At 45.2% G+C, this 144179-nt stretch overlaps 3 protein-coding genes and 1 long non-coding RNA gene across 11 annotated transcripts in view; 1 reads left to right on the top strand and 3 right to left on the bottom strand.

The window, feature by feature from the left end:
- Positions 1 to 2546: 2546 nt before the first annotated feature.
- Positions 2547 to 42709, top strand: LOC137438693 (sialin-like). 2 transcript variants are annotated; one of them, XM_068133947.2, is made up of 11 exons: positions 2547 to 2702; positions 8250 to 8449; positions 9075 to 9308; positions 11024 to 11111; positions 18192 to 18278; positions 22102 to 22223; positions 22359 to 22520; positions 33347 to 33479; positions 33747 to 33894; positions 33989 to 34079; positions 42101 to 42709. In XM_068133947.2, the coding sequence occupies exons 1-11, from the start codon at positions 2606 to 2608 to the stop codon at positions 42263 to 42265; spliced, it is 1527 nt and encodes a 508-aa protein (XP_067990048.2). In that variant the 5' UTR covers positions 2547 to 2605; the 3' UTR covers positions 42266 to 42709. The 2 variants fall into 2 exon arrangements, with proteins under 2 accessions (XP_067990048.2, XP_067990047.2); XM_068133946.2 differs by having other exon boundaries at positions 2559 to 2726.
- Positions 40984 to 87081, bottom strand: TRAPPC9 (trafficking protein particle complex subunit 9). 6 transcript variants are annotated; one of them, XR_013621162.1, is made up of 24 exons: positions 86912 to 87016; positions 86693 to 86746; positions 84983 to 85591; positions 80321 to 80466; positions 79869 to 79991; positions 79701 to 79727; positions 79249 to 79370; positions 79034 to 79159; positions 78700 to 78913; positions 71124 to 71267; positions 70910 to 71036; positions 70647 to 70798; positions 69979 to 70064; positions 59044 to 59170; positions 57183 to 57315; positions 56818 to 56981; positions 56464 to 56616; positions 51901 to 52031; positions 51608 to 51750; positions 51359 to 51469; positions 47604 to 47721; positions 46325 to 46423; positions 43703 to 43926; positions 40984 to 43574 (listed from the first exon to the last, which is right to left on the bottom strand). XR_013621162.1 is itself a non-coding variant. In XM_068133944.2 (24 exons), exons 3-24 carry the CDS (start codon positions 85564 to 85566, stop codon positions 43413 to 43415), a joined length of 3408 nt encoding a protein of 1135 aa, XP_067990045.1. In that variant the 5' UTR covers positions 85567 to 85591; positions 86693 to 86746; positions 86912 to 87004; the 3' UTR covers positions 40984 to 43412. The 6 variants fall into 6 exon arrangements, 3 of the variants coding, with proteins under 3 accessions (XP_067990045.1, XP_067990044.1, XP_067990046.1); XM_068133944.2 differs by having other exon boundaries at positions 46325 to 46415; positions 86912 to 87004; XR_013621161.1 differs by having other exon boundaries at positions 86693 to 87081.
- An 8912-nt stretch (positions 87082 to 95993) lies between these two features.
- Positions 95994 to 98949, bottom strand: LOC144888609 (uncharacterized). Its single transcript, XR_013621164.1, has 2 exons — positions 96999 to 98949; positions 95994 to 96816 (listed from the first exon to the last, which is right to left on the bottom strand). It is a non-coding gene; the product is annotated as an uncharacterized LOC144888609 (long non-coding RNA).
- A 13654-nt stretch (positions 98950 to 112603) lies between these two features.
- SLC25A32 (solute carrier family 25 member 32) overlaps positions 112604 to 144179 on the bottom strand; it is a 37369-nt gene continuing 5793 nt past the window's right edge. The window contains exons 2-8 of one of the 2 annotated variants that reach the window (XM_068133958.2): positions 134918 to 135092; positions 133709 to 133859; positions 123767 to 123852; positions 117324 to 117478; positions 116397 to 116510; positions 114765 to 114910; positions 112604 to 114682 (exon numbers count right to left, since the gene is read on the bottom strand). In XM_068133958.2, coding sequence (XP_067990059.2) covers positions 114562 to 114682; positions 114765 to 114910; positions 116397 to 116510; positions 117324 to 117478; positions 123767 to 123852; positions 133709 to 133859; positions 134918 to 135074 — 930 coding nt within the window. In that variant the 5' untranslated portion in view covers positions 135075 to 135092 and the 3' untranslated portion in view covers positions 112604 to 114561. The remainder of the gene's footprint in view (positions 114683 to 114764; positions 114911 to 116396; positions 116511 to 117323; positions 117479 to 123766; positions 123853 to 133708; positions 133860 to 134917; positions 135093 to 144179) is intronic. The other variant, XM_068133959.2, reaches the window with a different exon arrangement.

The raw sequence follows: 144179 nt of genomic DNA on the forward strand, positions 1-144179 counted from the left end.
GGACGGACTGATGGATGGAAGGAAGGACAGACGGACGAGAAGGATGGAAGGAAGGACGGACTGATGGATGGAAGGAAGGAAGGACAGACGGACGAGCAGGATGGAAGGAAGGACGGACTAATGGATGGAAGGACGGACGGATGAGAAGGATGGATGGCCGAAAGGATGGAAGGAAGGACGGACAGACGAAAGGATGGAAGGAAGGATGGACGGACGGGAAGGATGGAAGGATGGACGGACGAGAAGGATGGAGGGAAGAAAGGATGGAGCGAAGGACGAGAACGAAGGAAGGACAGATGGACCCGCAATTACAAAACGTGTGGGGATAATGATGAACTATTGTGTGCTCATTCTCTGAGCTATCAAAGGAAACACTAGAACGGCACTCAGTAGAGCGCATACGTCCGCCGGGTTGGCCATATCCCTCAATGGTAAAGAACGACTTGAAAAAAATTCCACCAGCTGTATCCGGATCTTCATCAAAATTGAATCGATTTTTCCTTGTCAAACGCAAAACCTGTCCAACCAGTTTCGTCCAAATCCGTCCATAACTTTTTGAGATATACTGCTATGTATCGTTTTTGGCCCTATCTCCCAATGGTGAAGAATCACATAAAAATTCTAGTAGCCGGATCCGAATCCGGATCTTCACCAAAATCTAATCATTTCGTCCTTGTCACATGCACTACCACTCTGCCAAATTTCGTCCGAATCCGTCCACAACATTTTGAGATATCTTGTTCACAAACAAACAAACACACAGACAGCCAGACAGACAGGGGTGAAAACATAACCTCCATCTACCTTTGGTGGCGGAGGTAAAAATGGCGCTCATGACCCACGTGACCCAAAATGTTTGGGGCGCGTCATGTTTGGGACAGTCACAGTCCTATTAAACAGTACAGTATAGGGATTGTACTTCTTGGTTCGTGGGTAAAGGGAGGACTTACCTTCCACCCTCTCACCTTCCACCCTCTCACCTTCCACACTCTCACCTTCCACACTCTCACCTTCCACACTCTCACCTTCCACACTCTCACCTTCCACACTCTCACCTTCCACCCTCTCACCTTTCACCCTCTCACCTTCCATCATCTCACCTTCCACCCTCTCACCTTCCACACTCTCACCTTCCACCCTCTCACCTTCCACCCTCTCACCTTCCACACTCTCACCTTTCACCCTCTCACCTTCCACACTCTCACCTTCCACCCTCTCACCTTCCACCCTCTCACCTTCCACACTCTCACCTTCCACCCTCTCACCTTCCACCCTCTCACCTTCCACCCTCTCACCTTCCACACTCTCACCTTCCACCCTCTCACCTTCCACCCTCTCACCTTCCACACTCTCACCTTCCACCCTCTCACCTTCCACCCTCTCACCTTCCACCCTCTCACCTTCCACACTCTCACCTTCCACACTCTCACCTTCCACACTCTCACCTTCCACACTCTCACCTTCCACCCTCTCACCTTCCACCCTCTCACCTTCCATCATCTCACCTTCCACCCTCTCACCTTCCACCCTCTCACCTTCCACACTCTCACCTTCCACACTCTCACCTTCCACACTCTCACCTTCCACCCTCTCACCTTCCACCCTCTCACCTTCCACCCTCTCACCTTCCATCATCTCACCTTCCACCCTCTCACCTTCCACCCTCTCACCTTCCACACTCTCACCTTTCACCCTCTCACCTTCCACACTCTCACCTTCCACCCTCTCACCTTCCACCCTCTCACCTGCCACACTCTCACCTTCCACCCTCTCACCTTCCACCCTCTCACCTTCCACCCTCTCACCTTCCACACTCTCACCTTCCACCCTCTCACCTTCCACCCTCTCACCTTCCACCCTCTCACCTTCCACACTCTCACCTTCCACCCTCTCACCTTCCACCCTCTCACCTTCCACACTCTCAGCTTCCACCCTCTCACCTTCCACACTCTCAGCTTCCACCCTCTCACCTTCCACACTCTCACCTTCCACCCTCTCACCTTCCACCCTCTCACCTTCCACCCTCTCACCTTCCACACTCTCACCTTCCACCCTCTCAGCTTCCACACTCTCACCTTCCACCCTCTCACCTTCCACCCTCTCACCTTTCACCCTCTCACCTTCCACCCTCTCACCTTTCACCTTTCACCATCTCACCTTCCCAATGAGCTATGGATCCGATCCGATGATACCTTGGTTTTAATATCTTTGGGGAGGTGGGCTGTTTGAATTCCATGGCTGTTTGAATGTAATAATAGTTAATATAATAACAATTAAAACAGGATGAAGAACGAGTTTCGTGGAGCAGACTTGCGTCGATCAGCGTCGGCGGACAGGTAGAACTATAGATGAAATCAAGGACAATACTAGAAACACTAGACTCCATCTTTTGCTTGAAACGATAATCTCAGGGATGAGAAGCTCACGTTTCGGCCATGAACCCTTCGTCTCTCCTTGCTTCCCACATCCCATTGCGGTCAGCAATCCAGCATACCTCAACCCACGCCTGGTGGATTCCATGCATCGGGCGGGGCGTGGTCACCACGTCACGGTTTCTGACCTGGTGGTGACGTCACAGTGAGGAAGAAGAGACCCTATTATTGCGATGTTGCGCGAGGACGAAGGGAACGACGCGCGCGATGGAAGCGACGAATCGAGCGACGAGAAAACCGCCTTCCTGGGTTCCCGCCATTCCGCGCACAGTGAGATCCGCGGGTCACCGGGAGGTGCATACGGGATAGACCCGGGGGTTTGGGGGGTGATGGGGGTGCAGGGTGCGCGATCCGTCTCGATCTGCGCGCCCTGCACATCGGACCCGGTTTATGGGTCATCGATTCGGGTCTCTGGTTCGGATGTTGTCGCCTTGTCGTTGTCGGTCAAGGAGGCTCGAAATCATCGTTCTCATACCTGTTCTAATTATTTACTTCTGGATCATCAAACCTCTTCCTCTTCCTCTTCCTCTTCCCTGTCTGTTACATCATACATCGTTATATACATCGTCAGTTTCATTGAAATGATCAAACCTTTCAAAAATCACGTGATCTCGGCATCTCTGGTCTAATCGGTCTTCGGTCGTCCTCGTTAGTCCAAATCGAGCCTCAATTGTTGCGCTTGACGAGGTGTTACCTTTAATTTCCTGTCGTGCTCGCGAAATGCACCTCTCGCTCCAAAAGAGGGAGGAGTCTAAAATTCCTCCTCGATGTTTTGCGTATGTAATATGTAGATAGCAGAGAGGCATGTCCTCGCACGATCTTGATCACATTTGAGCTGTCTTGTCAGGTCTTCATTGCTGACCGTTACAGACCCCCCTAGTGTGGTTTCACCCATTCCGCTTTTTAAAGCTGGCTATTCTTTTTGTTAGCACTTCTCCAAATTCTCCAGATTCTCCAAATTGGAATTCCTGCCTCGACGACCACTGGGAAGGCTGGCTGACAAGATGGCCAACAGGTATCCAGCCGCCCCCCTCTGAATTCTGCATATCCTGGGTTTGAATCCAACAACAGCTGCAGAACCGTCATCCAGGTGTTTCACGGGCAGAGCGAGGATTCAGTGTGAGCGCCGTCCCTCAGAGGATGGTTGTGCCCGAGTACCCGTTGGTGGACCTTAAGATACCACGGTGTAAAGGTCTTTCGTGTAAAGGAGGCGAGTTATCACCGGCACCCTGAACAAATTACAATTTCCTGTGAACACTGACTGCATCAGAACTGTGTCTCCGTAATGATGCAACCAGCAGGGTCCAAATAGGCATTTGCTGACAGCTGCGAAAGTAACGACGAACTATACGCAATGCACCCTTTCCCTTTAAACTTCTGTGGTTGCACCGAGTTTCTTGCTCCGGCAGATGTGAATTTGGAATATGTACCCCCCCCCCCATAACCCCACTGACCCGCACCCACCCCCATCACCACAACCCTCGGACTGCAATGACCACCTGAAGAACACCAAGTCTGGAGATTCAGGGATAAACCGAACTTGAAACAACGGGCGATTGTTCAAGGGATGGATTGTGGCCTTTAGTCACAAGATTCAAACAACTGTTTAACACTCAATAATTCCATTCTTAACAAACTCAAACTCTTCCTTCACACTTCATTGTTTATTGTTCACCAACTCCAACTATTGCTTCACACTTCATTGTTTATTGTTCACAAACTCAAACTCTTCCTTCACACTTCATTGTTTATTGTTCACTAACTTCAACGATTACTTCACACTTCATTGTCTATTGTTCACCAACTCCAACTATTGCTTCATACTTCATTGTCTATTGTTCACCAACTCCAACTATTGCTTCCTACTTCATTGTCTATTGTTCACCAACTCCAACTATTGCTTCACACTTCATTGTCTATTGTTCACAAACTCAAACTCTTCCTTCACACTTCATTGTTTATTGTTCACTAACTTCAACGATTACTTCACACTTCATTGTCTATTGTTCACCAACTCCAACTATTGCTTCACACTTCATTGTTTATTGTTCACAAACTCAAACTCTTCCTTCACACTTCATTGTTTATTGTTCACTAACTTCAACGATTACTTCACACTTCATTGTCTATTGTTCACCAACTCCAACTATTGCTTCACACTTCATTGTTTATTGTTCACCAACTCAAACTCTTCCTTCACACTTCATTGTTTATTGTTCACGAACTTCAACGATTACTTCACACTTCATTGTCTATTGTTCACCAACTCCAACTATTGCTTCCTACTTCATTGTCTATTGTTCACCAACTCCAACTATTGCTTCACACTTCATTGTCTATTGTTCACCAACTCCAACTATTGCTTCACACTTCATTGTCTATTGTTCACCAACTCCAACTATTGCTTCACCCTTCATTGTCTATTGTTCACCAACTCCAACTATTGCTTCATACTTTATTGTCTATTGTTCACAAACTCAAACTCTTCCTTCATACTTCATTGTCTATTGTTCACAAACTCAAACTATTGCTTCATACTTCATTGTCTATTGTTCACAAACTCCAACTATTGCTTCACACTTCGTTGTCTATTGTTCACAAACTCAAACTCTTCCTTCATACTTCATTGTCTATTGTTCACAAACTCCAACTATTGCTTCGCACTTCATTGTCTATTGTTCACCAACTCCAACTATTGCTTCACACTTCATTGTCTATTGTTCACCAACTCCAACGATTGCTTCACACTTCATTGTCTATTGTTCACAAACTCAAACTATTGCTTCACACTTCATTGTCTATTGTTCACCAACTCCAACTATTGCTTCACACTTCATTGTCTGTTGTTCACAAACTCAAACTCTTGCCTCACACTTCATTGTCTATTGTTCACCAACTCCAACTATTGCTTCACACTTCATTGTTTATTGTTCATCAACTCCAACTATTGCTTCACACTTCATTGTTTATTGTTCACCAACTCCAACTATTGCTTCACACTTCATTGTTTATTGTTCATCAACTCCAACTATTGCTTCACACTTCATTGTCTATTGTTCACCAACTCCAACTATTGCTTTGTACTTCATTGTTTATTGTTCACCATCTCCAACTCTTGCTTCACCCTTCATTGTTTATTGTTCACAAACTCAAACTCTTCCTTCATACTTCATTGTCTATTGTTCACAAACTCAAACTCTTGCTTCACACTTCATTGTCTATTGTTCACAAACTCAAACTATTGCTTCACACTTCCTTGTCTATTGTTCACCAACTCCAACTATTGCTTCATACTTCATTGTTTATTGTTCACCAACTCCAACTATTGCTTCATACTTCATTGTCTATTGTTCACCAACTCCAATTATTGCTTCACACTTCCTTGTCTATTGTTCACCAACTCCAACTATTGCTTCATACTTCATTGTCTATTGTTCAACAACTCCAACTATTGCTTCATACTTCATTGTCTATTGTTCACCAACTCCAACTATTGCTTCATACTTCATTGTTTATTGTTCACCAACTCCAACTATTGCTTCATACTTCATTGTTTATTGTTCACCAACTCCAACTATTGCTTCACACTTCATTGTCTATTGTTCACCAAGCTCAACTATTGCTTCACACTTCATTGTCTATTGTTCACCAACTCCAACTATTGCTTCACACTTCATGGTCTATTGTTCACTAACTCCAAGTATTGCTTCACACTTGATTGTCTATTGTTCACCAAGCTCAACTATTGCTTCACACTTCATTGTCTATTGTTCACCAAGCTCAACTATTGCTTCACACTTCATTGTCTATTGTTCACCAAGCTCAACTATTGCTTCACACTTCATTGTCTATCGTTCACTAACTCCAACTATTGCTTAGTGCTTCATACAATTAGCCATTGACTCCAACAATTGTTTTATACTTATTATGTTGGTCACTAACTCCTTTTTATCCCCGCACCTTGTAAAAAAACTGGGGGACTATGGTAATCAGCTCTGTCTGTCACGCTCTCTCCTCCCAAACGGTTGTGCAGAAATTCGCCAAACTTAGTAGTTGTGATCACCACATGGCAAGAAGTTGCAATAGCAGTTGTATTTTGGCCCCGCCCCCTGGGGTGGGGTCAACAGGTCAAATGCCGAAAAATGCTTTTACAGGCATATTTTCAAACATTTAATGATACTTTGTATATGCTATGAACATTGGGGGACGCATGAAATACGTAACGATTTTGTTTGGATCTGACCCACGGCTCATTCCCCGCGGGGTGGGGATTTATGGAGGGACACACGGGTCAAAGTGGGGAAAAATCTTTCAACTCAAAATGAGATATTTGGTCATTCCCGGAGGAACATTTTTCTCTCTTTAATCGAAGCTTTCATCTTTGTGGGAAGTGTGGTGATTTGTGATTGCCCGCCATTGGCTTCAGTATAGTTACCCCGCCAGGGAGTAATGCATTCGATCGTGTGTGTGTGTGTGTGTGTGTGTGTGTGTGTGTGTGTGTGTGTGTGTGTGTGTGTGTGTGTGTGTGTGTGTGTGTGTGTGTGTGTGTGTGTGTGTTCGTGTGTTTGTGAACAAGATATCTGGAAAAGTTCTGAACGGATTTGGATGAAAGTTGGTGGGATGATTGCCCTTGGGATAAGGAAGAATTGATTAGTTTTTGGTGAAGCTCAGGATATTATTCCGGATCCAGGAATTTTTTGTAGGATTTTTTACCATTGGAAGATAGGGCTCATTTTTTTAAACATTATCTTCTATATATTCTATATTTAACATTGTGATATGAAAACAGTTTTCATATTTGTTGTAAATGTAGTTTAAACTCGTGGCTACGCGTTAGAGCGGTGTATTTTGGTAACACTAACAGCGTCTTCAAGGTTTTTTTTTCTAATAAAGACATATTCTGTCATTTTAAAACTACCAAAGTGTGTATTCGGTTTCCCCGTTTCATAAAATGTATCGTTTGATACGTTTAATGCTTTAAAACTGTTTTTTTTTTGGTTTTTTTTACCTCAGAAGAGATATCAACATTTACCTCAGTGAATGTCAATCGCGGTGTCAGTATTTGATGAACTTATAAAGACTTCGGTGAGTTATAAGTGTGACCAGCATGTGCACGGGATTCCTCCCAGAAGAATGAGTGGTCGCATTAGCTTGTACGACTTAAAATGAGCGAGTTTTGTTTTGCCGTTTGGGCCAGTTTTACATGTTGTATCCCTAAGGAATGAAACGAACGTTTTCCTGGCTTACAATTTTATTTGAAGTCACACATGCCTCAAAATACACTCACTTATGTAGAATTTACGCTGAATCCCGAAATGTAAGTGAAATTGCCTTGTTTTTTTTAAACATTATCTTCTATATACTCTAAATATATATCTGTGCAGTGTCTGTCTTGTGTTGTCTTGTCTTGTGTTGTCTTGTCTGGTGTTGTCACTGAACTACTCCCTCAAACTTTTGTGAAATCGTACTATTCCAACTTGACCCACGGCGGGAGTATGCGCTCTACTGAGTGGCGTTCTAGTTTTGCTGTGCATTTTATGTGTATTGTTTACTTCATCAAACCATTCCTTCGGACTTTATTCGTGTATTGTTCACAAACTCCATTGATTGGTTTGCACAGGAAGCAGCATGAATGTCTCACATACATTTTTTCAAAAGTCATCCGTCGTGCAAATTTTTACTGCACTTTTTTTTCTTATCCAGAGTTTTTTTTTTTTTTTTTTAAGAACCATAAAGTTTTTACAATATATTCAAGACTGACTGATCATGTTTTGGCTTTACTTATTGTCAAGTGACCAAATGACCTTTTCCTTGCAGCACGACAGCCCTGCTGCCAGACTCGTCACGTCCTCGCCTTCATCTCCTTCCTGGGGTTCAGCATCGTCTACGCCCTGCGCGTGAACCTCAGCGTCGCCATGGTGGTCATGGTCAACCACACGAGCTCGTCCGAAACCACCAATAGCAAAGTTTGCCCTGTTCCTTGGCACAATGTCAGCCAGCCTGCAGTTGCTCCCAAGGTTGGCTCACAGTGAGGTGTTGCTGCGGTGCACCAATGAATACCTGGAAAATTGGAAATAACAATCGTGCTACTCCGTCGTCCGTCGGGATAGTGCGGAGATGGTGCGGGGTACTTGGAATGGTCACCTGCCAGGTTTGGGTTTGATTGTCGAGACGGCTATAACTGTCGGATTGGTGTTTTGTTGCATCAATGAGTCCACCGTCCTTCGGATGGACCTTAAGCCGGGTGTCTCATCTGCTAGCATTAGTTGGTGGACGTTAAAGATCCTACGGTGTCTTTCACAAACAGTAGGTGAGTTATCGCCAGCACCATGAACAAATTACAAATTCCTTCCAAAAATAAGTTGAGTCGAATGTCATGCCTGACCAACAGGTTCGTGAAAGACTTGGGCAAATTGTACATGCTCTGTAAACCGTCAACTTCAAATTAATGGGATATGCTGTAAGAAGAAGAAGAATCAAAGGTCGTATCAATGAGCCATGATGTCACCGAATGCATTTGATGTTTATTTGGGAATCCGATGGCGGCCATATTGAATACACAGTTTAATGAGCATTGACTGCAGCACGTTCGATTACACTGTTTTCCCTACAGTGAGTTGATATCTTCCATGATACCCACAGGGACCTCAGTACAACTGGGACTCAAAGACCCAGGGCTGGATCTTGGGAGCATTTTTCTATGGCTACATCGTGACTCAGATCCCAGGCGGGTACTTGGCGGATCGCTATGGTGGCAAGCTGTTGTTTGGGTTGGGCATCACGTGCACCTGGCTGTTCACGTTGCTGACGCCCATCGCTGCAGAGATGGGTGTCTTCTACCTGATCCTTGTGAGGTTCCTGGAGGGGCTTGGAGAGGTTAGTATGTTCCATACACCAAACCAAGGATTCACATGATTGTGTGGGTCCGTGGTTAAACCCGTCTGTTTTTTAATCCTAATAGTTTTACCCAGGATGAGCAATCCCCCTTTACATCCTTTTACATCACGTACTTGTAAACGATATTGCATCATCTTCTGAAATTAAACTAGAGCGAAGTCGTTCGCGTGCTATTGCAAATCCCCACACTTCCCACCTAAAGAAAAGTTGAAAGATGGCAAAACATTCCTCCAGGAATGATCCAATTCCAATTTTTGAGTAAAACATTTCCCCCCCCCCCCCCCCCCCCCCCATTTTGACCATTTTCACATTTTTTCCCCTCACGTGCCTCCCGATGTTGAAGTTGCATCTACAAATGTTTTTAAATATGCCTGTAATTGAATTTTTCGGTACTGTGTTTGACCTTTTGACCCTGCCCTAGGAGGCGGGGCCAAAAAGGACTTAGCTCTTGCACCTTCCTGCCATGTGGTGATCATAACTGCCAAGTTTGATGAATTTCTGCACCACCGTTTAGGAGGAGATAGCGTGACGGACGGACAGACAAGATGTCCTCTCGTTTTTTACAAAAAGCGTGGGGATAATGATCACAAACTCACATCATTCATTAACAATGAATCTCAACTTGAATGTGGTCGGTAAATGATGTCGGCCAAACGTCCCTGAGAGCACCGTGTAAAGGAAAGTTGGAGTGTCGTGTTTTCAAGTACGAGCATAATGTATAGCCAGCTTCGCACCCCTCATTAAAAACTCATCTAGATACTGTATATCTTTTTTTTTTTTGTATACTGAATCGAGGCTCGTGAAAGACCTAACATTTACTTCACAAACAAATCAACCAGACAAACAAAACACACAAAAAGAGGGAGCGGAAAACAAGATGGGGAGAGAAGGGGAAGCACACAAACACAACATTTGAGAGCAGGGAGATGTGTGGAAGGTAGAGGGCCCGGGGGGAGGAGGCGTGGGAAGGGGGGGGGGGGGGGATTTCATCTCACCATAAAGCCACATTTGTTGCTTAATCTTACTATAATTCACCAAATGTCCGTCTGTTCGAAGGTACCGCAAAAACGGCTCAACCGATCGCAACGATATTTTGGGTGGGTAATTCTGGGACCCCTTGGAGTAAAATAGGCTACATTGTTTTTCCAATTTTTTCCCAATTTTCCAATTTTTCAAATTTTCCATTTTTTCCAAACACGATGGAATAATATTTACCGATATGAACAGTGATGTGGCTTTTGTTGAAATTCTACGTACCAGGAGAGAGTAGATCGACTCCTGACGAACTCTTCCTATATAAACGTGCGGCTCCGAAGTAACATGGCAGCGTGTGCAAAGCGACTGAGAAACAGGTGTAGCGGCCGCTCCCGTGTTACAGATTCGGCACGTACTCTTCACACATAAACGAGCGACTGAGAAAGACGTGTAGCGGCCACTTCCGTTTTGCAGAATTCAATCTTTTTTCAAAATGGGCGCCATGTACTGTTTAGATTTTGATGATTTGCGTGTGATATGATTTAACGGATGTTTATATAAATCGTTAAAAATATAAAAGCCTTCAATTTCTGATATTTTGCCTCTTCATTTGGGCCTCCCAATTGAAGCCCCGGCTGTAGGGTGGGTACCGTTGCTAGTATTTTAAAAGAAACAATGTTTGGTTTATTTGTTTTCCTGTATGATCTGTTTCTCCCAAGGGGGTAACATTTCCCACAATGCACGCCATGTGGGCCAAATGGGCTCCACCACTGGAACGCAGCCAGCTCATCTCCTTCAGTTATGCAGGTGTGGTGGATATGTTTAGCACACACTGACCCACTCTGTAGTACAGTATTCACATCCTCATGGGAGGACTCGGCGACACCTTGTTGTGAGACGGAACTAAGAATTCCTTTTTTAGGTTTTATGTTGAGCTCAGGAGATCGTGCTGGGATGGGATTTTGCAATACCTAATAACAGCGTTGTATTATTTGTCTTATGTCAAGTCATCTATTTAATACATATGCAAAAATTTAACTCTGTGATCCCACCTCCTCCCCAAATCCACTTTCATGCCTCTTTCTCTCCCCTTCCCAAACTTCTTTCCCTCCATTCTCCACTCCTCCCACTCCTCCCACCCAGCTCCCATCCTCCATTCTCTGCCCCAGAACTCTGCCACCTCACTTCATTATTTTTCAATTAAAACCTTCATTATTTCTTAGTTTAACCCCCACCTCGCCCTTCCCCACCCTGTTTGCCTCATGCCTATGTACTATGTCGATGGCCTCTGACACATGGCTGTACATTAACGAGGAGGGAAAATTTCACACCATTATTTACTGCCCATTGAACAAACAGTAAAACCAGCATTGATTGAAGTTCCGGAATGATTGAAGCATTTATGGGAGGTGACCCACTGGCATCACCTGGACAAAGTAACGTCCAAACAATGGACACTGCAATGTAATTATTGATGAGCGCACAATGCAATATAACAATGTCTACTCCCAGTTCGGAGATTTTTCCACGTGTCGGTTGAACCTGCAGCTGTTGCTTCCACCTCGTTAAAGATAAGTTTTCCAAACCAGATGTGTCATGTTTTTATGCCTCCGCCATTGAAGTCGCCAGAGGCATTATGTTTTCGGGTTGTCCAACGGCTGTCTGTCCGTTTGTCCGTCCGTGTGTCCGTGCGTCAGTGATAGGTTTACGTTACCGCGATAACTTGAGAAAGGCTGAAGGGATCTAAATCAAACTTTGTGCATGTATGTATAATAAGGTAAGTATGAAATGATTAGATTTTGGGGTCACAAGGTCAAAGGTCAGAGGTCTTGTTTGGTAAAAATCCTTTTACTGCGATAATTTGTGAACCAGTGATGAAATGTTGACCAAAATTGATACAAGTACTGTATGTATAATGATGAACTGATTAGATTTTGGGGGCAAGAGGTCAAAGGTCACAGGTCACGATAAATTACAATTATTTTGTTACTGCGATAACGTAAGAACAGCTTATGGGATCTAATTCAAACATGGTAAAGATTTGTATCATGATGTAAAGATGAACTGATGAGATTTTGGGATCACGAGGTCAAACTAGATCACTCCACCTTGGACATGCTGCTTCTTGTCACACAACAATGGATGGAGGCCCTCAATGTCAGACATGAGATCAGGGCCATCTCTCTGCACATATCTCGTGCTTTTGATACATTCCGGCATCGCGCCTCACTCTCCAAACTCCCTACCTATGGCATTCAAGGTCAACTCTCCACATGACTAACTGACTTCCTCTACTCTCGCAGCCAATGTGTGGCTCTCAACGGAATCCTTTCATCTCCTCGCCCTGTCAAAGCTGGATTGCCCCAAGGCAGTGTTCCGGTCCCAGTCCTATTCCTGATCTTCATCAATGATCTCTCTGACTCTCCGGAAAATCCCCTTTATCTATTTGCTGATAACTCCACTCTCTGCCGTGACATTCCTCATCCTTCAGACAGACAGGCTGCAGTCTCTTCCCTCTCTTCAGACCTTGACAAAATCACGAGCTGGTCAAACACTGGGAATATGTCGTTCAATCCTGGCAAATATCACACTGTTACTAGATCTCTCTCCGAAAACACCGTCTGGAAAACCCTCCCACCTACTTTCTCAACAATCCTCTGGAAGAAGTTCTGTCATTCAAACTCCTGGGTCTTACTATCAGCCATGATCTTTCTTGGGCAAACCACATTTCAAAGGTGGCCCCCAAAGCCATTGGCCAACTGGGCATCCTCTGTCATACAAAGGCCTTCCTTGGCACACCTGAATTCCTATCCACCGACAAGGCTTTCATCTGCAGCTTGATGTAGTACTGCTCTCCCCTCTGGGTTGGCCCCCTTGTTTAACACCTTGCTCAGCTTGATGCCGTGGAAACCAAGGTCTTCAAAATTCTTGGAGTTTCTCGTGATGAAGCCGAGTCTATGGGCCTCACACTTTCCCATTGCAGACAAGTCAGTGGTCTCTCTCTCTTCTACCGCCTCCTTTCTGGTCTTGCACCCTCTGCTCTTTCTGTGCCCTGTCCTCCTTGTTTTTCCTGTTTTTCCTTGCTGAGAGTTTCTTTCTGTATTCATATTGTCCTCCCCTACCCCTCTTTCCTCCCCACCTCCCTTATTTGTCCAATTATCCCTATATTTTATCCTTCAACCCCGCTGTTGGTGTCCCACTCCCTTTTTTCTGTTCTTTCTGTTCTGTTGTGTCCTGAACTGTTCAGTGTTCCTCCTCTTCCATGTGCCTCAACGTTGTATACAAATGAAAATGCAAAGTAACAATAGATGAGTGCACAATGCAGTGCATCATTAGATGAGCACACACTACAATGTAACAATAAATGAGCGCACACCCAAATATAAGGATCGATGAGTGTCAAAGGTGTTTCCAAGCTTTATTGGAGTGCTGGAATCGGTGTATTCAACCAGGAGTAGAGCACTCTGAAAAGGATAACTCTCGCTCGCCAGTAAGCGCGTTATAGTACAACCATAAAGTTTCTGGACTAATATAATAGTAATAACATCAACTAGAAAGCATCTGAAAATGCAAAGCCCGTGCGTGGATCCGCTCTGTATTCATATGTCTTCTTTTCCTTCTGTATGCTAAACGTAAGGAAAACAGTTGTAACAAGAAAGAGCAATCAGTGATTGCAGACCCTCACCAGGACGTGTATATAGTGGTTTTTAAGGCTTTTGTGTTAAAACATATATGGCAGGCAAACCACGTGACCGATGACGTCATCATTTCGCTCAATAAATTTAATCTTGATCGGATGAAGTTTTGTACTTGTCGAAATATGACGTCATAATGGAGGCACCTATGACATCATCATTAACATACACTACAAGACAAAAAGTATGCGGAGACACCTTCTAATTAGTGGATTCAGCTATTTCAGCCACACCCATTGCTGACAGGTATATATAATCAAGCACACAGCCATGCTATCTCCATAGACAAACATTGGCAGTAGAATGGGCCGTACTGAAGAGCTCAGTGACATTCAACGTGACACCGTCATAGGATGCCACCTTTCCAACAAGTCAGTTCATCAAATTTGTGCCCTGCTAGAGCTGCCCCGGTCAACTGTAAGTGCTATTATTGTGAAGTGGAAACGTCTGGGAGCAACATCAGCTCAGCCACGAAGTGGTAGGCCACACAACCTCACAGAATGGGACCGGCAAGTGCTGAAGTGCATAGCACCTAAAGATCGTCTGTCCTCGGTTGCAACACTCACTACCGACTTCCAAACTGCCTCTGGAAGCTACGTCAGCACACCAACTGTTTGTCAGGAGCTTCATGAAATGGGTTTCCATGGCCGAGCAGCTGCACATAAGCCTATGATCACCATGCACAATGGAGTGGTGATCACTTTGCACCTGGAGTGGTGTAAAGCTCGCCGCCATTTGACTCTGGATTAGTGGAAACATGTTATCTGGAGTGATGAATCATGCTTCACCATCTGGCATTCCGACAGACGAATCTGGGTTTGGCGGATGCCAGGAGTACGCAACTGCTTGAATACATAGTGCCAACTGTAAAGTTTGGTGGAGGAGGGTTAATGGTCTGGGGCTATTTTTCATGATTCATCGGGCTAGGCCACTTGGTTCCAGTGAAGGGAAATCTTAATGCTACAGCATACAATGACATTCTAGATGATTGTGTGCTTCCAACTTTGTGGCAACAGTTTGGGGAAGGCCCTTTCCTGTTTCAGCATGACAATGCCCCCATGCACAAAGAAAGGTCCATACAGAAATGGTTTGTCGAGATTGGTGTGGAAGAACTTGACTGGCCTGCACAGAGCCCTGACCTCAACCCCATCGAACACCTTTGGGATGAATTGGAACGCCGACAGCGAGCCAGGCCGAATCGCCCAACATCAGTGCCCGACCTCACTAATGCTCTTGTGGCTGAATGGAAGCAAATCCCCACAGCAATGTTCTAACGTCTAGTGGATAGCCTTCCAGGAAGAGTGGAGGCTGTTATAGCAACAAAGGGGGGGACCAACTCCATATTAATGATCATGAATTTGGAATGAGATGTGTGATATTCGGGTGTCCACATACATTTGGTCATGTAGTGTATATTATTCCCCATGGAGAGTTCTTTACAATGAGCCATGTCTCAATTTTTTCTATGCAGCTCTTTCGGAGATATAGAGGTGCAAAGTTTTTCAGTTTTTCCAAGATGGCGCCCATACCACGTGACCTATGATGTCCTAATTATAATTTAAAAATTCCACAGGAGGAGGTGCACCTATGGTGCAATTTTCCTGTCAACCGGACCAACAGTTGCAGAAAAAAATCATATTTATTCTGTGCAGACAAACAAACAGACAAACAAAACGAACAAGAAATATGTCGTGCATAGAACGATACTTGCGAAATCCCTAAAATAAGTTTTTGGCCTATGATGACCTCAAACATAATTGGTGGTTGAATTCAGTGGCCTGGTATGAAAATCCTCTTAAAACTTCAAGTCAATTGGATGAAAATTGAGGATTTTAGAAACTTGGCCTATGTTGACCTTTTGGCCTATGTTGACCTCAAAAATACTTGGTGGTTGAATTCAGTGACCAGATATGAAAATCCTCTTAAAACTTCAAGTCAATTGGATGAAAATTGAGGATTTTAGAAACTTGGCCTATGTTGACCTTTTGGCCTATGTTGACCTCAAAAATACATGGTGGTTGAATTCAGTGACCAGACATGAAAATCCTCTTAAAACTTCAAGTCAATCAGATGAAAATTGAGGATTTTAGAAATTCGGCCTATGTTGACCTTTTTGCCTATGTTGACATTTTTGCCTATGTTGACCTTTTGGCCTATGTTGACCTTTTTGCCTATGTTGACCTTTTGGCCTATGTTTATCTCAAAAATAGTTGGTGGTTGAATTCAGTTGGCTGATATGAAAATCCTATTCAAATTTCAAGTCAATCGGGTGAAAATTGAGGATTTTAGAAATCTGAAAAGGTTGTTGACCTTTTGGCATATGTTGACCTTTTGGCCTATTTTGATCTGCAAAATAGTTTGTGGCTGAATTCAGTGGCCTGGTATGCAAATCCTCTTCAAATTTCAAGTTAATTGGATGAAAATTTAGGATTTTAGAAACTTGGCCTATGTTGACCTTTTGGCCTATGTTGACCTCAAAAATACTTGGTGGTTGAATTCAGTGACCAGATATGAAAATCCTCTTAAAACTTCAAGTCAATCGGATGAAAATTGAGGATTTTAGAAATTCGGCCTATGTTGACCTTTTTGCCTATGTTGACCTTTTGGCCTATGTCGACCTTTTGGCCTATGTTTATCTCAAATATAGGTGGTGGTTGAATTCAGTTGGCTATGAAAATCCTATTCAAATTTCAAGTCAATTGGATGAAAATTGAGGATTTTAGAAATCTGAAAAGGTTGTTGACCTTTTGGCCTATGTTGACCTTTTGGCCTATTTTGATCTGCAAAATAGTTTGTGGCTGAATTCAGTTAGCTGATATGTAAATCCTATTCAAATTTCAAGTCAATCGGATGAAAATTTAGGATTTTAGAAATTTGATAAAAGTGGTTGAACTTAGGCCTATGTTGACCTTTTGGCCGATGTTGATCTCAAAAAATAGTCGGTGGTTGAATTCAGTGTGCTGATATGAAAATCCTATTCAAATGTCAAGGCAATCGGATGAAAATTGAGGATTCTAGAAATTTGAAAAAAGTTGGTTGACCTTTGGCCTATGTTGACCTTTTGACCTCAAAGTATATAGGATTTTGTCGGACCACGAACTCTGCCATTTGGTGAAGTTTTGTGAAGTTCGGTTTAAAATTGTGACCTGTAGGCAAGTATAATTGTGACCCGGACAGACAATCAAGCACACAAACACAAACACAAACCGGAGTGATCAACGTCCTTGTCCCAAATTTTTTTTTGCCAAGTAATAACGTACAAGACCAACCAATGTACTTGAAAAATCTTCGATTTTCACAAGTACCAAATAGACAGACAGACGGACTCCAATGCAATACGGACTCCTCTGGCGAGGGTTAAAATACAAAATTAAAATTGACGATTTTATGCAACCTTGACCTTTTGATCTAAAAAAAACTTTTATATTAATGAACAGAATTAAATAATTAAATTGATATATGTGGGGAATTACTTGCCCAGACCAGGATTTTCCCACATTTATCAATTTAATTATTTAATCCTGTTCATTAATCTAATTGCTTCACTACGCCCCCAGTGGTGTTTATAATAGAGTACATGGATTTGTCCCCCCATTGGAGGAAGACCCTCTCGTGTTCAGGCCGTCGGTGCTCCTATGGTTGGCAGCGAGTGCCCCGGAAGCATTGACGGAAAGAGAGTGGCAATCATTCGTGGGAAAATTGCATGCTCGGTCAGGATCGCCCAGGTAGCTCAGATGGCGCAAAGCACTGGTAGCGTTTTCCAGAGGACCTGGGTTCGATTCCCGGTCTGGGCCTGTAATTTTCCCACATATATCAATTTTAAAAAACTTTTTATTGGTGAACCAATTGAGTGATCAAATATGCAAATTCTTACATTTCAGGTATATTGGATGAAAATTATTGGTTTTAAGTAATGATGACCTTTTGACCTTTTGACAAAATTATGGGTGGTCCAAGGGTGGTCCAAGTGAAGGATGCCCCTGTGGGTCTTGTGGGGGAAATGAAAGATAAACGCATGCTTATTCAGATTCAGTCCCTTTTTGTGAAGTCGCAAAAAAGAAAACCACTTGATTGGAAAATAATGTGGGACGGTGTCACGTGGACATGGACATGTGTGGCGTTTTGAAGGGATCAAACCTCCTTAATCTGAGACTCCTCCACTTCCCCTTCTCCCCTCCCCTGGAATATGCAGGATCGTACTTTGGGACCGTCGTCGCTTTGCCATTGTCTGGTGTCCTGGCAGATACACTTGGTTGGCCTTACATCTTTTATATATGTGGTGAGTCTTATTCATACTATGCGCTGCATTTGCTTAGTTCCAGTGATGATGTGTACCATGCTCTTCGTAGAGCATTGATGCTGGCAAAGCAGTTTCTTATGGCAAAGCAGTTTCTTATGGCAAAGCAGTTTCTTATGGCAAAGCAGTGTCTTATGGCAAAGCAGTGTCTTATGGCAAAGCAGTGTCTTATGGCAAAGCAGTGTCTTATGGCAAAGCAGTGTCTTATGGCAAAGCAGTGTCTTATGGCAAAGCAGTGTCTTATGGCAAAGCAGTGTCTTATGGCAAAGCAGTGTCTTATGGCAAAGCAGTGTCTTATGGCAAAGCAGTTTCTTATGGCAAAGCAGTTTCTTATGGCAAAGCAGTGTCTTATGGCAAAGCAGTGTCTTATGGCAAAGCAGTTTCTTATGGCAAAGCAGTGTCTTATGGCAAAGCAGTGTCTTATGGCAAAGCAGTGTCTTATGGCAAAGCAGTGTCTTATGGCAAAGCAGTGTCTTATGGCAAAGCAGTTTCTTATGGCAAAGCAGTTTCTTATGGCAAAGCAGTGTCTTATGGCAAAGCAGTTTCTTATGGCAAAGCAGTTTCTTATGGCAAAGCAGTTTCTTATGGCAAAGCAGTGTCTTATGGCAAAGCAGTTTCTTATGGCAAAGCAGTTTCTTATGGCAAAGCAGTGTCTTATGGCAAAGCAGTGTCTTATGGCAAAGCAGTGTCTTATGGCAAAGCAGTTTCTTATGGCAAAGCAGTTTCTGGTGGCAAAGCAGTTTCTTATGGCAAAGCAGTTTCTTGTGGCAAAGCAGTTTCTTGTGGCAAAGCAGTTTCTTGTGGCAAAGCAGTTTCTTGTGGCAAAGCAGTTTCTTATGGCAAAGCAGTTTCTTGTGGCAAAGCAGTTTCTTATGGCAAAGCAGTTTCTTGTGGCAAAGCAGTTTCTTATGGCAAAGCAGTTTCTTGGCACTGTTTATGTTGGGGAGTTTGCGATCACCTTCCCAGCAGTATTGAACCACCTTTAGAGGCCATTTTCCCCCGCAGAGCAGTGGTTTTGCTTTTTTCGGGCACCGTGGTCCCCTTTTTGAAGCAATGTTTTATGGCCGGATGCCCTTCCTGCCACCAACCCTGTTAGTTGCCCCTTGCGACATACAGGGAATTACCAGTGAACTGGTACTCGATTTGCCGACCTCGGAAGTATGACAGGCAACCCACCTGGCGTTAATTCAGCGATCGACTGGGATTCCAACCCAGGATCCCAAGCCAGCACCCTAACCGCTAAGCCAACACCAGACTCCTTCCCAGCAGTCAGGGGCTTTCCGAAATTCCAGCAAGAACACCGTGGGATGTTAACATGCACCACAGCTAATGTTGGTACACGGGATGCCCAGTTTAACGTCTGAGGGAGAGCGCAGACATTTACGCCATGTCCTACCTGTAAAGGGTTCTGAAACGTTTAGTATCGCAGTCAATCGGGTGTTCAATTTGAGTGAAACGATAGAATCTGTAAAAACCGCGATCACATTCATGGAACACTCACTGGAGTAGTCCCAGTGAAGGTTGCCCCTGTGGGTGCAAGTAACATGGCTTCTCGGGGGAAACTAGTGACATCTCCACTTGAACAGAAGATAACTGTCATGAAGAAATATCTCGGGTTGTGCCAATGTGGAGAAGAACCAAGAGAGTGCCGGATAATACGTTGTTGTAGTCCCAGGTCACGCTTCTAAAAGCCAAAATACCCTGTAGATTGGAGTGCTGAATCGGCCGAGAGCTATGCTAATTTTCACCGCTGTCTCGTATCGAATTAGGCCGAGTGAGCCTGAAATGCGTGGCACTCCCCTGGATGTGTGACGTTAATTGTCGCTGCCAATGAACCCTCAATGGGCTTTCTTAGATCACCAAATGAAGGAACACGACAGCCTGAATTCACCCCGAGACCAGGTATATTTATTAAACAAAAGAATGGTCACATGGAAGGGAACAGGAGGAAGCAATGGCAAATGAATGATTCAACCAACAGTAGAAAACCCCCTTACCCAACTACCGTGCAAGTGTCCACAAAACCAACGAACAATCTGGAGGTTATTAAATAACTATGCTGGGCCCTCAGACAGACTGGGCCCGGCAGGAGACCCAAGCAGGCAAGGCACAAGTCGTGCCGCAGATCGATCCTGCCATGAAGAGGAGAGTGGATGTGACTTGTGGTGTGGGGCTTGGTGGAGACCACAGCAGCAAAAGGGTGCCAGTTCATGGGGAAATCCCATGGCAGTTTGTGTGCAGGTGCCCCAGCGAGGATCCTGGGCATCGACTCCTCCCCCTCTCTTGGCTGCAGGTGCTTTCATGGCCTCTGGCCCCCATCCCCTGCCGTGACGTCCTGTGCCGTTCTTATCTCACTCCCTATTGGCTCAAAGGTCTGTTTGATGGGTGAAGGACCGACCATCTCATGGTTGTCACCTGGGCGGTCCCTCCCCATCTCCTTTAGCATCAAGGTGCCACATTCCAGCCTTAACTGAGGGCTGATGGCCTACTCAGCCACTAAAAAGAGACATAAATGACAGATCACAAAGGGTATCTTACTATAATTCACCAAATGTCCGTCCGTCGGTTCGAAGGTACCGCAAAAACGGCTCAACAGATCACAACGATATTTTGGGTGGGTAATCCTAGGACCCCCTGGGAGTAAAATAGGCTATATTGTTTTTCCAATTTTTCCAATTTCCAACTTTCCAGTTTTTCCAAACATGATGGAATAATATTTGCCGATATGAACAGTGATGTGGCTTTTGTTGAAATTCTACAAATACTGTTTATTCTACGTACCAGGAGAGAGTAGATCAACTTCTGACGAACTCCTCCTATATAAACGTGCGGCTCCGAAGTAGCACGGCAGCGTGTGCAAAGCGACTGAGAAACAGGTGTAGCGGCCGCTGCCGTGTTGCAGATTCGGTACACACTCTTCACACATAAACGTGCGACTGAGAAAGACGTGTAGCGGCCGCTTCCGTTTTGCAGAATTCAATCTTTTTTCAAAATGGGCGCCATGTACTGTTTCGATTTTGATGATTTGCGTGTGATATGATTCAACGGATGTTTATATGAATTGTTTAAAATTTTAAAAAGCCTTCAATTTCTGATATTTTGCCTTTTCATTTGGGCTTCCCAATGGAAGCCCCGCCCGTAGGGCGGGTACCTTTGCTAATAACATAAAATAAAAGGACCACAGGGTTGTCGGTTTTTAGACACACACTCGGTAGGGTGTACGTCACTGTCTCGACACATAAGCGATGCTTATCTAATACCACAATTAATTACTTCACCCTCACTCGAAGACATTCATTGAGGAAATAACTGAACTTAGCAATGTTACCCCCCCAGGAGTCATTTCCAGAACAATAGGTTTATAAATCTCTTGGGTTTATAAATGTAAAATATTGTATTTATGTTTTGTTATTGAATGGGATTAGATTACCCAAAATACATTGCAGAGTTGCAGCACAGGTGATTGATAACGGTCTAGTTGTGAAAAACCGTGACCACGCGCTGAGTGATTCGACACAGGTCTTGACAGGAAGGATGAGGCTAAACACCGTGGCACCGTTCCATTGGCGGTGAAACCTACAAACGTCGACTGAACGAACCTATTTGTCAGGTGGACCTTCCTGTGAGAGGTCTTGCTGTAAAACAATCCATCGGTAATGGGAGTGTGAAACAATCCTTTGGGCATGTCAGTGTTCATGTAATGTGTGTAAATGTGTAACTTTCATTGGAATCACAATGTTGTGGTGGGAGTAGAGGTTGAGGATGCTCCTGGATCGGTCTCAATAATGTTTATACCTCCTCGCAGGTTCTGTGGGGGTTTTCTGGTCCTTGGGCTGGTACCTGCTTGCCTTCGACTCTCCTAAGAAGCATCCATACATCTCAGCCATAGAGTTAAAGTACATCCAAAGCTCATTACACTCTACACAGGTACTCGTTCGTACATGTGGCATGGGACATTCCAACTCACATTTGTACAATATACACTTCCTGAAACTGTAAAAATTTATACATTCCTAATGAATCAATCTTCTCCTTTTCACCTGACCTCTGCCCTGACTCCAGTCGTCCCAGAAACCACAGCGTGTGCCGTGGCTTGAAATGTCCCGCTCGGGTCCCGTCTGGGCTATCTGCATCTCCTACTTCTGCTACAGCTGGGGTTTCTACACTCTTCTCAACTGCATGCCAATGTACATGAACGACATCCTCCATTTCAGCATCGAGGAGGTCTGTCTCCATTGTGTTGTTCATGGAATACGGAATGGTACTAAATGGGGAACGATCACTTACCAGAGTTGATCCTTTACTCGCGCTGTTGTTGCAGCTTAAGAAAACGGTTTTTGTAGTTTGGGGTCATCTGTTGAGTTCATATTCAAAATGATGGAAGTTTCATTCCCCTTCCTCCACCCCCAAAGCCCACCACCCCCTCACCCAAGCACTATAGCACAACAGTTCCCTACATGCCTGTTTCCTTCCCTCCCGTTATTCCTATTTCATTCTCAAACTGATTTTTTTCTTCTGTTCTCACGCTTGCTCTACACTCATTCCTCTCCTATCGTGCTTCCTTCTCTTTTTTAAACGAGCAACGGTACCTGCCCTATGGGCGGGGCTTCAATTGGGAGGCCCAAATGAAAAGGCAAAATATCAGAATTTTAAGGCTTTAAATTTTTTTTTCAACGATTTATATAAACATCCGTTAAATCATATCACACGCAAATCATCAAAATATAAATATGATTTGTAGAATTTCAATAAAAGCCACATCACTGTTCATATCGGTAAATATTATTCCATCGTGTTTGGAAAAACTGGAAAATTGGAAAAATTGGAAATTGGAAAATTGGAAAAACAATATAGCCTATTTTACTCCAGGGGGTCCCAGGATTACCCACCCAAAATATCGTTGTGATCGGTTCAACCGTTTTTGCGGTACCTGGGAACAGACAGACAGACATTTGGTGAATTATAGTAAGATTCATATTCACACTTTAGCCCCACTTCCCCATTCGTTTATTAGATGACTTATTATTAGTCCCCTACCGGTGTACACCGGAGGGGACTAGGTTTGCACGGTCCCTCCGTCTGTCAGTCCGCCAGTCTGTCAGTCCGTCACGCAAAGAACAGTTTTCCGGACTTTTTTTCTAAACTCTTAATGCTAATGATTTCAAACTTGGCACATGGGTTCCTCATGATAAGTTACAGATCAAGTTCGAACTTCACGACGTTTCGATCATTTTTGACAAAGTTATGGCACTTTGAACTTTGGGAATTCTGATAATTCTGATGATCCTTAACTCAGTGCCATTTTATGTTTTAATTTCCTTTAAAAAAGATTTTCTCTGCAATAATTGGACCGATTGAGATCAAATTTTCACCGTAGGGGGGACTCGGTCTGCAGAATATTTTAATGGTAATTATGACGTCACAGGTCACGTGGTTCGGCCGCCATATTGTCTTTTTCTCTGCAACGGCTGAACAGATCGAGGCCAAACTTTGCAGGCAGATTCGCATACCCATGACGAACAAAAAAGCCAGTGAGCATGACATCATGCGTCACATGGTTTCAGAGTTATGACGTTTTTAAGCATAAACCTTTAAAACCGAGCTCCTCCCTCATTTTTGATCCAATCGAGGGAAAACTTCACAGATCTGTTCAGCATGTCCGTCTACTAAAATGTCCTTTTGGAATTTGCGATAGGTCACGTGGTTTGGCAGATATCGTTAATTAAACGAAAATATTTAAAAAATGGATATCTCTTGAATCGCTAGTACCTCAGACCGTGAGTTGGTAATTATATAATTGACAGTGCAATACATGCAGGCTGCTCCACGGAGTGACCTTGCGGGCTTATCAATGAGGCGAGGCATGACACACATGTGTCTCAGCATACCTCAGATCAAGTTTGAAAACCAGCATCAACCGTGCATAAATTTGCATATTCGATCATTTTTGACAAAGTTATGGCACTTTGAACTTTGGTAGGGGACATGTATTGCAGCACAATACTCAGAATGCCTGTTCTATCATGTATTTCCTTTTACAATCTCTATATACAGTATAAGGAAATGTATTTTATCCAAGAGATATCGTCTACGGGCCAGGGTGGCCTACCGTGCACCGCAACCTCTGATCCAGCCGGATGTGCATATATCGGTGTTGTTATATCTCAGTAGTTACTAGCTCAAATGGAATCAAACTTGGCATGTTACGTCATAGTCCGAAGCATGATAATCAAACAAAGACCGATGAACACACCACCAGGTTCAAGTCTCGTGTTAATGACGTCATCAGCATATTCTACAATTGGTCATACTACAGGTACCCATGCTACGCACGGGTGGGAGGCCAGAAGCAAACAGGCAATGCAGATACGGCGAATGCTAAAGCATGACACCAATAAATTCCACATTCCTGTAGCACCTTCAGTCGCACGTCAGACATGGACAGCAAGTTCGTGAAGGACTTCCATGAAAAACGTACCCGTTCACAAACAAATGGGTACGTTCACATATAGAAGCATCGATCGTGGGTCCGTGGCGAATCTGCATATGGTGATCCGTGAAGTTCACGTTTAGAAAGTAGAAACCATCACGGCATGTCGTCATTCACTTGAAGTCGATATCTCTTTTTTCATTCCAAACAACAAAACTCCAATCACAAATTAATCACAAAATAAACTTTTAACATTGTTAATGTTTCCTTCATTGTAAAAACTACCAAGTCAACAGTTAAAAGGATTTTGAGCCGATAGGTGTTACGGCCTTGGCAAGATCGATGGAGACAGCGATCTGTTGGCTTATACACCGCCCAAATAGCTATGTGGAATTCTCTTATGTCGAGATTAAATTCACGTAGTTTGAACTTTGGCCGAGGTCATTATTTACTTTTAATGATGTTTATATATGAATCAAAAAGAAGATAATTGGTTTTGGGTCGTCCTTTCCGCATATCTCATGGGATTGTGAGTTGGAGAGACGACCATGATGGTGGGGAGGGGGTTGGCATTCTCTCAAGCAGGGATTCAACCCATGTCCTTATAAAAGGTCTTTGTCCGAGGTCACTGGGTCCGATCGGTGCAGTCGATTGGTGCAGCCGTTTGTGCGGCACCCGGGAAAATAACGTTAGGCGGGAGTCCAAACCTGAAAATGCTGGAGGCCAAAGCTGAAATTGGAAAAACAATATACCCTATTTTACTCCAGGAAATCCCAGGATTACCCACCCAAAATATTGTTGCGATCAGTTCAGCCGTTTTTGCGGTACATTCGAACGGACGGACGGACAGACAGACAGACGGACAGACATTTGGTGAATTATAGTAAGATTTGCTTGTAAATCCACTACGAGGTAGGAAATTTCTTATATTCTCGTGAAAAGTCTTTTGAGTGGGATAGGTTTGATCGAGACAACATTTATTATTCATTCGTCATCCAGAAGAAGTCTCTCTAAACATCTCTCAAAACATGGTTCTTGCCAGATACGCACACCGTGCAGTGAACCAGATGACATCATCAACCCTGCTTCAAGAAGAATGTCATTGAGACCAGACCCCTCCATCTTCTTTCCAATACTGACACGATTTGGAGCTTCAAGTTGGATAGGAAATGAGTAAATCTCAGAATGGCCAAACGCATTAATAAGTGAGATTATCCCCACCATTTTTGGAAGAAAAAAAAAAAACGGGGGTATCTTATAACCAGATCCGTCTGTCTATCTGTATGAACGTCCGTCTGTCACATTATCTCTTCCATGGGTGTAACCATGTTATGGTGATCCGTCGGTGTGTGGGTGTAACCATGTTATGGTGATTGGTCGGTGTGCATATCCATGTTATGGTGATTGGTCGGTGTGCATATCCATGTTATGGTGATTGGTCGGTGTGTGCGTGTAACCATGTCATGGTGATTGGTCGGTGTGCATATCCGTGTTATGGTGATTGGTCGGTGTGTGCGTGTATCCATGTTATGGTGATTGGTCGGTGTGCATATCCATGTTATGGTGATTGGTCGGTGTGCATATCCATGTTATGGTGATTGGTCGGTGTGCATATCCATGTTATGGTGATTGGTCGGTGTGTGCGTGTAACCATGTCATGGTGATTGGTCGGTGTGCATATCCATGTTATGGTGATCCGTCGGTGTGCATATCCATGTTATGGTGATCCGTCGGTGTGCATATCCATGTTATGGTGATCCGTCGGTGTGCATATCCATGTTATGGTGATCCGTCGGTGTGCATATCCATGTTATGGTGATTGGTCGGTGCGTGTATCCATGCTATGGTGATCCGTCGGTGTGTGCGTGTAACCATGTTATGGTGATTGGTCGGTGTGCATATCCATGTTATGGTGATTGGTCGGTGTGTGCGTGTAACCATGTTATGGTGATTGGTCGGTGTGCATATCCATGTTATGGTGATTGGTCGATGTGCATATCCATGTTATGGTGATTGGTCGGTGTACATATCCATGTTATGGTGATTGGTCGATGTGCATATCCATGTTATGGTGATCCGTCGGTGTGCATATCCATGTTATGGTGATTGGTCGGTGTGTGCGTGTAACCATGTTATGGTGATTGGTCGGTGTGCATATCCATGTTATGGTGATTGGTCGATGTGCATATCCATGTTATGGTGATTGGTCGGTGTACATATCCATGTTATGGTGATTGGTCGATGTGCATATCCATGTTATGTTGATTGGTCGGTGTGTGGGTGTAACCATGTTATGGTGATTGGTCAGTGTGTGTGCATATCCATGTTATGGTGATTGGTCGGTGTGCATATCCATGTTATGGTGATTCGTCGGTGTGTGGGTGTAACCATGTTATGGTGATTGGTCGGTGTGTGCGTGTAACCATGTTATGGTGATTGGTCGGTGTGCATATACATGTTATGGTGATTGGTCGGTGTGCATATACATGTTATGGTGATTGGTCGGTGTACATATCCATGTTATGGTGATTGGTCGATGTGCATATCCATGTTATGGTGATTGGTCGGTGTGTGGGTGTAACCATGTTATGGTGATTGGTCAGTGTGTGTGCATATCCATGTTATGGTGATTCGTCGGTGTGCATATCCATGTTATGGTGATTGGTCGGTGTGTGGGTGTAACCATGTTATGGTGATTGGTCGGTGTGTGCGTGTATCCATGTTATGGTGATCCGTCGGTGTGTGGGTGTAACCATGTTATGGTGATTGGTCGGTGTGCATATCCATGTTATGGTGATTGGTCGGTGTGCATATCCATGTTTTGGTGATTGGTCGGTGTGTGGGTGTAACCATGTCATGGTGATTGGTCGATGTGCATATACATGTTATGGTGATTGGTCGGTGTGTGGGTGTAACCATGTTATGGTGATTGGTCAGTGTGTGCGTGTATCCATGTTATGGTGATCCGTCGGTGTGCATATCCATGTTATGGTGATTGGTCAGTGTGTGTGCATATCCATGTTATGGTGTGTAAGGTATCTTGACAGACTACGATCGATTGTAGCACACATTTATTGACTCTCCCAATACAGGCCCGATTCACCACAGCGCCATCCGAGCTGGGCCGTAACTTCCGGAAAAACGGAAATAAACCTGCGGTCACGGTGTAGCGATACAACGGTGAATATTTGCAGCTTCATACATGACATCCTCCCCTTTAAGTCCAAAATTACCAAGAGCAATACGTGCTAGATTTCCAGAATTGACATTTCAAAAGCAACATTTCCAAAACATGTGAAAATGTGTACAAACGATTATGAAAATAATGAAAATACGTGAAAATAGAACATGTGTCACCGTGAAAATAGAACATGTGTCAACGGGAAAATAGAACATGTGTGAACGTGAAAATAGAACATGTGTCAACGTGAAAATAGAACGTGTGTCATCGTGAAAATAGAACATTCGTCAACGTGAAAATAGAACATGTCAACGTGAAAATAGAACATGTGTCAACGTGAAAATAGAACATGTGTGAACGTGAAAATAGAACATATGTCAACGTGAAAATAGAACGTGTGTCATCGTGAAAATAGAACATGTGTCAACGTGAAAATAGAACATGTGTCAACGTGAAAATAGAACATGTGTCAACGTGAAAATAGAACGTGTGTCATCGTGAAAATAGAACAAGTGTCAACGTGAAAATAGAACATATGTCAACGTGAAAATAGAACATGTGTCAACGTGAAAATAGAACGTGTGTCATCGTGAAAATAGAACAAGTGTCAACGTGAAAATAGAACGTGTGTCATCGTGAAAATAGAACATGTGTCAACGTGAAAATAGAACATATGTCAACGTGAAAATAGAACGTGTGTCATCGTGAAAATAGAACAAGTGTCAACGTGAAAATAGAACATATGTCAACGTGAAAATAGAACATGTGTCAACATGAAAATAGAACGTGTGTCATCGTGAAAATAGAACATGTGTCAACGTGAAAATAGAACATGTGTCACCGTGAAAATAGAAGAAGTGTCAACGTGAAAATAGAACATATGTCAACGTGAAAATAGAACATGTGTCAACATGAAAATAGAACGTGTGTCATCGTGAAAATAGAACATGTGTCAACGTGAAAATAGAACATGTGTCATCGTGAAAATAGAACATGTGTCACCGTGAAAATAGAACGTGCGTCATCGTGAAAATAGAACATGTGTCAACGTGAAAATAGAACATATGTCAACGTGAAAATAGAACATGTTCAAAGATTCAACCGGTCGGGTGCTTTTCTCTCACGCATTGAGCGTCGCGGTGTACCAGTGGATACAGAGTCCGGGGTGATTCCTTTGGGTCGCGGTGTACCAGTGGATACAGAGTCCGAGGTGATTCCTTTGGTCTCCACGAAGGGTGTAGCGTTCGCAGAGGTTTTCGGGGCATCCGAGCCGGCTGGAGCGGCCACGACGATCTCCGGCAGTGACGGGTCGAACTGTTGTTCTGACTGTGACGATCCTGCAGGCTCTATCGACTCACAGTGACGGTAGGTTATGTGGTGCTGATGTCGACGAATTTCGCGGGCGTCCTGCAGGTGAATCACGCAGGACAGTGGACCTGGCCTCTCGATGATGTCCCCCGGTAGCCACGTCGCACCTGCACCAAATTTTCGGACAAACACTGGATCTCCAATGTTGATACAGCGACTGTTGGACGACTTGTCATGCACCAACTTTTGATTAAGCAGGCTCTGATAAACATTTGATGATATGTCTGGTTTGAGATTGTCAAGTGTCGATCTCAAGTGTCGTTTCATCAATAACTCAGACGGAGCTGCACCCGTTGTTGATTGTGGCGTGATGCGGTATTTGAACAGGAGACGAGACAGCTTTGTTTCCAGGGTTCCCTCCTGAAGTTTCTGCATTCCGGATTTGATGATTCCTACGGATCGTTCGGCCAAGCCATTTGAAGCCTGGTGATGTGGGCTGACAAACTTATGTTTGATGCCGTTCCGACGTGTGAACTCGGCAAACTCGGAACTGGAAAAACACATACCGTTATCACTCACGATCATCCTGGGCAGACCATGAGTGGCGAAACAGCGTCTGAGTCTTTCGATGACAATGGCTGACGTAGTACCATGCGTCACATTGGCATCGATCCATTTTGTGTGCGCGTCCGTAATTATTAGAATCATGCTGCCGTTAATAGGTCCGGCATAATCGAGATGTAGGCGATGCCACGGTTCGCTGGGCCATTCCCAGGGATGCAGTGGCGCTTTTGCAGGTGTATTCCGGGTGCTCTGGCAGGGGTAACAATGTCGAACATGATGTTCGATATCAGCATCAAGATTCGGCCACCACACAGTTTCTGGCGAGTGACTTCATCTTCACAATCCCGGGGTGACAGTCATGGATTTCATCCATGACCCTGGAACGCAGATTTTCCGGGATCACAACACGACATCCCCAAGAGTAGGCAACCATTTTCCACGCTGAGTTCGTTTTTACGTGCTTTAAAAGACGCAAAAGCTGGGTCACACTCAGGTAGCAAATGCCATCCAAGCTGTACAGCCTGGACAGTTCTGGACAGAACGGGGTCTCGTCGATTATGAGTGCGGATCTGGCTGGAATCGACAGCACAATCTTCTAGATGATCCATCAGTGCGATAATGGATCCTGGTGTAGGCGAATCATCAACGGATTCTGGAAGGGGTAACCGACTCATGGCATCTGCATTTGTGATAGACGAACCGGGCTTATAACATATGTAGTCATAAGCAGCGAGAAACAGGGACCAGCGGATGATCCTGGGCGGTAGTGTGTCAGTTGTCGCCTTAGTTGGACCAAACAGACTGATCAGCGGCTTGTGATCAGTGCGAATCGTGAAATGATGTCCAAGAAGGTACTGGCGAAATTTGCTGACGCCAAAAACGATTCCCAATCCTTCCTTGTCAAGTTGGGAATAGTTCTTCTCTGCAGGGGACAACGTTCTGGATGCAAATGCAACAGGTCTTTCCATACCATCAGGCATCACGTGTGATAATACACTCCGCACTCCATACCGACAGGCATCGCATGTCAGCACAAGATCCTTCTCTGGATCAAAATGAACGAGAACATTCGACGATTTGAGCAGATACTTAGAGGTCTGGAATGCTGATTGTTCAGTGGACCCCCAGCTCCAGGAGACTCCTTTCCTCAAAAGTCGATAAAGGGGGCCCAAAACGTCGGTCACATTCGGGATGTAACGACCATAGAACTGAAGCAAACCGAGGTATGACTTCAATTCGGTCACATCTCGTGGAGAAGGAGCATCCTTGATAGCTCGGACTTTCTCATCTGTCGGGTGTAGACCCTCGGCATCAATCGTATGACCCAGGTACGTGACTGATTGCACCATAAACTTGCACTCGTCTCGACGCAAACGTAGGCAGGAGTCCGAAATCTTCTTCAGAACTCTATCCAGGTTTTGTAGATGTTCCGCGTCCGTACGACCAGTAACCAGAATATCATCCTGGTAACAAACGACGTTGCGTTCGGCGGCAAACAAACTGTCCATGACACGCTGATAAATTCCAGGTGCAGATTTCACTCCAAAACTAAGTCGGTGGTACCTGTACAACCCACGATGCGTGTTGATGGTAAGATACCGTTTCGAATTCTCGTCCAAGCGGAGCTGTAGATAGGCGGATTTGAGATCGAGTTTCGTAAAAGTCTTGCCTCCCGTGAGACGAGCATAGAGGTCTTCGATCCTCGGGATTGGATATTTATCCAATGAAGAACACTTGTTCACGGTCATTTTATAATCTCCACATATGCGGATGGACTGGTCCGATTTTATGACCGGAACGATGGGCGCCGCCCATTCGGCATACTGGATTTGCTCGATGATCCCCAGATTTTCAAGATGATCCAGTTCCTTGTCAATCCGCTCCCGCAGGGCGAAAGGGACTGGGCGAGCTCTGCAAAATATAGGATTGGCATCCCGGTCAACACCGAGTTTAGCCGTATGTCCTTTCAAGGTTCCAAGCTCATCCTTGAAGACATCCGGGTGCGTATCCAGCACATTTTGAGTGTGTATGCTGCGGTAGGAGAAACGTTGGCTGCCCGGAGTTGATGAATGCTTTTCCACTTCAGTTGGATTATGCTCAACCAGCTCCTGCCGAGTAAGGAAGGACCCTTTCCAGGAATGACGATCAGGGGTAGGTGAAACTCACGGTTATCGTAGCCCACCATGACGTCACATGTACCGCAGGGAACAATCTTCTCACCTGTATAGGTGGAGAGTCCATAGGTAGTAGGTTTCAGATGGGGTCGGTCAGCATCACTCCACAGGTTTGTGAAAACAGCATGGCTAATGAGCGAGACAGCCGCACCAGTGTCGACCTCCATTTGCAATGGTCGATTGTTGACGACAACAGTGGCAAGAAGAGGGTCCCGCCTATGGTGAGAATCAATATGAAACAGGTCACACGATTCTGAGTTGTCGGAAACAGAGCTCACCTGGTCAAGCTCAGGTTCCTCCGAACCGATAAACTGATGAATCTTCTTGTCAGCAGCTTTCTCTTTTCCCGATTTGCGAGTGATGCAACCTGGAGCAATATGGCCAGTTTTCGAACAGAAATGGCAGGTTGCATCTTTGAACCGACAAGTCTCCGGAGGGTGCTTTCCGTTGCACCGAAAACAGTTGTTGTGGGTTTGAGACTGCACTGGCTTCTGACGAGGAGCCTTGTTCCAACGTTGTGGCTGAACATGATCCAACCGATTCACAGCAGGGCTGGTACCAGATGAGCGAGTGGCACCGATGCTTGTAGCGTTGCGTTCAGCACTTTCCATGGAAATGGCGGTGTCTCTGGCATTTTGGAACGTCAGTCTTCTCTCAGCAAGCAGGCGTCTACGAGTGCGGTCATCGGACATGCCAACCACCAGCAAATCACGGAGCATGTCATCAATTGTGTCCCCAAACTCACACAGATGTGACAGTTTTTTGAGGTGTGCAATGAAGTCTGCGATCGACTGACCTTGCTGCTGTCTGCACATGTAAAAATTAAACCGACTCAGGATGACTGAAGGAGATGGATTACAATGTTCCTTCAAAGCGGCCTTGAGCTCTGCATACGTGAGCTCCTGGATTGTCCGAGGCCGAATCAGGTTTTTAACGAGTGTGAACGTCTCACCTCCGCAAACGGACAGGAAGACGGCCTTCATCCGGCCTTCGGTCACGATGCCGTTCGCCTCGACGTAGAAAGACAACCGCTCAGAATACGTGTCAAAATCTCCCTCATGAGGGTCGAATTCATCAATATGGCCGAAAGAAGTCATGGTCTAGATCCCATCCCCGTCGCCATGTAAGGTATCTCGACAGACTACGATCGATTGTTGCACACGTTTATTGACTCTCCCGATACAGGCCCGATTCACCACAGCGCCATCCGAGCTGGGCCGTAACTTCCGGAAAAATGGAAATAAACCCGCGGTCACAGTGTAGGGATACAACGGTGAATATTTGCAGCTTCATACATGACATGGTGATCCGTCGGTGTGCATATCCATGTTATGGTGATTGGTTGGTGTGTGTGTATATATGTTTTGGTGATTAATTTGTGTGTGCTTGTCAGAATGGATTCCTGTCAGCACTCCCCTACCTCTTCTCCTGGGTGGTCATGGTGGGTAGCGGTCTACTTGCTGACTGGCTCTGCCGGAGAAAGGTGTTTTCCACGACCACAGTTCGCAAGATGTTTACATTATTTGGTTAGTTTTTTAAGCAGCCACAAGGCCTTTCTCTACTTCCTGTTCGGCCCCAACACCTGACACCACCCAATTCAGTACCCTCATGACTCTCCTATTTTGTGTAACGTTTTCTTCCCCCCCATTATGGTTGGCTGGGGGAAGACTTGTGCAAAACTTCCCCAGCCAACCCCACAAGAATGTTGGAATAATCCCGCCCATTTAAAGAAGTTTGAGTGATGAGCTGATGTGCTCCCCAATCATCTCACGATCCACCTATCTTTTGCGCAGGCCTGGGAGGCCCATCGTTGTTCCTTATCGCCGTGTGCTATGTTGGCTGCAACAGCAAACTCGCCGTGACCTTCCTGACCCTGTCATTGGTGGCTGGGGCGCTTTCCGGCTCAGGAAACAGCATCAACCACTTGGATATTGCACCTCAGTAAGCCTCCTCACATTGAACCACCACCCAGAACATACATCACATTTGCACCACCATGCCTGATGTAAACTCTGAGATTGAATTGCATTTGCAGGTTTGCAGGAATTTTACTTGGAATTTCCAACTCATTCGCGACCATTCCAGGTTTCCTCGCACCTTTGGCTGTTGGCTATCTCACCAGCAACGTGAGTCTTTTTATCCTTTAGGACGACGAAGAAATAATGAATGCATACACATGGCTAATTAATTGCTCGATAGTTTGAAAGGATAACTTTTGGAAATGTTACCTTATGGATTATCAGGAAGGTTTAACATCCTCACCAACACCGTTAGACATTCCATGCAAATCCTGCAATGACTTTTTCAAGGTTTAGGGATGGATGGCTGGATGATTTTGAGGTACGCACACCCGGGTTCGAATCCTGGCCCAGCTATAAACTGCCATCGTGGTGTTTCACAAACGACAGACTCGTCATACGACTTACGAAGAATAGAATAGAATGGATGATATCAGTAGATGTGCTGATGCTACATGCCCAAAGCATGGAGACAAATGTATGAAAGTGTTTCTTTAAGTCTGCCCCTATTCACCAACAGTATATGTTTGACCAATTAATGACCCAAGGTCCGAAAGATTTGACCGCAAAACCAGGTTACCCAATTTTATGTACAAACATTCATTTATGGCGGCCATTTTGAAATTTCAAGGTGAAGGTGGCTATTTTGAATTTTCAAAGTTGTTCAGTTGAATTTGTCATGTCAGAAAACAAATAATTAGACACCAAGATCATTGAAATTGGACAATCTTAACCGTATTAGTAAATTTGACCCCCTGCCCAAAGCGTGTTGACCTTTTCATGTTTCTGTCCATAGCGCGGTAAGTAAAGTTCGCAGATAGGGCAAACTATACCTTTTTGGATTCCTTATGACCAGACGAGTAATTTGGTATACTTTTCAAAAGGATTAGAAATTTTTTCAATTTTGACCCCTGTTTGACCTCATTTGACCGCTACCGAAAATTGCCAGAACTTTGAAGAGGGCAGCCCAAGCCAAATTTGTTCAGCACCCTTCAGGCATGTCAAAAACACTTTCAAACCTTTGTTCCAGAGATTTGGTCACAGGACATTAGTACTGATCCTCCACTAAATACGTTTAATGGCACAATTTGTGGGTCCATCACGTGTTCTGAGGTCGTCTTCCCGGCAGAACCTCCGGCAGGTGTCTACATATGATTTAGTCTCATACCACAGAGCCACCACTTCTGTCTTCTGCTGCACTGTCAATGAGCTACTGAGCTAGAAATCCCAGGGAACAAATACCATGATAACGCCACCAAACCCTGAAAAGGAAAACGGTATAGGTCAAAAAAACAAAGAAATGGCAGCAAGTCTTAATAAATATTATTACACAAATCTAACGGGCTGGCCCAATGGCCTAATGGATCGGGCATCAGACCTCCAAACCATGGATTGTGGGTTCGAATCCCATTCTGGTTGAATTTTTTTTCCATCTCTTTTATATCGTCTTGAATAAAGTATTGTACGATGAACAAATGCATTTTCTTCATATTTAAAATGTATTTATTCTTAAACCTGATTTTCAGGGTCATTATGAGTATTGTACCATATCAAATTGTTTATTGTATGGAGGCTAGGGAGGCACAAAGCGCCCCTCCCTTTATATAAGGGATCGTTTCTCTGCATATCAACTTTAACATAAACAAAAATATAATAACCACCTTCAGAGGCCATTTTTCCCCGCAAAGCGGGGGTTGGCCTTTTTCGGGAACCGTGGTTGTTGTTGTTTTTCGGTCCCCTTTTTGAAGCAATGTTTTACGGCCGGATGCCCTTCCTGACGCCAACCCTTTTTGCCGCCTTTAACGACAAACAGGGAATTACCAGTGAACTGGTGCTCAATTAGCCGACCTCGGAAGGATGACAGGTTGAGTCAACCCCCCTGGTGTTAATTCAGCGATTAGACCAGGATTCGAACCCAGGATCCTAGGATCCTAAGCCGGCACCCTAGCCGCTAGCCCAACACCAGGGTAGCCCAACATCAACTTTAACATGGGAACTGAAAATTCGTTTCTCGGCTTCTACTGGATGAAATCGGCTGCAAATTTCAGAAGTAAATGCTTTGTACGTTGAAGAAATATGTTCCAAATTTCAGCAACATCTGTTTATGCGTTCTTGAGTTTTACTTAGAAAACCCTCAAATTCTCGTTGGTGTCCGTCTGTCTGTTCGCCCAAAATGTGTTGGTGCTCATATCTCAAGGACTATACTTTGAAACTTGGAATGCACATCGGCCAATAGATCTAATTAATGGCATTCAAAACAAATTCCACCTAAGTGCCATCGTTTCTGCTTTAAAATGAAATGTTTAAATATATGCATATATAAATCTCCATATATACAAAATCGAATGTGCTGGCCCAATGTCCTCATGGATAAAGCAGCAGGCTCCCAAACTGGTGATTGTGAGTTCAAATCCTGTTTGGGTTGAATTTTTTTTCCCCTTAATTTTGTACACAGCACCTTTCCTATGCCATGTCCAGGCGCTGCATGACATCATCGCCGGGCACCGAAGGGGCTCGGCAATGACGCACGCTGAAAGGGAGTACTCAGTTCTCACTCCGGTTGTTTGTTTGTTTATTTTCTTTGTTTGTTTGTCCGGGCGATATCTCAGCCATCATTTGAGCTAGGAAGCTGAAATTTGGGCACAATAGTGAGTACTTTGTCAAAAACGTATATTTTGTTTTTTGATGAATCAATTAATTGATTCGTTATTTAATTATTAGCAATTAATTAAGTACTTATTTATTTTCTTTCTCTTCTGGCCATTATCTCAGGCACCTTTTGAGTTAGGAAGATGATATTTGGACATGCCAATGACCAAGTAATTTGACTGTAAAGGCTATTCCTGATTTATTGATTAATCAATTAATCGATTAATTATTTAATTATTCGATTGATGACAATTTTTTTTTTTAAGTTACAGATTCGGATGAAATGGTGGTGGTTTATGTATTCTATTAGCCAATTGATTAATTGTTTAATTTTTTAAGATTATTATTGATTTATTTTCATTGGGTAATGAACGTAGAGCAGCAACGAAGGCTGGAAAGGGTGGAAATGCGAATGGTTCGGTGGATGTGTGGAGTATCGTTGAGAGAGGAAGACAAATGATGAATTGCGAAAGATGATGGGAATAGAGCCTGTGATGGATGCTGTGAAGAGGAACAGGTTGAGATGGTTTGGTCATGTGTTGAGGAAGGATGAAAGTGACTGGTTGAGAAGAGTGATGGAAATGAATGTAGAAGGAAGTAGAGGACGGGGAAGACCGAGAAAGACTTGGCTAAAGATGGTGGAAGAAGAAATGTGGGCAAGGGGGTTAACAAGGAGAGATGCAGAAAATAGGGCAAAATGGAGAAGATTGTCATGGGGACCGCAAGGCTAACCCCCGCTCGAGCAGGGAAAATGGCCTTAAAATGCATGTTGCTGTTGTTGTATTGATTTATTTTCATTATTAATCATTTATTTATTTTCTTTCTCATCTGGGCAATATCTCAGGCACCTTTTGAGCTAGGAAGCTGATATTTGGACACGACAATGACCAAGTGATGTGGCTATAAAGGATATTTTTGATTGATTTAATTAATTTAATATAATATATTTAATAATATAATAATAATTTAATATAACAATAATAATTTACGAAATTTAATAATAATTTGAATTAATTAAAATTAAGAACATTTTATGATCATTATTTAGATTTTAATTCTGCAATTAAATATGCACACAGCGCATGTCTGTTTGGCTTAGCGGTTAGGGTGCCGGCTTGGGATCCTAGGATCCTGGGTTTGAATCCCGGTCGATCGCTAAATGAACACCAGGGGGGTTGACTCAGCCTGTCATCCTTCCGAGGTCGGCAAATTGAGTACCAGCTTGCTGGGATGAATGATCCCGGTGTGTACCCCAAATTAAGAATAGGTACACCGTATCCCTGCGCATCGTAAGAGGCGACTAAGGGTTGGCGCCAGGAAGGGCATCCGGCCATAAAAACATTGCCTCAAACAGGGAACCATGATTGTCATGGGGCCCGCAAGGCTAACCCCTGCTCTAGCGGGGAAAATAGCCTTAAAACGATCATTCATTCATTCATTCATTGTACACCTCTCCCTCCCAATACAGTCTCTGTGAGCTGCACGGCGGTGGCACCCCGGCAATGCTGCACTGGGAGGATATTTATTTATTTGGCATGGGGGCGGTGTACTTTGAATGTATTTGTACTTGTTTCAAGTCTTTTATATCGTCTTGAGTAAAGTTTTGTACGATGAACAAATGCATTTTGTTCCTATTTAAAATGCATCTTATGAAAAATTCCAGGGGCATAGAAAAGGCCCCTTTATTTAAGGGTATGTGCCATGTCGCAAACTTTCGAAAAGAAGGGACATTCCATAGCTTGTAGAAAATGCCAAACAATAGAAAAGAAGGGACATTCAAAAAATCCCGTGTGCATGCTGGACTACCCTTGTGTTCTTAGGAGGAACCAAGTAATGCTCTCGAAAAGTTCATATAAAGGGGAACCAATTTGTTTCATACACCTGCATGAAGAAGTAAATGTATTTTATTTGCCAGAGGTCGGGTGCCCCTTTATATGAACTTTTATAGAGCATTCCTGGAGATTCTATGCCCCTGGCATTTTTCCCAAGAATCTAATAGTCATCTTGGATTCAGGGAAAGATTGATAAAGTGCAAGAGGCACAGTGCTAATCATGTGCACACTGGGCCGGGAAAAACAGACATGCACTGTGCATGCCGCACCAGTCAAGGATAAAGAGGCATACTGTCATGCTGGTACTTCACAGGTCATGTGATTCATCAGTGTGCATGCCGTCCCTTGGATGGACGTTAAGCTGGGTGTCCAGTCTACCATCATTCATTGGTGGATGGATGTAAAAGATGCCACAGAGTGCTTCACCAAGAGTCGGCTAGGTATCACCAGCATCCTGAACAAATTAGAAATTCCTGCCTTAACTGTTTGGGAAGCAATAGCAAACCACCTTGGAGGAACCAAAGACCTGCCTTCAAGCAGAGCACTCAATCACCTTTCTCAATTGCTCCTTCTTTTCACTCACACTTGTTATATTTTCTAATTATCTGCTCTCTTTATGGTGTGCCTCCATCTGTCTTTCACTTTCCTTCTTCCACTTTCAAATTTCTACATTCTGTCACTGCATGTGTGTTTCTTCAACGACACTTGCTCTGTATGCCTCAAACCAGGCACTTGTCAGTGTAAACCTTTACTCGCTCATTACGTCATTTTGCCGCAGTTTTGGTGATGTCTTAAGGTTAAATCAATCCTGTCTGATTGTATGCTTATTCAGGCGCGTTGGAAGAACGAAAAGAAATAATTACGTAATATGATCTCTTTGGGCGCAGAGAGACAGATTGATTAGAAAATGGACACATTACATTTCAAACACAATGGAAACTTTTTCGGTATTCCACACTAATGGAAACAAAATGGCGTCAAATAGCAAGTTGTTACAACTATATATATATATATATATATATATATATATATATATATATATATATATATATATATATATATATATATATATATATATATATATATATATATATATATACTGTATATATATATATATTGGGACTCTAGGTATACCATCCACCCCCACCCCTCTATACAGAACTTCCACCTTCCCTTAATTTCAGTCATTCCCCCCTTCACCAGGCTCCCCAAACCACAGCCCACAACCACATTCACACAGAACTGCTTTTCCTATCACTTTTAACAATGCTCTCCCCATGGCCATGTTTTCCATTTGCTGAACTTGGGATTAAGAAAAGGAAACCCTGTTTAACAAATGTAAGCAGATAACCCTTAACCCCCACTACCCTTTCCCCTGCATCTTTGCAAAAATCAGATGCCCGAACCATCACTACCTGCTGCACATCCACAATCTCTTCCACACAAGTTCATTCTGTTCCTCCTGACGCCACTGCTATTCTTCCTTGTGTTCATTATTGCAAATAATAATGGAAAGGGTAAAAACTGGTAGAATATGCAAATAACACATGATGGAATCATACGTCATGTCATAATTATTCTCCGGTGTAGTCTCATGATGAGATAGCACACTGTGATTGGTCGTCACAGGGTCGTCGTCAGGGTTAGATAGTGAGTAGGTGTTGTGTGCACCCAGAGATGCGCCCAAACTTGCAGGGTTGAGGAAGAAAGCCGAAACCCTCCAAAACTGTTGTGAAATGGCTCAAGGAATGTTCTCCGTGTTATAGACGACAATCCAGTCGCGATGTTACGCGTGAATTAGCTGAAAGTTCGGATGTCAATGTCCCTTTACAAACCGAGAAAAACATTTGTCTCAACTGGTCTCGATTGACGTGTCGCTACTCAAACCTTTGCAAAGGAGAGGGAACCAAACAAAAAGGTGTAAATTGGTAACACAAATGAACTGATGGATGCCAAAACTTGGAAAAAGGTGTTCTTTGCAGATGAGTCCAAGTTTGAACGGTTTGGCAATAACTAACGGCAGTTTGTTTGAAGACCCACCAGCGAGCGGTTATGATAGCCGGTGTGCAAGAGCTACAGTTAAAGTTGAGCACGGGGGTGGTTCGATACAAGTGTGGGGTGGCATCTCAGTGAAGGTTCATCAGAGATTTGCATAAAATCAAAGGTACACCATAAAACTGCTGACAGGTACAGGCAGGTTCTCATCTATTATGCCATTCTGTCAGGAATATAGGTCATTTGTTGGGATTTAGTCTTCCAACATGACAATCTTCCCAAGCATACAGCGCAATGTAGACTGTAGAGGCGGATGGAACGCTCACAAACGTGCCTTGGCCTGCACAAAATCCAGATGTTAACATCAGCGAGGTCAGATGGGGTTATCTGGATAACGAGTCAAAACTCCGAACGACTGCAGAGGAATCGTGGAAAGCGCTCCAAGTTATTTGGAACATTCCACAGTGAAACCGAACGGAGGATGAAAAGAAGGGGTCACGTTGTAAAGGACACGGCCCACAAACCAAACACTGATGTACTGTACAAGTTGGTCATGTTATGGTATATTTTTGTACATTTTGTGGAATAACGCATCATGTACAACATACATCTATTGGAATAACTCAATTTGTGTATATCCTGGATGTTTCCATAATTATTTCCAGTACTATTGTGCATCCCCTTTTCTTAGTTGGTAAACCTAATGCCCTCTGTCATTTATATCCTTTGGCAGCCGAGTTTGCCCATGATGTTAAGTACAATTAATTGCGTAAAGACGACATGATGTGAGGAAGTTACAATTGACTTGGAGAAGGCCGCTCGTCTTAAGTGAGTCCACGAGGGAGAAGGGTCAAAGCATCTTACTATAATTCACCAAATGTCCGTCTGTCCGTTCGAAGGTACCACAAAAAACGGCTGAACCGATCGCAATGGTATTTTGGGTGGGTATTTCTGGGACCCCCTGGAGTAAAATAGGCAATATTGTTTTTCCAATTTTTCCAATTTTCCAGTTTTTTCCAAACGATGGAATAATATTTACCGATATGAACAGTGATGTGGCTTTTGTTGAAATTATACGTACCAGGAGAGAGTAGACTCCTGACAAACTCTTCCTATATAAACAGGCGGCTCCAAAGTAACATGGCAGCGTGTGCAAAGCGACTGAGAAACAGGTGTAAGCAGCCGCTTCAGTGTTACAGATTCGGTGCGCACACTTCACCCATAAACGTGCGACTGAGAAAGACGTGTAGCGGCCGCTTCCGTTTTGCAGAATTCAATCTTTTTAAAAAATGGGCGCCATGTACTGTTTAGATTTTGATGATTTGCGTGTGATAGGATTCAACGGCTGTTTATACGAATCGTTTAAAAAAAAAAAAAAGGCCTTCAATTTCTGATATTTTGCCTTTTCCTTTGGGCCTCCCAATTGAAGCTCCGCCCACAGGGCGGGTACCGTTGCTAGTTAATAAAATGGCTCCTTCGTGGAAGCAATTGCACACGGTTGTTCGTAAGAACCGAGGGCAGCAGTAGATGATGGAGCATGGGAATGTTAGCTTTGAGGTGAAGTATCCACCATGGTGGCACAATTCGAGCTATTGCGAATAGTTCTCGTCCGTTGACCGATTGCACTAACGCTATACGATTCCTTCCTTGCAGCATACCCTTCCAGAATGGCAGAACGTGTTCTACATCGCTTCGGCGGTCAGCGTGTTCGGAGCAGTGTTCTTCATGTTTTTTGGAAGTGGGAAGATCCAGAAGTGGGCAACGCTGGATCCGATCCCGTGTGCGAAGGCCAGCGGGTTTCTCCAGAAACTGAAATGAGCACGGGGGACGACGAGTGGCTTTGGCGAACGGCACGGTCGACAAGACACCATCAGCACAGACATATTTGAAGACTGCAAATACAGCAATGAAATTACCATATTTAGCGGTGGTGGGAAGAAGACGATTGGTTATTCGGGTGTTGTAAATTAATTTCACATCAGACCACTTGAAGACCTCAATATCCACCGATTATTGTGCTGCGTGAGCAGACGATGTAAGAAGGTGACGGGACATCAAAATGGCAAACTTGGATTTTTAAAGGTTTTCTCCTGTTTTTAAATACCTTTATTTGTGACTCGAAGTTCTGCTAGACGTGTACAAACAAGTTGTGTGCCCTTCCACGTTTTTGCATGCATCAAGATTTATTAGCAAATTAACGCGAGTGCACAGTGCTGTACAAAGTTTGTGAGTGCTGCAAATAAAGCGATACCGTTTCTCTTCCGTTCGACGCACGGGAATGGCCGCTGCGACATACGGCGGGGGCGGTGCGGCACGCACGCGCCGAGTTGCTCCAACCCTGGGAAATGACTTCTACCTTCCAAACCCCAAGATAAGTAATTGGAAAAACGTCCCGTCTGGAGTGGGCGGTCCGCAGCAGTGAGGGATGATGCCGATCAGGCTTGGCCTTCTTCCCAGCTATCCCATTGTTCCTGGAGTCCTTGTAAGGGCCGTCCCAAGACAAGGTAATACACAGAAGGTAAGTGCACAGAAATGTACAATAGATATAGGTATTATTCAACATTGCGAACAATTTAAAAGCAAAGACTTGATAAGCTTTCATTCAAAAAAAAACTCCCTTGGTACCAGTGATGCAGCATCTGTTTGAACAGGCACAGTCAGGTGTACCTGGCACCTGAGCAGACAAGAGCGACACCAAGGTGTGCAGATGACAGGTAGAAGCAAATAAGCAAATGGAATGACAAGATGGAATGCAGAACCCACTTTGGTGGGAAGACCAAGCTGTGTGGACCTTGAATGAAGCAGCTCAGATGGCAATGGTGAACATTGTCCCCATGGCACCCTTTTTGGCACAGCAAGAGGAATGGGGATTAGAGGAAGACGAGGGGAGGGTGGGTAGAGAGGGGAGGGTGGGTAGAGAGGGGAAGGCGGGGGTTGGCTAGGCATGGCGCAATATCCACGAGTGTCATGCAGGCTGCTCTGACACGTGCACGTGTACAGTGGGCAGGCAGAGCCACGAGGCAGGAAACTGTCCTGTGCCATCTTGGAACTGGATATCCAACAGGAAGTCCCCAGGAAAAAGGAAGAGGCAAGAGCAGTGAAAGGTCGCAACACCTGCAGGCTGTATCTGTGGTGGTAAGTAGAGTGGGAGAGAATGTGGCTCCAGAGTATTACGGAATACCAGAATGTGCTCCACATGATCCTATGAGAAGAAACCATTTGTGTCACATTAAGAGAAACACAAAACGGCTTTACCTGTGGTAAATGGCTGGAATTAGAGCCGAGGAAAACAGCAACAGATTTAAGTGCACAATCTTGTAGCCCATTATGAAAGTCGAGGAAAGGCCGCAGCTCAAGGCAAAAGGGACCAGCTGGCACGGCTGTCCCGTTTGTGAGTCGAATCGTGACGGCCAGTGGCTTCCCCACACCCGTGGACACCAGTTCCTCTCCGATGCAGGTCAGGCCACCAACCTCCACATCTGCACGCAGTAGCACAATCGCATCGGCGTATCGAATGAGGATCAATCAGATTAAAACAAGACCAAAAGTCTAACAGCGGCATAGCCGGGCTTGTAAAAGATTATAAACCACAAACACATACGATTAGATTTTTAAACAGTCGCTAATGCTGTTTATAACATTAAAGAAAGAAATTTGGAGGAATCCTGACATCCATGACGTAAGTTTTACTTGCACAACTGAGCGAAGATCTACTGTAATCTATAGACCCCACAGGGGTTGGAGGTGTGCTCATTTACCAAGCAGCTAGCTAGCGCTTGCCAAGCCAGCCGTTCCTTAACGCTTTTGAATGGAGTGCTTGCTCGAATGCTTTAACCATTTGGCGATCTCTCCACAATAAACTTGGTAAATGAACCAAGCGGACACACCCAATGTTCTTGAGACCCGACCATAGATCGACTGTAATCTATATACCCCAAAGAGGAATGACCTTTCCTGCCACTCTCGAAGTGAGCGGGTGTTTACGCCGTAATGACATCATATATGTAATGACGGCCGGACATAAAACTGCCGCTACTTTAATATATATGAGACTAGCAGGAGTACCCTGCGTTGCTGGGTGAGGGGGTGGGGGGGAGGCTGGAGAGGGAGTGATGAGGAAGGGAGTGGGGTGAGTGGAAGGGGATGGGGTGAGTGGAAGGGGATGGGGTGGGGGAAGGGAGTGGGAATGAAAAGATATACTACATATACATCTTTTTTGGAGGTTGGGGGCTTTGACAGGATCCTGCGTTTTGGGGGAGGGGGGAAGGGAAGGAGTTAAAATTTACCCATACAAAGAGTGCTTTAACCTCAGTGTTTCCCAGGTAAAAAAGGAAATTGTAATACCCTCTGCCACCATCACCAGGTGGCGCTACAAGGTACACATTTACATAGAGAATTTATGCTCCTCTCCCGGTCCCCCACAGCCCCGAATGAGACCACGGCCACTTAGTGTATGTTACCCCCCAGCCAAAGTTGTACTTGTATTTGTATTTGTACCCCGAGTAAAATATATGTGTTTATAGCTGGAGTACCCGGCATTGCTCAAGCAAAAAAGAAACATTAACATATTTGAAATGAGGGCAAATATAATGAAAAAGCTCCAAATCAGAATCCATCACAAATGTGCAATCATCATTTTACCTTTTCGTTGAATATATGCTGTTGAATGTGCCGTTCATCATGTTTCTGAGTTAAATTTGATGACTTTCAGGAAGAAGAACAAGCTTTACTACCAACTTCGTACACTTCCGGAATTGTTTGATTTTTTGTGTTCCAATGTTTGTTTTGTATTTATTTATGTGAATGCGTACTTATATATAATTATAAGTGTCATTAATCAAAAAGCTTCGGCACTATAGAGAGATTTTTTTTTAATCCCCCAAAAACGACCTTTTTTTTTTCAGAATTTTTTTTGCCTAAAACACCCCCATGCACTCACTGATGAACCTCTGAAAGTTTGACGAAGATCCGTTCAGCCATCTCTGAGAAAAATGGCGACACACAGATAGACAGAGCAGCGGCTCTCTTATATAGTAGATATATATATATATAACCTCCAGTACGTTTGCAGTCACTACAAAGGGATTAGTGTTACGATTAGATTTACTATAATAATAACATTACGTTATTATTACGAAAATTATATATATTTTTTTTAACTGGGGTGAATTCATTACTTCTGCGGTTACACCGCTTCAATCCATCAACTTTCCATTCATGACATTGGGATTAAAGTGTTATGGTTATATTTACTATAATATTATTATTATTACAAAAACGATACCACTGTATTAGGAAACCTGGGTTTAATTTGTCCAAAGCGGACGGTGAGTCATAACGCCTAAGGCCTATACGTACCGTATTGTTGCAAGAGCAGTAACGTCTATGCTTTCGATATTTGATGACAATTTTAACAATCGGTTTGTTTGTGTTTCACACTGAATGAAAAACGTAAAGGTAGAGCATGGCGATTGTCATATATGACAGGTTCGATGATATGTTCGGCATGAACGGCATATAAATCAAAATGGCGGTGCGTGGAGAGTCAGCTGCAGTACCGCCGGAATGACATCAGACGTAATCAAATCTGGCCATGTGACCAGATTCTCAGCTCTGATTGGTATACGTTTGAGGGGACATACATACATACATACATACATACAGACGGACAAACACTGTTTCGACGGCTCTGCCCATGGGCTACGCCGTAAAAAAAAAGAAGAAAAAAAAGAAAAGGTTTTCATCAATGAAACACCATTTTCAACTCCCTTGTCTCACGATCCTAGAAGATCACGGTCGACATTCAGGGCAGACAACCACAAAGAGCATTAAAGAGGAGTGGAGCTGTCGGAAAATTTCCACGTTCAGCAAACTCACCCCATTGCAGCGGAGCCAGGCGCAGCTGTTCTAGAACTGCAGGACTCACGACCCGGGCCACACTCGCCTCCCCCTTCCGTCCATTGGACAGATGAACATCTGGTCAGGAGAACTGTCCACCAAGAGAAGTGCATCTGGGACGCAAGCCTCTGATACGCACCTTTATCAACGTAAATAAAACCCACACCCACTTGCCTCCTTCCAATATACAACTTCCTGTAATGAACTGCACAATCTGGGCCGGCACAATGGCACACAAACAGCGCATTCTCTTTTAAGATGCCTTGCCCGGTGTTTCATTACCTGTCCAATGATAAGCAGTCATCCTGCTGTTTGGCAGCCATGGCGGTTAATCAATGTGGTAACTAAACTGCCTATACCATGAGCTAGAATTCACCAGTGGATGTTAAAGATATCAAGTGACCGAAACAACTTAATCGGTAGCAGCAGCTGTAGGAGTGAGAACATGTCTGTACATTGAGAATGGGTAGGCCTTTGGTCTCGACTCGAAAACATCACAGGAAATGATCTCCGAACAATTACATCGACTCGCATTCTTATTTAAATCATCTATTTGAAGTTTAACAAATTTCCTCTCTTTTAAAAGGGCCGAGTTAAGTTTAGATTACAAAAATAAAAGCACTTTCATTATCTATCTTCTATCTATCTTCTATCTTCTATCTGTCTTCTTCTATCTTCTTCTTCTATTATTTTATATATATATATATATATAAAAGAAAGTTTTTGTTTGTTTGTTTGTTTGTCTGCACGCGCTAATGTGAACGGTGAAAGATAGGAGGAAACCTCTGAAACAAAAAATGTCGGGACGGGCCCCGGGAAGGTTATAGGCTAGGTGGCGAGGCCGGTCGAGGCCGCCTCGGCCGGGCTGGGCCCATTTCGCAATAAATCTTCTTCTTCTTTTAAAATTCTCTTGAAGTACAACTTATGCAATTAATATGAATATCTGACTGATTGCAACACATGCTTTTAAAACTCTCTCTTCAGTAACCAAAAGCTGACAGAAGAAAGAACAAGGAATCGTTGAGCAATAACCGATACTGGGCTCGCGTCAGACCTATGTACAGAAGATTAAATTCATTCAAAAAGAACCCGGGCAACGCCGGGTGCATTCAGCTAGTTTTAGATAAATTTGATACAGAAAGAATATCAATGACACGTGCAGATCGACCTTTTGGATCGAGGAGTCCTCGTGTGGGATAGAATAATTTAGGATTTGTGATGTGCGGCTAAGACACCTTCACGAAGCAAACAAGGATACAATGAGCCAACGGAGGCCAAGCTGCCGACACACGGCTTCGGCCTCTGCTCGCTGCAGACCTCTGGGTGAGCCGGTCCCGTCGGTGGATCCGTTCAGTCGATGCAGCTGTGCCGCCATCCTGTGTGCATCAACGGGCGGGTTACTCATCGTGCGGACCGTTTTGAACGTTCATTTCGTCCGTCTTTTAGCGACTCGGATATCGAGCAAAGCACGATGCTGGTTTTTTTTTTTTTTATCCTCCCTAGAGGAGAAGGTTTTGGGTCCATTTGTTTGTCTGTCCATACATAACGTAGGTGACAAACGCCACCTGGTGGTAAGCAGTATAACACATTCCAGTTTTTGAACTCAGTACTGTACCTCTATAAAGTACTGTATCGACAAATAGAATGGGAGCACGTCTATGAAGTTCGTACGAGAAAACCACACAAACACAACACAAAACAAGGACTGTACTGTATTCACCCCTATTTTTTTGTCTGTCTGTGAAAAGGATATCTCAAAAACAGTTATGGAAGGATTCAGACAAAACTTGCTGGACAGCTTGGGTGTGTGTCAAGGACAAATCGATTCGATTTTGGTGAAGATCCGGATACAGATACTAGCATTAAGTGATTCTTTAACATTGAGAGATACGGCCAAAAACGACATATAACGCGATATCTCAAAAAGTTATGGACGACTTATGACAAAACTTGGGGAATGAGTTGGTTCGGTGACAAGAAGAAGCCGATTAGATTTTGGTTCAGGTCCCGATGCAGATCCGGCTCATCAGTAGGATACAAAATGGAGGTATGCACTCTACCGAGTGCTGTTCTAGCTTGTAATGCAACACACGTTGGCTGGTGTTCACAAACATTTCACGTATTCTATTTCACCACACTTTACACAATGGTGCTTTTACCACTATCCTCCTGACAGTCTCATTCCCGAACAGACATACCCCACCTTGTACATAGTGAGATATTGAGAAGTAAAAGATTAAATTTGCCGTTCTTCAACTACAGTCTCATCTCGAATCCCTCTTGAACTCGAAGTGAAGCCTCAAACATCAAAATATTTATATTGTTCTTTGTAGGCAGTCTATGATAAGCCTGGTGTTGGCTTAGCGGTTGGGGTGCCAGCTTGGGATCCTAGGATCCTGGGTTTGAATCCCGGTCGATCACTGAATTAACGCCAGAAGGGGTTGACTCAGCCTGTCATCCTCGTCTACCGCTCCCCATGATTACCCCATCCCCATCTTGTCTACCGCTCCCTCCTTTTATATATTTTGTTTGTCTGTTTGATTTGTTTGTGAAATAAATGTTAGCTCTTTCACGAGCCTCGATTCTGTATACAAAAAAAAAAAAAAAAAACCTTCCGAGGTCGGCAAATTGAGTACCAGTTCACTGGTAATTCCCTATATGTAGCAAGAGGCGACTAACAGGGTTGGCAGCAGGAAGGGCATCCGGCCATAAAACATTGCTTCAAAAAAAGGGGACCACGGTGCCCGAAAAAGGCCAACCCCTGCTCTGCAGGGAAAAATGGCCTCTAAAGGTGGTTCTTTGTAGGCAGTCTATGATACGACAACCAATCCTTATCGGCATGATTACCACAACAAAAATCGGCGCGAAAGATTCACCATTTTAACTTCTATTTAAACAAATATAAATACAACTAGTGGGGTCACCCATGGGAATCCCACGGGCATGGACGTGTGACATTTGGACATCTTGTTTAGATGCTGCACGTTAAATTTTACAAAATGGTTACTGCCAATTCATCAGATCCAGAAATGGTGTAATGAACACAATTTATTTATTTCACATAATATGTGACCCCTCACTCCTCTCCACCTGACACTCTCCTCTCTCCACCCTCACGCCTCTCCAACCCCACTCCTCCTCACACCCCTCTCCAATACCTCCTCACACTCCTCTCCAATCCCTCACCCTCCTCTCCAATCCCTCACACTCCTCTCCAATCCCTCACACTCCTCTCCAATCCCTCACACTCCTCCAATCCCTCACACTCCTCTTTAATTCCTCACACTCCCCTCCAATCGCTCCTCACACTCCTCTCCAATCGCTCCTCACTCTCCGCTCCAATCGGCCCTCACTCTCCAACCCCTAGCTCCTCGCTCTCCAACCCCAAAGCTCCTCGCTCTCCAACCCCTAGCTCCTCACTCTCCAACCCCTCACTCCTCACTCTCCAACCCCTCGCTCCTTACTCTCCAACTCCTCGCTCCTCTCCCGTCTCATTCATTTTGGAAATGGAAGTTTCCACGCAACGCATGAATTGTCACGATCCTCAAGAGGAAGTGTCTTGTAATCATCAAATGGCAAGTAAATTACATTGTGAAAATTAAAGATTTCAAATAAACCTATTTAAAGTGTATGCGCACATAACTAATAAAAAAAAAACGAAGAAATATCTCTCGGTAATTTCCTGAAACATATATTTCGTTTTTATTTCCGGATAATAATGTTGAATTAAATAAGAACGAAGAAATATATGTCGTTTTGTGACGACTGTCATCAAAAGTAAAAGTAATATATCTTAACGGAAAAGAAAAAGCGAATTTTTAATATATGTCGACATTTTCCCCGAATGTTATTTTAGGCGCTGTATTTTTGTGTATAATCGTGGCGCGATTTTTAAAAACATATCTAAGCATTTTCCTGTGTGTGCGTGAATGTTCTCAATTATTTGTGACACCAAGTCTAAAACCATCGATAAAAATTAAATCAGATGGTGAATTCGAGATAAAATCGTGAGGGTGACAATGAATGGGCTTTATTTTACAGGCCTTTGAGAATTCATTTCATTCCATAAAAGGAAACTTTCATGGGATTCTCCTCCCGTTTTTTTTCAACCGAGTCTAAAACTATGTTAGCGACTGTTAAAAATGAAATGATATATCGAATTAGAGTTTAAATAAACCTGTGTGAGAGAGAAAGACAGCACAGGCCTAACTAAACAGGCCTCAAAGCTATTCGAGTTAATAAAATGGTGGATATTTGTTTACATGAAGCCTCTCCAAGAATGGGTGGAGCTACTCTGTAAACGGAGTAAGCCACACCCCCGGACAGACAGACAGACAGAATCACCTTCGCCTATTATAATATAGATGGCGTTGTCCACGTACAGTTTCACTTTGTTTACTTGTACTCCAAGATGGAAATGAGGTGGCATCGCACGTGCACCTTCTATTGATGGGGGAGTTATTAAAACAACAGAAATAACCGCTATGGACCATGCACGTGGAACACCATGGGCAAGACATGCTCGCAGAATTCGCCGGTAATCGGATGTATTTTCCTGTTTATCATTGCCAAAGTTCTCCAGTATTATTTTACCCTTTTCCAACACTCGAATATGTTTCTGACAATTGATAGAGAAAAAAAAAGGAGGTTCAATCAATCAGTGTCGGGAGCTGCAGATACGTCTGTCAAGAGCCGCATGCGGCTCTGGAATCACAGGTTGTCGACCCCTGGCCTAGACCTTGTGAAAGGTCCATACAGCTACATGAGTCCTGCCAGAATGACCAATTGCGAGACAGTGCGAGCAGCCTACCCAGCAGGAACTATTGCCGATTAAAGCACAAAAGAAACATACCGAAGGCGATGTCAGTGTACTTCCAAATGAACCTTCACATTTTTGTGCCGAGAATATCCAATAAAGTTAGAAAACCACCACAAAGGTGACTAAATACATGCAAATGAAAATCAAGTCACTCAATGGAGACGCTAGCCAGAAAATGGTGCACAATAACACACCTTTTGTTCTCATGTGGCCGAAGAAGAAGATCATCATTGTGTATAGACTGCAGCTGCACCTCGTGTTCCATCTGGTTCTGCACGTCGATCACCAGGTGGCAGCGCTGTGAACTGAACATTACAAAAAAAAAAAAAATTGAGCACCTGATGATGGACAACCTCGTCACTTATTTTCACAGGTACACACTTTATACACAGACAGAGATTGAAATGCCTCGCAAGTCACCTTTCCCCACATCATCCCATTACCTGGTCGCAGGCACAGCCGTGAGGTTTGTGAAGACTACGGAAGGTTCGACCTCAATAAGGATACTCAACGAGAGGCGTCGAGAGTACCCAGCAGTGGCGCCTGGACCTCCGGTGTAATGCACCAATAACACAGCTTCCTGAATCTACATACAAAGGGTGGACTGAAGGTGAGAAGTCACAAAGAGCGGAGAAAAACTTTAAATAATTTTAAGATAACGGAAATAAGAAAACATTTCCTCTGCTGTTAAATATTACAAAGGTGGAACTAAAATTGCCTCACAGAAAGGTCCCACCTTGAGAGGAGATGGACCTAAGCGGCCATTTTGCTCTGGTGGTGTACCGCCAGGCGTGTGGTACTCCTTATGAGGCCGGGTCACACGTCTTGCAGGGCTGGAAAACGGTGTACCCGGTGCTGTGCTCATTTCTGTAAGTAAAAAGGTCGGTAGTGATGTCGGAAAACACGACAACGGAGTAGTGAACAACAAACGGCAACAACAGCCATCTATCTTTTCCATACAATGCTCATTAAAAATATTCACAAAGTGATACTATCAAATTGTTCGTTAAATTTTGAAATGACAGTACCGATGTTTAAACATCATCAAGTTACAAGTTTACCTCCGCCACCAAAGGTGGATGGAGGTTATGTTTTCACCCCTGTCTGTTTGTTTGTCCGTCTGTAAACGAGATATCTCAAAGAGTTGCGGACGGATTCGGCCGAAATTTGGCAGAGATGCAGCGTATGTCACAAGGACGGAATGATCAGATTTTGGTGGAGATTCGGATCCGGCTAGTATAACATTTTAAGTGATTCTTCACCATTGGGAGATAGGACCAAAAACTATACATAGCAGGATATCTCAAAAAGTTATGGACGGATCCGGACGAAACTTGGTGGACCCGTGGGTGTGTGACAAGGATGCATCGATTCGATTTTGGTGAAGATCTGAATATGGATTCGGATACGAGAATTATTTAATTTTTAAGCGATTCTTCACCATTGAGAGATCGGGCGAAAAGCGATTATATAACATATTTGAAAAAGTTATGGACGAATTTTGACTAAACTTGGTGGACGAGTTGGTTAGGTGACAAGAACAAGCCGATTAGATTTTGGTTCAGGTCCGAATCCAGATCCGGCCTTTCATTGGGATACAAAACATAAACTTCAGCCTGGTGGAGGTACGCGCTCTACCGAGTGCCGTTCTAGTTCACACATGAGATGGTGTGTCATTGAAAGTGGCAAATGGAAGAACACAAACACATAAAAAGAAGAAAAAGCAATCAGGGATTGCAGACCCTCGCCAGGATGTGTGTGGTTTTGTTCTTTGGGTCCTCAGGGTCTTTTGTGTCTTATGGATCCTCTTGACCTTCTGGTGGGGGTCTTCGGCGTATTTTTGGGTCCCAAAGGCTTTTCGGGTTTTAAAGGAGTCTTAGGGGTCTGAAGAGTTTTAAGGGCCTTAGGGTCTTTGTGAATCTTCATGGTCCATAGGGTCTTCATGGTCGTAATGGGTCTAGAGTTGTAAAGGTTTGAATAGGTATTAGGGGTCATAAAGTGTCGAATGTAATTAACACATATACTCATGTTTTGTGCGGACAAACAAACGGACCCAAAGCCAATACCCTCTCTGGCGAAGGTAATAACAATAAATCACACACAAAGACAGACAGACACATGACAAACAGAGAAAGATGACAAACACTGACGTGTCTCTTCAGATGTCTTTGAGGCGAAGTAGTGTACAACAAACATCAAAATGTCCCAATATTCTTACTATAATGCAGCTATCGGGTATACAAGTTCCTCCTGATGACTCCATCTTTGCTCTTCACTTATTCGGGTTCCTTCTGATGACTCCAGTGCAGTATTTGGTCTTCTTTTTGATTTGTATGTATGTACATATGTAGGTGTGTGATTCGGATTGGAGAAGAAGATTGGCCCAAATGGAGAAGATTTGAGACCAAATGGAGAAGATTGTCATGGGGACCGCAAGGCTAACCCGCGCTCTAGCAGGGAAAATGGCCTTAAAATTCATGTTGTTGTTGTTGTTGTTGTACATATGTAGGTGTGTATATATGTACAGTCACGTGAAAAAGTAAGTACACCCCATGTAAAGTTTTGACTTTTTCAACATATTTCAACATACAGCTATTTGATCTTCATTTCAACAATATTTATCGATAAAGGTGATATAATATAACAAATATCATTAAACATTTACATTTTGTAGTCCATTGTATTAGTTAAATAAACATAAATGCAAATTTCGCATGTGGAAAAAGTAAGTACACCACATGAAATGTTTTTAAAATCTTTTTAACATATGTGGACATATCAATATTTGATCTTCATTTAAACAGTATCTATACATAAAGGTGATCTAACTGAACAAAAAACAATGAAAAATTGTCTTTGCAATAATTTATTCAACAAAAAATTGTTGCACAGCATGCACAATTGCATGCACAATGAATTGAATGAATGATCGTTTTGAGGCCATTTTTCCCCGCTAGAGCGGGGGTTAGCCTTGCGGGCCCCATGACAATCACGGTTCCCTGTTTGAGGCAATGTTTTTATGGCCGGATGCACATGCACAGCACATGCACAGCATAGCACAGCACAGCATGCAGCACATGCAGCATGGCATGCACAGCTCGTTTCAAATCCACCCACAACATCTCGATGGGATTTCGATCCGGGCTTTGACTTGGCCATTCCAGAACCCTCCATTTCTTTCTTTTCAGCCATTCCTTGGTGGATTTACTGGTATGTTTAGGGTCATTGTCATGTTGCAAGGTCCACCTTCGGTTGAGCTTCAACTTTCCGACAGATGGCCTCACATTATCCTCAAGCACAAGCACCCTCTGGTACAATGAAGAATTCATAGTGAATTCTATGATGGTGAGCTGCGCAGGCCCTGATGCAGCAAAGCTGCCCCCAAACCATAATATTTCCACCACGATGCTTTACAGTTGGTATCAGGTTCTTGTGGTCAAATGCTGCCTTTGGTTTTCGCCAAACATGTCTTCTGGTACTGTGGCCAAATAGCTCTACCTTTGACTGATCTGTCCAGAGCACATTGTTCCAGAAGTGCTGGTCTTTGCCTAGGTGTTCATTGGCAAACTTTAGTCTTGCCCTGATGTTCTTTCTGTACAGCATGGGTTCCCTCCTGCCACACCTCCCATGTAGATCAAATTTGTGCAGCCTCTTTCTAATGGTAGACTCGTGCACTTTGACATCAACAGTGGCAAGAGCTACATGTAGGTCCCGTGATGACATTCTGGGGTTCTTAGAGACTTCTTTCAGCAACTTGCGTTCTGGTCTCGGGCTGAACTTGCTGGGGCGGCCTGGCCTGCACAAGTTGGCAGTTGTTTGGAATCTTCTTCACTTGTAGATGATCTTCCGGACAGTCGAATGATTGATTTCAAATTGTTTGGAGATCTTTTCAAATCCCTTCCCAGACACGTAGGCATCTATAACCTTCTTTCTGAAGGCCTCAGAGAGCTCTTTTGATCTAGGCATGGTGACGCCGCACACTTCAACAACAAAGAGCAAACCAAACTAAATGTCTGAGGTTTAAATAAGACAGGTTCCTCCAAGATCCTCTCTAACGATGTTCTAATCATTTGCACCTGAGCTGGTCCACCTGATTCTAATTTTAGGTATTTGAAGTAGTGATAAATGTAGGGGTGTACTTACTTTTTCCACATGCGAAATTTGCCTTTATGTGTATTTAAATTATACAATGGACTACAAAATGTAAAAAAATAATTAAAAAAATAACCACATTTAGAGGCCATTTTTCCCCGCAAAGCGGGGTTTGGCCTTTTTCGGGGACCGTGGTTGTTGTTGTTTTTTGGTCCCCTTTTTGAAGCAATGTTTTACGTCCGGATGCCCTTCCTGCCGCCAACCCTTTTTGTCGCCTTTTACGACAAGCAGGGAATTACCAGTGAACTGGTACTCAAACTGTAACTGTAGATGCGTAAACTACAAAATGTAAATGTTTAATGATATTTGTTATATTATGTCACCTTTATCTATCAATATTGTTGAAATGAAGATCAAATAGCTGTATGTTGAAATATGTTGAAAAAGTCAAAACTTTACATGGGGTGTACTTACTTTTTCACATGAATGTATGTATGCACGTATGTATGTCGCTGAAATATTGCCCTCTGGTGGTGTGCATGCTAGCCCAGATGTGGATGGGAAACTGAAGGTATAATTCAATTGTAAATATATAAACGTGCACACAAAATAATGTATTTTGAAACTCATTAAATAATGCAACTATCACAGAACATTGTTGTATGAGCCGTTTGAGAGGAACAGTACTTGAGCGCCTGTCATAGTAAGAGAAAGCACTGTGGGCAATCCCTCTGAACGCTTCACAACTAATTTCAATCTGAAAGTTTTAAAGTATCTTCATTCGTATGCAGCACAAGGCTGCAGGGCAGCATCATTGGCTGAGGATATGGCTGTACCTTTGATGCAGTGCCCCCTGGAGCTTAGGACAGGAATTTTGGATTTTGTTAATGGTGCCGGCGATAGCTCGCCTACTCTTCACAAAGGACACTGTGGGATCTTTAATGTCCACCAATTAATGTCGGCAGACGGGACGCCCAGTTTAACGGCCATCCGAGGTATGGTACACACTGATTAATCGCCCGTCTGTGAAAGACCAGGATGACAGTTTATAGCTAGGTTGAGATTCAAACCCAGGTGAGTGTGCGTACCACCTCTAGTCAAATCTGTCTGTCCAAAAACTACTTTAAAAGCCATAGATAATATGAAACCGAGTTATACAAGGTGACCAAAGTGAGGATTGAGACATCTCGTCTCACGATTCTCTCACCATCTTGTGTGTCCGCTAAAGACCCGTCGGTGTTGGAGAAGTCGAAGTTCGCGTGTATACTGAGGGTGAGATCGACAAGAGATCCGGGCTGCATGGGAATAAGTTTCTGTAGCTCCTGTGTGTCCCAAGTCATGCCGCATGTCCCCGAATCTCCTGAAACCATCAAGGTAGAACACAAGGAACTCTTAGTACTCCCTTAGTACTCACCCTCAAAATGAATGTTAACAAGGAAAGAACATTTCTACAAATCAATCTTCCACATATGCACAGCAAAATGCCCTCAGGTATGGCATGGAAACAGCTTTGCTCTTTCTTCCTCAGGCCAAAAGTGTGTGGATGACCATGGGGGCTTGCCTTGTTGATGGTTGTAGGTCACTTCGAGCTCTACGCTCTCTACCGGCTGTTTTCCGATATTCTCCAGCTGTACAGAAACCTCCTGGGTCTCCCCATTGAACAGACGCACCACTGCGTTGCAGCACACATCACCCAATGTACTGGGGGCTATCAGACCTGAACACCTTTACACACAGAAAATAAATAAAATCAATAAATAACTTAAAAAACTCTAGCTTTTAGCATAATCACAGATTCCTCAATGTACCACTGATCAATCGACTGACTGACACACACACCACACACACACACACACACACACACACACACACACACACACACACACACACACACACACACACAGTAATTATAGCAAGGTTTATCACCTAGGTAAGGAGGTGGTGAGCTGGGTGAGGGGCAAGGCCGGGACCACCTCCACCGTAGAGCACATGACCTTGCAATGTGGTAGGTTCTGCAGCATACATCGGCTTGGTATTCCAAACACCTCTGTATGGTACCCTGTCAGGCAAACCATCATGGCTTAGCTTACTTAGAAAGAAGGGGTAAAAGGAGTGTGAGCGTGGAAGGAAGAATAGAAGATGGATGATGAGGGCAAAGGGGGGGGACAAGAGAAACAAGGTGAAATGGGAGGGGGGGGGGGGGGGGTATGGAATGGGTGGGGAGAAGGGGGTGGGAAGGGAGGGGGGGGGGAAACATCAGCATCCTCAATGTTAAAAATAACCTGACTGCCCACTCTTCCTCACCATCTATTATTTGTAGCTTCAAGTATATGAAACTACTCAAAAGGGAACTACATAGCGAATCAAATATCTCAATCCCCACATACGTTCCAATCTTAAAACAGAAGACTGTCATTTAAAGCTGTATCACAACTGGAGGGTTCATATAACACCTTACCCCACACAGTGATCAGGTGTATAATACAATTGAAATAAAATAATGATTTTAAAGGTTGTATAAAAAAAACACCGGAAGTTTAGCGCCGTTGATGCAGTCTTACACACCATCGTGTTTAACATGTCCAAGTACTGGAAAACTAGAGGCTTTTGCAAGTGGCAAGAAGGCAATTTGTGTTCTCGTGTGCATGTATATAATTAAATTGAAATAAAATAGATTTTAAAGGTTATTGAAATAAAATAAAATAAATACATTGGCCGTGACGGCCCTTTGCTGCCATACGGTGGTCCCGACAGCCCTTTGCTGCCATACGGTGGTCCCGACAGCCCTTTGCTGCCATACGGTGGTCCCGACAGCCCTCTGCTGCCATCCGGTGGTCCCGGCAGCCCTCTGCTGCCATACGGTGGTCCCGACAGCCCTTTGCTGCCATACCGTGGTCCCGACAGCCCTTTGCTGCCATACCGTGGTCCCGACAGCCCTTTGCTGCCATGCGGTGGTCCCGAAAGCCCTTTGCTACCATACGGTGGTCCCGACAGCCCTCTGCTGCCATACGGTGGTCCCGACAGCCCTTTGCTGCCATACGGTGGTCCCGACAGCCCTTTTCTACCATACGGTGATCCCGACAGCCTCTTGCTGCCATACGGTGGTCCCGACAGCCCTTTGCTGCCATACAGTGGTCCTGACAGCCCTTTGCTGCCATACGGTGGTCCCGACAGCCCTTTGGGCCACATGGTGGTTTCGGTCGCCTTTCACGCCAAACTGATTTGTCTGATAGCCTTTTACGCCACATGGTGGCTCTGATAACATTTTGAGTCATTAGGTCCTGCAATGTCTTTAGTCTATATTTGCTTTTTCGTCATTTGTATTTGTGATGAAATATGATGTAATGTCTCGAGCTGAGTGAAGAAAAGATTCAGGCAAAGGGACGACCTTGAGGGCGCTTATATATGTTGGGTCCATTCGGTGCGCGGTCTGGTGGCATTCTGTAACCCAGTGCCGAGACTATTGGGATTTACCAGGTATGTAATTGCTTGCTTGCAGGAAGCTAGAAGGAGATGTATGTTTGAATATTAATCTACATTCTACATATAGTATTACATCTATAGATGTATTCTATTAGCATCTGTATGCTACTGATCGACATTATTTTGTGTTGTAGGATGAGTAGAGATATAGTTCAATAAAACCTCGTTTCTTGGAAGAGGTCTGAGTTTTGTTTTACAACAGTATTTTTTCTTACAAACTCCACGAGCAATTACTTACGTGAAAGCAAGATAATCTCTGCGAGTTGTGCAAAATAAGTGCATAATTTTACATCGCCAAAGGTACCTGCAATTGTGATGGGACCTGGAATCTTCGGAACACCAACCAAAGTAACTGGATAAAGTCCAGATTCTGCAGGCAGCGAAAGCGCAGCTGGGAGGGACTCAAACTCCACACCACTTGTGAGGAGACCCTGGTTTGTACATACATACACACGCCACACACATTGTGCCATCTACAATAATTCACAATAATTAGGACGAACTATAAAAAATAAATATGAAATGCACCTGAAAAACTTGCAAGTTGGACTACAGCAATGCATTCTCAATTACCAGAAAGATAGAAAATCTCGAGTAAAATCGAAATAAATAAAAACATGTTTTGCAAGAAGCTATTGTTGCGGATTTCGAGCCCGTCGACGTACTGAGGGGGGATTAAGCCCTTCTCCCCCTCGAGCTTCAAGTCCACGAGGCCGTTACCTACTTTAGACTCGTGGGGGCGGATTGCTGAGCAATTCCAGCCGCCAAACCCGCAGCAAGCGTGTGGAAGGGTTTCCGGTCAATAACCCGAGTACCTTCGATACACACGCCGCCACGAGGACGGGGGCTGGACCTCACACGAGTCACGCTGGTCTGATACGACCGAGCGGTTTGCGTGTTGAGTAACTCGTGCCGTTACTTACTAGGAACCCGATTGAGCGGTTTTATCTCGTGCAATGCCAGGCCAATGGTGAAGAGACGAAAACGGCCAAGTTGGAAACAAACACAGGTTTATTAAGAAATGTACAATAGTGAGGGAAAAGAGACACAGGAGAGAAACTTAACCATTCTTACTTACGTGTCCCAGACAAGGGCCCTCTGACTCACTCGGGGAAAGGGAGGAAGAAGAGGACGCGCTCAAAGCGCGGCCGCTTAGTGCAGTTCGCCCCGGATGGCTCGTTGGGCGTTTCCCCTTGGTGATGTTCGTGGCAGGGACGTCCGCTTCAGTCGTGCACATACGGGAATCCCCGCAGCGTGTCCCGAAGTCGGCGAGGCAAAAGCGCACATGCAGGGAGTCCAGGCAAAGAGATCGCCGGAGTACAGGGCCACGAGAGAGATCGTCCTGTGAGAGCGTTTCCCAAGAGAGCGAGGGCAAAAGAGAGACCAGAGCCAGGGAGAACGGGGGCAGCAGAGAGTGGGGGCAGAGAGCAGAGAGCTGGGCAGAGCGTTGAGAGCTTGCTCGGGGGTCCGGGGCGGGTCTTATATCCCCCCCGGTGCCCCACTAGAATGTTCCACGGGCCTCCACGGGTCACGTGTCGTGATAGCCCCCCATCAGTTACTCCCCTTAGTCTTAATTGGCCGACGTTGCTGGCCACTCCCCTTTAGCTCACATTGGCTGTTTGCTGCTTACCAGTCACGCCCTCCGACTCCTCCCTCGGGCCTCCTCGACTTGTCCTAGGCCCAGCACATGGCATTCCAGGCCAAGGCCTAACCTTACTTACCTGCCTCAACGCATACTAACACTGGGAAGGAGACTATACATCACATTTAAGAAGAAATAACTGGCTAAAGCGAGGCTACATGTTGTGGTGCAACTAACTAAAAGGGGGGTTGCCTTTATTTACAAAACCACAACACTATTATGGCCATTGGGAAATAATTAGAAAATATAATTTGACACGGATGTATCGATGGATAAGCCTCCGCCCCAGTAAATGCCAATCCACAGTTATGTTTGATCTCAATTATGGCAAATGTCAATCCACTCTCCAAAGCCAGTCGCCGACTGGGCATCCTCCGACTGGGCATCCTCCGTCGTGCAAAGTCCTTCCTTGGCACACCTGAGCTCTTCACCACATACAATAGACAAGTAAAAATTTGAGAATTTTCGAATAGTGTAGGCATTTTGTGTTAAAAGTGATTAAACAAGTTTTGTAGGATAATTCGAGGGTGCTGAATTCAAAAATGCTGTTTAACCGGTTCAATTTTGGAGTCTTAACCTTCAAATTGTAAAAAACAAAATGCCCGCCATTTTCAGCATATTTTTTGCCATAACTTGACTTTTAAGCAACATAGAAGGCTCAAAATAGTGGCAATACCCATGTTTGTGATACTGAGGATTCCAAATTTACTGTTACCTAAGTTGTAACTAGTTTGGTTTCGCCGCCATATTTTTGGTAATTTCTGGGGTGTATTTTTTTATGTACATCACTTTCACTGGTCAAATGGGCTTTTAATTTCTTTAGAACAAAAAAAATGATATTAAATCATTTCTAAAGTGCATTTTAAAAAGGGGTAAAGTTCCAAAATGGCTGCCTTTTAGTAATTATACTTTACTAGGGCATGCCCGTACTATATATATATCTAAAATTATATCCCCCCCCTCTATTTACATGGAATGGTTTGGTCCATTCGCAAAGCCAAAGGCAAAGCGAACGGCTTGCGAGTACGGTGACAATCCCCCCCCTCTATTTACATCAAATGGTTTGGTCCATTCGCAACGACCACAGAACCCCCCCCCCCCCCCCTCTATTTACATGAAATGGTTTGGTCCATTCGCAACGCCAAAGCGAACGGCGAACGGCTAAATCGCCATAGCTCGGTAACTACTTGTCCGATTAATTTCAAACCTTGAAAAGGCACATCCTCGGGTCCCCAGCAATATACCTGGCAAGTTTAAAGTATATCGGACCCGTGGTTGTCGAGAAACAGCGGTCACAGACAAACATACAAACATACAAACATACACACAGAGATTACTGGAATTATAGATAGATAAATACCGTATAGCTCAATATTGGCATTCTCAAATGTTTACCTGTCTATCTTAGTCTGTTCTGTTTCTGCATTCTAGTTGTCTGTTGTATGCACATGCACATCGTCCTGTGCATGTTAGCTCAGCTTTTCTGCAGCTGCAACGGCCATTTATACATCCTTTGGTACATCCGCATGTTCCTATCTCGAGACACGCCTTAGGAATTGGAGATAGCGTCATCAACTTCGGCACCAAGTTCCCATCGATGTATGTCCATCCCATGTCTGTTACTTGGGGGAGTACTGGAGTAGCGATGGTTGCGCGCTTCCAAATAAAAGCCTGGTAATGTGCGCGCCTTATGTGTAGTCTCACTGCATCTGATGTTGGTGGCAGAGTCTCCTGTGGACAACCCTTAGAGAAGAGATGTTAGAAGAGATGTTAGAAGAATATATGCTTGATCCCCGGGTTCGGTTGCGAGAGGACGCTGGCGTTGCATATTCGCCGCTTCTCCGACTGGATGGATGTACAGGGTCCGCTTCTACCTTTCTGACCTGACATCTCACACCTGTCCTGCCTTTTCACACCCGCACGTGCCGCGTGTTCTCCGGCTGGATAACGGAATCTGCTTTTGATGGTACGGAATACGGAATTCGAAAGGCCCGCTCCCGTTGTTTGTGGCCGTGGCCTTGTTTGCCGGTGGCCTTGTGGCCTTGTTTGCCGCTGTGGTCTTGATTAGCGGCTGCAGTCGTTTGCCGCTGCGTTTGCCGCTGCGTTTGCCGCTGCGTTTGCCGCTTTGCCTCCTCGACCTTGGCCTCGTACTCGTCCCTTCGCTCCTGCCTGGCATGGCTCTGAAGTACTCCGCCGCAAGGCTTCTTCTGCTCAATACCCGCTCCACCCCATCATGCATCTCTGCCATCAAATCAAATGGACTCCTCCGACGACCCAGGTACATTCACCGTGGCTCCGGTCGCAAGTTTGTTTATTCGCAATCAGGTCACTCCATCCCCGTCCTCTGGTCGGCTCAGCGCACTCTCACTCTTCGTCCCAGCGCACCTGGTCACAGCAACCCACACGATCGCACCTCTTGCCTACGAACCCTGGCTAAATCACCTGAATTCATCCCTGCTGTTCAAAACAACATCAAGCTCACCCTGTTCAACACCCGGTCCCTCAACAATAAATGCCTCATCCTGAACGAATACATCCTGGATAACAAACTGGACTTTCTCTGTCTCACCGAAACCTGGCAACAACCTCTGGACTACTACACACTCAACCTCACCACACCCAGTGGATATTCCTACGTCAATAAACCACGCTCGGAGGGCCGAGGTGGTGGAATTGCCGTTATCCACCGTCAAGACATCAAGACCAACCTCATCTCCATCTCATCTGCTCCATCATTTGAACACCTGGCTTTAAAACTCTCTGGTCACACGCAGTCAGTCATGGCTGTCGTCTACCGCCCTCCCAAACCACACCCATCATTCCTGTCTGACTTCTCCTACTTTCTGACCCAGCTATGTTCCCTCTCCCCCTCAATCCTCCTCCTTGGTGATTTCAATATCCACATGGACTCCACTGACTCCACAATAACCACTGACTTCACTGATTTACTCACCTGCTTTAACCTCACTCAACATGTCGACTTTCCTACCCATATCCGTGGTCACATTTTGGACCTTGTCTGCTCCACTGGATTAAATTTGCACCATCTCTATGGCTCCGACCTCACCCTCTCTGACCACTTAGCCATCACTCTGACCATCAACATCCCCGCCCCAACACCAAGGCATTATCGCACAATCAACTTCCGTAAGCTAAACGCTCTTTCACCTACCTCATTCTCATCCACCCTCTCTGAAAAAATGTCCACTTCTCCCTTCATTGACCTCCACACCCCTTCCGACCTCACTGACTACTACAACCACACTCTCTCCTCCTGCCTTGACCAGCTTGCGCCTGTAAAAACCAAAACAGTTTCTTTCACCCATTCTGCTCCCTGGTTTACCCCTGAACTCCACCTGATGAAAACTCGTGCTCGCCAACTTGAAAGACTCCGCAATAAAACGGGTCTCACAGTTCACTCCCAAGCCTACAAGGACCACATACAACACTACAAAGATGCCCTCTCCCGCGCCCGCTCTGCCTACTACTCTCAAATTATCCACTCTGGCTCCGGAAACCCAAAAGCACTCTTCTCGACAATAAACAAACTCCTCCGCCCCCTGAACACCACCACCCAGTCATTCACAGTAGACAACTGCATCTCCTTCCTCTCTTTCTTCCAACGCAAAATTGACAACATCTACAACAGCTTGACCACCGCCGCACCTGCTCCCCCTCCAACCACCTGCCCCCCCTTGTCCTGCCATCCCCTGTCTCGGTTCTCCCCAATCTCTCCTACTGACCTCTCTGAACTCCTCATAGGAATGAAAACTGCCACCTGCACTCTTGACCCCATCCCCTCCAGCTTTGTCAAAGCCTCCCTCCCTGCTCTCTCTCCACTTATCATTGCAACAATAAACTCCTCCCTGTCTACAGGCATCGTCCCACCTTCCCTCAAAATTGCTGCTGTTACCCCCATTCTAAAAAAACCTGGTCTAAACCCTGACACCCTAAACAACTTCAGACCCATCTCCAACCTACCCTTTCTGTCAAAAGTTTTGGAACGCGCTGTAGCCACTCAACTCAAACATCATCTCTCTGCCAATAACTTGTATGAAACATTCCAATCCGGATTCCGCTCCAACCACAGTACTGAAACTGCTCTCCTCAAAATCACCAATGACCTTCTCCTCTCCTCTGACGCTGGCAACCTCAACATTCTCGTCCTCCTCGACCTCAGCGCTGCCTTTGACACCATCGATCACACTATCCTCCTCACCCGACTTGAATCCACCTTTAACGTCACCGGCACTGCCCTCTCTTGGATTAAATCATACCTCTCTGACAGATGCCAGTTCATCTCCATCAATAACTGCAAATCCCCCACTGCTCCCCTCCCCCAAGGTGTCCCCCAAGGTTCAGTTCTTGGCCCCCTCCTCTTCATCCTTTACCTGTCCCCGCTCGGTCACTTAATCCGCCGTCATGGTCTCCAATTCCACTGCTTCGCCGATGACATCCAGCTTTTCATCTCCACCAAGTCCGTCTCCACCGACACCCACTCTATCCTGACAAACTGCATCACTGAAATAAAATCCTGGCTTCAAATCAACTTCCTCAAGCTTAACTGTGATAAATCTGAAATAATCATCATTGGCCCAAAAACGCTCACAAAATCCACCCATAACTTTGCCCTCAACATCGACGGTATCCCAGTATCCACCTCCCCTCACATCCGGAATCTTGGCGTCATCTTTGACCAAACCCTTTCCTTCGACAAATACACTAAACAGATCACAAAGTCAGCCTTCTTTCACCTGAAAAACATTGCCCGTCTCCGCTCATCCCTCTCCTCCACGGCTGCAGAAACCCTCATCCACGCCTTCATCACCTCCCGTCTGGACTACTGCAATAGCCTCCTCTATGGTTCACCCTCAAAAATCACCAATAAACTCCAATACATTCAGAACTCCGCTGCCCGTCTACTCACTCATTCCCGGACCCGTGACCACATCACCCCCGTCCTTTACAAGCTTCACTGGCTCCCCATCCCCCAGAGAATCCAGTACAAAATCCTCCTCTTGACATACAAAGCCCTCCATAACCTGGCCCCATCCTACCTGGCTGACCTCCTCTCCAGACACACTCCCACCCGCAACCTCCGCTCTGCTGGTACCAACCTCCTGACCCCCTCCATCCGGACCAAATTCAGATCCTGGGGGGACAGGGCCTTCTCCATCGCTGCTCCCACCCTCTGGAACTCACTACCTCACACCATCAGAGACTCCTCCTCACTCACCACATTCAAAACATCACTCAAGACCCACCTGTTCAACGCTGCATTCAACATTCAACCCACAGCATTTAACCCCTGACTATCTCTTCTCCTTCTCCCTCCTTTTGCTTTAAATATTTCCCTATTGATTCTTGTCTTGTCTTTTTGATTCTTGTCTTATATATATGCCGTATATCGCTGCTGTTTGTTTTCTTGATTCTTGTCTTTTTGCAATTGTTGTTTTCATGTATTGTTATGCATTATGTTTTCCACTCTGTCAAAGCGCCTTTGGGCTTCTGGAAAAGCGCTATACAAAATAAATGAATTATTATTATTATTATTAAGAGTATTACACGTGCCTTGTCGCATCTGTCCACATCATCGGGTACCTTGTAAAGACGGCATATGAACTTTTCTGCATCGTTGATTACTTCTTCAGTGATATCTTCTGTGCCTAGATCTGTCAACAATTGGCTGTGTGTTTGAAACACCTTCCAGGCTGTCTTTTTGCCGTGGCCAGCAAGCTGTGACACACTGTCACAACCAGTAATTGCATGGAATGGCAGCAACGCTTCCACTTGACAAGGTGGCAGTTTCTGGTGGAGTTTGTGGATGGGAATGTATGTTGGCTTCTTAAGAGTTCCTGCCTTCATCCACAGCTGAGTGCATGGCATCTTATCAAAATGAGCAGCTAACAAGACCAGCACGTCAGTGTCACGCACTAAAACCACCACTGTTTCAGCATTTGTGTCGACGCAATGAAGAACAAGTCATGTGTCCGCCTCCTCATGGTTGGCCTGTAGGGATGATGTGTCCATCTCTGGATCTGAAGATTTCACGTCTGTGATCTGTGCAAATCCTCCAGCCACTACAAGTGTTGTGGGTGCAATAGACACCGCATTTGTCATGAGCTGCTGAGAAAGAAACTCTGCTAGATTTGCCTTATTCTCTCCAAGTGAGAGAAAGTTGGTCCATTTGTCTGGTAGAGGAACGTTTTGGTTTTCTATTACCCGACGTATTGGTCGAGAGGCCCGGGTACGTTTCATTCTGGTTCCAGTCTTGATGGAATCCTGCTGGTATCGGTCGAAAGTTACGTCAACTCTCTCAAAATTTTTCCCCATGGCAAACACTGAATTCACAAACGCATCTGCATATTCACCAAATGTGGTTATTCCGCTGGGCTTTCCAAGAGCCATCACCAGTGCTTGACCATCAATTACTAAGCAAGTACTTCCAGTTAATGTCACTTGTTCTGGGGTTGAGACATCTTGAATCAACTCATTTGCCAGTCGAGATTTACCGCTACTGCCTGTATGTAGACTCCCATTCATGGCAGCAAGTGAAATTGGCACAGGCATAAGCTCATGCTGCAGAATCAGGTCCAGGTTTATCACACGCCCTGCTTTGGAAGCTGTCACAAGTCGCTGTAGAATGTTTCTATCTGCCTTGATGGTCGTTTCTTTGCCTTTGCTTTCTTTGCAGTCTACAGCATACAGAGACGAGAAAGTCTGTGCTTTGTTCCTATGTAAAGCGGCATTGAAATTGATATGACATGTGCCATCAGGAGGCTGAAGAAGGCGCTGATCAACAAACTCATCCAGCTGCACCTGTCCAAGTTTTTCTGCATTAAGCAAAGAATGTTGAATGCTCTCCGATGCCAAATCCTTGGTAGCAATATTCTGCAGTACAGAAGATGACATTCCCTCGCTGAATACATGGCCTCCACGGTTACCGGACCTGACCCCATGTGACCTTTTCCTCTGGGGTCACATGAAGGCGAAGGTGTATGTAACTCAACCACAAGACCACAATTCCTTCATTGTCTCATTTTACTCGCTTTTCAAAATAGTCCAAAGCACACTTTGCAAAAGACTCCAGGCATACTATATTTCAATTTGTTTCTTTGTATTTAAATCCAACATTGTGGCCATCTTGATGATCAATATGGCGGCCATCTTGGAATTCAACATGGCGGCGAAACCAAACTAGTTACAACTTAGGTAACAGTAAATTTGGAATCCTCAGTATCACAAACATGGGTATTGCCACTATTTTGAGCCTTCTGTGTTGCTTAAAATTCAAGTTATGGCAAAATATATGCTGAAAATGGCGGGCATTTTGTTTTTTACAATTTGAAGGTTAAGACTCCAAAATTGAACCGGTTAAACAGCGTTTTTGAATTCAGCACCCTCGAATTATCCTACAAAACTTGTTTAACCACTTTTAACACGAAATGCTTCCAACATTTTATATAAGCACAAATTCTCAAATTTTTACTTGTATACAAGGCTTTCATCCGCAGCTCAATGGAATACTGCTCTCCCCTCTGGGCTGGTGCTCCTTCCTCATACCTAGCTCAGCTTCATGCTGTTGAAACCAAAGCTTTCAGAATCATTGGGATCTCCCTAACTCTGACGGCCTTTCACTCACTCACCGCAGGCAGGTTGGTGGTCTTTCTGTCTTCTACCGACTCCTCTCCGGCCTAGCTCCCCCATGTCTGTCTGTGCTCTGTCCCCCAAATATTCCTACAGGTCACACAAGATCTGCCAAGAACCCTCTTCTGGTGAAATTGCCAAAATCAAGACTCTCTGCTCACCTTCACTCTTTCATTCCTCTTTACTCCTGCCACTGGAACAAACTCCCTCACTCTCTTCAATCCCACTCCTCCCTCCAGGTCTTTAAAACAGTTGTTCACCACCATCTCTTATCTTCCCCCATCCAAAACATTGATCTTTTCTACCCCCGTTAATTCACCCCAGATCCACTTTTTTGAAATACAGACTTTTTTCTGTCCTAGCAGTGTCCATGTGTTTTTTACCTCTCCCACCAGTGCCTCCTCCCCCCCACAGATCTCCCGATGTCCCTGTTCTCTGCTGTTGTACTTGTGTGCTTCCCTCTCTCTTCCCATCTTGTCTTCTGCTCCCTTTATTGTATGTTTTGTGTGTCCGTTTGTGGTTTTTTTTTTTTTTTTTTAATTAATGTTAGCTCTTACACGAGTCTCGATCTTGCATACAAAAAAAATAATTAAAGGTCACATGACCATAGGATAAAGACCTTTGACCTTTTGAACCCCAAATCTAATCAGTTCATCTTTGTATGCAACTATAGTCCATACTTTTGTCAGTTTGGTTGGAATCCCTTAAATGGTTCACAAGTTATTGAGGTAACGAAATCTGCTATGCACAGAATGACGCATAACCCAAAAACAATGTCTCTCCTTCGGCTGCAGAGGCATAAAAAAGGAGTTTTAAAATCACCGATCATCAAACGACTAACCCCAAAGAAAAAGCGTCCTTCTGCCCCTTGCACATCTGCATTCGATACTGATCTGATCACATGGTCACCATGCTACCACATTAACGAGGAAACCACACTGAGGCATAATAGTTGTTTGTGTACCAAAGGCCATTTTGATGAAGGTCACCTTGTGGCAAAAACGTTGACAGTTCTGTTACTTTACACTTGTAACACTAAACAGCTACACTTTGTCCTTGGCTGGTAATATTTTATATTCTGTGTTCAATCTTCACAATTTAGCCTGGTGTTGGCTTAGCGGTTAGGGTGCAGGCTTGGGATCCTAGGATCCTGGGTTTGAATCCCGGTCGATCGCTGAATTAACACCAGGGGGGTTGACTCGGGCTGTCACCCTTCCGAGGTCGGCAAATTGAGTACCAGCTTGCTGGGATGAATGATCCCGGTGTGTACCCAGGTTTAGAATAGGTACACCGTATCCCTGCACATCGTAAGAGCGTGACCAAGGGTTGGCGTCAGGAAGGGCATCCGGCCATAAAAACATTGCCTCAAACAGGGAACCATGATTGTCATGGGGCCCGCAAGGCTAACCCCCGCTCTAGCAGGGAAAATGGCCTTAAAACGATCATTCATTCATTCATTGTTCAATCTTCACAATTGTTCGATATGCGAACACAGACAAAGGAGAAAATATCAAAAACAAAATTAATTTCTCCCTCCTGTGGTGCGCTGGTGCTTCTAATTCACCACGTTCCCTCCCACTCCCTCCCCTCCCGGTGGTTGTTATCTCCATTTGCAGGTTTCAGAAGGTGGAACGGAGCCCTGCCAGGTCTAAAATATCCACCTTTGTGTGTGTGTGTGTGTGTGTGTGTGTGTGTGTGTGTGTGTGTGTGTGTGTATACATATACAAGTGCGTGCACACATGTGTGTGTCAACGTGCATGTCCATCGCATCAACACCTTGTGATCCAATCCCTTTCTCCTCATTCTCTACCAACTGTATCTGAACCTCCTGTGGCTCTTCATTCCACATCACGCATGACACTCGACAAAGCGGGATGCACTCTCCTCAAGCGTTAGAACAAACAAAACACTTTTAGGGGGCGAATTGTACTTTGTTGTAGATGTCCTCACCATATTCTCCACCCGCAGTTCAAAGGGCATGGGATTGTACACCATAAGCTGGACCTCACACACATCCCCCTGTACCCACTGGAAGTCTGTGGAACAGGGAAATGCGACAGCAAATTTAGACAGGAAAGAACACTCAATGCAAAACTATTGCTCACAGGTCGCTAAATAAAGAGAGGAGTTAGACAAAGTTAGCTCCACATTTGACAAGCAGCCAATTGGTGATAAATGACACAGAGTGGAAAGAGTGAGAGTGAGTGAGCAAAAGAGAGAGAAAAATAAAACTAGAATGCCACTCTTCGACATCACAACGCGACCGATATGCTTCCGTCCACATCATTATATGTACTTGCACCAAGTTTGATTTAAATCCCTTCACCTGTTCTGAAGAATCACATTTTTACCTGATGTGACCTCTGACCTTTGATGCCGAAATCGAATCTGTTCATCTTTGCATCATTATACATACTCGTACCAAGTTCGACTTGGATTCCGTCAGCCGTTCACAAATTATCGCGGGAACAATAACCTATCACGGATGGATGCACGCTTCACCAATCGATACCCATCAGTTGGCTACCACCAATCCAAAAATATGAGTACACAAACATCAAGCGTGCCAAGAACAGCACGACATTGATAACACCGTTATACTAGAGAATGTGGTGTACCAATTTGGTTTGCACGCTGCTCCCTTCGCTGCTGGACCACAATGGGAGAGTAGATGAAGGGACTGCTGCTACTGATGGGGGTACTCAGCCCGTCCCCACTCTTCAACTTGACGGGCCGTAGATTCGGAGGCAAGTTTATAAGCTTCATGGATCTGGAGGAAATGGTGCGTTTAAATATCATAGTTCCCTGATCAATCTCAGCTTTCGATGTATAATAAGATGGGGGGGAGGGGGAGATGCAGCGCGTCTGTGAAAATACTTACCTGACGATGGGTAGTTTGCTCAGGGCAATGGGCTGCACCTTTAGGCTTTCTCTGATTTCCAACGTAGTGCTGTGGCCTCTACAACTTGCAGCATACCGCTCTAGTGTCTGGCTCACTTCTTTCTTTTCTGAAAACGAGAATTCCTTCAGTGCTCACTCAAAGACTGAAACTGGCAGATATCTTCAAATGTGATAAATTATTGATCAGTTCTTGCCTTGTTCAGAGAGGAAGTCAAGCATTGAATGTAAGAGGAAGGTCAGGTGGTGTACACTCAATGCAGGGTTACCCATCCTCTGGGCGGAGTACACGAGCTCGTGGAGGATTCGTAATTGCACCGCTGGCCATCCATGGTGTGATTCTGAAAACGGTACAACTAGTTATCAGGAAGAGGAACATGGGAGACGGAGGAGGGGAGAGAGAGAGAGAGAGAGAGACAGAGAGACAGAGAGAGAGAGAGAGACAGAGAGACAGAGAGACAGAGAGAGAGAGAGAGAGAGAGAGAGCGAGAGAGCGAGAGAGCGAGAGGAGAGAGAGAGAGAGAGAGAGAGTGAGAGTGAGAGAGAGAGAGAAACATGGGCATAGGAGGGGAGAGAGAGAGAGAGAGAGAGAGAGGAACATGGGCGGAGGAGGGGAGAGAGAGAGAGGAACATGGGCGGAGGAGGGGAGAGAGATAGAAGAACACGGGCGAAGAAGGGGAGAGAGAGAGAGAGAGAGAGATAGAGACTTTGACTTTTAAGCTCTTTTTATTATAAAAGTATAAAACAAGAATACCACCAAAAGCAATCAATCAGGGCAATCAGTAAAATCATAGCAATCCCGAAAGGAAAAAAACAAACGGTGCACTGCAAACCCAGCAACAGAAAGGTGCAAATGCCAGAAAAAAACAGCACACGATACGAAACACCCGCACTGTATTATACGGAGATTAACAATTTGTTTTCCTGGACCTCACAAATCCCTCCAACACACCAAGTCGCAACAAAATTAGCAAGGTCGTTTGCCGTTTGGACACAGCCAAATTCAAGCTTGAGCCTTGCTGACACCAATGAACTAAAGAACACCATGATACTGCATTCCTGCATGGGTCTGCCGCCCAGCTTCGCCTTCCGCGACAGGTATACGGCCAGTTTAGCAGTAGCGGTTAGGAACCCGAATACAATGGATGTGGTTCCCTTTTTGGGAGGAAAGCCAAAGATGTAAGCTTTCAAGGAAAAGGTAACCTGCAATCTATGGGAAATAAAATTTAACCAATGAAACAAAGGAGAAAGTCTTTCACAATTAATGAAAGCATGAAGCAAATCTTCCCTCGCCGGACAAAAGGGGCAACAGCCGGAAATGGGGGAAAAAAAACGGATGACAGCATTGGAAGGAACAATCCAGTGGGCCAAACGCCACTGAAGGTCACCTGTTCTTTTAGAAATAAGTCCAGCATACATTGTATCCCATAAAGGCTCAGAGGGGGGACCGGGAGGCAAGAGTCCTTTCCACCGGGTAACCCCAGCTAGAGGTGGGTCCCCAAGAAGAAGTTTCACACAAGACCTATAGATACTCTTGCTGCTCATGCCATGGAAGGGGGGTGACCCTGCGCTCATGGGGGGCAGCTCGTTTGGGGTAAAAGTGACCCCTAATTTTGGGACTGTGGGCTCGACCTCTATGTCCTGCGTCCAATGTAGGCCTAGCTGGTGGCCCTTTCGGATCACCGCTCTTAGTATATTCTCGATTTGCCTCCTGGACCGAACACCTGTTAGGTCCGCCAGCTCGTTCGCAGGCTTCCATCCCTGTCCAGAGTCGTGTCGGAGATGACACACTTTCAGGATGTTGGCCGCTATAAAATGCTGGCAGAAGTCGCGACTCCTCGGGATATCGGGGAAAAGTGGGTTGAAAAATAAAGGCTCATGTGCATACATGTTAGTGCCATACGAGTCTGTTTGGCGACTTATCGAAACGCCCTGCCAGGCATTCAAGAGGCTCTGATAAAAAACTGGGAGCAGAGATGTATCGGTGTGTTGAAGGTTGGTCAGGAAAAGTTCCTGTCCGTATCCGAGCCTCCCAGCTCGTTGAAGAATGGAGCAGGCTAAGGGCTTTCCTGGTAGGTGTTCTGCATACAGCAAGCGTTGGATGGAGCGGAGCCGGAAGGCCAACAGGCGGCATTTCACATCGACTAGGCCATGACCACCCTCGGCCAATGGACAACATATGGCGCTGGGTCGAAGCCAGTGGTAGCCTCCCCCAAAAAAATCCACCAGTTTCCTCTGGATAGCTTGGAGCAAAACCTCCGGTGGTTGCAGGCAGATGAACCGGTGCCACAAAAGGGTAGTGACGAGGTTGTTGACAACTAGCACGCGACCCTTATAGGACAGGTGGGGTAGAGCTCTTTTCCATCGGCTCAAACGCCCGTCTACCTGGTCAATGATCCTGTCCCAATTGTTCTGGGCATACTGAGGAGGTCCGAGGAAGACGCCCAAATACTTGATGCCATCGTTTGCCCACACTAGTTCTGCAGGAAGGGGAGGTGGTGGTAATAACGGTGGCATAGATAAGTCGTTTTTTGGAAAGGGGATCCACAGAGCCTTGCTTTTCCCCCAATTACACCTTAATGATGAGGCAAGGTTGAAGTCCGACAAACACTTTGCCATGGCGTCACTGTCGCATTTTCTTTTTATAATGACACACAGGTCGTCGGCATAAGCTGACAGGGTCAAAGGTGGGTGTCCTGGAGAAAGGGCAAGTCCAGGGATATCCTTTCTGAGGGCGATTAAGAGGGGCTCCAAGGCGAGGGCAAATAATAGACCTGAAAGTGGACAACCTTGCCTTACCCCTCTCTGAACCTTTATGGGTGGGCAAAATTCGTTGTTAACTTTGATCAGGCTGGAGATGTTTGCATATAACAAAGCTATGTAGGCTCTAAAATTTGTGCCAAGCCCGCAAGCTTGTAACACATGACACAAAAACTCATGATCAATGCTATCAAAGGCTTTTGCCAGGTCAAGAAACACCAATCCAAAATCCTCTTTAACACATTTACCAGTTAACAAATCTCTGACTAGGAATATGTTGTCATAGATGGATCTGCCAGGGATGCCGCAACTTTGATCAGGTGACACCAGGTCCCCGATAACTGTCTTCAACCGGTTCGCAAGGACCTTGGAAAACAGTTTGTAATCCGTGCACAACAACGAGATCGGACGCCAGTTTAACAGGTGTCGGAGATCGCCAGTCTTGGGTAGCAGGCAGAGTACTGCTCTTCTAAAACTGAGCGGTAATTCTCCGGATAAAAGAGATGCATCCAGAACATTGAGCAGCTCTGGGCCCAAAATGTCCCAGAATGCCGAAAGAAATTCGGCCGGTAGGCCATCGATGCCAGGGGCTTTTCCCGACTCCATCTCAGCGAGTGCACCGGATAGCTCTGGAAGGGTAATTGGAGCATCCAGTTCCAGACGTTGGGCCTCAGCCACGGAAGGAAGGTGAGAGGTCAAAACATTCATCATTTCGTGAGAAACTGTTTTGGCCTTGAAAAGTTCAGAAAAGAAATCAATTATATTTAATCTTATATCACTCGGATTTGTTAGGATGTTCCCCCCTGGGTCCAAAACCGAAGATATGAGTCGTGCTGGTTTCTCTATAGTTTCTAGGTGAAAGAAAGCCTTAGTTGGGGTATCTGAAACCTTTATATTTTGTATTCTTAGCCGAACTAGTGTGCCCGCTGCTTTTTCATGGATCAAATCCCTTAATTGGGCCTTCTTCTCGAGTAGCAACCGATAGTTCACTGGGTTGCTCTCATTGGCCAACTTGCTCTCTAACCTTAAGATGTCTGCTTCCAAGCAAGCCATCGTGATATGTTTTACATTGGTACAGTGCGAATTAAATTGTTGACAAAATACTCGAATTTGGGCCTTTAGGTTATCCCACCAGAGGCTAATTGAGGAGAAAGAAGATTTTTTAGTACTCATTTCAGCCCAGAAATCACGAAAGGAGTCTGTAAATAAACTGTCCTCTAAAAGTTTAACGTTAAACTTCCAGTAACTATTTCTGCATGTGGGTCGAGGAAAAGAAAGATCTAAGGTTACCATATGGTGGTCTGAAAACAATGACGGAAAACAACCTGACGAGGCCGCGACGTTCTTAAAGGGTACATTTATGTACCAGCGGTCGAGTCTTGCCGAAGACACCCGGCCATTGGCACATCGACACCAGGTAAACTGGACTGTGTTGGGGTGGTGCAATCGCCAAACATCCAGTAGACCGGCCGTCTTAAAGAAACGGGATAGGTCCGCATGGGACTCGGGGTGGGGTTCTGCCGAGTTTCTGTCTTTCGGAGGGTCAAAGGTGCAATTAAAGTCACCACCAATGCACACACATTGATCGAGATCAACTGATTTCAGGTGGTTTACCATGGAAGTGAAGAAGGCCTTTCGGTCCCTGCTCTCACTAGGTGCGTACACATTGAAAATGGTACAGCGGAAGTTTTGATGTGCAAGCTGGAGGGAAATAAGCCGGCCTTTTATGACTTCCTGAAAATGACAAGACTCGAAAGCTAGGCCTGGCTTTAGAAAAAACCCAACCCCAGCAGATGAGGCTGACAGATTGCTAAAATAGCATTGCCCTTTGAAAGTTTGGCACCAGTCATGTTCCACGTTAGGTGTGATGTGGGTCTCTTGTAGTAAAAGAACATTTGCCTTTTTACGGTCAAACAAGTTTTTGACTTGGGCCTGACGGAGGTGGCTTGCACCCCCACCATTCATGTTTAAGGTCGCAAAGGAAATGTTTTTCATTCCGTGGTAATGAAATCGCCATGTGCTTGGGAACACTCTGCACCTGCTCGGGTAACAAACTTTCTTAACCTGTGGAGTTGAGATTTCGTCAGGTCAAAATCCTCACGCGCTTTGATTATTGACTTTGCGGTGCACATGAATGCAGCCAAGTCAGGGAAATTGTCTTTAATGACAATGTTGCGGTGACGATACGTTTCGTTAAGGAAGGTAAGAACGAGTTGAGGGGATACCTGCGAGTGACCTGTCATTGTTTGTGACAGCGCGGTTGCCTCAATGTCATCTTCGGACTCAGACACGTCAGATAACATGTCGTCGGGATCTGGGGTATTACCCGCTGCCCCCGCGGTCTTGTCTGGGGGCACCTTCACAAGTTTCTCGAGGTGTTCCCGAGGGCACTCGTTAACACTTTGGTGGATATTTGTTTCTGGGGTCGGAGCTTGGGTTTGAGATCCCGGCAAACTCAGATTTGCTGGCCCCGTTTGTACAGTGGGAGCGTTTATTGAATCCTTAGTCTGCTCGGTATTTAAAGGGGGGGCAGGCGGAAAACCATTTCCCAGCTCGGAAATGGTAATACTTTCACTGGAGGTTTCGCACTCGGAAACTTCCAGGTGAGAGGTACAAATTTTATTTTTTGGCTCATTTACATAATGAGACTCACTGGTGTCATTGGCAACGGTATCCATGTTCTCAGTTAGTGAGGGAATGTCAGAGGGGCACTCGGACACGTGTGCGCCGGAAATGGTGCCGCCCATGACCGCCTTCTTTGCAGCACCAGCGAAACTGCTTGGCGCTGGTGCTCTTCGCTTTTTAGAAAACACTGTGGATTCTTCGTTCATGGGTTCGGGAAAGGGGGCAATGCTAGTTGTGTCAGTCGCATCGGTGGGTGTCGTCACATTGGAATCGAAAAGCACCGGTGTGACAGACGACTCAGTCGGGGTGTCAGAAGGTACGGTCGGGGTGTCAGAAGGTACGGTCGGGGTGTCAGAAGGTACGGTCGGGGTGTCAGAAGGTACGGTCAGGGTGTCAGAAGGTACGGTCCGGGCGTCCGAAGGTGCGGTCGGGGTGTCAGAGGGTACGGTCCGGGTGACGGAAGGTACGGTCGGGGTGTCAGAAGGTACGGTCAGGGTGTCAGAAGGTACGGTCCGGGCGTCCGAAGGTGCGGTCGGGGTGTCAGAGGGTACGGTCCGGGTGACGGAAGGTACGGTAGGGGTGACAGGAGATACGGTCCGGGTGACGGAAGGTACGGTAGGGGTAACAGGAGATACGGTCCGGGTGTCAGCGAGCATGGTCGGGGTGTCACAAGGCGCGGTGGAGGGATTGGCCTTTTTGCAAGCCCTTTCGTTATGTCCCGGTTCACCACACTTCGGACAAGCGGCCCTAGGACAGAATCTTTTAACGTGTCCGAATTCTCCACAATTAAAGCAAGTTAAGGAGGCTGAGGAAGCATACATGTGGTATTCTCGATCATCCAACGATACTTTAAAGGATATATTTAAACCTGTATCGGCTCCGCGATCCGGGAGGATCATGTACACCTGCCTCCTAAAGCTCATCACGTGTTTAACACGATCACTGCGACACCCGAGCGGGATCATTGAGATTCGGGAAACAATTTTTCCATAACGAGACAGAACAGATAGGAGTTTCTCGCCTGGCACAAATGGTGGGACGTTGGATATTGTTATCTTGGTCGCCGGCGTATCCATAGGGGATACCGTAATGTAATGGCCCCCTTTTATGGTTAGACCGGTACTAACGACGTCATGGACGAGTTTTTCTTCTGACACGAAGACAACAAATTTTTGGTTCATTCGTGACGCCGCACGAACATTACCGTCTCCTATGATGGATCCCACGGCAAGGATAATGTCCTCAGTAGGAGCTCCTTCGGGCGGAACACATGCGAATGCATGCTTACGTGTCAATTTCTCGAACGCCTCGCAACGAGAGCGTGTATTCGCCATACCGGCGAAATCCCCCCCCCCCCCCCTTGTCCGAACCGGACAAGAAGGTGTCAAACCTAAATAATCAAACTAAAGTAAATAATAAACGTGCATTATAAGCGCAAAAAAGGCTTACAAAGCGTCGTCAAAGCCAGTAGGCCGCACCCAAAATGGGCTCGCTCTCAATCCTCTCTCTCTTGAAGACAAGGGTACAGAACGGATGGAAACACGATGCCGAAGCACAACGGATGGAAAAGGAGAGGGAGGGGGGGCAGGGGAGGGCAGGAGAGGAGAAAAACTCACAAAGAACTCACTACACCACAGAGCAGTTGCTCACAGCCGCCATGACGCCACACCCACCACAAACGGCCAGCAGGGGGCGCGAGAGAGAGAGAGAGAGAGAGAGAGAGAGAGAGAGAGACAGGGAGAGAGACACAGAGGCAGCAAGAGAGAGGAACACAAACAGAGGCAGCAAGAGAGAGGAACACGGGCGAGGGAGAGAGAGGGAGAGAGAGGGAGAGAGAGGGAGAGAGAGGGAGAGAGAGGGAGAGAGAGAGGAACATGAGCGTAGGAGGGGAGAGAGAGAGAGAGAGAGACAGAGACATCAGCGGAGGAGGGGAGAGAGAGAGGAACATGGGCGGAGGAGGGAAGAGAGAGAGAGAGCGAGAGAGCGAGAGAGCGAGAGAGCGAGAGAGCGAGAGAGAGAGAGAGAGAGAGAGAGAGAGAGAGAGAGAGAGGAACATGGGCATAGGAGGGGAGAGAGAGGGAGAGATAGAGAGGAACATGGGCGGAGGAGGGGAGAGAGAGAGAGGCACATGGGCGGAGGAGGGGAGAGAGATAGAAGAACACGGGCGAAGAAGGGGAGAGAGAGAGAGAGAGAGGGGGGACATGAGCGTAGGAGGGGAGAGAGTGAGAGAGTGAGAGAGTGAGAGTGTGAGAGAGAGAGGGAGAGAGAGAGAGAGAGAGAGAGAGAGAGAGAGAGGAACACGGGCGGAGGAGGAATAAAGTCGATCAAGAGAAAGCAACAAGCACAAGCCTGAGATAAGCACTTTGGAATGCAATGAAATGTAATTACCAGTGCTGCTCTGAGGGTTATCTAGTGAGATGTTATAACCCTGCAACGTATCCAGCAGAAGCTCATAACACGCCTTCCAGCCAGGTTCAGGAAGTGCTGCCCTCACACACTGCATGGCCGAGATGCGTTTGAAGAACGCGGCCTTGCGGCGAAATCCAATTCGCTCATAGAGCTCCGACAAAACAGAATACCGCTGTATGCGCTCATCTTCAGTCTGCATAAAAGTTCGCATACACAGTTTACTTAAAGCTTCACAGAGCGCAATGAACTATTTTATAGCCAAATCACACTTGGATCTGTGGAGGAAATTCGAGCAGAACAGAAGAGGACTCACCACATCAACGTGGATGTAGATTGCATTCTGAAGAAAATCTGCAGCTTCAGAGCGTTTTTTCTGTAAGGCGAGAACCCTCACTGCCTTGATACATGCTTCCAGCTCGATCACGGCGGCCTGTCGGTACTGTCAAGCCGAAAACACAGGGCAAAAAATAAAAACCAAACCAAAGTCTGAAGTTATTAGACTGAAGAAAAGATCGGTCCCAAATGTACCTTTGCGTAGAAGGATATGGCTTCTCGGTACTTCTCCACTATATCGTCAGGACTCAGGCAATTTTTGGCACGGCCTATCTCCAAGCTTGGATCTCCACCAATGCCATTTGTGGTGAGAGAACCTGTACCACAAAACACCCAAAGCATGCACAAGCCTGTTTGGAACACCTCTGGACCACACGTACGGTCCCACACCACAAGGGTACTAGAAAGCACGTGGCGAGGCAGGCATCCCAGAGGAACAGAAGACCTGCCCGTAGGTGCAGACTATCCCAGAACACCCGCCACCTGGTCTGCGCAAACCCATACTACATGCGTCCCGTATCCCCACCGTACATGCGACGACGACAGCACACGTACAAAGAGGCACATACAGGTGCAGCCAGGGTAATGGGATGGCAATCAAGTGAAGCAGAAGCAGAAGACAAACAGGCAAAAATGGTACGACCTACCTGGATCGATTAGCACCTCCTGCGTCCCTACAATTTAAACATGCAATGGATAAACCAGTATTAACACACGAGTGAAGCACACAGGAGGTGGGAAAGCAGCACAGTAAAAAGCACTTCACTACAGCACAAGATACGTCTCAGTGGGACCCGTGCCGTGTGGCCTCGTACCAGTGCGTGACCTCTGCTCTCTCTCAGCCTGCGTGGAGGCTCCTTGGTGACGAGCTTTTGTGGTCATGCAGGTGGTGCCGTAGTGAGACACCACTGAAGCGACACAAAGCCCTTCCAATGCAGCTGCAACAGGCCAAGAAACATCATCTCACTGCCAACCATGTTACCAAACAGATGAGCTGCAAAGCTCAATGGTCTGAGCAATTGCTGGAGAACTGTGAGGCCTTGGTATCACAATTTATACCCCGATAGCCCAAATATTGGGAGCGGAATGCCGGTTTGAGAGAATAAAAAAAAAAAATTTTTGGATTCCCCTTCGTAAAATGCTTCAATGACCAGATATGTTCCATTCGTGGTGAGAGATTGGGGTGCCACAGCAGAAGAACCAGTGGTGCCATCAAAAGGAGAGGAAACCACGGAAGTGTGCGAAGTGAGGACTAAGGACCACTCACCGGCCAACCATAGGAAATCATTGATGGAACGCAAGGTCTCCACTGCTATGTGGTAGTTCACCAGGGCCTCGTGCAGCAGGCCAGCTTGCAGGTTCAGGTCTCCTACATGCTTGCGCATCCGGCCCTGACAGCGTTTACGGTAATTTCTGCATAGCATGTGGGGACACATGTGTAAAACAGTTCTGTGCAAATACAAAGAGGTTGGGTGTGCCAGCAACTTGTAGAGGTGAGTGAAACAAAAAAAAAATCAAGAAGCACTCACGAAACTAACATGCTGTACCGTACGTATTGCAAGAACTTACGTGCAAGTCTCAGCAGGTTGGAGACCATGTACTCAGATGTTTTTCCTTTCTTTTTATTTTTTAGTTCAACTTAGAAATGCAGTGGGACAAGTTAAAATACATGAATGTTGGACAATATTTATCAGTCACAAAAAAATAAAAAACAAAGGAAAACTTTACAATGTCCAATATTTCTTGATAAACTAATGAAGGCCTTTTGAATAACGATTCAGTGTTTGGTCAATAGGTCATTGATACACAATTATTGCAAGCACAATTAGAACGGCACACAGTAGAGCGCATACCTCCGCCAGGCTGAACAGTTTATGCTTTGTATCCCAATGAAAAGCCGGATCTGGATTCGGACCTGAACCAAAATCTAATTGGCTTGTTCTCGTCACCTAACCAACTCGTCCACCAAGTTTAGTCAAAACTCGTCCATAACTTTTTTTAAATATCATATTGCATATCGCTTTTCGCCCGATCTCTCAATGGTGAAGAATCGCTTAAAATTAAATAATTCTCGTATCCGAATCCATATTCAGATCTTCACCAAAATCGAATCGATTCGTCCTTGTCACATACCCAACCTCTCCACCAAGTTTCGTCCAAATTCGTCCATAACTTTTTGAGACATCTTTTTCACAGACAGACAGACCATCTTTGGTGGCGGAGGTAATTCTAGTATCCAGATCCGGATTCGGATCTTTACAAAAATATCATCATTCCATCCTTGTAACACGCCCAATCTGTCCAACAAGTCACGCCCGAATCTTCCATAAGTTGACATATCCTGCTCACAGACAGACAGACAAGTAGACAGACAGAGGTGAAAACATAACCTCAAGCCACAATTGTGGTTGAGGTAAACATAGATCTTTGACATCCTTCCCCTTCTACATGTACCATACATGCAAGTACCGCACATATTCCGCAGGTACCATACACAATTTCTACCCCAATATAAATTTATACCCAAGGCAAACTCCATTATTTTGCATCTCCAAATATTGTTCAGCTCCAGTCCTCCCTCCCTCCTCAACATTTCCCACACACTTCCATTTCTCCCAAATTACTAAGAAACATCCGCCCAAACCCTTTTACGGATACATTAAATACATACACTACAAGTAGAGAAGAAAGAAAAATAAAGAAAGATCAATTCGACTCGAAACTTCCATTACATTAATGTATTTAATTAAATACTGCAGACACAAAGGGTGACAACAAACAACAAGTATAAAATATTTTAAGTAACGATCTGAATATGGTCGAGGCCGCGGAGTTCGGAGAACATTTCAGGACACGTATGATTGCCACTCCTTTTTGCATCTTCAGATGCATCGGTCTGCCGAAGCATTTTCTAGGCTCTTGAGCAAAATCCTGGACGGGGCGCCACTCCGACGCAGGATACTCGAATGGCTCATTCATCCCAGAAAGCTGGGACTCATTTTGCCGACCTCAGAAGGATGACAGGCTGAGTCAAGCCACCTGGTGTTAATTCAACGGCTGACAGGGGCTTGAACTCGCGACCTTGCAATGTTAAGACAGCCACCTTAACGGTTAAGGCATCACCAGGCTTATCAGGACTTCAGGAAGGCAAACTTTGAGGGTAGGAGAGAGTTGGGTGCTCTAGATTGGGAAAAGTTCACAGGTAAAGGCCAATCACAATCAGAGAAATGGACACCCTTCAATAAGTAAATAAATGGTAAAGAGAGCAAGAATATTCCATGTGAGGAATATTCTGAGGGCCTTTCACTCGCTCACTGCAGGCAGGTTGGTGGTCTTTCTGCCATTAAGACAGGGGTCTAGCTCCCTCTCCCTTTTACTGACCCTTCGCAGGCCTAGCTCCCCCTGCCCCCACCCTCTCCCTTCCACAGATCTACCGATGTTCCTGTTCTCTACTGTTGTTGTGCTTGTGTGCTTCCCTCTCTCTCCCACCCCCCTTGTCTCCCGTTCCCTTTATTATATGCTTTATGTGTCAGTTTAAGTTTTTGTGTTTCATGTGTTCGCTCTTACACGAGCCTCGACTCTGTATAAAAAAGGTGTAAATCTAGAGGCAAAAAGAGACATGGATGGTTGTCGTTGTATAGCCCTGGACAATTCTCTCGAACAAGTCCGCAGCACAGACAGCTGATCGATCTCCCAGGAGTGATCCAGAGAACCCCTGCACCAGGATGGTGTACCCCCACCTTCACAAAGTCAGGGCCACGACAGAGTTGCAGAGAGAGAAGGGACAGAGACAAGAGGGAAAGGGCCGGTCCATGGGAACCAATCATTACTGTGACCGTGTCTGCGCTGACAAATCCAGGCAGCAGGAAAGAATGGGGAAGATTTGGCTCCTGACTTGCAGTGAGGTCACAACCAAACACAAAGAGGCGTCTCCGATATTTGCGACAAGGATGGCTGAACAAGTATGTGAGGAGTGCTAATAAGGATAAACAGGTGTTGTTACGGATCTGGCTTATAATGGATTAATTTTGTAATAGTTATTTCACGATACATGTTAGCACAAGTGTATTTGCCTGCGCCACCAAAAGTGAATGGAGGTTATGTTTTCACACCTGTCTGTCCGTTTGTCTGTCCGTTAGTCAACAAGATATCTCAAAAAGTTGCGGACGGATTAGGACGAAATTTCACAGAGAGGTGGCATGTGTGACAAGGAGGAAATTGTTGTATTTTGGTGAAGATCCGGATTCGGATCCGGCTACTAGAAATTTTAAGTGAATCTTCACCTGGTGTTGGCTTAGTGGTTAGGGTGCCGGCTTGGGATCCTAGGATCCTGGGTTTGAATCCCGGTCGATCGCTGAATTAACACCAGGGGGATTGACTCAGCCTGTCATCCTTCCGAGGTCGGCAAATTGAGTACCAGTTCACTGGTAATTCCCTGTGTGTCGCAAGAGGCGACCAACAGGGTTGGCGGCAGGAAGGGCATCCGGCCATAAAACATTGCCTCAAAAAAGGGGACCATGGTGCCCGAAAAAGGCCAACCCCTGCTCTGTGGGGAAAAATGGCCTCTAAAGGTGGTCTCTTCACCATTGGGAGGTAGGGCCAAAAACGATACATAGCAGGATATCTCAAAAAGTTATGGATGGATTTGGGCAAAACTTGGTGGACCGGTTGTGTGTGACAAGGTAGAATAGATTCAATTTTGGTGAATATCCAGCTAGTATAATTTTTTAAGTGATTCTTCACTATTGAGTGATATGGCCAAAAATGATATATAGCAGGATATCTCAAAAAGTTGTCGAAGGATTTGGACGAAACTTGGTGGACCGGTTGGGTGTGACAAGGAAGAATCGATTCAATTTCGGTGAAGCTCCAGTTCCGGATCCAGCTAGTATAATTTTTTAAATGATTCTTCACCATTCAGTGATATGGCCAAAAACGAGGGGTAGATCGGGCTAAGAAAGACTGGACCTATGGTGATTCCTGTGATCGATTTTGATTAAATGTGATTCTGTATTGTGATTTTCCAGTCGACTCTGAGATACAAAACGTAAACTGTGCACCTGGCGGAGGTATGCTCTCTCCCGAGTTCCGTTCCAGTTTAACTAATGTTATTAACGAGGCAGTGTGGAATCAGGTGTTTTGGAGAGCCCCTCGTCTTCCTGACCAAAATGTGTCCAAAGATATTGGGGGAGAAGAGGAGGGGGTAAGTAGACAGCACAAAGTATATAGAAAATTTTGGGATAAATAAGGATATAGACAAAATAAGTGCAGAAGAGTCTTTCAGCACAGTAGACATTGATAGGACCAGGGGCCACAGCCTGAGAGTAAAGAGGAAAGTTAAGATGGTAGTAAAGCGGGGTCTTTCACTCAGAGAGTAGTTAATGCATGGAATGATCTCCCGAGTAAGGTAGTTGCAACAGAAACAGTAGTAGTAGGTTTAGAATTATTCATTCCTCACCTACAACCTTCATCTTCCGCAAAAAGGTAAATAAAAACCCTGCTGACATCCACATACCACCCATACATTAAATGGCATGTCGAATGAATGTGGCAATGATAAAGCACAGTCATGATGGGCCAAATTGCCTCTTGTGTATATCACAAATATCTCAGCAATCAGAATAAATGAAACTATCCAAGTGACCTTTCAATATCTCTGCTACCAAAGGTAGATGGAGATTATGTTTCCACCCCTGTCTGCTCGTTTGTCTGTGAACAGGATATCTCAAAAGGTTGTGGAAGGATTTGGACGAAACTTGGTGGACAGGTTGGGAAAGTGACAAAAACCGGTTCAGGTCCGAATCCAGATCCGGCCTATCAGTAAATACAAAACATAAACTGTTCAGCCTGGCGAAGGTGTGCTCTCTACCGAGTGCCGTTCTAGTTTCTTAATATCATGACAATAACAGTAAGTAGGTGTCACGCTCACCTGCTGTCAGTGTCCAGGCCCACAAAGTCCTTCTTCTCAAATGGTACACAGAGCAGTGGCATCTTGTCTCCAGCCTTCTCACTCGCACGATCCAACCGTTTGGACTCGAGAACGATGAAAAGCGACGAGGTAAACTCCTCCACGGTCCGGGTAAGACCGTCCAACCGTTCGTAATCCCCGACAAAGTCTACATCAGTGCGGTTCTGTTCCACAACCTCTCCAGTCAGGCCAAATACAAACATTCGCCAGTTGTACAGACATGTTCCGTACTCCCCCCTGAGCCCATCAAAACTCTCAAAAATCAGAGCCAGCTCCTGGGTGCCGCGGGCCTCCGCCACGGCTATGAGACCCACGACGCGACGGTGAGCCTGGAAGTCTCCCCAATCGTTGTTCTCAGGAGGGTAGTACTGCTTGTAGCGAATCCAGGTGGCTCGATGCGAGTCCTGCAGGGTCGCTTGCTCTACCGACGAAATCTTATTGAAGACGCACGAGAAATTGCTCTTCGAGATGGAGCCAAGAGGTTTGACCACCACCAGCAAGCACTGATGGTCCTCAGCAGATTGTGTGTAATCCGGTTCAGTCATCGTTACCTATGACCGAGGAACAGCTCTGGAAAGCAAAGGTGTGGGAAAGAGTCACTTTGGGAACGTGATGGTGTTGTTCATCAACATCTGCTCAACGTAACTCCAAGGAACCCCTCACAAAAGCCCAAGTGATGCAACAAGGCCTTATTATTGCTGTATTATTTCGTACTAGCCGAAACCCGTGGAACATCCACGGAAGGGAGGATGTGGTGTATGGATAGAGTGTACCATTATGGATGGCATAGGGGATTTGCTTGTCCGAGTAAGAGTTAGGAAGAAAGATGAGAATGAAGAGTGCGTATATGAACAACGATCGCCGACACCGGCACAAATGCATGCTCTGGATTGTCCAATCAGCGGACGGCTTGCTTCGCCTTCGCCCAGCAGACGCCAATACGATGGCGTCGTAAGATGGCGTCGTATCGGCAGTTAATCGGATGCTTTTGGGCCCCAACGTCGGCTAATTCAGATTTTTCGAGTATGTCTGTACGTGATAAACAAAGAGCGCGATTCGTAGATCGTAAATCCATTAGTGCCGTGGGCATCGGGTCACTGGGTGCGGCGTAAAAGGGATAACAAAGTCGAGTCCTTACGCTATTATTATATAGATGCTGCCTGTGGCTGCTGGTTGCATCATTGCTGGGAGCGCGGCTGTGCCGCTGATGCAGTGCCCCCTGTCAGTGTTACCAGTCAGCTGGTACTCATTTTGCTGACCTCGGAAGGATGACAGGCTGAGTCAACCCACCTGGTGTCAATTCAACGGCACGACAGGGGGCTCGAACTCAAGACCCTAAGATCTTAAGCCAGCCGCTTTAACCTTTACGTTTAAGGCAGGATTGGAACAAGATCTTATTGCACAGCATACAGCAATGGGAAGCTGAGAGACATGGTGAAAGGGTACAGGTAAACAAGGTACAAAGGTAAACAAGCACAGAGAGCGTGCGGGCGTCGTCCGCGGCCTAGTGAGGCCTACGCGACCAGCACGACTCCGCCGTTTCCTTGCATCGCGGCGGAAGGAAGCGCGCCCCGAGCTGGACGCGCACTAGCACCACCCGACAACCGATCGCGCCCAAACCACCGTTACCCCCATCTCGCAAGCAAAGCGTCCCTGCCGCCAAACACCCACCTTAGAACCGCAAACGTTCGTGGAGAAACAGCTCATATGGCCGCTCCATCCACTCTGAGGATTAAACAAAATAAAAAACAAGCAGGAACGTCCGATGGTCATCCGGGTTAACTGAGATTTAAATAATACATGGGTAATGCGTAACCACGGAACAACCGCACATTTCACCGCGATATACCACACTGCTGGGCTTTAGCCCCTCACTTTCGCCCCATTTACCCGGCCATTTTCGACTTAGAATGAAAGTGAGAGCTCCATCAATGAACTCCACGGATTTAGGATGAGGAAATGTTTGCTATTCGCTTCTTCTTCTTCCCCTTGTGTGTTGCCAATTGCCATGCTCTTCTTCCTCCCACTATTCCTCTGCATTCACTCCTTCTTCTTCTTCTAAACCGTAAGTGTTAACTTCTTCTTCATATTCAGCAATTCTTTGATTAATTATATTATTATTATCCTCTACTCCACTTCGATTGTTCTTCCTTTAATCTCACCTGTATGTTGAAGATCGTATTAAAAATAAATATGTAAATTATTATATAATACGAATGTTGCACTTTCGCGCCCACGATTCCCGTCGAATGAACAACGGCCAGCATATTCATAGATTTATTACATATGCAGTTATGACGAAGATGTTTCCGCCTCCCCTGTAGGTTGTTTATTTCCCTGGTGCGCACAGGAGTCGACAACTCGCCAAACCTTTTTCAAACGTCGTGCAATATATCGTTTTCGCCTCAATGGTGAAGAATTACTTTTAAAAAAAAAATTCTCGTATCTGAATCCATCCATAGCTTTTTGAGATATCATGTTCACAAACAAACAAATTAAAAATCACTCATAGAGCGACACTTGGCAAAAGAGAACAAAGTAGAATGGCACTCGGTAGGGCATCCTTTTGACCTCACAAATAATTGGTGGTTGAATTATGTGACCTGATATGCAAATCGTCTTCAAATTAAGTTAATCGGATGAAAATTGTCAATTTTACAAATCTGGCCTATGCTGACCTCAAAAATAGTTGTTGGTTGATATGCAAATCCTGTTCAGATTTCAAGTCAATCGGATGAAAAATGAGGATTTTAGAAATCTGAAATAAAATGGTTGACCTTTGGCCTATGTTGACCTTTTGGCCAATGTTGATCTCAAAAATAGTTGGTGGTTGAATTCAGTTAGCTGATATGAAAATCCCATTCAACTTCCAAGTCAATCAGATGAAAATTGAGGATTTTAGGAATTTGAAAAGATTCAAGATTCAGTACTTTATTACCACATCAACTTGGTTTCAGACCTGGTCACTCTACTTTGGACATGCTGCTTCTGCTTTCTCAACAATGGATGGAGGTCCTCAACGCCAAACAGGAAATTAGAGCTGTCCTCTCGCCTCCCGCAGTGTTGATGGCCATCTTGGAACTCTTCTATGGCCCTGGAAACTTCTGGCCCGGCAATCATCCAACGCCGCAGGGCACTTGGGTTGTCAGTGAGGCCGACTGCTCCACCATCTCCTTTGATGCAGGCGTTATTCTGTTCTTGCGCCTGGTCGATTGGGATCGAAGAGAACACCTTCTTCGTTTTCTGTACAGTGAAGTTGCCAGCCCTGAAATATCTGGCTACATCTGGATGGTTCATTGGGAGTGCAACCGTGTCCCTCAGGTGAACAGGGACCCACCTGGCATAGTGTGTGTGGTCTAAGGCATGGAACCATGGGACCAGTTCCGTCAGGGCATCAAGGTACATCGTGAATGAAGCCTGCCGGAGAGAACGCACGTAGACCAGTACCAACATCTCTAGTTCCAGCACAGTTGCCCAGTACTGAAAGTTGGGAATGTCTTCTCCTCTCTGGTGACACCAGTCTTCGAACTCAGGCAGGTCTTCTGCATCATCAGCATATGTCATACAGTGGCGTTCATACGCACGGTGTTGCAGGACGTGCAGTGCCGCTGCAGTGATTTGATGAGCTCTTCTTGTGCGGGTGACGTGGGCAGCTCGCAGGAAGGAGTCGGCCGTCCCTGGCGTTGCAATCTCAGCTTGCAAATCTGCAAAATCTGCAAATCTTGCAAAAATCAAATCTCTGAATCTGAGATGGCCCAAAATCCAGATATTTTCATAATATGATAGTCTACTAGTGTGCCAAATTTGGTGCTTTCCTCACAAAATGCACAATTGTTATGCTATATTTACCTTAGCTGCCGGACTATGTGTACATTTCCCCTTAATTGGCTGTTAATTGAAATAAGTGCACCTTAGTTAGTCCACATTGCAACACGTAGCAAATCATAGGCCCTTTCGTAGTTATTTCATTATTATGTGTTTCAGGTAAGGCTATGTTTCGAATAGTTGAATCTGCGTTGCATCAATCAAATAAGAGTAGGCCCATTTTCCCTTCAAAAGGGTGCGAGTGGTTTTCTATTCCTGCAAGCCGCCATTGCCATGTGATCATCTCGGAGAAGAAGGGGGAGGAGCTACCACCTCACAGGCATGGCCGACCTCGTCACCAAAAGGTGGAGTCAGCCAGCCCTTACCAACCAACCAGGAATCAGTGAGCATGGCTTGAGAGGGCGGAGAGAGAAAGATCTGGCAGGTTCGCGAGGGTTCCAAGGGCGGGGTTATAAAACCCGTTGCGCGGAGCCCCCACGGCAGTTCTGTGGAGGGAGGCGCTTGACGAGTTCTGTGGAGAGACACGCATGACCAAGGAGCACAAGGCGAATGAGAATCGGCACGCCCTGCTCGCGATACCAACCAGCACTCTGAACAAGAACAAGTGCGTGCACGCAGACCTGGACGTCGTGCCGCGATCCCCCGGACCTCCCTGCTGCCCGCTCTTTGGATCGTCTGCCCTTCTCATCCTTCCAGCCATTCATTCCTGCCTGCAATTCCCCATTGGTGTACGTGAGTTTGTCTTGTTTTGTCTTGTCCCTGGGGTATAAGTTAAGCCTGTATAGTTAAGCATTGCACTGTGTATCTTCTTCTTCTTCGTCCTGTAAATTACCTTCGTTTCTTCCTTGGTTTTGGTTTTATCCTTGTTATTTCTTACCCGTTTGGTTTCCTTCTCGTCCGATCGCTTTAGTGATTTCCCCATTGAGTTCCTGTGGCGCGATTTTGGCCGAACCGCTTTGCAATCGGGTTAGTCAATTGCTAACGGCTCGGATTCCGGATTGCTAAACCGCTCGGCAAATACCATCTTGTCCGGGATTCGAGCGGGGCCACCCACCTGCTTTGTGGAGGGATTGGCGGAGGTGTCCGGGAATCCCTTGACCAATCACCTTGGCCAATCCTATCCCACAAAGGAGTGGGGTGGGTCCAGGAACGGAGACGGCCAGCTTAACGACGAGGGGATTAAACCCCCCTCGGTAAGGGGAGTGCCGTCGTCCGATTCCGTAACAATATACTGTACAGAAAATAATGAAAGGAGACTTTAAATATAGGAGGAAAGGCATAACAATTGGTGGCTGTTTAGTAAGGGAAAAGCTATGTTCTTGTCCACGCAGCTTTGACCAAGGTCAGAGCTTGAAAACTTCAACAACAGGCTATGTTATTACAGGCGAGGGGTCGGTGCTGCCCAGCTTCGTTCAGTTCCCAGAATGCTCAAGGGATGCCTAATAACAGTCAAATGTATGAAATCCCCGACAATCACATATCGCCCAACATATTGCATGTCGTCCTCGAGAAGGCCCAACATATTGCACGCCTCCCTGTACGTACTGCATGTGTAACCATCAATTGTTTGGATCTCTTGAAAGCTGGTCGGGCCTCTCACGGTATGTAGCAACAGTTGTAGGTAGTAGCATTCCGCATTACTTGGATGGACTCTGTAGATTCGACCTAAGTCATCACAACTCTCCATTGCATTATTATGATCCGGAACTGGGGATCCTCGCAGTCGACGCTTCCACTGCTTTGGCGATGCATTCCAGGTATAATACCGAGGAATTTCATTTGTATAGCAATGTTTTTGCAAAAACATCGCTTTGACACAGAAGGAAAAACGAAGTCAATGTTGTGTTTGTTGGCTATGGTTTGGCCATGAAAAGGTAACAAACAAATGCACAAACACTTTAAAAATTTTACAAGACTTGTAACCCCCTAGTTTAGTTAGTTTTTTTTACGAGTTACCCTAGTTACAACCCTCAAGTTACATTTCTACAACAATATTTGAGACACCGTTCCTTGGACTTATAAATTGTATAATTTGAAAGGAGAAGATATTTAGTTTAATTTTAATCACAGGTATTCCAAAAGACAAAATTCACAATCGTATAAGAAAATGAAGCCCATCCCTAACCCTCCAAACCATCTATAACCATAACCATCACATTCAAGCCCATCTCTAACCATAACACCCCAAACCCATCCCTAATCTCAAGATCATAAATTATTTTTACACTTAATTAGGGTATCACATACCTTTCAGGCTGTGATACCCTATTGTTTTTGCTCGGATTATTCTTATTATTCTTCTACTGTGGCGGACACAAAAGCCCACTGGCGTGGTGACATCATTCCGCGCACCAAGCGGGCGGTGGCCACGCACCAGGGGTAGGCGTGGCCTCATGATATACACCGGGCGCCCAGCCCGGGACAGTACAGTGTTACAGTGTAGTCTTACAATAAAGACATTTATAAATTATATGTTACCGCTTGTCCGCTTCCTCCTTGCTCACAAGCAGCGCGCGTAACGCCGCGCTTTACTGGTGACCCTCGACGTTGGATCCGCCGAAGCGATCCTTCCGAACACGACGCCATGGCATTGGCGATTAAACTTCCCGAGTTTTGGGAGGCCCAGGCCGAGGTCTGGTTCGTTCAAGCCGAAGCCCAGTTTCAGCTTCGGCGCCTCACCAACGACGACCTGCGCTACTGCCATGTCGTCGCCTCCCTCGGGCCCGGCACGGCCGCTCGAGTTGTGTCCGTCCTTCGCCACCCACCGGACGGCCACAAGTACGAGACACTCAAGCGGCTACTCCTAGCCACGTTCGGCCTCACGGACGACGCACGCGCCGATCGCCTCCTGGATCTCCCCGAGCTCGGTGAGACGCGCCCGTCGGTCCGAATGGACCATATGCTGTCACTGTTGGGCGACGAAGCCCCCGGTTCGCTATTCCGGGCGCTTTTCCGGCGCCAACTTCCAGCGCAGGTTCGCCTTGCGTTGGCCGGGACCGAGCTAACGGAACCCCGAGCATTGGCAGCCGAGGCGGACAGGTATTTCGCCGCTTCGGACACGCGGGCGAGCGTCGGCGTGGTCTTCACGGCCCTCGACGCTGATGTTCAGCAGCACGCTGATGTTCAGCAGCACGCTGATGTTCAGCAGCACGCTGATACGCGCCTCGTGAGCGCCGCCACGCCCCGCCCACCGCCGCGGCGAAAACCGCCACCGCGGGGAAACCCGCCAACTCCACCGGCCTGGCGGAGCCAGCCGCGCTCCTCCAGCTCCACCACCTGGTGCTGGTTCCACACCAAGTTCGGCCACGAAGCTCGGCGGTGTCATCCGCCGTGCTCCTTCCACGGGTCGGGAAACGCCCGGGCCGGCGCTCAATAGTGGCGATGAGCACCGGCCGTTCGAACAGCCTGCTGTTCATAACGGACACCTTCTCCGGGCTACGTTACCTGTGCGACACGGGAGCGCAGGTGAGTGTCATTCCCGCCGGCACGTCAGACAAGCACGCCGCGGGTGGGGGCCCCGCGCTGCTTGCCGCGAACGGGACGCCCATCCGTACGTACGGAAAACGCTGCCTCTCTCTGCGGTTTGGAGGGCAGGTTTTCCGATGGACGTTCGTCACTGCCGACGTGCCCATGGCACTGCTTGGCGCGGACTTCCTGTGCGCTAATGGGCTCCTGGTCGACGTCAAGCGCAGACGGCTTGTCCAGGCCGAGACGTTCAGCTCGCTCGCTTGCGCGTTGCCCAGCTCAACGAGCGGCTTGCCAAGCGGCTTGCCGAACGATTCGGTTCCGGCCACGTTGGGCTGTACGCTTCCGGCAGCGGACGCATTCACCCGCCTCCTCGCCGGCTTCCCGGCCCTCACGCGGCCCACCTTCTCGGCGGGGGCCGTCAAGCACGGGGTGGCCCATCACATCCCCACCGTCGGGCCACCGGTCTACGCCCGGGCACGCCGCCTCGAGCCGACGAAGCTGGCGGTGGCAAAAGCGGAGTTCGCTACCCTGGAGCGACTCGGCATCGTGCGGCGCTCAGAGAGCGCTTGGGCGTCGCCGCTGCACATCGTGCCGAAGCCCGGCGGGGGATGGCGACCGTGCGGGGACTATCGCCGTCTCAATGACGCTACGACTCCCGACCGCTACCCCGTCCCCCACATTCAGGACTTTTCCGCCCGTTTGGCGGGCAGGTCCTTCTTCTCGAAGGTGGACCTCATACGCGGCTACCATCAGGTCCCCGTCAGGCCGGAGGACGTCCCGAAAACGGCGGTCATCACGCCATTCGGACTCTTCGAGTTCCTGCGCATGCCCTTCGGTCTGAAGAATGCGGCTCAGGCGTTCCAGCGACTGATGGACAGCGTCCTGCGCGACTTGGATTTTGTCTTTGTCTACCTGGACGATATCCTCGTCGCCAGTGCGTCCCGCGAAGAGCACCTACGCCACCTCCGCACGCTCTTCGAACGCCTGGGCCAGCATGGCCTAATTGTGAACCCCGCAAAGTGCCGGTTCGGCGCCACCACAATCGATTTTCTGGGGCACCGTGTCACCAGGCACGGAGCCGTCCCCCTGCCGGCCAAGGTGGAGGCGGTGAAGGGGTTTCCGCGCCCCCGCACGATCAGAGGGCTGCAGGAGTTCCTGGGCATGGTGAACTTTTACCATCGGTTCCTGCCCCGTATCGCCCAGCTCCTGCGCCCCCTGCACGAAGCTCTCCGAGGTAAGCCGGGCAAAGGCGACGTTACCTGGACCGAGCAGATGGACACGGCGTTCACGGGCGCGAAGCTCGCCTTATCTAACGCCACCATGCTCGCGCACCCGGCGCCCGATGCACCGATCGCCCTCACCACCGATGCCTCGGACTACGCGGTGGGCGCGGTGCACGAGCAATGGGTGCGTGGAGCTTGGCAACCGCTGGCGTTCTTTAGCCGGCAGCTTCGCCCGCCCGAACGCCGTTACAGTACCTTTGACCGCGAGTTGCTCGGACTTCACTTGGCGGTCAGGCACTTCCGCCATCTGCTCGAGGGCCGTGCGTTCACTGCCTTCGTCGACCACAAGCCGTTGATCTTCGCGATGGGCAAGGTCACCGAGCCGTGGTCGGCCCGGCAGCAGCGTCACCTCTCGGCCGTGTCCGAGTACACGACGGACATCCAGCACGTCGCGGGGAAGGACAACCCGGTGGCGGATTGCCTTTCCCGGGCCGTCGCCCACGCAGTCCACCTCGGCATCGACTATGCCCAGATGGCAGCGGACCAGGCCGCTGACCCCGACGTCCAGGCCTTGCGGACCGCCGTCACGGGCCTCCGCGTCACCGAGGTGCCGTTCGACGGCGCGGGCGCGGCCCTCTTGTGCGACGTCTCTCTCGGGCGTCCTCGCCCCATCGTGCCCGCGGGCTGGCAGCGCCAGGTGTTTGACGCCATCCACGGCTTGTCCCACCCGGGCGCGAGGGCCTCCCAAAGGCTGATCGCCGACAAGTTCGTCTGGCATGGCCTCCGGAAGGCCGTCCGCGGCTGGGCCAGGACGTGCCTCGCGTGCCAGCGCGCCAAGGTGCACCGGCACACCCAGGCCCCGTTGGCCCCGTTCACGGTGCCGGAACGCCGGTTTGACCACGTCCACGTGGACCTGGTGGGACCTCTGCCCCCCTCGCGGGGTTTCACCTACGTCCTCACCATGGTGGACCGCACCACCCGGTGGCCGGAGGCCGTGCCCTTGGCATCGACAACGGCGGCCGATGTCGCGCAGGCTTTCATCGCCACCTGGGTCGCCCGGTTCGGCGCCCCCTCAGACATCTCATCCGACCGCGGCCCCCAGTTCACCTCGGAGCTCTGGGGGGCGGTTGCGCAGGGGCTCGGGGTCCGGCTGCACCGAACCACGGCCTACCACCCCCAGGCTAACGGCCTGTGTGAGCGATTTCACCGCTCATTGAAGGCCGCGCTCCGGGCCACCCTCCGCGACGGCGGCTGGGTCGACAGGCTCCCCTGGGTCCTGCTGGGCCTCCGGACGGCGCCCAAGGAGGACCTGCGCGCATCCGCGGCGGAGTTGGTCTTCGGGCAACCGCTGCGGGTGCCGGGCGAGTTCCTCCCCGACTCCACGGCACCATGGTCCGCGGCACAGCAGCGCTCCGCTCTGCAAGAGACCGCCCAGAGGTTCGCCCCGGTGCCAACGGCATGCCACGGGCACCCACCGACGCACGTCGCCCCGGAGCTTCGCACGGCGGAGTACGTCTTCGTCCGCCACGATGCCCATCGGACACCACTGCGGCCTCCATACGACGGGCCTTTCCGCGTGCTGGAGACCGGGGCGAAGCACTTCACCCTGGACATCGGCGGTACTCCTGACCGCGTTTCGGTAGACCGCCTCAAGCCGGCCCACCTCGATGTGGACCATCCACCGCCAGTGGCCCGACCCCCACGTCGGGGCCGACCTCCTGCGGGCGGACCCCCGGCACCGCCCAGCCCCGCCGCCCCCCGGTCCTGCACCCATCCCAGGGGCAGCCAGGGGCATCCCACCTGGCATCCCTGCACCCCGGACGCCGCCGATCGCCAGGGGGCGCTTCGGCCGGGTCATTCGTCTGCCCCGCAAACTGGCCCTCCAGGTGCGCGGGAATTCTGGGGGGGCGCGTGTGGCGGACACAAAAGCCCACTGGCGTGGTGACATCATTCCGCGCACCAAGCGGGCGGTGGCCACGCACCAGGGGTAGGCGTGGCCTCATGATATACACCGGGCGCCCAGCCCGGGACAGTACAGTGTTACAGTGTAGTCTTACAATAAAGACATTTATAAATTATATGTTACCGCTTGTCCGCTTCCTCCTTGCTCACAAGCAGCGCGCGTAACGCCGCGCTTTACTACCATGATTTTTCGGGTTTATTCCATTAAAAAATAATTTTCTCTGCAAACAATGGTCCAATTGATACGAAAGTTTCACCAAAGCAGCGCCTCCTCCTGTAGAAAATTTTATGATAATTATGATGTCATAGGTCACGTGGTACAGGCGCCATCTTGGAAAATCAGAAAAACTTTGCACCTCTATATCTTCAAAACCGCTACATGGAAAAAATTAATAAATTGAGACACGGCTCATTGTAAAGTACTCTCCATGGGTAACAAAATATGTTAATGACGATGTCATAGGTGCCTACATTATGACTCATAATTCGACAAGTACAATGCTTTATCACATGAATGTGAAATTTATTGAGCATGAACCAAGGATAAATTGGTCAAGAAAAAAAAAAATGATGTCACATACATGGTTCAGCTATCATTTTTTTTTTTAACACAAAACCCTTAAAAACCCTCCTCCGAAATGGCTGAACAGATCGAGAAGAAACTTTACAGGCATGATCGCCTATGCATGACGAAATAAATCTGCCCCAGCCATGACATCATAAGTCACATGGTTTGGCAGTTATGATTTTTTTTGAAGAATAAACCTTTAAAAATGTACTCCTCCAGAACGGCTGAACAGATCGAGTGGAAACTTCACACATATGTTCCCCATACCTTGCGGATACCATGGTGTGCCTGAATAATTCATATGTCACATGGTTTAGCAGCCATATTGGATTGAACGAAAATCTTTTTCAAATGCTATCTCTTGAAGCGCTTCATTGATCGATGTAGTTGTAGTCAAGCGGATTAAGTGTTTAAAATTTCAACATGATTGGTCGTACGGTCTGGCAGCCAGAAGTTGTTATCGTTTGAAGAAGAAACTCAACAATACTATCTTCTCCAGCCATGTGACTTTTCAGTATATCTATGAATTATATACTGTTTGGGAGCTTTCTAGAAAGAACTCTTTTCCCCGAGTCTCCAAAGTAGATCTCACATTGTGAGCTATCTCGAAAGAACTCTTTTCTTGATTTCCCCGAATTCTGTCAGTCTTTGTTTGTTTGCTGGCACATCAAGGTAGAACTCGTTTTGTGGGTCTGTAAGGTAAAACTCGTATGCTGGCTTTTGTTTGGTCATTCAAAAGGTGGCAGCTGCTAAATGGAAGGAGAAAAAAAGTTAAAGATAATGTTGGAGTGTAAATGTATTTGTAGTTGACAGTAATGAAGTCACGCATGATGTACATACAGTAGTAATGTCATGCATGACGTACAGTAAAAAAGTCATGTATGAATAATGTACATACAGTAATAAAGTCATGTATGAATAATGTACATACAGTAGTGAAGTCACGCATGAATGATGTACACAATGATGCTGGTGTGAGTCGTCGCTTTCGATGAATCTCTTCCCTTCGTTGGTACGCTCATTAAGCATTGTGTGTTGTGCGATGGCTGTATAGGTAAAGATGGCTGGTGAGCAGGTGAGATGGTACCAATGAAGGGAAAAACCTGCACAGAGAAGCGATTAAAGTGATAGGTGTGTGCTATCCCTCTCCCACTCTCTATTCCTATGAGCATTGTTGGATGCAGGTGCAGTAAATGCAACGTGGTCTGATGCACATTGATGGCTACCCTTGATGTCCAAAGTTGACACAGCTATCTGCAGATGCTGCGCAGTGAAGCCGAAATTGGTGCCACCATTGACTTTCATGGGCACATTTATCCACGATGTAGCGCTGCCATGGCTGACCTACAGGTGCGGTTTGATATCTGAGTGTCCTTCTCATAGCCTTAGCCTAAAGAGGCTTCCCCCACAACGCAGTAGGGATCCGTTACCCTGGACAAGGAGCCCACGCCAGGTGATGGAGCTGGAGACAGCTGAGCCCAGGACTCGCATAGGGCAAGGACATCAATCCCTGAGGTAGCTGAAAAACAGATACCCTGCTACCCTATGAAGTCATGAAGTCACGTATGAATGATGTACATACAGTAATGAAGTCTCGCATGATGTACAGTGATGAAGTCACGCATGATGTACATACAGTGATGAAGTCACGCATTATGTACATAGAGTAATGGTCATGTATGATGTACAGTGATGGTCACATATGAATGATGTACAGTAATGAAGTCACACATGATGTACAGTAATGAAGTCATGCATGATGTACAGTAATGAAGTCATGCATGATGTACAGTAATGAAGTCATGCATGATGTACAGTAATGAAGTCATGCATGATGTACAGTAATGAAGTCACGCATGGTGTACAGTGCTGAAGTCACGCATGATGTACAGTAATTAAGTCACGCATTATGTACAGTGATCAAGTCATGTAGGAATGATGTACATACAATAATAAAGTCTTGCATGATGTACAGTGATGAAGTCATGCATGATGCACAGTGAGCAAGTCATGCATTATGTACAGCAATGAAGTCATTCATGATGTACATACAGTGATGAAGTCACGCAATATGTACATAGAGTAATGGTCAAGTATGATGTACAGTGATGAAGTCACATATGAATGATGTACATACAGTGATGAAGTCACACATTATGTACATAGAGTAATGGTCAAGTATGATGTACAGTGATGAAGTCACATATGAATGATGTACATACAGTGATGAAGTCACACATTATGTACATAGAGTAATGGTCAAGTATGATGTACAGTGATGAAGTCACATATGAATGATGTACATACAGTGATGAAGTCACACATTATGTACATAGAGTAATGGTCATGTATGATGTACAGTGATGAAGTCACATATGAATGATGTACATACAGTTGTGGAAGTGTAACTCAGTGTAACTTATTAATTGGCACTGGTAACTTATTAATTAACACTGGTAACGAAGCAGATACATTTTACCTGCAAACTCTGTGAAAGACGAGTTCGTAAATGAGTGTCAGGAATGTGCCCGAACATGGTAATCTCTTGTCCACCTGGTCACAGCCCCTGGCTGGAGCACCCCCCTATCGTTTGGTAAACGGAACTCACAGCAGGAGGGGAGCGAGCTGATGCCAGGACTTGGTGCATGCATGACCTCGGGGCATTAGCGGAGAAAGGATTAACGTTCAGCGGACAGGGGATTAAGTCCAGTTTGTCCATATAAACGAGAGCAAACGTTGAGTCAAGGAGACTTGTGAGCAGAAGCTCTGACCGACGGAACGGACGAGGACTCATCATCAGACCCTCTGCCCGACGGGAGTGGCGGAGGAACATCGGCCGAACGAGAAGGACCATGCGAAAAGAGTTAACCTGGTCCATTGAATTAAGCGGTATTATTTGGTAATGGAATGAAGTGAATAACCAGTTAATAAACCAGACCTTTTGTAAAACCTGTGTCCGGTCATTGGAGTCTTGAGTCTCCCCGAATACTTCCCCTACAATTTGGAGGCACCGCTGACATCAATTGTACAAACAAGTCTTTAAAAGGTGAGTGTGGCTTGTTTTTGTCCAATATGATTTACGAACTTGGAAATAGTTTTGTACATACATGGGGGAGGAGGTGGTCCTGGGGGTTCCGTGCGCACCGATGCCGCGATATAGGTGGCGTGACCCATCACGAATGGTACTTCGATAAACGACTGTAGCTATTATTCGTGTTTTTCTAAATGATTTCTGTAAATACGTATTTTTTGCGCTGTCTAAATAAAATGCACCAGGTCGGCGCTGGTCATTAAAGGCCTTACTGTGACCTGGGAGCAAACGGAGCATGCGTGCACCATGCGACCATTTGCTTCCAAGACGTGTAAGGCCGGTACACTCGTTTACACACCCGTACACGTGTAAAGTAGTTTTTTTTTTGCACTTGTTCAAAACACGCGACTTGCTCGGCGTGCGACAGGGAGCCGGGAAATGGAATTATATTTATATATATATATTTTACCTCATTCCAATTTATGGTATTGCGACAAAACGGCTTATATCTTTGGAACGACTGGTCGGATTTAGACAAATTAAACGGAATTGTGTAGGACGAAAGCCGTGGGTCCAAAGTAAAAAAAAAAAAAAAAAAAAAAAGAAAAAAAAAGAGGGTGGAGGAGAGAATTTTTTTTTTCAGTTTTCCCGCCATGTCTAAAACTCGTTCGATCAACAAATAAATTCATGACAGACAACCCCACCTCATGCCGGTCCAGAATTATTGTGAAAGATGGCGATTGGATGAAAATTGCATACCAACACTCCCTCACTGTCCCTCATTGTCCCTCATGTCCATTCCGGCACCCTGTCTCTTGCTCCCGCTCCTTCTCCCTCCCCTCCCTCTAGTTCCCATAGGCATAGGCGGACGTTTTGTGAGAAGCAAAGCGTTTTGCAGGAAGCTTCCAGGAAGCTTCCAGGAAGCAAAGCCAGGGCTGTTGCTTTTTGTGTATTTTCTCTGTGCCCCATACTCGCAGATTTGGTTGGTACAAATATTTTATTGAAAGGTGAAAGATACTTTTGTGGAAAGCAATGGCAGACCACCCATTGTCACCACTTTCATGAGCTCAGAGAAATAAAAAATTCCAAATTCCACTCTGATGGCTCAGTGGAAATCGGCAGCAGAGTGGGAATCGGCAGACAATGGAACAGCTAGCGACGAGTGTTTGTGAGTAACAACCACCCTCTGGTCGAGGCTCATAGGAGGGGTGATGCTTACTGATTCGGCACGCTTACAATAGATATTAATGGCGAAGGTTGTGGTTGGTTCGATTTAGCGAAATGGACGTTCTTTGAACGGGTTAAATGAGAATTTTCATATTGGATGTCAAAGCAACGAAGAGTTTTGTGGGATTATGGGGTCATATCGCGACATCATGGGAAAGCTGGTGTAAATGGTGGGATGTCAGAGGTAATGGTGTGGTTTAATGTTCACACTGTTTTGGAAAATAATGCTCGATGCAACATGATCCTAAAAAGAACCCATCCCTACATCTAAGGATCAGGAAGGGAAGGAATGGAAAATTTGAAGTATTAAAGTTACGGAACTCAAAATGTCTGGGTTTGGATGTAGTCATTAAAGGATTGAGTCATTCATTGGTTTGATGATGGTCCTAATATTTTGATAAATGTTTGATAATGGTCCTGGTAATTTTAGTCCTAGGAATAATATTGCTAGTGTTTTGTCTGAAGATTTTAATGGGATTTTAATAGGATTTTAATGGGATTTTAATGGGATAAATTGGGAACATTCAAATGTTGGGTTGTGCTAACGTTTCCACAACGTCGCTACAACGTTTCACTTTCGTTGTTGCAACGTTTTGCTCCAACGTTTTGGGAACATTCAAATGTTGTGTTTTGCTGATGTTTCCACAACGTCGCTACAACGTTTCACTTTCGTTGTTGCAACGTTTTGCTCCAACGTTTTGGGAACATTCAAATGTTGGGTTGTGCTAACGTTTCCACAACGTCGCTACAACGTTTCACTTTCGTTGTTGCAACGTTTTGCTCCAACGTTTTGGGAACATTCAAATGTTGTGTTTTGCTGACGTTTCCACAACGTCGCTACAACGTTTCACTTTCGTTGTTGCAACGTTTTGCTCCAACGTTTTGGGGACACTCAAATGTTAAGTAAATCGGATAAGAATTCACGAGTTATTTAATTATTAGCGATTAATGAAGTACTTATTTAATTAATTACATTTCTTATTAAATTACAGTAATTACATTACAGTAATTACCTGAGGTAATTACAGTAATTACAGTTCCGGTAGTTACAGTAATCATTACAGTAATTGCAGTAATCTTATTACAGTAATTACATTACATTAACTCAGGCACCTTTTGAGTAAGGAAGCTGATATTTGGACATGACACTGACCAAGTGATGTGGCTGTCAAGGAAAATTTTGATTTATTGATTAATCATTTAATAAATTAACTCGTTGATTTATAAATGACTTATTTAATTAAAAGTCCTCAGAGATACATCTTCGGATGAAATACTTGCAGATTGGTTATGCTATGAGCCAATTGATTAAGGAAAATATTTTGTGGCTGTCATATTGGCCATATTGGCAATTTCGTGGCCATATTCGTGGCAACTCAGTTAGTGCCACTGCACCTTTAAAATGCATCCCTGCGTTCATTTTTCGATCGATTGAGTTGAAATTTTGAACAATCGGATCTGGACTGTCGTTGTTAACGACTCTAGCACGCACTCGTCCAATCAGGATGGAGCGGTATGGTCCCCGGATCATCACTGCCCGCAGTTTTTAATTAATTTTACTTTTTCTCTTGGTCATATAATTTTGAAGACATGCATGTCATGATAGAGGAAATGTTTGTTCTGTAAAACGGAATAAATGTTGTTTATTTGTGTGGGTGTGTATTTTTGTGTATTTTGGATATATTTTCACGACTAATTCCAGTTATCGTCCTGCAAAATGTCTGCTCGTTCTTTTTCCTTTGAGTCGTAAATTCCTGTTGAATTCTCATTAAAATGCGGAATTAAGTACGCTGTGTGATGATGGAGATCCTTGATGACGAATCAGGAATAGTGAATGAGCAAACAAATATCACGGATGGTACACCGGATAAGGAAAATGTAGATGAAACCCCTTTTGCTCAGGTGCTGTGCAGCGCTGCACAAAGATCCATATGAGCGGGGCCTGGGTGCTGTGTAATTAGTACACAAAGAACCAATTACTAGGGTGCTGAATAAACACAAAGATCCATTTTTTTGAGCTGGTTCTCCAGGTGCTGTGATTTATTCAAAGAACCAAATTTTGTAAGAATTAAGATATGATTTGTCGACATTATAAATACTTTAATATATGTAACGATTTTTGTAACGATCGTCCTGCAAAAGGTCTGCTCGTTCTTTTTCCTTTGAGTCGTAAAATCCTGTTGAATTCTCATTAAAATGCGGAATTAAGTACGCTGTCTGATGATGGAGATCCTTGATGCGAATCAGGAAAAGTGAATGAGCGGACAAAATTTGGGAGAGGTCTTACACATGGTTTTATCTATAATTATTCGTGTTTTTTTTTCTCTAGCGATCTGTAAATACGGGTTTTTTTGATATTCTTCACACTCAGGAAGAAGTTGAATGATATGATTGGATATTCTTCACACTCAGGAAGAAGTTGAATGATATGATTGGATATTCTTCACACTCAGGAAGAAGTTGAATGATATGATTGGATATTCTTCACACTCAGGAAGAAGTTGAATGATATGATTGGATATTCTTCACACTTATGGAAGAAGTTGAATGATATGATTGGATATTCTTCACAGTCAGGAAGAAGTTGAATGATATGATTGGATATTCTTCACACTCAGGAAGAAGTTGAATGATATGATTGGATATTCTTCACACTTATGGAAGAAGTTGAATGATATGATTGGATATTCTTCACACTCAGGAAGAAGTTGAATGATATGATTGGATATTCTTCACACTCAGGAAGAAGTTGAATGATATGATTGGATATTCTTCACACTTATGGAAGAGGTTGAATGATATGATTAGATATTCTTCACACTCAGGAAGAAGTTGAATGATATGATTGGATATTCTTCACACTCAGGAAGAAGTTGAATGATATGATTGGATATTCTTCACACTTATGGAAGAAGTTGAATGATGTGATTGGATATTCTTCACACTCAGGAAGAAGTTGAATGATATGATTGGATATTCTTCACACTTATGGAAGAAGTTGAATGATATGATTAGATATTCTTCACACTCAGGAAGAAGTTGAATGATATGATTGGATATTCTTCACACTCAGGAAGAAGTTGAATGATATGATTGGATATTCTTCACACTTATGGAAGAAGTTGAATGATATGATTGGATATTCTTCACACTCAGGAAGAAGTTGAATGATATGATTGGATATTCTTCACACTTATGGAAGAAGTTGAATGATATGATTGGATATTCTTCACACTCAGGAAGAGGTTGAATGATATGATTAGATATTCTTCACACTCAGGAAGAAGTTGAATGATATGATTGGATATTCTTCACACTCAGGAAGAGGTTGAATGATATGATTGGATATTCTTCACACTTATGGAAGAAGTTGAATGATATGATTGGATATTCTTCACACTCAGGAAGAGGTTGAATGATATGATTAGATATTCTTCACACTCAGGAAGAAGTTGAATGATATGATTGGATATTCTTCACACTTATGGAAGAAGTTGAATGATATGATTGGATATTCTTCACACTTATGGAAGAAGTTGAATGATATGATTGGATATTCTTCACACTCATGGAAGAGGTTGAATGATATGATTGGATATTCTTCACACTTATGGAAGAGGTTGAAGGATATGATTGGATATTCTTCACACTCAGGAAGAGGTTGAATGATATGATTGGATATTCTTCACACTCAGGAAGAAGTTGAATGATATGATTGGATATTCTTCACACTTATGGAAGAAGTTGAATGATATGATTGGATATTCTTCACACTCATGGAAGAGGTTGAATGATATGATTGGATATTCTTCACACTTATGGAAGAGGTTGAAGGATATGATTGGATATTCTTCACACTCAGGAAGAGGTTGAATGATATGATTGGATATTCTTCACACTCAGGAAGAAGTTGAATGATATGATTGGATATTCTTCACACTCAGGAAGAAGTTGAATGATATGATTGGATATTCTTCACACTTATGGAAGAAGTTGAATGATATGATTGGATATTCTTCACACTCAGGAAGAGGTTGAATGATATGATTGGATATTCTTCACACTCAGGAAGAGGTTGAATGATATGATTGGATATTCTTCACACTTATGGAAGAAGTTGAATGATATGATTGGATATTCTTCACACTCAGGAAGAAGTTGAATGATATGATTGGATATTCTTCACACTCAGGAAGAGGTTGAATGATATGATTGGATATTCTTCACACTTATGGAAGAAGTTGAATGATATGATTGGATATTCTTCACACTCAGGAACAAGTTGAATGATATGATTGGATATTCTTCACACTCAGGAAGAGGTTGAATGATATGATTGGATATTCTTCACACTCAGGAAGAAGTTGAATGATATGATTGGATATTCTTCACACTCAGGAAGAAGTTGAATGATATGATTGGATATTCTTGACAATCATGGAAGAAGTTGAATGATATGATTGGATATTCTTGATTGATTGAATCTAATTGATTGAATTTAATTGAATAAATTTAACTGAATAAATTGAACTGAATAAATTGAATTGAATATATTGATTGTTTGATTGATGAAAATGCGGTCTCAAGAAAGAAGCTTTGATATCTTTGCGAGATATTATCAATGTGGAGACAACCTGGGAAAATTGAGCAAGGTGGTGAGTTTATATACAGATATATATGTGCGGTTACCATTGTGTGATTTCCCCGTCAACAGAGCGGACACCTGAGGATTCACCCATTTCATACTGACCCTCCGGCTCATCTGCAAATACTGATCTGTCAGATTGGATTGTGCAAAAGCCACAACTGAGGGAGACTCTCTGGAAATCACCGTGTGAACAGGTGGAGAGATCCTTCCTGGAGGTACGAGTGAAGCTTTAGAGGAACCTGGAACAAGCTACAACACATCCAACGCTACTTTGATAAAAGGCAGAATGGGAAATGGAGCCTGCAAGAATACACAAGGACAACCAGAGATTCCACAAAAAGGTACTTGTACACATCATATGTACGACCGTTATGGTGCCGAAGCTATAAGGCAGGTCGAGAATTGGTATTTGTGGACAAAGGGACATGATGAGGAGTTTCCAAGAGATGGTACATTTGAGCGAAGTCGATTGGAAAGATTGGAACAAAGATTGAAAGCCAGGAAGAGACAGAATCTAACGGTAGACTGGCTTGCATTCCATCTTTGGGATGGTGAATCCAGACAACGGTAACAGCAAGAACGGATAACGGATCTAGAACTTAAAATAAAAAGGATACAGGATACAGTGGAGGAGACAAATGCACAACTGCCCTCGAAATTAGGAATGAAAGTGACAGTTGTCCCATCTGATTTCCAGTTGTCTCCCCAAAAAGGACGGTACAGAGAATTTTTTCGTGTTTCAGGAGATAACGAGAGATTGCAGTGGCAACTCAGGGATGTAGAGATGCAGCCCAGCAATACAAGTGCACAGGTGCACAGATCAGGCAACGACAGAAACCGGTGTTTCGAGTGTGGAAAGATGGGACATTGGAGAAGAAGATGTCCGTATGTCAACAGAAAGACAAGTTCATGGGGCAAACCAAGATCAAGGGTACCAGTGCTTACCGGTACCTCAGACAATGATTAGGCCTTCATTGCTACAAATCCCAAATGATGATTGGCCTCAACAGATTCGATTACTGGACAAACATGAATAACTGTCGATGATTCTTGTGTCTGAAAAGTTTTCAGAGCAAGAATGATTCATTTTTTTCTTTTTGCTTGTTAACAAATTAATAATTAATTGATCACATGCCGAAATTGGATCTTTTATGTTGGGCACACAATTTTAAATTTACAAAGTTGGAACAATTGCTTTGCAAATTTTTGAAACCAAGTGACAAGGGTCACATGATGATCAGGTGGGAATTTCGGACTAGTGTTCCGCATGATTGATAGGTCAGTGGTCGACTGACATACAAATGGGTGTGTAGTCAAATTTGGATAAATTATTGTGGGAACTGAAAGGGTAATTTCAATGTGACATCATAGGGGTTTTCTAAGAATAAACTTTTTGGTCCATTTGTGTATTAGCATTTCTAAAATTGAAGGACAAATTTTATGAAATTGAAATAAAATTGACACCCATCTTGATCTGTAAATAATAGTTCCAACGCAAACAAATACGCATAATGCATGTGTGTGTGTATTTTTGTGTGTCAATGTTAGTGTTTTTTTTATTGTTTTGTGTATCAATCTTACAAGATTGTTGACACCGACAGTGTGCCTGTCTGGAAATGGATAGTTTTATGTGGATGGGATTGAATATCCAGAGAATCCGTAAAATAAAATAGAAATATAATTTGATTATGAACATTATCTCTTTTGTCAAGGGAAATGGAATATAAAGATTTGATGTGCTGGGTTATGAGCAGCCATTCATTAATAGTAAAATTGTGAGTAATTTGGGGATTCCATTTTTGATAGAATTTATATGAGAATAACATCTATTTATGGATATGAGCTTCATAAAAAGAAATGAGGGAGTACAAAATTATCCAAATTTGGGAGAGGTCTTACACTGACTTCTCAGAATACTCTGCTCATGGATTTATATATATATATATAAACTTGAATTTTATCAGCATATAAATTGTGCTGCATGTATGGTTGTGTATTAGGCATAGATGATATGGGAAAATAGTAAAGAATATCTTGCTGGTTGGAACTATTGTGAGTTTTAAAACGGAATGCATTGTGAATCTTAAACCAAGGGGCAGCCATGAACGCGCTGTTACGTTATTTATACTCAGAACGCGATGTCACGTGTACCTGCAACATATTTGTTAATCTCGCACACCTATATTGGCATACTGGTGTCAGTAGTACTCACTGGGTGCATAGAAATGGATGAGCAACAGTTAAGGGGGTGTAAAAAAACACTTACTTGGATATTTTCTACAAAAGTAGGGGTTTCAATAAGTGGTAGCTGTACACATGGGATTCATCAAATTAAGTTTTGGAGTTCAAACAAAGTCACTGGTTAACAGATGGGAATGGAGAGTAAATAAATTCTTCGATGCTGGGTAAATGAAGTGAGATATTACAAAGACTTATTAGAGTTGGGAGACATTGATTTGGTTTTATAGACATTTTAGACATTTTAGACATAGACATTTTATTGATTTGGGAGACATTTTTCGAAGGTTTATTAAAGTGTTGCAATATGACATTTGGCAAGGAAAATTATTGGATGGGAAAATTAGATCTGTTTATAAAATGAGTTTGTTGACCCATTGAAGTTAATTCTTTGAATTGTTGTTTAATTAGCATTTTGAGTTCAAATTGGAAATAGTTTGGTAGAGCTTTGGTTAAAACCTTTGGTTGCAGTGTTTTGGAACAAATTGATAAACCGTAGGAGGTTGATGAGAACAGAAACAAATATGGACCTAAAATAGAAAGATTGTTATGATGATATGAATAATACCGAGATTAAAAGAATGAATCAAGTGATGTTGCAAATGAATAGTGAATACAGTAGAATTAAGATAATGGCATAACGACAATGTTATGAGTTGTGTCAATTACAATATCAGTGAACTCATATCACCACGAGTGACACACTGTTAGGGAAAAAAAGAGGGAAAAGAAAAAGTGGAGAGGAATTATGGTAATAATACATTATGCTTAATTTGTTGGTTTGGGAAAATTGTTGTTGGGAATTAGGTATTCCCGTTTGTGATTGTAATCATATACAATTTATTTTCTTAGAGTAGTGCTAAAATACCTGCATGAGTTAATTTTTGAACTATATTAACCTGAAAGCAATTGTGGATGCTATTCTTAGTTTAGTAATAAAATACATACCTGATTGAATATTATTTGTGTGACGCATATAAATGAATATAACTTTTTGTGTTAAGGAAAAACAACAAATTGTTGAATGTGAAACTGTCGGAAGATATACATGATTATGCTGATTTCATGGTAAGATGTACCCTATCTGATTCAGTGTGTGTGGAAAGCAGATTCAGATGTGACTGAGCATAAGGATAAGACGAGATCACATTTTGGAGGGATTGCTAACGGAATTGGGAAGAAGTTCGAGAAAGAAAATTTGTGGCTAAAAAATGAAGTTAATCGTGGCATACACCCTCTTTCTCAAAGAATGATGAAGACATTCTCCCGTGTAACTTGGAGATGAATGCTTACCTTCACCAAGGAAATTTATGTGACCATTTGCCTGGATCACACTGCAACATATGAAAGAAAGGCGATCACTTACTCTTGTTCGAAGGCTTCGAACATTCACCACATCAGAAGTTGCAGGACAACGACATTTTACCTGCAACCTCTGTGAAATGCAGGGACATATGTTATTACTTCACCAACGTCCGGGGAACCAGCATGGAGCTGCAAAAAACGGCTGTGCCCTTGTCACAACAGCTGTGCACGATTCTGCTGGTTGCTCCTGGTAAGGACCATGAATGACCTGAACACCATGGTCCCAACATCATTGTGGATGCATCCGGCATCCCTGTTCCACATCTTGCTGGCCAATCAACGTCACACCAATACTTGCTGCCCACTCACAATGAGGGAGGAGGCAAGTCGACTACAACTGGGTGAAGGCCTTGTTCAGGAATTACTATGGTTTACAGCAAAAAAGTGGCAAGAATGCTACAAGGAGAGCAGGGTCAGTCTATGACTCCGCAATGTTACCACAACAGCGAAATCCTACACGAAGTAGTGCAGGAGCTATGAAGACATTAGGAGAAAATGTTTCATACCAGGATTCAAACACAAGTGATCAGCCCTTCCTTTCAAACAAAGTCAACATTTGTGTGGAGGCAAACGTTTTTGCCAGATGGTGCAGATGCTTTACAAAACTTGAAAATGAAGTGAAATTGTTGTATCTTGGTGATGGTGAAGTGTTGTTTTGAAAATATATTTGTGATGCAAATGCAATAGATTGAACGATATGGAAGGAGTCAATGACCAACGAAATGTTTTGTGATTCTTGCAGGATGACGGTGTATGCCCAAGGGAATTTGATTACCAAAGTGATTGATTAATTTACTTATACTTGTAATGATGTTTACTTGTAGTGATTGATTGTTTACTTATATTGATGTTTAGATTAATGGTTAATATAAACAAAAACAAAAAGATGAGGGAATTGTGGAAGTGTAACTCAGTGTAACTTATTAATTGGCACTGGTAACTTATTAATTAACACTGGTAACGAAGCAGATACATTTTACCTGCAAACTCTGTGAAAGACGAGTTCGTAAATGAGTGTCAGGAATGTGCCCGAACATGGTAATCTCTTGTCCACCTGGTCACAGCCCCTGGCTGGAGCACTCCCCTATCGTTTGGTAAACGGAACTCACAGCAGGAGGGGAGCGAGCTGATGCCAGGACTTGGTGCATGCATGACCTCGGGGCATTAGCGGAGAAAGGATTAACGTTCAGCGGACAGGGGATTAAGTCCAGTTTGTCCATATAAACGAGAGCAAACGTTGAGTCAAGGAGACTTGTGAGCAGAAGCTCTGACCGACGGAACGGACGAGGAATCATCATCAGACCCTCTGCCCGACGGGAGTGGCGGAGGAACATCGGCCGAACGAGAAGGACCATGCGAAAAGAGTTAACCTGGTCCATTGAATTAAGCGGTATTATTTGGTAATGGAATGAAGTGAATAACCAGTTAATAAACCAGACCTTTTGTAAAACCTGTGTCCGGTCATTGGAGTCTTGAGTCTCCCCGAATACTTCCCCTACACAGTGATGAAGTCACGCATTATGTACATAGAGTAATGGTCATGTATGATGTACAGTGATGAAGTCACATATGAATGATGTACATACAGTAATGAAGTCACACATGATGTACAGTAATGAAGTCACACATGATGTACAGTAATGAAGTCACGCATGATGTACAGTGATCAAGTCATGTATGAATGATGTACATACAATAATAAAGTCTTGAATGATGTGCAGTGATGAAGTCATGCATGATGTACAGTAATTAATGCATGCATGGAGTACATACAATACAGTAATGAAGTCACATATGGTGTACGGTGATGAAGTCAGGCATGGTGTACGGTGATGAAGTCAGGCATGATGTACAGTGAGCAATTCATGCATGATGTACAGTAATGAAGTCATTCATGATGTACATACAGTGATGAAGTCACGCATTATGTACATAGAGTAATGGTCATGTATGATGTACAGTGATGAAGTCACATATGAATGATGTACATACAGTGATGAAGTCACGCATGATGTACAGCAACAAAGTCACGCATGATGTACAGTAATGAAGTCATGCATCATGTACACTGTACAGTAATGACGCCATGCAGCGAACAAGGGTTAATGGCTGCAGTTCCCTTCATGAGTGACTGATTGTACGAATCAGGGAGAGACCTCACCTGCTTCAGGTATTCATTCGGATTATTAAATTATCTTCACTCGGAATTATTAAGTTTGTCATGATATTTTGAACAAGGAAGTGACAAATTGACAAAGGTGGACACAAAAAGGGTGCAAGTCATTAAACAAGGTTTATAGAATGTTTAAGTACCTGTAGTTCTGAAGACAGGTGTTTCTTTAAAAAAAATCTTGGATCAGCCATCTATTTGTAAGATTCTGTGATGTTTTGTCTTGCATATCTGGAGCGCTAATATGACGGAGTGATGATAGATCCACTGCGAAACATCACATCATCTTCTCCGGCGGCCATTACTATGACTTCTTCCTCTGCACATACATCAACAAAAGGAGGTCAAAACCACTCAACGGCATTGTCATCATAATCTCAATCATCATCATGCCTTCCAATAAGATCCTGGAAATACTGTACCCTCTCAAAGGCTTTCTGCATGAATGAATGAATGAATGAATGATCGTTTTTTTTTTTTAAGGCCATTTTCCCCGCTACGGCGGGGGTTAGCCTTTCGGGCCCCATGACAATCATGGTTCCCTTTTTGAGGCAATGTTTTTATGGCCGGATGCCCTTTCTGGCGCCAACCCTTAGTCGTCTCTTACGATGCGCAGGGATACGGTGTACCTATTCTAAACCGGGGTACACACCGGGATCATTCACCCCAGCAAGCTGGTACTCAATTTGCCGACCTCGGAAGGATGACAGGCTGAGTGAACCCCCCTGGTGTTAATTCAGCGATCGACCGGGATTCGAACCCAGGATCCTAGGATCCCAAGCCGGCACCCTAACCGCTAAGCCAACACCAGGCTGTGTTGCCAACACCAGGCTTTCTGCATCTCAGTTCAATTGCCTTCTTTTATTTCGCTTTCAATTTCACATCTTTATTTTCTTCATCACAAATTCCCACTGGATTTGTACGAAAGTTTTCAAACAATTACTTTTAATGATCATCCAGGTTTACACAATAACACTCGTGCCAAACGTCCACCAATTGGAAGATTTGTTTGGTGCTTATCTGGCTTAGAGTTCAGCAAAATATTTGTGTCCTCAACACTTCTGAGGCACAGACAATGGGACACGGTGCAGGTGATGAGCGTGTAGCTCAGACAAAGTTTGGAATAATTTGAAATAATCTTGTCAACTTACGTTCCAACCGGTAGGATGGTTTCACGTGAGGGGGTGTGAGGCCTTTGGAAAAACTGAGGCATGTTTGAAAAATAAGATCACTCTGCAGAATCTCTTGCTCTTCTCTTTGGAGATGGGGGTAGTCTGGAATGATAAAAAATGTTTTTTCAGCAAATAGGGATCATTCATATTGTGCATCTTACTGTTTGTTAGTAAGAAGTAAATTCCAATCGGACTCACAAGTGAAAACAGGGGTTCGATCCACCGACCTCCCAGGCTCAGCGTGGACGCTCTAACCATGACACCACCAAGTCTCATCCTGTCCTTGTAGCATCCATGAAACGCCCACGATACCTTTAATCACCTTTTACATCGAATTTGCTCTGAAGACAGAGAATTGAGCATCCTCTGGATTATGTTCACAACCGAAATGCAGATGGAAGGCCGGTTATTAATCCCCATCCAAAGGAAGGGTGCTCTGCGATGCAGCACCTTCTCCTGTGGAACATGCACAATTCAGGAAAATCGTGGGATGATCAACACAATGTAGGAAGCGTAATTAGTGCAGTGTACAAAATGATGGCATTAAATAATCAAGGCTTGTTTACCGGAATAACGAGCGCTGTCCATTTCGTCTGTGGCCGCTCAAGAAACGAGAGCGTCGACAGCAAAAGACAAACTAGGACAAAGCCATGAACACCTCGGGAAATTTATGGCGAAATAAAAGTGTGGATATTGAAGACATTTTATTTCGGATTTTGAACCCATTTCAACAAAAGCAATAAACTTGGAGAAGGTCTTACAGGAAACAAAGTAGTGGTTCAAGAAAAAAAAAAATCCTTCCCTTGCAACATCACATGAGTCAACAAAGAACAAACCATTTGTGATCGACATCGATTCAAAGATGTAGACTTACACCTGTGCGCACAATGGTCTACTCTTTTTGAAAGATAATATGTAAACTTGAAGAACGGAGTGCAAGTAAGCAGGACAGCCGGCTCATTCTCGCCAAAATTATAGCGCAATTTCTGTATGCAACGTCATGCCTGCAGGGTACCAGACCGACAGTTTGGAGTCGGATATCAAACAGACTCGACAGCCGAAAGATTATCGTGTGTGTGACCTTTGAGCTCACGTGTCGGTCAATGTAGCACTTGGTTAATGGCTCCAGTTATTCCCAAATTCTTGTAGGTTTGGCCATGGAGAGGTTTTGGTCCAAATCCTTGACGACCCGGCTGGCCAGGCCCAGTCTTCATTAAATACCAACAAATGCCAGCAGAAAGGACACCCAGCTTAACGTCCATCCGAGGGTTACGAGTGAAAAATAACCCTCCCGATTGCTCTTGGTAACATAGTGCGACGTGTTTCATACAAGCAAAAGGAAAGGCGAGCTTCTCCAGAACGAAGATCGCGTGATGTGCAGCACGACGCTGCACCCACTCGTGCAGCTGCATTTCGCGTCTTGAATAAGATCTGAATTAAAGGTGAACTGGGATCGACAGCGAGCGTACGACCAGATCACCCAAACTGTTCGGAAATAAAGTTACATGGATTTAAAACACAGGTTACTAAAATATACCCCCAAATGTTCATAGGCCCCACTCTATTTAAACCGAGAGTGTTACTGTACTGAAACCTTTTACATGTACGTTCCCAACATCGATCAAATAATGACACAAAAAAATGGCATCAGGTTCATGGATCCAAGATGGACAGGTAACCATCGTCCTGAACTTCGGCACAGAAAAACAAAATACCAACAGTGGATGGGAAAAACCACCTCCAAGACTCGCCAAAAGACAAACGTTCGTAGTACGTAATATGCAACATGGAATCGTCACACAAACTGCACCTGGAGGAATATTTGCTGGTTCAATAGTGACGTCAAAAAATAACGCGATGAAGCTAACTCCGAGGGCCTTTCACTCACTCACCGCAGGCAGGTTGGTGGTCTTTCTGTGTTCCACCGACTCCTCTCCGGCCTTGCACCCCCAGCTCTCTCTGTGCTCTGTCCCCCACGATCTGCCAGCAACCCTCTTCTGGTGAAATTGCCAAAATCAAGACTCTCTGCTCACCTTCACTCTTTCATTCCCCTTTTCTCCCGCCTCTGCAACAAACTCCCTCACTCCCTTCAATCCCACTCCTCCCTCCAGGTCTTTAAAACAGCTGTTCACCACCATCTCTTATCTTCCCCCATCCAAAACCTTGATCTTTTTTACCCCCGTTAATTCACCCCAGATCCACGTTTTTGAAATTCCGACTTCTTTCCTGGAAGTCCTAGCAGTGTCCATGTGTTTTATACCTCTCCCACCCCTGCCGCCCCCCTTCCCGTGCCTCCTCCCCCAAGCCCTCTCCCTCACACAGATCTCCCGATGTCCCTGTTCTCTACTATTGTACTTGTGTGCTTCACTCTCTCTGCCCATCTTGTCTCCCGCTCCCTTTATCTTATGTTTTATGTGTCAGTTTGTCTTTTTGTGATTAATTGATGCCGTTACACGAACCTCAATCTTGTACACAACAACAACAACAAAAAGACGCTTTCTGACGACGTGTGCACTTGTATGAAGATGTCGATCATTCGGTCCACCAAATGCACGCGTCCTGCCATCCGAAGGCGACGCGTCGAGAGAGCGGCGAGACATCACGGGGCTGGCGAGACTCCGTAGAGCATCTCACCGAACGGGCTCAGGTGTTACGCAGTAGGTGAGACATTTGCTCGTAGACGACGAAAGTGATGCAGCAAGCCGGAGTGACGCGCACGATGTTCGGAACCATTCCCTTGTAGAAGCCTCCGAGTCCTTCATTTCTGTGCACAGCGCAGACGGTTTATAACATCAAACGGTTACACCTCATCACCCAAAGGCTGAGCTCGAGCACGAGACGTTTACCTCCAGGTGCACTTCATCACGTCACAAACGCCGGCGTAGCTCGTGTGCTGGTCCTGCAGCCGGGCCCGCACAACCTGGTATGGATACGTAGATGCCACGGCAAACGTCTTTGAGAGAGCAGCCATGGATAAATACTCGGATGTGCTCTAAAGGAAGGAGGGGGAGAGAGGTTGTTATGAAAGCAACACAATCTGTATACGTGTATGATGTTTTATAATTGCACCAAAGTTTGCCTTTGTTTAATTAAAAGAGCTCTATCATGCACTCCATTGTGATATTTAGGGTGTCCGATAGACTCTGCGTAAACGAACGTCCACTCCGACGTTTCCATAATGCAAACCCCGTGCAGCGGAAAATGAAAAAAGCACAAACGAGGTTCGTCAAAAAGGACAAACATTCAGGAGTCAAATGCTGGGCAACAATGGTTCCCTCGGCTGAGCCGACATAAAGTTGGGGACTTAAAAAAAATAAGAAAAAAATAAGAAGACGGGCACGGACAATTAAACGTTCCGATAAACAATACGGGATACGGGTGTCCGATGGTGTACACACCGTTACGGTCCGTGACCTCTTCCTCCTCCCCCCCACCCCCTCCTTGCATCCCCGAGTTTGTCTTGCACGGTGATACCTGCGATTTTAAATTCCCTTCATTGGCCGGAAAACGGCAAGAGGAAACCGGAGATGATGGCAGCCTGAGTTTTGTTCTTAAATTTTTGGGGTTTCCGTTCTGTCTTGGTGCGGGGGTCGAGCATGGACCCATGTTGTCGGGATATGCACAGTGAACGAAACATTTTGCAAAGTGCATTAAACCTACTTGAAGAAATAACCATGAGGAGCACGGAACTGACCGTCTGCTGTTTTGGAGAGGGAACTTTGTGGCACCTCAGATGGTGAAGGACCGAGGATGGAGGGAAGTGGCCCTGGTAACACCAAACGACGCCAGAAAGGTCTCGGGGGAGGGATCAGCGAATCTGCTTTTGCTTTGTACTTTTAGTAACAAAAGGCCCATTGGCCCAGTGCGATTTGCCTTTCATATGTACAGTGCCTTCAGAAAGTATTCACACCCCATCCATTTTCACATTTTGTTGTTACAGCCTGAATTTAAAATGCATTAAATTTAGATTTTTTTTGTCACCGATCTACACATAATACTACATAATGTCAACGTGGAATAACCTCCGTCCATCTTCGGTAGCGGAGGTAAAGAAATGCAAGGTTCTGCAAAATAAGCAGCAAAGGTCAATGAATGACAAACAAAACGTTTATTAACACAACAAAACGGGTATTGGGAATCCCACCTGTCATGTCACATCTGAAGGAAACTTTCAGGTTTGATCGACGGATGTATTGTGCGAGCAAGTTAGGTACGAGTGGAGTCATAACACTCCACTAAGATACAGACGACAGTCCGAGACATTCCAGAGATGAAATAGAGAACAAGGTGAAAATGCAAATAAAAACACATTTAGATATTTATTATTAATTATATATTGAAAAATAAATAAAACGTTTGCGTTTCTCAAACTGTTGTGAGTGAGTATCCCTTTTATAATAACGTTTTGAACATCCTCTGCTTTCCCACCCCCTCCACTATCCCTCAACCTGAACAAAACATAAACAAACATCGCTTACCAGATGTGTACTTGTTGGACGGAGCAAATGCTCGTTGTAGCGATTTTTAAGCTCCTCGTAAGCCATGAACTGCAAGGCTCCGTGCGATGTTCCAAAAAGCCCGGGAACAAAACCCTATATGGAATAACTGGGTCAGCGAGCAAAAGAACAGGCCTTGGCGAGCACAGGAAAAACAAAAACAAAAAGGAAACTGGTCAGTATTGTTGGGATAGTCAATTCCATCAACATTAGATACCAAATGCTACCTTTTATTTAACCAATTAAATGTTCAGCTTTAACGGCTTGTGTGAATTGTTGAATGCTAGGCGGCGAGGGGACGGGCAGCGGGGCGAGGGGACGGGGAGCGGGGCGAGGGGCGAGGGGACGGGGAGCGGGGCGAGGGGAGCGGGGCGAGGGGACGGGGAGTGGGGCGAGGGGACGGGGAGCGGGGCGAGGGGACGGGGAGCGGGGCGAGGGGCGAGGGGACGGGGAGCGGGGCGAGGGGAGCGGGGCGAGGGGACGGGGAGCGGGGCGAGGGGACGGGGAGCGGGGCGAGGGGACGGGGAGCGGGGCGAGGGGATGGGGAGCGGGGCGAGGGGACGGGGAGCGGGGCGAGGGGACGGGGAGCGGGGCGAGGGGACGGGGAGCGGGTCGAGGGGACGGGGAGCGGGTCGAGGGGACGGGGAGCGGGGCGAGGGGACGGGGAGCGGGGCGAGGGGACGGGGAGCGGGGCGAGGGGACGGGGAGCGGGGCGAGGGGACGGGGAGCGGGGCGAGGGGACGGGGAGCGGGGCGAGGGGACGGGGAGCGGGGCGAGGAGACGTGGGAGGACAGAAGGGAGTGAGTTGAGAAGGGATGCAGAGAGGGGAAACAAGTGCAAACAAAGGAAACGATATCCGGGTCATTGCAGGAAATATGGGGGCAAAAAACACAGCATACAGTGGATGACCTTATAAAGGCCTCGGATTCCCTCGTGCTTGAAGATCTTGGTCAGCGCGTCAAACATGCCACGGTACTGCCGTTGAGATTCAACGTTCTCGTACTGCAACACAAGCCGGGTCTTCGTGACCCAGATCGGGTTGGTAAAGCAGAGAGTCGCGGCGCCTGCGTGCAGATACAGGTTAGGATCATTGCATCTCTCGATCAAATCCATATCCATCACAAACACAATGACATTTACAACAAAGGGTTAAGGGAACTCCAAACCGATATCCCAAACAAGTCAGGCAAACTGAGCCACGTCTTAATGAACAAAATGTGAAACATGAAGATGGACACTTTGTGACAATGACAGCAGCATTTTTTATATACATAGTCAAACTCATGGAGAGCTAGAATTAGTACCCTGAACAGATCAGGACACAACAGGCCAAAAGGAATAGTTGAGAGAGGGGGGGGGGGGACACTGACAGCAGAGTTGGAGGCCAAGATAAAGGCAGACTTGGACAATCAATGGGTGTGGGCAGGAATGGGGGGCAGGAGAGGAGGCATCGGATGAAAAAAAACATTGGTCTGAAGAGAGGGAGGAGGTCGTAGCCTGCCTTTCTGGAGGATGTCACAGGACACAGATAAAGAGGATTTTTCAAGAGTCCGAGAGATCATGTATGAAGATCAGGAATAGGATTGGGCCCAAAACACTGCCTTGAGGCACTCTAGCCTTGACAGGGAGAGGAGATGAAAGGATTACGTTGAGTGCCACACATTGGCTATGAGAGAAGAGGAGGTCAGTAAGTTATGTGTGGAGTTGGCCTTGTATGCCATAGGTAGAGAGTTTGGAGAGTGAGGCAGGATGCCATGCTATCAAAAGCACAAGACACAAGTCGTGGACACGACACGGACACGACACAAGATACAAGATACAAGAAATGGAAACACCAACGCAATGTCACTTAATAGGGCGTTGGGCCACCACATACGGCCAGTACGGCCTATATGCGTCATGGCATAGAATCCCCCAGCGTCTGGAATTCTGCAGGAGGAATGCGCCATTCTTCCACCAGAAAGTTGATGAACTCAAACCAGTTTGATGGAGGTGGGAAACGCCGTCTCAGGCGTCGTTATAGAATATTCCATAAATGCTCGATTGTGTTCAGATCTGGTGACTGAGAAGGCCATGACGTATGGATAACACCAGTACCACGCACATGAAACCATTGGGTGACCACATGCTCTGTGGATGGGGGCATTGTAATCCTGGAAGATGCCCCTCCTGGCAGGAAAGGAATGCTGCAACATGGGGTGAAGATTATCACTCGGTACCATTAAGTAGCGATTGGGATTGGCTTTTAAAAGGAATGAATGCACCCAAACCATGCCAGGAAAATGTGCCCACATTACAGAACCACCAGAACCCTTCACTGTTGGAGGCAAGCACTCGGGGATGTAGAGTTCGTTAGGTTGGTGCCACAAGTGCATTTGTCCGTTAGAACATGGTGAAGGATGATTAATCTGACCATATCATATTTCTCCAATGCTCGGTGGTCCATGTGCTCTTCGCACCGCTGGACTCACAAACGTGCATTGCCAGGTGTGATGAGTCGTTTGTGCACTGCAACCCGACTATGGTATGCCGCTCTGTGAAGTTCTATACAGACCGTTTTGATGAAACTGGCTGCTCGCGCCCCAGGTTGAAATTTACAGTCAATTAATCTGCAGTTACTCACCTGCTTTGCCTTGCACTTCAAATGAATGCACGGATATCACGATCCTAGAGCATGTGCTTCCACCCACTTCCACCCCACCCACCCACTTCCACTTCCACCCACTTGTGCCCTTTTATGATGATGTCTTTCCCTCCGAGTTCCATGCCGACATCACCTTAGACACCGTTGCTCGTGAAACATCAGCAGGTTGAGCTGTTTTTGACACTGAAGCTCCTGCCAAATGCACCCCAACAATCACCCCTCTTTCAAAGTCACCAAGGTCTCCTTTTTGCAGCCATGCTAGCCATAATTAGAGGCAACCAGGCCTGTGACTCAACCCTCTGACGTGACATTCCTCATCCTTCAGAGAGGTGGGCAGCGGACTCTTCCCTCTCTTCAGACCTTGAAAAAAAAAAATCATAAGCTGGTCAAAACACGTGGAATATGTCTTTCAATGCTGACAAATCTCTTACTCTGAAAGGATCATCTGGCAAATTCCCCCCTTTTCCCCACCCTCCTCCCCCAATCTTCTATCCAATCCTCTTGAGGAAATTCAGTCACTCAAGCTCCTGGGTCTTACTATAAGCCATGATCTCTCTTGGGCGAAGTTGGTCCCCAAAGCCAGTGGCCGACTGGACATCCTCCATTGTATAAAATCTTCCTGGGCACACCTGAACCTGGCCTGTCCACCGACAAGGCCTTCATCCGCAGGTTTACCAATACTGCTCTTCCCTCTGGGCTGGCTCCTCTGCACCACATCTTGCTCAGCTTAAAAAACATGGACGCGAAGGCCTTCAAGATCATTTGAATATCCCATGCTGAAACTGATTTGATGGGCCTATCACTTTCCCAACGCAAGCATGTGAATGGTCTATCTTATACCGCCTTCTTTCTGGTCTTGCACCTTGTGTGCTCACCATGCCCCCCTCCAGGTTTCTGCATGGCGCACACGGTCCACTGTCAACACCCGTCTGGTGAAACTACCTAAATCCAGGATTCATTCCTCTTTCTTCCCGCCTGTGGAACAACGGCCACATTCTCTCCTCCAGGTCTGCAAGACAGCTGTTCACCACCATCTCAGATTGGCCCCAATCTAAAACCATGATCTTTTATAACCTCGTTAAACAACTTTACCCAAAGCCCTCTTCCTTCCAAATTTACCGTTTTTCCTTCCTGATAGTTTCCTCCTGTATCCATCTCGTCCAACATTCCTCCCCACACCCATTATTTGGCCAAGTCTCCCTCTATTTGGTCTTTCAACGCCGCTGTTGGTGTCCCCACCATCCCTCCCCCATATCTCAACTGTTTATTTTGTCCTGTTGCGTCCTGATCCATTCAATGTAATGTACTGCCTCTTCTACGAGCTTTGACTCCATACAAAACTAGAGCAATGCGACTGTGTCCCCAATATGCCTCCTCTGCATGATGTTTTCATGATCATCTTTTAATCGCTATGCCTAGTCAATGACACAAGTAAACTTTTGAGTCAATTGATTTGGTGGTTTGGGAGAAGATGTTTTCGAAGGTTTTAGGTTAAATCAAATATGGCTGTCAAACCATGTGACCTATGTCATAAATGTAATATTTCAACACAAATGGGTCATAGATCAGGTGCATGCAATTTCAGATTTTTAGGATAAGGAATTCGATAAAAACATTTTTGGCTGGTATACATATATTTTTTTGTGTACAAGATCGAGGCTCGTGTAAGAGCTAACATTAATCACAAAAAGACAAACTGACACATAAAACCTAAGATAAAGGGAACGGGAGACAAGATGCGGAGAGAGAGGGAAGCACACAAGTACAACAATTGAGAGCAGGGACATCGGGAGATCTGTGGGAGGGAGAAGGCTTGAGGGGAGGAGGCAAGGGAAGGGGGGGGGGGAGGGGTGGGAGAGGTATAAAACACATGGACACTGCTAGGACTTCCAGGAAAGAAGTTGGAATTTCCAAAAAGTGGATCTGGGGTGAATTAACGGGGGTACAAAAGATCAAGGTTTTGGATGGGGGAAGATAAGAGATGGTGGTGAACAGCTGTTTTAAAGACCTGGAGGGAGGAGTGGGATTGAAGAGAGCGAGGGAGTTTGTTCCAGAGGCGGGAGAAAAGAGGAATGAAAGAGTGAAGGTGAATAGAGAGTCTTGATTTTGGCAGTTTAACCATAAGAGGGTTGCAGGCAGCTCTTGTGTGACCTGTAGGAATATTTGGGGGACAGAGCACAGACAGACGTGGGGGAGCTAGGCCGGAGAGGAGTCGGTAGAAGACAGAAAGACCACCAACCTGCCTGCGGTGAGTGAGTGAAAGGCCCTCAGAGTTAGGGAGATCCCAATGATTCTGAAAGCTTTGGTTTCAACAGCATGAAGCTGAGCTAGGTATGAGGAAGGAGCACCAGCCCAGAGGGGAGAGCAGTATTCCATTGAGCTGCGGATGAAAGCCTTGTATGTGGTGAGGAGCTCAGGTGTGCCGAGGAAGGACTTCGCACAACGGATGATGCCCAGTCGGCGACTGGCTTTGGAGGTCAGCTTGGAAATGTGGTTTTCCCAGGAAAGATCATGGCAGATAGTGAGCTTGAGTGACAAAAGTTTGAGTGACAGAACTTCTTGGAGAGGATTGTTCAGAAAGTATATGGGAGGGTTGTCCAGACGGTCTTTTCGGCGAGACATAGTGAGTGTGAGATTTGTCAGGATTGAAAGACATGTTCCATTTGTTTGACCAGTCTGTGATTTTGTCCAGGTCTGCAGAGAGTGAGGAGGCTGCAGACTGCCGATCTGAGGGATTAGGTACGGAGCGGCAGAGAGTAGAGTCATCAGCAAAGAGACAGAGAGGATTTTCCAGAGTCTGAGAGATCATTGATGAAGACCAGAAAAAAGCACAGGGCCAGAACACTGCCTTGGGGATCTCCAGCCTGAACAGGAAGGGGAGATGAGAGAAATCCATTCCGGGCCACACATTGACTACGACTAGAGAGGAAGTCCGCAAGCCATGCATGGAGATTTCCATGGATACCGTAGGAGGAGAGTTTGGAGAGCAGAGCGGGGTGCCAGACCGTATCGAAGGCACGTGATATGTCAAGGGAGACAGCTCTGATTTCCTGTTTGGCATTAACGTCCTCATCCATTGTTGAGACAGCAGAAGCAGCATGTCCAGAGTAGAATGACCTGGTCTGAAACCAAGTTGACCATCAGAGATCAAGCCATTGGAGAAGAGGAAGGATTTGATGTCAGAAGCGATGATTGATTCCATAACCTTGCTGATTATTGGGAGCAGGCTGATTGGTCTGTAGTTGCAAGGATCTATTTTAGCATCTTTTTGTGTAAAGCGGTAATGTTGGCTGATTTCCAAGCTGATGGCAGATGGCCTTGAGCAAAAGAGAGGGTGAAGAGAACAGAGAGAGGGTGAGACAGAGCGGCAGAGCAGGATTTTAGGACCTGTGGGCTGATGCCGTCTGGTGCAGTTGCAGAATCAGAGTCGAGGTTTGACAAAATCTTCTCCACCTTGTTAGGAGAGAAGGACACAGAGTACTGGAGCAGCTGGTTTCGACTGGGAAAGGTGGGAACAGAGAGAGATGGGTTTGGGACACAAGATTTTGAGGCAAACACAGAGTTGAGGCATTCAGCTTTTTCACGTGCGGAGTCAGCTGTGTAGCCGTTTGAGGTAAGGGAGGGGATGGAAGGGGAACAAACACCAAAAACAGATTTGACCAGATGCCACCAAGATTTGGAGGAGGGAGACAGGCTTGAAAGTTCAGTCTTGAGAGCAGAGCGATATTGTTTCCTGGCCCTCCTGAGGGTAGACACACACTTGTTCCGAACTTTGTGAAAGGAACTGAGGTTTCCTTCAGTTGGATTAGCCTTCCATGTGGTAAAGGCAAGTTGCTTCATGGCAAGTGCCTCACCACAAGATTCAGTGTACCACGGACGGGAGGAAGGGTATGACAACTGAAGACGATATGGGATAAATCTGTGCATGAGAGAGAGTAGTTTACTTTGGAGAACTTCACCTATGAAGTCATCATTATCATGCGTTTGGTCCCCGTTGAAAGCACGTGACAATGTGCCAAATTTAAAAAAAAATCCATTCTGCGGTTTCCGAGAAATATTTTTTAATTATTTGCGTTTAATCCAAGATGGCTGCCATACCACAATTATCATAAAACATTTTGCATGGGTGTCACTCCTACCCTGAAAGTTTTGTCTCAATCGGACATGTGGTTGCTGAGTTAAACGAGGTTTAGGCTGTACGGACGGACGGACGTACGGATGGATGGACGGACGAAACCCGAAAACCTCCGGCCGGGAGGTCCGGGACAACCCGAAAACATAATGCCTCCGGCCCCGAAAAAGACACCTTTGGATCTTCAACGTCCACCATTGGATGCTGGCAGACCAAACCCCTGGCTTAACATACGTCTGAGGCATGGCACACCGTGATAAAACACCCTGCCGGTTAAGCACCAATCCAATTAAACAGTCGGATCGGGAATCAAACCCAGGCTGGGCAGATCCAAGGTAAACAGAACCACCCAATGCATTTTTCACCATGACAATGGTTTGGTAGCCTATTACCGCCAACTCGGAGGATGGAATCTGAGACTAAAATTCACAAAGCTGCTGTTGTCCGAAACTCATGCAATCCCAATGTTTCATTCATCATCAATTCAATAATAAACAGAATTGCTAGATTGGGCACGTAAAGACCCGAAAGGAAACAGGAAACATGCCTCGTGGTTGCCAAATACAAAGTAAGCACCTGCTCCGGCAGCTGAAATCATGTGTTGAGTAGGCCCCAAAGGCTCGCTTCTGCCCTCTTGTTTATAGGCCTTGATCGCTTGGTAACTGGAATAATAATAATAATAATAAACCAGGAAGTTAAAAGCACATGTTCCGCGACATTGATCATTCAGTTATTTTCTGCCATTAGACAAACGTACTGTCTGAATGTGTCTAAGTAGTCAGTTTGGGGAAAGAGTTCCATACCACAAAACCAGGATTTTGTCAGCAGGAACTGTCAGAAAATACAATTGCTAGTTATGAAAAGGTGAGTGTATGCAAGAGTGAGCATATGCGAGCGAGTGTACCTACACTACTGTGCAAAAGCCTTGAAGACACAATCATGAGTTACCATAATTTGATATTATGAGCATCAACAATTCACTCAAAGCCTCCATTAATGTTTTCTACTATTATAACAACGTTGACTTAACTGTTATTACTATAGCTTAGTCTTTAATTCATATTGATTAGAATCTTTAAAAACTTGTGGCCACAACTCAAAGTAAATTAGAACGGCACTCGGTAGAGCGCAAACCTCCGCCAGGCTGAACGGTTTACGGTTTGTATCCCACTGATAGGCCGGATCTGGATTCGGACTTGAAACAAAATTTAATTGGCTTGTACTTGTCACCGAAACAAACTCATCCACCAAGTTTTGTCATAATCCTTCAATAACGTTTTAAAATATCATGATAGATATCACTTTTGGCCCGATCTATCAACGGTGAAAAAAATCACTTAAAAAAATAAATAAATCTCGGATGCAGATCCAGATCTGCACCAAAATTGAATCAATTCGCCCTCGTCACACGTCCAATCGGTCAACAAAATTTTGTCTGAATCTGTCCATAACTCCAATATATTCCTGCTCACAGACAAGACAGACAAAGAGACGTGAAAACATAACCTCACGTGGTTGTTTGATAATTAATGGTATATTGTCTGCAGCGAGGTACAAATAAATTTTACTCCACAAAGGTGTCCGCAGTGGTGGAAGACCTGTTGGTCCAAACTTCATCTTGCAGTAAGATAATGATCCAAAATATTTAGAGGGAATAATTAAAACTTGGTGGCAAATGAAAGAGGAAGCTAGAATCCTTCAAAGCGTGGAATGGCTCCCTCAAAGGCCAGATCTCAATATCATTGAAGCTATTTGGGACTACTTGGACAAAAAAAAGAAAAAAAAAGAGAATCTTTTTCTGTCAATAACAAAATGTTCCTGTCAATAACAAAATGTTCCTGTCAATAACAAAATGTTCCTGTCAATAACAAAATGAAGTAATTGATGTGTTTTGCTAGTGTGTGCGGTACAGATGTGCATTAGTATATGAATATCGGATTCAGCGTGGGAAGCGGCCGACATAAACAAGAGAGACATAAACACGGACATACACCACAGTTTTCAATATATAATAGATGACTTCGCTGACAAGGAAGTTCAACACAGGAAGAGACCATTCGGTCCCATCAAGCTTGCACAATGGTTGCCAACCTATGACTTTTTTGTATAGAGTAAAGCCTCATGGAAGAGTTAGAACACTGAATGGATCAGGATGCAACAGGACAAACAGTAGAGAGAGGAGCAGGGAACACAAACAGCGGAGTTGAAGGACAAAACAGAGGGAGACGTGGACAAACAATGGGAATGGGGAGGAATACAGAAAGAAAATGTAGCTAATACTCCCTTTCCCACACTCTCCCACACGGGGGCACCGAAGGGAGGGCTAAGATAAAATGTGACCAGGCGACAAGGCAAGAGTAGCAAAAACGTTATCGGACGACCCGACGGACGGACGAACATCACGAACCATTTTATAATTGAGAGAGATGACAGGACCTAAAAAGTGACGAGAGTCTCACCATGCAGGTTCAAAAAACAAAAGTTACAGCAAGACCCATAAACTTGCAATGCTGGTGAAACTCATAAAATCATGAGAATAAAAAAGAAGAAGCTCACCTTTGCCAAAGGAATCGAAGGAGTAATCCGATTTCAAAGACACTAAAACAATTAAACAACTAATGAGAAGTCGATGCAAACAGGGAAAGCTCACAAGAGGAAATGCAAGCCAGGAACACATCACATGGCAATGTAATGACGTCAAGGATGATTCAGCGTCATCCCTCCCCCTCAGAGTGTAACAATCTCCACAAGGACCTCATGAGATAACTACGCAATGAAGCTATGGTGAAAATAACTTGGCGTCTGGGAGACAGGAGAGGAAGGGTAGTTTTAAGAATCAAACTTTTCGAACTTGCATGAATTTTTTTCATATTTCTACCACTTAATTATTTATAACTAAATTATAGGAGCATACAAGGAGGCTCATGCAAAGAAAAAAATTATACAACATAGTTATAGCACAACAAAAAATCATGCCGTGTCAATCTCCTGGACCTAGCCCTGCATATAAGGGTTAACAGCGCTTTAACACAAGCGTTGAGTGAATCTCAGTAACCAAGAATAGGAGACATCAAGTTATAACAAGAAGAACTATAACAGCACTCAGTAGAGAGCATACCTCCGCCTGGCCATATCACTCAAAAATTAAATAATTCTCACATCCGAATCCATATTCAGATCTTCACCAAAATCGAACCTATTCTTTCTTGTCACACACCCAACCTCTCCATCAAGTTTCGTCCAAATCCGTCCACAACTTTTTGAGATATCTTGTTCACAGACAAACAGACAAACAAACAAATAGACAGGGGTGAAAACATAACCTCCATCCACCTTCGGTGACAGAGGTAATAATTATGTAGATTGTGCAGGTTATAATACATCTGAATCAAATGCGATCAAGGAAGGCCAGCCTTCAGGTTGCTTTTCTCTCGCAATTTCACCTGACTAAGAATAATTAATCAATCAATACTTCTACAAATGTGTAACTTTGTATTTGGGATAGAGTGGAGGGTGGGGCAGGGAGGGGCGTGGCGAGGAGCACCCAACGGCCAGGTATAAAACACCGGGGCACATCGGTGCCATAAATGCCGATATTGATGTTTTACAAAGAGACGAATATCAGCCAACACATTGGTTAAACCGATATAATGTACAGTCGTGGCCAAAATTATTGCCACCCTTTCACTTTTTTTCAAATAACTCACAATTATCTCCAAAAATAAGTTTAAATTGACAAAAGTATTTGGTCTTTTGTTCTTGACAATTCTTTATTTCACTGTTAATATTACAGAACCATTGTTTTTGATTCAGAACTTAATATATCCTTTTAAATCAGAAAATAAAAAGAAATGGCTGACAAAATTATTGACACCCTCGACTTAATATTTGGTAGCATGGCCTCTGTACAAAATAACTACAGTCAAGTGCTTCCTGTAGCCATGAATGAACTTCCTCCACCTCTCTACTGGCAGTTTGGGCCACTATTCTTGTGCAAACTGCTCCAGTCTCCCAGAATTGAAGGGTGCCTTGTCCAGCGTTTTGTCTTGAACCATTCCTGGGTGCTTTTTGAAGTGTGATTGGTGTGATTGTCCTGCTGCAAAACCCATGAACTTTGACGGAGACCCAGCTTTCTGACACTGGGTTGAACATTGCGCTCCAAAATGCCTTGGTAATCTCCTGATTTCATGACGCCATGCACACATTCAAGGCACCCAGTGCTAGAGGCAGCACAGCAACCCCAAAACATCACTGAACCACCTCCATGCTAGACTGTAGGGAAGGTGTTCTTTTCTTTGAAGGCTTCATTTTGTTTTCTGCAAACATAGAGATGATGTGCTTTAGCAAAAAGCTCTAATTTGGTCTCATCTGTCAAGAGGACATTCTCACAAAGGGATTTTGGCTTGTTCAGATGTGTTTTGAAAAACTCCAGTCAGGGTTTCCGATGTGTCTCTCTCAGCAGTGGGGTCCTCCTGGGTCTCCTACCAAAGAACCCCCTTTCATAAAGTTGGCGACGGATAGTGCGAGTTGAAACTGTCGTACCTTGTGTCTGAAGGTCAGCTTGAATCTGTTTGACAGTTGATCGAGGTGCTTTCTCCACCATGCGAACAATCCTTTGCTGCAATCTTCAATCAAGTTTTCTCTTGCGGCCATGTCCAGGGAGGTTGGCTACAGTGCCAAGGGCCTCAAACTTCCTGATAACATTGCGTACGGTGGACACAGGAACATCAACCTCTCTGGAGATGGACTTGTAGCCTTGAGATTGTCCATGCATGGCTACAATCTTGTGTCTGACCACCACAGACAATTCTCTGGTTTTCTTTCTTTTCTCCATGCTCATTGCGGTACACACAGTGACACAAAACAGCAGAATGACTCCTTTTCTCCATTCAAACTGGTTGAATGAGTGATTTTTATATTGCAGGCACCTGCAACTCACCACGGGTGAGTTCAATTCCAAAGTAAAGGACAATCACCTGCTTGAAATCTAATTATTTCTAACAACCTCTAAAAGGTGCCAATAACATTGTCCGGGCCATTTTAGTATTTCTGTGTGGACCTTCTGTCAACAACAAGTATTTCTGTCAACCCTCGACTCTGATTCTGCATCCGGACCTGACGGCATCAGCCCACGGGTCCTAAAATCATGTTCTGCCGCTCTTTCACTCCCTCTCTGTTCTCTTCACCCTCTCTTTTGCTCAAGGTCATCTGCCATCAGCTTGGAAATCAGCCAACATCGCCACTTTACACAAAAAATGTGCAAAAACAGATCCTAGCAACTACAGACAAATCAGCCTTCTCCCAATTATCAGCAAAGTCATGGAATCCATCATTGCTTCAGATATGAAATCTTTCCTCTTCTCCAATGGCTTGATCTCTGATCATCAATTTGGTTTCAGACCAGGCCACTCTACTCTGGACATGCTGCTTCTGCTGTCTCAACAATGGATGGAGGTCCTCAATGCCAAACAGGAAATTAGAGCCGTCTCCCTTGACATATCATGTGCCTTCGATACGGTCTGGCACCCCGCTCTCCTCACCAAACTCTCATCCTATGGTATCCATGGAAATCTCCACGCATGGCTGGCGGACTTCCTCTCTAGTTGGAGTCAACGTGTGGCCCTGGATGGGTTTCTCTCATCCCCCCTTCATGTTCAGGCTGGAGTTCCCCAAGGCAGTGTTCTTGGTCCTGTGCTTTTTCTGGTCTTCATCAATGATCTCTCCGACTGTCTTGAAAATCCTCTCCATCTCTTTGCTGACGACTCCACTCTCTGCCGCTCCATTCCTCATCCCTCAGATCGGCAGTCTGCAGCCTCTTCAGTCTCTGCAGACCTGGACAAAATCACAGACTGGTCAAAGAGGTGGAACATGTCTTTCAATCCTGACAAATCTCACACTCTTACTATGTCTCTCCGAAAAGACCGACTGGACAACCCTCCCATCCACTTTCTGAATAATCCTCTCCAAGAAGTTCTGTCACTCAAGCTTTTGGGTCTCACTATCTGCCATGATCTTTCCTGGGAAAACCACATTTCAAATCTGGCCTCCAAAGCCAGTCGCCGACTGGGCATCCTCCGTCGTGCGAAGTCCTTCCTTGGCACACCTGAGCTCCTCACCACATACAAGGCTTTCATCCACAGCTCAATGGAATACTGCTCTCCCCTCTGGGCTGGTGCTCCTGCCTCACACCTAGCTCGTCTTCACGCTGTTGAAACCAAAGCTTTCAGAATCATTGGAATCTCCCGCGATTAAGCTACCCCCGACGGCCTTTCACTTACTCACCACAGGCAGGTTGGTGGTCTTTCTGTCTTTTACCGACTCCTCTCCGGCCTTGCTCCCCCAGCTCTCTCTGAGCTCTGTCCCCCAAATATTCCTACAGGTCGCACAATATCTGCCTGCAACCCTCTTATGGTTAAACTGCCAAAATCAAGACTCTCTGCTCACCTTCACTCCTTCATTCCTCTTTTCTCACACCTCTGGAACAAACTCCTTCACTCTCTTCAATCCCACTCCTCCCTCCAGGTCTTTAAAACAGCTGTTCACCACCATCTCTTATCTTCCCCCATCCAAAACCTTGATCTTTTCTACCCACGCTAATTTCACCCCAGATCCACGTTTTTGAAATACCAACTTCTTTCCTGGAAGTCCTTGCAGTGTCCTTGTGTTTTATACTTCTCCCCCCCCCCCCCCCCTTCCCACGCCTCGTCCCCCCAAGCCCTCTCCCTCCCACAGATCTCCCGATGTCCCTGCTCTCAAATGCAGTGTTTGTGCGCTTCCCCTTCTCTCCCCATCTTGTCTACCACTCCCCTTATTATATACTTAGTGTGTCTGTTTGATTTGTTTGTGTGATAAATGTTAGCTCTTTCACGAGCCCCGATTCTGTAAAAAAAAAAAAAAAAAAAAAAAAAAGCTGAGATTTCGTAATTTTTTCAGCTTTTTGTTTTGTTCCATTGCAAACCACAAAAATACATATGTGGATACCAAAAGATTTTTTTTAATTTCAACATTTTTCTGGAAGAAATGGTGCATCATTTGGAAAAAGTGCAGGGTGCCAATAGTTTTGGCCACGACAGTATATACAGTATATACAGTATATATATACACATCATTTTTTTATTTTTTTATTTATTTATGTTGAAGGCACCAGTCACAGACTATTTCGTCCTCATTGAGACCAGGCCTTAAATAAAAGAACGGCATTGATAGAAAAATGAAGAAAGAGAGAATAGTCTCAGAGTTTTTGAAGAAGCAAAAACAAATCTGCTTTTTGAAAAGTTCAGGTAACAAATGTAACAAAATATTTGTCAGGCTCTAATTTTTTCGCAGCAAAGCAAGGGTTGACGGATAATGGTAATAAACATGTGACCAACTGCACATACACTACTCACAATAAGTTAGGGATATTGTGGGAGTGAGTATTTTTTTTATTGGGGTTAGGGTTAGGGTATTGAAATCAAGAATGCTGTGTTTTTTCACACTCATTAATAACCATAGAATTAGGACCAACAACCTTTTTCAACATAATTAATACCCAAAATCAACCACACCGAAGAACCTGCCAATATCCCTAACTTATTGTGAGTAGTGTATATTGTACAATATTCATTGTACTCAGTATATTGTACTCAGGAACACCTGCGACATAAGGGTGAAAGGTGCGAGGAGAGCTCGGCAGGTGAAGTACCAACCGAGAATGAAGGTGTGGAGGTTGAAAGAGGTGACAGTAAGGGAGGCATTAAAAGAGAGGCTGAGTAGGGTAGAGGATGATGTGGTTGAGCTTGAAAGTGGTTGGATATCAATGAAAGCTAGTCTGTTGGGAGCCGTTGGTGAGGTATGTGGATGGACAAAAGGACCACCGAGGCACTCGGAAACATGGTGGTGGGATGTTGAAGTTGGAAAGAGGATTGACGAGAAGAGGAAGAAGTTCAAGGAGTGGCAGAAGGCGAAGGGTACGGGAGCAGAAAAAGCAGAGCATGAAAGTTATAAGGCAGCCAGGAAGGCTGCAAAGAAAGAGGTAGCAAAGGCGCAGGAGGCATGCAGGAAAATGTTCGGAGAACGCTTGGATTCGGAAGAGGGTCAGAAAGCAGTATTCAGGATTGCAAAGAACATAGCGAAAGTGAGGTGTGATGTGATGGGGGTGAGTTGCTTGAAGGATGAAGTGGGACAAATCGTTGTCGACCCAGATGGAATTAAAGGAAGATGGAAAAGATATATGGAAATGCTGTTCAATACAGAGAATGAATGGGATGGCAACATAGAGAGTAACCCAGTTTTAGGACCGGCAGAGAAGATAACTGAGAAGGAAGTTGAGGAAGCGATAAAAGCAATGAAGAGTGGAAAAGCGGGAGGGCCGACGGGAGTTGTGGGAGATATGTTGAAGGCAGCAGGAAGTTGGGGTGTGAAGAGAATGACAGGGATCTGTAATCTGGTGGTGAAAGAAGGCCGCATTCCAGTGGATTGGGAACTGAGTACCCTCGTCCCTCTATACAAGGGGAAAGGTGACCCTCAGGAGGGTGGCTCGTACCGAGCGATAAAGTTATTGGAGCATGGAATGAAGGTATTGGAAAGGGTGTTGGAGAGGAGGATAAGGAAGAAAGTGAAGATCGATGAAATGCAGTTTGGATTTATGCCAGGAAGAGGAAAGACAGACGCGCTTTTCATTGCGAGGCAGTTGCAGGAGAAGTACATGGATAAGAGGAAGAAGTTGTTTTTTGGATTTGTTGATCTGGAGAAAGCATTCGATAGGGTTCCACGCAAAGTATTGACATGGGCATTGAGGAAGTTAGGAGTGGAGGAATGGTTGATCAGAGTAGTGATGGCAATGTACAAAAGAGCGCGCACAGCTGTAAGGACGAAGGACGGGAACAGTGGTGAGTTTGAGGTGAAGGTGGGAGTGCATCAGGGGTCGGTACTAAGTCCACTACTATTTGTAGCTGTGATGGAGGTGCTGGCTCAGAACGTAAAGGAGGGTTTACCATGGGAGTTGTTGTATGCAGATGATCTGGTGTTGATTGCGGAAAGTATGGATGGACTGAAGGAAAAGATGAACAAGTGGAAGGAATGTATGGAGACAAAAGGTCTGAAGGTGAATATCGGAAAGACGAAGGTGATGGCAAGTGGTAAAGCATGTGGTGAGGTGGAAAGAACTGGGAAGTGGCCGTGTGCTGTGTGCAGGAAGGGTGTCGGAGTGAACTCCATTCAATGTACAATGTGCACTGAGTGGGTTCATCAAAAATGTAGTGGTCTGAGAGGGTCATTTACCAGTGTGGCAGCTACATTCAAATGTAAGGTGTGCACAGAGGGAGCTGCAGATGGAGGAAATGTTGAGTTGGAGCTTGGAGACGGCATGAAGCTGGAAGGTGTGAAAACATTTTGCTACCTCGGAGACATGCTGAATGGAGAAGGTGGATCAGACTCGGCAACGGTTGCTCGAGTGAGATGTGCATGGAAGAAGTTTCGGGAACTGAGTGGCGTGCTGATGAGGAGAGTGTCGCTGAAGCTGAAGGGAAAGGTGTATGCTGCATGTGTGAGAAGTGTTATGATTTATGGGAGCGAGACATGGGTAATGAATGTAGAGCAGCAACGAAGGCTGGAAAGGGTGGAAATGCAAATGGTTCGATGGATGTGTGGAGTATCGTTGAGAGAGAGGAAGACAAATGATGAATTGCGAAAGATGATGGGAATATTGCCTGTGATTGATGCTGTGAAGAGGAACAGGTTGAGATGGTTTGGTCATGTGTTGAGGAAGGATGAAAGTGACTGGTTGAGAAGAGTGATGGAAATGAATGTAGAAGGAAGTAGAGGATGGGGAAGACCGAGAAAGACTTGGCTAAAGATGGTGGAAGAAGAATTGTGGGCAAGGGGGTTAACAAGGAGAGATGCAGAAAATATGGCAAAATGGAGAAGATTGTCATGGGGATCGCAAGGCTAACCCCTGCTCTAGCAGGGAAAATGGCCTTAAAATGCATGTTGTTGTTGTTGTTGTATTCATTCTACAAACCAATGCTTGAAGGTTCAGACATACGTAAATACGAGTCATATAACATTCTCATGAATAATTCTATGAAAAAACAGAATTCTGACAGCCGCAGGTTCAAAACACAGCAATGGCTGCACGGTCCACCCACCATTATAAAGCGGATAACTGAAGACCCCATTAAGAGCACAATGCACGGAAAGATTTGCACCATCGTTTGTTACCTCTGCCACCGAAGGTGAACGGAGGTTATGTTTTCACCTCTGGCTGTCTGGATGTTTGTATATCTCAAAAAGTTATGGATGGATTCGGCTGAAACTTGGTGGATGAATTGGGTCAGTGACAAGATAAAGCTGATTCTCACCTTAACCCTCCCCAAAATAAAGCAAATGTCGATTTCACTCTCAGAGAGTCCATTAACAGATTCAATTGATGGTAGACAATGGTTGTTAGAACAAATTATATGTTCATAACTAATAGAAAATTTTCAGGTAAAATCAAAACCATGCAAGCAGTTGATTTTTGAGAATACGCTTACGCACAAAAAGAAATACAGGCCCCACGAAGCCCCCGATCCACAAACATTTGGGGTCACACCCTGGTAGAGGCCGCGGAGACCTTGCTGCCGCCAGATGGATCCCAGGCAGTGCACGAAGCCTCGATACATTGGGCGAGATGAGAGACCATCACTTACTACAAGGATTAAAAAAGGAAAAGGAGGAAATAAAGTTGGTGGAAGACGGAGGGAACAATAAATAAATTTCCATCGATGTTAAGCATTTGATCCAGTTGGACAAAGGCAAATCATTAGACATACGTACAAACCAGCAACCTGTGAATGACTTACAATTAAATTGGAAATGAGAACTAATTGGCAATTGTTACACCAGATACTACAACGGTCCCAGTTAATCCCACCTTCTTGTGGGTCGTGAAAGACGCTATGGGATCTTTAAGGTCCACCAACTATTGCTAGCAGATGGGACACCCGGCTTAACGTCTGTAATGGAAATCCGAGGGACGGTGCACCTTGTGATGCTACATCTGGTCGACGAAGCTCAAGCACCAATGATGACTATTAGTCATGTCATTCACCCACTCAATGGTAGACGGGATCTTGCAATCTCCTCCGTGTGTCGGTGTGTGGGCGTCTGTCCGGGCCGTAACCTTTTTTTAAAATCAATTGAGCTATTGTCATCAAATTTTCAACAAAGCTTTATTATATTATGGAGAAGAAAAAAAAATTTAGTCAAAAGGTCAAAGGTCAGAATCACCTAAAATCGTCAATTTTCATCCAATTAACCTGAAATTTCAATTTACAATTTGAGTTTCGTCATCAAACTTTCAACAAAGCTCAATTGTGAGTATATGGAGAAGTCAAAGTAACAATTTGACAAAAAGGTCAAAGGTCATCGTCACCTAAAATCGGCAATTTTCATCCAAGTGACCTTAAATTTTAAGAATTTGCATATTGGGCCACTGAATTGGTTTACCCATCAAAAGCTAGAAGCAGATTGCGTTTTTATATCAAACGGTCAAAGGTCAAGGCTACATAAAATCGTCAATTTTCATTTTAAAAAAAAAACTGTTTTCGTCATGTTTAGAATACTGAAGAAGAAGAATAAGAGGAAGAAGAAGACGAGGTCGTCTGAATGAGATGCATGCTTTCGAGTTATAATTATTATACTTTGTCGTGTCTGTGGTCGTGCCACCAGGTACCACCCCAAACCCTATAGGCAGGCACATCGAACCTGCGAGGCGGATCTTGACCAGGTCGAGTGGGTGAAGCATCAGAGTGGCCACGACACCGCCCAGGGTCCCAGCCAGGAGGTTCTCGGGACGAGCAACGCGCCGCGCCGTGCTCACGGCCTCCCACAGGCGCCGCTCCGAGTACGGACCCGCAACCATAGGCGGAGATGGGTATAACTGAGAGAAGAGAGACCTGCTAACTGTACAGGTTACTAATACCAGTTCAGGTCACCTAGAGCAGCGCAGAAAAATGAGTGTGAGGGACAATGACGTGGACCAGTAAACTCCGATCTAATTTACGATAAACACCTCATGCTGAGAGAACTGATTGGCTCAACTGCCCACCACCAAAACACCGCCGAACACCAAAACACCGACGTCCGACTATCACCAATACACCGCCTATCACCAATACACCGTCTATCACCTAAACACCATCTATCACCAATACACCGCCTATCACCAATACACCACCCATAGATTATAGCTCATGATGAAAGTCCCGAAACCTGAGCCAGGTTATCCCGGAAAGAGAAAAACGACCATAGACCACTTGGGCCCGGCCAGGCGTCGGACCCGTAAAGGTAGCAATGTGCGCATGCGCGAACAATGTTCTTTTCGGGGTTCATTCATTATTACTCCTGACAAGGAGGTTTACGAACTTGGACACAGGAGGAGGTCAATTGGCCCGTCATGCTTGCCTCATGTCAAGAACGTATTAATTCAATCGGTTTATTTACCATATATCACTGGAGCAGGGCGGGAGGAGACGGGTGGAGAAATGGGAATGACAACAGCAGGACATGCACTGATGCACACATATCACCAGGGTGGGATTCGGACCTAAACCAAAATCGAATTGGCTTGCTCCTGTCACCTACCCAAGGGAACCTACGTTGGTTACCTGACATGCGTCCTGGTCCTTCGGAGTCAGGATGCATGGGATTGTATGACCATGCATTGTGGCCCCTCGGGGTCATGATGCATGTGTTTGAATGACCATGTGCTTCAGCCTTGGGGTTGAGGTGCATGTGTAATTTTATTGGGATAGCCTTGATAGACGTTGTGCCTTGGCCAAGGGGTCAAGGTGCACGTCCAAGGCTGTTCAAATGTTTGATTGTTTTACCTTTTTTCATCGTAAAAAAGGCAGGCCTTAGCACTGGCCTCATAAGTGCCCATCCACCAATTTTTGTCATATTTCGCCCACAACCTTTTGAGATATAAAAGGGAGGCGCTAAGCACCCCTCCCTTTATATAAGGGATCGTTTATCTGTATGCAGCGTTAACATGGGGACTGAAAATACGTTTCTCGGCTTCTACTGGACGAAATCGGCTGCAAATTTCAGAAGTAAATGCTTTGTACGTTGAGGAAATATGTTCCAAATTTCAGCAACGTCTGTTTATGCATTTTTGAGTTATATTGAGAAAACCCTCAAATTCACGTTGGTGTCTGTCCGTCCATCCGTCTGTCTGTCTGTTCGCCCAAAATGTGTTGGTGCTCATATCTCAAGGACTATAGATTGAAACGAGCTGAAACTTGGAATATACATAAGCAAATAGGTGTAGTTAATGGCTTTCAAAACAAATTTCACCTAAGTGCTATAGTTTTTGCTTTAAAATTAAATATATACTATATATATATATATACTATATACATTATATATATTATATATATATATATATATATATATATATATATATACTGTATATACACATACATACATACATACATACATACATATATATATATATATATATACTGTATATACACATACATACATACATACATACATACATATATATATATATATATATATATATATATATATATATATATATATATATACATATATATATATATATATATATATATACACACACACATAAATAAATATATAAAAATATATACACACTTTATAAATTTATAACGCAAAGCACCCCTTCCCTTTTTTTGGCATGGTTTATCTGTATGCAACTTTAACATGGGGACTGGAAAATTCGTTTCTCAGCTTCTACTGGTATATTGTATAAACAAATATACATATAAACATATATACACACTTTATACTCCTTTAAAATATTTTAAAAGCAATTCTAATGTGATGGCTTAATGGCCTAATGGATAAAGTATCAGTGACTCCCAAGCTGAGGATTGTGGGTTCAAATCCTGTCTGGCTTGAATCTTTTTTCCCCTTTACTTTTTCAAGTCTTTTATATCATCTTGAATAAAGTCTTGTACGATGAACAAATACATTTTGTTCGTATTTAAAATGTATCATGGGGAAAATACCAGGAGCATCTAAAAGGCCTCTTTATATCGAAAAGGCCTCCTTGGTTGTATTTACTTCCCTGGCAACGATAGCATCAGTAGCTCTACAATCGAGCACGTTTATCTCGCTATTCTGATATTGCAATGGAATATTACGCAATTATTTGGCCTTGTTCACCTTTCTCACTTGTTTATGTTGCCAACCAATATGGCGCCCATTTACTTCTTCATGCAGCTGTATGAATGAATTTGGTGCCCCTTTATATGAACTTTTCTAGAGCATTACTTGGTTCCTCCTCAGAACACAAGGGTAGTCCAGCATGCACACTAGATTTTTTTGAATGCCACTTATTTTGTATTGTTTGGCATTTTCTACAAGCTTTGGAATGTCCCTTCGTTTCTATACTTTGCCACATGGCACATACCCTCCTATAAAGGGGCCTTTTCTATGCTCCTGGCATTTTACCCAAGAATCCTGTTCGCAGACAAACAGACAGACAGTGGTGAAAACAACTTCCATCCAACTACATACAGTACCATACTAGACACTAGCAGGCCGGGCAGGAGTACCCTTCTCAGCTCTCGGGCCACCTTCAGTGAGCAATGAGCTACCCTGCTGCGGCACATTCCTGGAAATGCACTTTCTATTTTTTGAAAGAAATTGTATTGATCACAACACATAATACTCGTATAATAATTATGAGAATGTTCAAGGCAGTTCAAACATGCAACACGTTCTTCTGACGCATTCTTTTATTTGGGTAGTGTATAGGCAACTGACGGCTGCCTCAATCACTCCCGAAAGTGCAACAAAACATAATCCGGGTGAATTCATGAAGCAAAAACATGCCTACTGCTCATCATTCAAAACACCTCCCTGGAGCCACTACACTGGAAAAAGTGGGGACAGGAATATTGTACCGTAAAGGGTAACGGACTTGTAATACCTCTCCCATCTGGAGGCGGCGCTAGACGATACACATTTAAACAGAGAATTTACGTCGTCTCCACCTCTCTGCCCCCAAGACCACCGGCAAAGTAAAAAAAAAAACACACCGATACACTAATTGGGATCATGCTGATCCTATGTAGCAAATCTGGGTGGAATCGGCACAGAACTGCAGGAGGAATAGCGTGACAAACAAGCGCCCACCTGTCCTCCGTGAATTATACTTATAGTTATATGTAGGATAAAGGAAGATGATTTGCTATACTGGCTACCAACAAAGGTGCGGCTATTTCTGACATACACACACACACACACACACACACACACACACACACACACACACACACAGAAATATACATACACACACACACACCAACACACACCCCCTCCTGTAGAGCTCTATCCACTGAAGATGTGAGAGAGCGACGTGAGATCGTAGATTCGTTCCATGTGCGGCAGCTTCGGAGTGACCTGCAGCTTTTATGGGGTAGAGGGTCGTGCATGTGGCGCCCAAGGTCATGTGGATCGTCTGGGATGCGGCCTGGCCAAGCGGCTTACTGGGTTTCTCTGACCTCGTCATGCTGGGAGTGAGTGCCCGGGATTTGGCGACTCCCTTTACACCATGTAGGGAACCGTGAGATACAGTATCATGCCGAATACAGCAGCTCTGTGGGCGGCTATGGTGAGGTTGGTGGGGGGGGGGGGGGAGGAGCGCGAGGAGTGGTGTGGGTTATTTTATTTTCGTAGGTATGAATATCAGCCATTTGATGATGTGAGGAAAGTGAAAAAATACATTTTGAGCCCCGTCGTGCAGAAATTGTTGCAGCCTGTTCCAAAGCAAGACATAATAAGCCGGTTAATTATATTCAAAAGGAGTGTTTAAATTGATCCAAACACCAAGTTTTCATCCATGCACTCCCTTGGTGTTCCCTTAGCATGCATGCACCATTTCAGGCTGCTAGGTTTTATGGTTTTGCATTTATGGAGGAATGTCCTACAAGTATTGCAAGTCCCAGTACAGCACAGCGACACCCTATCCTATGAAGGTATGGTATGAATTAAGATGACAGAGCAGAAGGATGGATGACAGCCTTGCTTAAATAAATAATACATTTAGTTATAAGAATCGCTAATGTCGTAAATATTTCAGATTTCACTCCATATTTCGATACTTATTTAGTGTATGGGAACCGATCTTCAAATCTGAATCCAGATTTCAATTATATACTTTAATTAGTCCGTGAGAGTAGGTCGTGTTTCCAAGCCAAGGCATGTTTGAAACAAAATAGGGTGAAACAAAGTGGGGATGGAAGAACACAGCGATGTGATAGGGCGCTGAACAAGATGGTGCACCGCCATTTTGGTAAGGCTTTTTTAAAATGAGCACCCTGTTAATCATCTTCAAAAAGGGTGTTTAAACAAGCCCAAACACCCAGTTTTCATTGATGCACTCACTCCTTTGGAGATTGATAAGTATGCATGCAGATTTTGGGGCTGCTAGGTTTCATGTTCATGGTTTTGAAGTCATGAAGGAGACACACATATACAGTCACGTGAAAAAGTAAGTACACCCCATCTAAAGATTTGACTTTTTCAACATATTTCAACATACAGCTATTTGATCTTCATTTCAACAATATTGATAGATAAAGGTGATATAATATAACAAATATCATGAAACGTTTACATTTTGTAGTCCATTGTATAATTTCAATAAACATAAATGCAAATTTAACATGTGGAAAAAGTAAGTACACCCCTACATTTATCACTACTTCAAACACCTAAAATTAGAATCAGGTGCACCAGCTCAGGTGCAAATGATTAGAACATCGTTAGAGAGGATCTTGGAGGAACCTGTCTTATTTAAACCTCAGACATTTAGTTTGGTTGGCTCTTTGTTGTTGAAGTGTGCGTCGTCACCATGCCTCGATCAAAAGAGCTTTCTGAGGCCTTCAGAAAGAAGGTTATAGATGCCTACGAGTCTGGGAAAGGATTTAAAAAGATCTCCAAACAATTTGAAATCAATCATTCGACTTTCCGGAAGATCATCTACAAGTGGAGAAGATTCCAAACAACTGCCAACTAGTTCAGGCCAGGCCACCCCAGCAAGTTCAGCCCGAGAGCAGACCGCAAGATGCTGAAAGAAGTCTCTAAGAACTCCAGAATGTCATCACGGGACCTACAGGTAGCTCTTGCCACTGTTGATGTCAAAGTGCACGAGTCTACCATTAGAAAGAGGCTGCACAAATTTGATCTACATGGGAGGTGTGCCAGGAGGAAACCTTTGCTGTCCAGAAAGAACATCAGGGCAAGACTAAAGTTTGCCAATGAACACCTAGGCAAAGACCAGCACTTCTGGAACAATGTGCTCAGGACAGACGAGTCAAAGGTAGAGCTATTTGGCCACAGTACCAGAAGACATGTTTGGTGAAAACCAAAGACAGCATTTGACCACAAGAACCTGATACCAACTGTGAAGCATGGTGGTGGAAATATTATGGTTTGGGGCAGCTTTGCTGCATCAGGGCCTGGGCAGCTCACCATCATAGAATCCACTATGAATTCTTCATTGTACCAGAGGGTGCTTGATGATGATGTGAGGCCATCTGTCGGAAAGTTGAAGCTCAACCAAAGGTCGACCTTGCAACATGACAATGACCCTAAACATACCAGTAAATCCACCAAGGAATGGCTGAAAAGAAAGAAATGGAGCGTTCTGGAATGGCCAAGTCAAAGCCCGGATCTAAATCCCATTGAGATGTTGTGCGAGGATTTGAAAAGAGCTGTGCATGCAAGAAACCCCTCAAACATCACACAGCTGAAAGACAGAGACTGGGAGACAGTTATAAGAAACGCCTACTTGAGGTTGTTTCTGCCAAAGGGGGCAATACCACCTATTCGAGCCAAGGGTGTACTTACTTTTTCCACATGCGAAATTTGCATTTATGTTTATTTAAATTTTATAATGGACTACAAAATGTAAATGTTTCATGATATTTGTTATATTATATCACCTTTATCTATCAATATTGTTGAAATGAAGATCAAATATCTGTATATTGAAATATGTTGAAAAAGTCAAAACTTTACATGGGGTGTACTTACTTTTTCACGTCACTGAACACTCACAAACACATACGCACGCACGCACGCATGCACACACACACACACACACACACACACACACACACACACACACACACACACACACACACACACTGCCATATATATATATTTACATATATATATATATTTGTATTGTTGCGGATCTCCTCGTCGGCCTTTCCCCTTAACAAGGGGGGATTAGTCCCCTTGTCTTTGACTAGCCGACGGGATCCGGGGCTATGACGTTCCTTCCAGACGACGTTAAATAGGGTTGTAGGCCGAATTCATATTACCTAAGTACCAACGCCGCCCAGGAAGCAAGGAGATAGGCCCCGCCCGAATCACGGTTACAGGTGGAAACGCCGAGCGATAGCGAACCGTGACCCGAGCTGTTAACAATGACTAAACCCGATCTGAGCGGTTCTGATCGTGCCACGCTTACCCAATGGAGGAAATCACTGACACGGTCGAATTAGGAAAGACAGGAAGAACAGATTGGTTTATTTACAATTTGTACAGGAAGGAGAAGAAGAACACACAGTGCAGCTTATACAGTCTTAACTTATCCCAGGACACGGGCCCGTTTCACACTCAGACACACTCACACGGGGTTGTAGATGGTCAGGTTGATGGTCCAGGGATGATGTCCAGGCAGTTCGCTCCGGTCCCCGACTCGCACCGTGAAGAAGATGGTCAGGGCGGCAGAAGGTCTCCGCGGGTCGTTGGCGCGGACGGGATTAAAAGCGGGACGAAAGGTAAGGCTGGCTGGGCAGTTACTTGCGACCACGGTCACGTACGTAATAGATGAACCGGGCTTGGCGGTTATACTTGCGGTCACGGCCGCGTACGTGATAGATGAACCGGCGCTAAATGCGCTCCCAATACAGTTCAATGGCAAAAGTGCCTCTCCCGCAGAAGTCCTTATACAATGCGCTCTCCCAACAAGTCCTTTCACAAAGCGCGATTCCTTGCAAGTCCTTACAAAGCCAGCCTTCCCCAGCGAGTCCTCACAAAGCCAACCTTCCCCAGTGAGTCCTCGACAGTCCTCTTCATACGAGCGCTGTTGCGTAAGTCCTGTTCAAGGGCTTTGTGCGTGCGCTTATATCGGCACGCCCTTACCACACCCCTCACGCCATGTCACCCGAGCCCTGATTGGCTGGTGGCTCTTACCGTCTCCCGCTGCCGCTCCCCGACATCAACGCCGGCCCCACCCTCTCTCAGGCCTACCTCGTGGCCACCCAACTAGTTGGAGCGAGCAAAAGGCAGCTAACGCTGCTGGCGGCCAAAGCGTAACAAACGAGGTGGATTTGGAGGGTGGAGGCAAAATGAAAGGGGGCCTATCTTATTTCTTTTACACAACGCAGATGATACTAGGGAAATGGCCTTATCCTCACACATACTATGACATAACTAATATCCTAAATGGGCCTACGTATTGCTTGTGGACTAACTATGGGGGCAAACCTTTAACCTTTAATGATGTTATATTTACACTCTCAAAACCGCAACAGTATATATGTATGTATGTATGTATGTATGTATGTATGTATGTATGTATGTATGTATGTATGTAGAGTAAAAAAGCCCATCAAATCCTCCATCAAATCCTTCTGAATAATCCTCTCCAAGAAGTTCTGTCACTCAAGCTTTTGGGTCTCTCTATCTGCCATGATCTTTCCTGGGAAAACCACATTTCAAATCTGGCCTCCAAAGCCAGTCGCCGACTGGGCATCCTCCGTCGTGCGAAGTCCTTCCTTGGCACACCTGAGCTCCTCACCACATACAAGGCTTTCATCCGCAGCTCAATGGAATACTGCTCTCCCCTCTGGGCTGGTGCTCCTGCCTCACACCTAGCTCGTCTTCACGCTGTTGAAACCAAAGCATTCAGCATCATTGGAATCTCCCGCGATGAAGCTAACTCCAAGGGCCTCTCACTCACTCACCGCAGGCAGGTTGGTGGTCTTTCCATCTTCTACCGACTCCTCTCTGGCCTTGCCCCCCCAGCTCTCTCTGGGCTCTGTCCCGCAAATATTCCTACAGGTCGCACAAGATCTGCCTGCAACCCTCTTATGGTCAAACTGCCAAAATCAAGACCCTCTGCTCACCTTCACTCCTTCATTCCTCTTTTCTCCCGCCTCTGGAACAAACTCCCTCACTCTCTTCAATCCCACTCCACCCTCCAGGTCTTTAAAACAGCTGTTCACCACCATCTCTTATCTTCCCCCATCCAAAACCTTGATCTTTTCTACCCCCGCTAATTTCACCCCAATTCCACTTTTTTGAAATACCAACTTCTGTCCTGGAAGTCATTGGTGTCCTTGTGTTTTATACTTCTCCCTCCACCCCCCCCCCCCCTTCCCATGCCTCCTCCCCCCAAGCCCTCTCCCTTCCACACATCTCCCTGCTCTCAAATGTTGTGTTTGTGTGCTTCACCTTCTCTCCCCAGCTTGTTTTCCGCTGCCGCTTTTTGTGTGTTTTGTTTGTCTGGTTGATTTGTTTGTGAAGTAAATGTTAGCTCTTTCACGAGCCTCGATTCAGTATACAAAAAAAATAAAAAAAATAAAAAATATGAGGGGTTGGAACAGTTTATTTGAGGGTGCAGCCTCGTGAGCATGCAAAAGTCTGAAACTTCAGCCTAGTGGCAGGTGTGCTTACAACTTCTTTACTAGTGAGGTGCCCGTGCTACGCACAAGTAGTGGGAAGCCGAAAGCAAACAAACAATGCAGAAACGGCAAATGCTAAAACATGAACCAATAAATTCCACATTATTGTGCCACCTTTAGTCGAAGGTCAGACATGGACAGCCGGTTCGTGAATGACTTCGGTCAAAAAAAAACGGTGAATGGGAAACGAGGAACCAATTGTATGTGTGTGTGCATGTGTATGTTGTATGTGTGTGTGTATGTTTGTGTGTTGTGTTACGGTTTTTAGAACCTTC

The sequence above is a fragment of the Myxine glutinosa genome, chromosome 13 (assembly GCF_964187855.1).
Source record: "Myxine glutinosa chromosome 13, kmMyxGlut1.1, whole genome shotgun sequence".
Lineage (NCBI taxonomy): Eukaryota > Metazoa > Chordata > Myxini > Myxiniformes > Myxinidae > Myxine > Myxine glutinosa.

Excerpts from the sequence above, each read along its gene's own strand:
- LOC137438693 (XM_068133946.2), top strand. The coding sequence starts at position 2,606 with ATGTTGCGCGAGGACGAAGGGAACGACGCGCGCGATGGAAGCGACGAA. Across the intron at positions 8,450-9,074 it reads AGCCTGCAGTTGCTCCCAAG|GGACCTCAGTACAACTGGGA; the intron begins GTTGGCTCACAG and ends TGATACCCACAG. Across the intron at positions 22,521-33,346 it reads TCCATTTCAGCATCGAGGAG|AATGGATTCCTGTCAGCACT; the intron begins GTCTGTCTCCAT and ends TGTGCTTGTCAG.
- TRAPPC9 (XM_068133943.2), bottom strand. The coding sequence starts at position 85,566 with ATGACTGAACCGGATTACACACAATCTGCTGAGGACCATCAGTGCTTG. Across the intron at positions 79,992-80,320 it reads TGATTTCCTATGGTTGGCCG|CTGCATTGGAAGGGCTTTGT; the intron begins GTGAGTGGTCCT and ends GGCCTGTTGCAG. Across the intron at positions 56,617-56,817 it reads GACCTACAACCATCAACAAG|GAGATTCGGGGACATGCGGC; the intron begins GCAAGCCCCCAT and ends TGATGGTTTCAG.